Source organism: Alosa pseudoharengus, unplaced genomic scaffold (genome assembly GCF_046254945.1).
Source record: "Alosa pseudoharengus isolate Yale_2024_CS ecotype anadromous, Long Island Sound unplaced genomic scaffold, YU_APseudo_1.1 YU_APseudo_1.1_scf_13, whole genome shotgun sequence".
Taxonomy (NCBI): domain Eukaryota; kingdom Metazoa; phylum Chordata; class Actinopteri; order Clupeiformes; family Clupeidae; genus Alosa; species Alosa pseudoharengus.
The window spans coordinates 19,133,742-19,277,920 of NW_027468598.1; the positions used below are offsets into that span (position 1 = coordinate 19,133,742).

At 40.6% G+C, this 144,179-nt stretch overlaps 2 protein-coding genes across 5 annotated transcripts; one reads left to right on the plus strand and one right to left on the minus strand.

Moving 5' to 3' along the window:
- The first annotated feature begins 35,491 nt into the window (after nucleotides 1-35,491).
- LOC143121791 (globoside alpha-1,3-N-acetylgalactosaminyltransferase 1-like) lies at nucleotides 35,492-87,814 on the plus strand. Its single transcript, XM_076282382.1, has 6 exons — nucleotides 35,492-35,662; nucleotides 79,289-79,318; nucleotides 80,872-80,961; nucleotides 81,080-81,118; nucleotides 86,675-86,809; nucleotides 86,949-87,814. Exons 1-6 carry the CDS (start codon nucleotides 35,607-35,609, stop codon nucleotides 87,634-87,636), a joined length of 1,038 nt encoding a protein of 345 aa, XP_076138497.1. The 5' UTR covers nucleotides 35,492-35,606; the 3' UTR covers nucleotides 87,637-87,814.
- Nucleotides 87,815-120,008: 32,194 nt separating this feature from the next.
- LOC143121792 (spartin-like) lies at nucleotides 120,009-130,613 on the minus strand. 4 transcript variants are annotated; one of them, XM_076282386.1, is made up of 8 exons: nucleotides 130,241-130,613; nucleotides 128,900-129,699; nucleotides 126,354-126,551; nucleotides 124,223-124,361; nucleotides 123,554-123,748; nucleotides 122,842-123,000; nucleotides 122,611-122,701; nucleotides 120,009-121,666 (listed from the first exon to the last, which is right to left on the minus strand). In XM_076282386.1, exons 2-8 carry the CDS (start codon nucleotides 129,695-129,697, stop codon nucleotides 121,447-121,449), a joined length of 1,800 nt encoding a protein of 599 aa, XP_076138501.1. In that variant the 5' UTR covers nucleotides 129,698-129,699; nucleotides 130,241-130,613; the 3' UTR covers nucleotides 120,009-121,446. The 4 variants fall into 4 exon arrangements, with proteins under 4 accessions (XP_076138501.1, XP_076138499.1, XP_076138500.1 ...); XM_076282384.1 differs by having other exon boundaries at nucleotides 126,249-126,551; XM_076282385.1 differs by having other exon boundaries at nucleotides 126,249-126,551; nucleotides 128,900-129,719.
- Nucleotides 130,614-144,179: the final 13,566 nt, after the last annotated feature.

Consider the following 144,179-nt stretch of genomic DNA (forward strand, 5'->3'; position numbering starts at 1 on the left):
TTAAAACATTTCAAGCCATGCATGGTGAATTATGACACATTTATTGTTTATGTGGAAGGGTATTAAAATTAATCATTTCGCCATTTCGTCAAATTACAACATATCAAAAAAAGGCTTCACAATTTAGAATCAGGAACATCTCGGCATCATGTATACCAACTTTGACATGAATCGGATCAACCGTCTAGGAGGAGTACGTTAAAATTGATCGATCATGTCCACAACGCACAAATTCTCAATTACCTCACTTCCTGTGGGCGTGGCTAATGGCATGTTAATACAAAAGTTGTTTGTTTTTGGGAGTTACATACACCCCCCAAATTTGGTGTGTGTATCTAAAACTATATGCCAACCACAAGTCACAGTGACATAAGGGGGCGCTAGCGAGTCTCTGGGCCATACCCGGGGCCAAGCTTTTTTACCTAGCTGCTTTGTATGACACCTGATGTGTGTGCCAAATTTCAAGACTTTTCGATTATGTTAACCATCTCAAAAGTATATGCCAACCACAGGATCAGTCACCTAAGGATAGGATAAGTCAACCATCTGAGAAATTTCAGACCATTCATTTTAAGCAAAGAACATTTCTGATGAATTTTTGGTTGGCCAGATGGTGGCGCTATGTTAGGCATGGAAATTACACATGTAAATATCATCAAAATAATGATATTTAATTAAAATTTTGTAAATAAATTCCAAAAACTATTCTGACTATGGCCAGCTGATGGCGCTATGCCACACCGGCATATTGGGTGTTTGGATGTCATATACACCTAATCTGATTAATCAGATGCATCTGATTGTAATATCCAACAGACTTGGAAAAAACACATTCCTTCTCTTGCCAATTGGTGGCGCTATGCAAGGCATGTTAAAAAGACATATGAATATCATCATCATGATATCTAATTTTGTGTAAAATTTCAGATCAATCAGTCAAAGCATTGAACATTTTTGGCACATTTCCTGATTGGCCAGATAGTGGCGCTATGCTAAGCATGTGAATTCCACATGTGAATGTCATCACAATAATATCCAATATTTTATAAAGTTTCAGATTAATCAGTTAAGGCATCGTCCATTTCTGGCACATTTCCTGCTTGACCAGGTGGTGGCGCTATGCCAGGCAGGCCCATTGGGTGTGTGGATATCATCATAATCCTAATATGTATTAACCTGTTAAGTTTCAGACCATTCATTCAAAGCATAGAGCATTTCTGGCACATTTCATGCTTGGCCAGATGGTGGCGGTATACTAGGCATCAGAATTACACATGTGAATATCATCACAATAATGATTTCAAATATTTTATACCTACCAAGTTTCAAATAAATCAGTTAAGGCATTACCCATTTCTGGCACATTTCCTGTTTGGCCAGATGGTGGCGCTATGTTAGACATGGAAATTAGACATGTGAATATCATCACAATAATGACATCCAATATTTTGTAAAGTTTCAGATCGATCAATCACTTAAGGCATTGTCCATTTCTGGCACATTTCCTACTTGGCCAGGTGGTGGCGCTATGCCAGGCAGGCCCATTGGGTGTCTGAATATCATCATAATCATAATATCTATTAACCTGAGAAGTTTCAGACCATTCATTCAATGCACTGTGACTTTATGACACATTTCCTGTTTATATGGTGTGATATTAAAATCATGACATATTACAACATATAAAAAATCCCTTCACAATTTAACATCAGCGACATCTTGGCATAATGTTTGCCGAATTTCACATGAATCTGACAAACCGTCTAGGAGGAGTATGTTCAAATTGATCATATGACATCAGTATAATTGTCATTCTTTCTGTTGCCAGTTGGTGGCGCTATGCCAAACATGCATTATGGGCATGTGAATATTATCATTAACATGGTCTTCCATGACCTGTGAAATTTAAAACATTTCAAGCCATGCATGGTTAATTATGACACATTTATTGTTTATGTGGAAGGGTATTAAAATTAATAATTTCGCCATTTTGTCAAATTACAACATATCAAAAAAACGCTTCACAATTTATCATCAGGAACATCTCGGCGTCATGTATACCAACTTTGACATGAATCGGATCAACCGTCTAGGAGGAGTACGTTAAAATTGATCATGTCCACAACGCACAAAATCTCAATTACCTCACTTCCTGTGGGCGTGGCTAATGGCATGTTAATACAAAAGTTGTTTGTTTTTGGGAGTTACATACACCCACCAAATTTGGTGTGTGTATCTAAAACTATATGCCAACCACAAGTCACAGTGACATAAGGGGGCGCTATGGAGTTCCTGGGCAACGCCCAGTGCCAAGCTTTTATCCCTGTCTATTCACTGTATCACTAGATGTGTGTGCCAAATTTCAAGACTTTTCGATTATGTTAACCACCTCAAAATATTTGCCAACCACGGGATCAGTCACCTAAGGGGGCGCTAGCGAGGCCCTGGGCCACGCCCGGGGTCAAGCTCTTGTACCTAACTGCGATGTGTAACACCTGACGTTTGTGCCAAATTTCAAGAGTTTTCGACCATGTTAACCACCTCAAAAACAGGAAAGCAAAAAAGTAGAATAACAATAATAATACTCAATAATAATAATAAATATAGCCGCAAGCGGCAATGGCGGGCCCGAGCACCTGCGGGCCGCAACCCGTGACATGTCGGAATCCAACAAAGCACCAACGTGGTGCGTTTGTGAAATGTACATATTTGATGCGTGTGCTATTTGCTTTTGTATTTTATTTTCTGCCACATTTACTCGCTTGGCCAGGTGGGGGCGATAATCATAATCATAATATATATTAACCTGAGAAATTTTAGACCATTCATTTTAAGCAAAGAACATTTCTGATACACTTTTTGGTTGGCCAGATGGTGGTGCTATGTTAGGCATTGAAATTACACATGTGAATATCATCACAATAATGATATCCAAAATGTTTGTAAACTTTCAGATCAATCACTTAAGGCATTGTCCATTTCTGGCACATTTCCTGCTTGACCAGGTGGTGGCGCTATGCCAGGCAGGCCCATTGGGTGTCTGGATATCATCATAATCATGATATCTATTAATCTGAGAAGTTTCAGACCATTCATTCAATGCACTGTGATTTATGACACATTTCCTGTTTATGTGGTGAGATATTAAAATCATATAAAATATATTACAACATTCAAAAATCCCTTCACAATTTAACATCAGCGACATCTTGGCATAATGTTTGCCAAATTTCAAATGAATCTGACAAACCGTCTAGGAGGAGTATGTTCAAATTGATCATGTGAAATCAGTATAATTGCCATTCTTTCTGTTGCCAGTTGGTGGCGCTATGCCAAACATGCATTATGGGCATGCGAATATTATCATTAACATGGTCTTTAATGACCTGTGAAATTTAAAACATTTCAAGCCATGCATGGTGAATTATGACACATTTATTGTTTATGTGGAAGGGTATTAAAATTAATCATTTCGCCATTTCGTCAAATTACAACATATCAAAAAAAGGCTTCACAATTTAGAATCAGGAACATCTCGGCATCATGTATACCAACTTTGACATGAATCGGATCAACCGTCTAGGAGGAGTATGTTAAAATTGATCATGTCCACAACGCACAAAATCTCAATTACCTCACTTCCTGTGGGCGTGGCTAATGGCATGTTAATACAAAAGTTGTTTGTTTTTGGGAGTTACATACACCCCCCAAATTTGGTGTGTGTATCTAAAACTATATGCCAACCACAAGTCACAGTGACATAAGGGGGCGCTAGCGAGTCTCTGGGCCATACCCGGGGCCAAGCTTTTTTACCTAGCTGCTTTGTATGACACCTGATGTGTGTGCCAAATTTCAAGACTTTTCGATTATGTTAACCATCTCAAAAGTATATGCCAACCACAGGATCAGTCACCTAAGGATAGGATAAGTCAACCATCTGAGAAATTTCAGACCATTCATTTTAAGCAAAGAACATTTCTGATACACTTTTTGGTTGGCCAGATGGTGGCGCTATGTTAGGCATGGAAATTACACATGTGAATATCATCACAATGATATCCAAATTTTTTGTAAACTTTCAGATCAATCACTTAAGGCATTGTCCATTTCTGTCACATTTACTGCTTGACCAGGTGGTGGCGCTATGCCAGGCAGGCCCATTGGGTGTCTGGATATCATCATAATCATAATATCTATTAACCTGAAAAGTTTCAGACCATTTATTCAAAGCATAGAGCATTTCTGGCACATTTCCTGCTTGGCCAGAAGGTGGCGCTATGCTAGGCCTGTGAATTACGCATGTGAATATCATCACAATAATGATATCCAATATTTTATAAAGTTTCAGATCAATCACTTAAGGCATTGTCCATTTCTGGCACATTTCCTGCTTGGCCAGGTGGTGGCGCTATGCCAGGCAGGCCCATTGGGTGTCTGGATATCATCATAATCATGATATCTATTAACCTGAGAAGTTTCAGACCATTCATTCAATGCACTGTGATTTATGACACATTTCCTGTTTATGTGGTGAGATATTAAAATCATATCAAATATATTACAACATTCAAAAATCCATGCACAATTTAACATCAGCGACATCTTGGCATAATGTTTGCCAAATTTCAAATGAATCTGACAAACCGTCTAGGAGGAGTATGTTCAAATTAATCATGTGACATCAGTATAATTGTCATTCTTTCTGTTGCCAGTTGGTGGCGCTATGCCAAACATGCATTATGGGCATGTGAATATTATCAATAACATGGTCTTCAATGACCTGTGAAATTTAAAACATTTCAAGCCATGCATGGTGATTTATGACACATTTATTGTTTATGTGGAAGGGTATTAAAATTAATAATTTCGCCATTTCGTCAAATTACAACATATCAAAAAAAACCTTCACAATTTATAATCAGGAACATCTCGGCATCATGTATACCAACTTTGACATGAATCGGATCAACCGTCTAGGAGGAGTATGTTAAAATTGATCATGTCCACAACGCACAAAATCTCAATTACCTCACTTCCTGTGGGCGTGGCTAATGGCATGTTAATACAAAAGTCGTTTGGTTTTGGGAGTTGCATACACCCACCAAATTTGGTGTGTGTATCTAAAACTATATGCCAACCACAAGTCACTGTGACATAGGGGGCGCTATGGAGTTCCTGGGCAACGCCCGGTGCCAAGCTTTTATCCCTGTCTATTCACTGTACCACTTGATGTGTGTGCCAAATTTCATGCGTTTTCAACCATGTTAACCACCTCAAAATATATGCCAACCACGGGATCAGTCACCTAAGGGGGCGCTAGCGAGTCTCTGGGCCACACCCGAGGTCAAGCTCTTGTACCTAACTGCGTTGCGTGACACCTGACGTGTGTGCCAAATTTCAAGAATTTTCGACCATGTTAACCACCTCAAAAAAAGGAAAGCAAAAAAGTGGAATAACAATAATAATAATAAATATAGCCGCAAGCGGCAATGGCGGGCCCGAGCACCTGCGGGCCGCAACCCGTGACATGTTGGAATCCAACAAAGCACCGACGTGGTGCGTTTGTGAAATGTACATATTCGATGCGTGTGCTATTTGTTTTTGTATTTTATTTTCTGCCACATTTACTCGCTTGGCCAGGTGGGGGCGTAATGCAAAGCAGGCCCATTGGGTGTCATCATAATCATAATATATATTAACCTGAGAAATTTCAGACCATTCATTTTAAGCAAAGAGCATTTCTGATACACTTTTTGGTTGGCCAGATGGTGGCGCTATGTTAGACATGGAAATTAGACATGTGAATATCATCACAATAATGATATCCAAAATTTGTGTAAACTTTCACATCAATCATTTAAGGCATTGTCCATTTCTGGCACATTTCCTGCTTGACCAGGTGGTGGCGCTATGCCAGGCAGGCCCATTGGGTGTCTGGATATCATCATAATCATACTATCTATTAACCTGAGAAGTTTCAGACCATTTATTCAAAGCATAGAGCATTTCTGACACATTTCCTGCTTGGCCAGGTGGTGGCGCTATGCCAGGCAGTCCCATTGGGTGTCTGAATATCATCATAATCATGATATCTATTAACCTGAGAAGTTTTAGACCATTCATTCAATGCACTGTGATTTATGACACATTTCCTGTTTATGTGGTGAGATATTAAAATCATATCAAATATATTACAATATTCAAAAATCCCTTCACAATTTAACATCAGCGACATCTTGGCATAATGTTTGCCAAATTTCAAATGAATCTGGCAAACCGTCTAGGAGGAGTATGTTCAAATTGATCATGTGACATCAGTATAATTGTCATTCTTTCTGTTGCCAGTTGGTGGCGCTATGCCAAACATGCATTATGGGCATGTGAATATTATCATTGACATGGTCTTCAATGACCTGTGAAATTTAAAACATTTCAAGCCATGCATGGTGAATTATGACACATTTATTGTTTATGTGGAAGGGTGTTAAAATTAATAATTTTGCCATTTCGTCAAATTACAACATATCGAAAAAAAACTTCACAATTTATAATCAGGAACATCTCGGCATCATGTATACCAACTTTGACATGAATCGGATCAACCGTCTAGGAGGAGTACGTTAAAATTGATCATGTCCACAACGCACAAAATCTCAATTACCTCACTTCCTGTGGGCGTGGCTAATGGCATGTTAATACAAAAGTTGTTTGTTTTTGGGAGTTACATACACCCACCAAATTTGGTGTGTGTATCTAAAACTATATGCCAACCACAAGTCACTGTGACGTAAGGGGGCGCTATGGAGTTCCTGGGCAACGCCCGGTGCCAAGCTTTTATCCCTGTCTATTCACTGTACCACTTGATGTGTGTGCTAAATTTCATGCGTTTTCGATTATGTTAACCACCTCAAAATATTTGCCAACCACGGGATCAGTCACCTAAGGGGGCGCTAGCGAGTCCCTGGGCCACGCCCGGGGTCAAGCTCTTGTACCTAACTGCGATGCATGACACCTGACGTGTGTGCCAAATTTCAAGAGGTTTCGACCATGTTAACCACCTGAAAAACAGGAAAGCAAAAAAGTGGAATAACAATAATAATAATAATAATCCTTACAAAAACAATAGGGCCTTGCGCCCTTCGGGTGCTCGGGCCCTAATAATAATAATAAATATAGCCGCAAGCGGCAATGGCGGGCCCGAGCACCTGCGGGCCGCAACCCGTGACATGTCGGAATCCAACAAAGCCCCGACGTGGTGCGTGTGTGAAATGTACATATTTGATGCGTGGGCTATTTGCTTTTGTATTTTATTTTCTGCCACATTTACTCGCTTGGCCAGGTGGGGGCGCAATGCAAGGCAGGCCCATTGGTTGTCATCATAATCATAATATATATTAACCTGAGAAATTTCAGACCATTCATTTTAAGCAAAGAACATTTCTGATACACTTTTTGGTTGGCCAGATGGTGGCGCTATGTTAGGCATGGAAATTACACATGTGAATATCATCACAATAATGATATCCAACTTTTTTGTAAACTTTCAGATCAATCACTTCAGGCATTGTCCATTTCTGGCACATTTCCTGCTTGACCAGGTGGTGGCGCTATGCCAGGCAGGCCCATTGGGTGTCTGGATATCATCATAATCATAATATCTATTAACATGAGAAGTTTCAGACCATTTATTCAAGGCATAGAGCATTTCTGGCACATTTCCTGCTTGGCCAGATGGTGGCGCTATGCTAGGCCTGTGAATTACGAATGTGAATATCATCACAATAATGATATCTGATATGTTATAAAGTTTCAGATCAATCACTTAAGGCATTGTCCATTTCTGGCACATTTCCTACTTGGCCAGGTGGTGGCGCTGTGCCAGGCAGGCCCATTGAATGTCTGGATATCAACATAATCATAATATCTATTAACCTGAGAAGTTTCAAACCATTCATTCAATGCACTGTGACTTTATGACACATGTCCTGTTTATATGGTGAATTATTAAAATCGTGACATATTACAACATATCAAAAATCCCTTCGCAATTTAACATCAGCAACATCTTGGCATCATATTTGCCAAATTTCACATGATTCTGAGAAACTGTCTAGGAGTAGTATGTTAAAATTGATCATGCAACATCAGTGTAATTGCCATTCTTTCTGTTGCCAGGTGGTGGCGCTATGCCAAACATGCATTAAGGGCATGTGAATATCATCACTACCATGGTCTTTAATGACCTGTGAAATTTAAAACATTTCAAGCCATGCATGGTGAATTATGACACATTTATTGTTTGTGTGGAACGGTATTAAAATTAACAATTTCGCCATTTTGTCAAATTACAACATATCAAAAAAAGGCTTCACAATTTATAATCAGGAACATCTCGGCGGCATGTATACCAACTTTGACATGAATCGGATCAACCGTCTAGGAGGAGTACGTTAAAATTGATCATGTCCACAACGCACAAAATCTCAATTACCTCACTTCCGGTGGGCGTGGCTAATGGCATGTTAATACAAAAGTTGTTTGTTTTTGGGAGTTACATACACCCACCAAATTTGGTGTGTGTATCTAAAACTATATGCCAACCACAAGTCACAGTGACATAAGGGGGCGCTATGGAGTTCCTGGGCAACGCCCGGTGACAAGCTTTTATCCCTGTCTATTCATTGTATCACTTGATGTGTGTGCCAAATTTCATGCGTTTTCACCCATGGGAAGCACCTCTTTTGGCATCATGATTCATCACATATTTCTTTACATATTAGTCTGCACAAAATCCCAAATACCTCACTTCCTGTTGGGCGTGGCTAATGCATTGTACATACGAAAGTCGTTCATCTTGGGGAGATACAGACACCTACCAAATTTGGTGTGTGTAGCTGAAAGTATATGCCCACCACGGGATCAGTCATCTAAGGGGGCGTAAGGGGGCGCTAGCGAGTCCCTGGGCCATACCCGGGGCCAAGCTTTTTTACCTAGCTGCTTTGTGTGACACTTGATGTGTGTGCCAAATTTCAAGACTTTTCGATTATGTTAACCACCTCAAAATATTTGCCAACCACGGGATCAGTCACCTAAGGGGGCGCTAGTGAGTCCCTGGGCCACGCCCGGGGTCAAGCTCTTGTACCTAACTGCGATGCGTGACACCTGACGTGTGTGCCAAATTTCAAGAGGTTTTGACCATGTTAACCACCTCAAAAACAGGAAAGCACAAAAGTGGAATAACAATAATAATACAGAATAATAATCCTTACAAAAACAATAGGGCCTTGCGCCCTTCGGGTGCTCGGGCCCTAATAATAATCCTTACAAAAACAATAGGGCCTTGCGCCCTTCGGTGCTCGGGCCCTAATAATAATAATAATCCTTACAAAAACAATAGGGCCTTGCGCCCTTCGGTGCTCGGGCCCTAAATATAGCCGCAAGCGGCAATGGCGGGCCCGAGCACCTGCGGGCCGCAACCCGTGACATGTCGGAATCCAACAAAGCACCGACGTGGTGCGTGTGTGAAATGTACATATTTGATGCGTGGGCTATTTGCTTTTGTATTTTATTTTCTGCCACATTTACTCGCTTGGCCAGGTGGGGGCGTAATGCAAGGCAGGCCCATTGGGTGTCATCATAATCATAATATATATTAACCTGAGAAATTTCAGACCATTCATTTTAAGCAAAGAACATTTCTGATACACTTTTTGGTTGGCCAGATGGTGGCGCTATGTTAGGCATTGAAATTACACATGTGAATATCATCACAATAATGATATCCAAAATGTTTGTACACTTTCAGATCAATCACTTAAGGCATTGTCCATTTCTGGCACATTTCCTGCTTGACCAGGTGGTGGCGCTATGCCAGGCAGGCCCATTGGGTGTCTGGATATCATCATAATCATAATATCTATTAACCTGAAGTTTCAGAGCATTTATTCAAAGCATAGAGCATTTCTGGCACATTTCCTGCTTGGCCAGATGGTGGCGCTATGCTAGGCCTGTGAATTACGAATGTGAATATCATCACAATAATGATATCTGATATTTTATAAAGTTTCAGATCAATCACTTAAGGCATTGTCCATTTCTGGCACATTTCCTACTTGACCAGGTGGTGGCGCTATGCCAGGCAGGCCCATTGGGTGTCTGGATATCATCATAATCATGATATCTATTAACCTGAGAAGTTTCAGACCATTTATTCAAAGCATAGAGCATTTCTGGCACATTTCCTGCTTGGCCAGATGGTGGCGCTATGCTAGGCCTGTGAATTACGCATGTGAATATCATCACAATAATGATATCCAATATTTTATAAAGTTTCAGATCAATCACTTAAGGCATTTTCCATTTCTGGCACATTTCCTGCTTGGCCAGGTGGTGGCGCTATGCCAGGCAGGCCCATTGGGTGTCTGAATATCATCATAATCATTATATCTATTAACCTGAGAAGTTTCAGACCATTCATTCAATGAACTGTGATTTATGACACATTTCCTCTTCATGTGGTGAGATATTAAAATCATATCAAATATATAACATATCAAAAATACCTTCACAATTTAACATCAGCGACATCTTGGCATAATGTTTGCCAAATTTCACATGAATCTGACAAACCTTCTAGGAGCAGTATGTTAAAATTGATCATGTGACATCAGTGTAATTGTCATTCTTTCTGTTGCCAGTTTGTGGCGCTATGCCAAACATGAATTATGGGCATGTAAATATTATCATTAACATGGTCTTCAATGACCTGTGAAATTTAAAACATTTAAAGCCATGCATGGTGAATTATGACACATTTATTGCTTATGTGGAAGGGTATTAAAATTAATAATTTCGCCATTTCGTAAAATTACAACATATCAAAAAAAGGCTTCACAATTTATAATCAGGAACATCTCGGCGTCATGTATACCAACTTTGACATGAATCGGATCAATCGTCTAGGAGGAGTACGTTAAAATTGATCGATCATGTCCACAATGCACAAAATCTCAATTACCTCACTTCCTGTGGGCGTGGCTAATGGCATGTTAATACAAAAGTTGTTTGTTTTTGGGAGTTACATACACCCACCAAATTTGGTGTGTGTATCTAAAACTATATGCCAACCACAAGTCACAGTGACATAAGGGGGCGCTATGTAGTTCCTGGGCAACACCCGGGGCCAAGCTTTTTTACCTAGCTGCTTTGTGTGACACCTGATGTGTGTGTCAAATTTCAAGACTTTTCAACCATGTTAACCACCTAAAAATATATGTCAATCACGGGATCAGTCACCTAAGGGGGCGCTAGCGAGTCCCTGGGCCACGCCCGGGGTCAAGCTCTTGTACCTAACTGCGTTGCGTGACACCTGACGTGTGTGCCAAATTTCAAGAATTTTTGACCATGTTAACTACCTCAAAAACTGGAAAGCAAAAAAGTAGAATAACAATAATGAAATATAGCCGCAAGCGGCAATGGCGGGCCCGAGCACCTGCGGGCCGCAACCCGTGACATGTCGGAATCCAACAAAGCACCGACGTGGTGCGTTTGTGAAATGTACATATTTGATGCGTGTGCTATTTGTTTTTGTATTTTATTTTCTGCCACATGTACTTGCTTGGCCAGGTGGGGGCGAAATGCAAGGCAGGCCCATTGGGTGTCATCATAATCATAATATATATTAACCTGAGAAATTTCAGACCATTCATTTTAAGCAAAGAACATTTCTGATACACTTTTTGGTTGGCCAGATGGTGGCGCTATGTTAGGCATGGAAATTACACATGTGAATATCATCACAATAATGATATCCAAATTTTTCGTAAACAGATCAATCACTTAAGGCATTGTCCATTTTCTGGCACATTTCCTGCTTGACCAGGTGGTGGCGCTATGCCAGGCAGGCTCATTGGGTGTCTGGATATCATCATAATTATAATATCTATTACCATGAGAAGTGTCAGACCATTTATTCAAAGCATAGAGCATTTCTGGCACATTTCCTGCTTGGCCAGATGGTGGCGCTATGCTAGGCCTGTGAATTACGAATGTGAATATCATCACAATAATGATGTCTGATATTTTATAAAGTTTCAGATCAATCACTTAAGGCATTGTCCATTTCTGGCACATTTCCTGCTTGGCCAGGTGGTGGCGCTATGTCAGGCAGGCCCATTGGGTGTCTGGATATCATCATAATCATGATATCTATTAACCTGAGAAGTTTCAGACCATTCATTCAATGCACTGTGATTTATGACACATTTCCTGTGTATGTGGTGAGATATTAAAATCATATCAAATATATAACTTATCAAAAATCCCTTCACAATTTAACATCAGCGACATCTTGGCATAATATTCACCAAATTTCAATTGAATCTGACAAACCGTCTAGGAAGAGTATGTTCAAATTGATCATGTGAAATCAGTATAATTGTCATTCTTTCTGTTGCCAGGTGGTGGCGCTATGCCAAACATGCATTATGGGCATGTGAATATTATCATTAACATGGTCTTTAATGACCTGTGAAATTTAAAACATTTCAAGCCATGCATGGTGAATTATGACACATTTATTGTTCATGTGGAAGGGTATTAAAATTAATAATTTCGCCATTTCGTCAAATTACAACATATCAAAAAAAGGCTTCACAATTTATAATCAGGAACATTTCGGCGTCATGTATACCAACTTTGACATGAATCGGATCAACCGTCTAGGAGGAGTACGTTAAAATTGATCATGTCCACAACGCACAAATTCTCAATTACCTCACTTCCTGTGGGCGTGGCTAATGGCATGTTAATACAAAAGTTGTTTGTTATTGGGAGTTACATACACCCACCAAATTTGGTGTGTGTATCTAAAACTATATGCCAACCACAAGTCACAGTGACATAAGGGGGCGCTATGGAGTTCCTGGGCAACGCCCGGTGCCAAGCTTTTATCCCTGTCTATTCACTGTATCACTTGATGTGTGTGCCAAATTTCATGCGTTTTCACCCATGGGAAGCACCTCCTTTGGCATCATGATTCATCACATATTTCATCACATATTAGTCTGCACAAAATCCCAAATACCTCACTTCCTGTTGGGCGTGGCTAATGCATTGTACATTCGAAAGTTGTTCATCTTGGGGAGATACAAACACCTACCAAATTTGGTGTGTGTAGCTGAAAGTATATGCCCACCACGGGATCAGTCATCTAAGGGGGCGTAAGGCGGCGCTAGCGAGTCTCTGGGCCATGCCCGGGGCCAAGCTTTTTTACCTAGCTGCTTTGTGTGACACCTGATGTGTGTGCAAAATTTCAAGACTTTTCGATTACGTTAACCACCTCAAAATATTTGCCAACCACGGGATCAGTCACCTAAGGGGGCGCTAGCGAGTCCCTGGGCCACGCCCGGGGTCACGCTCTTGTACCTAACTGCGTTGCGTGACACCTGACGTGTGTTCCAAATTTCAAGAATTTTCGACCATGTTAACTCCCTCAAAAACAGGAAAGCAAAAAAGTAGAATAACAATAATAAATAATAATAATAATAATAATAATAATAATAATAATCCTTACAAAAACAATAGGGCCTTGCGCCCTTCGGTGCTCGGGCCCTAAATATAGCCGCAAGCGGCAATGGCGGGCCCGAGCACCTGCGGGCCACAACCCGTGACATTTCAGAATCCAACAAAGCACGGACGTGGTGCATTTGTAAAATGTACATATTTGATGTGTGTGCTATTTGTTTTAGCATGTTATTTTCTGGCACATTTACTTGCTTGGCCATGTGGGGGCGCAATGCAAGGCAGGCCCATTTTGTGTCATCATAATCATAATATATATTAACCTGAGGAATTTCAGATTATTAATTTTAAGCAAAGAACATTTCTGATACACTTTTTGGCCAGATGGTGGCGCTATATTAGACATGTGAATTACACATGTGAATATCATCACAATAATGACATCCAATATTTTGTAAAGTTTCCGATCAACCAATAAAGGCATTACCAATTTCTGGCACATTTTCCTGCTTGGCCAGGTGGTGGCGCTATGCCAGGCCCATAGGGTCTCTGGATATCATCATAATTATAATATGTATTAACCTGAGAAGTTTCAGACCATTCATTTAAAGCATAGAGCATTTCTTGCATATTTCCTGTTTGGCCAGATGGTGGCGCTATGCTAGGCATATGAATTATATGTGTGAATATCATCACAATAATGATATCCAATATTTCATAAAGTTTCAGATCAGTCACTTAAGGCATTGTCCATTTCTGGCACATTTCCTACTTGGCCAGGTGGTGGCGCTATGCCAGGCAGGCCCATTGGGTGTCTGAATATCATCATAATCATAATATCTATTAACCTTGAGAAGTTTTAGACCATTCATTCAATGCACTGTGACTTTATGACACATTTCCTGTTTATATGGTGAGATATTAAAATCATGACATATTACAACATATCAAAAATCCCTTCGCAATTTAACATCAGCAACATCTTGGCATCATATTTGCCAAATTTCACATGAATCTGACAAACCGTCTAGGAGGAGTATGTTAAAATTCTTCATGTGACATCAGTGTAATTGCCATTCTTTCTGTTGCCAGGTGGTGGCGCTATGCCAAATATGCGTTATGGGCATGTGAATATCATCACTACCATGGTATTCAAAGACCTGTGAAATTTAAAACATTTCAAGCCATGCATGGTGAATTAAGACACATTTATTGTTTATGTGGAAGGGTATTAAAATTAATAATTTCACCATTTCGTCAAATTACAACATATCAAAAAAAAGCTTCACAATTTATAATCAGGAACATCTCTGCGTCATGTATACCAACTTTGACATGAATCGGATCAACCGTCTAGGAGGAGTACGTTAAAATTGGATCATGTATACAACGCACAAATTCTCAATTACCTCACTTCCTGTGGGCGTGGCTAATGGCATGTTAATACAAAAGTTGTTTGTTTTTGGGAGTTACATACACCCACCAAATTTGGTGTGTGTATCTAAAACTATATGCCAACCACAAGTCACAGTGACATAAGGGGGCGCTATGGAGTTCGTAGGCAACGCCCGGTGCCAAGCTTTTATCCCTGTCTATTCACTGTATCACTTGATGTGTGTGCCAAATTTCATGCGTTTTCACCCATGGGAAGCACCTCTTTTGGCATCATGATTCAGCATATATTTCATCACATTAGTCTGCACAATATCCCAAATATCTCACTTCCTGTTGGGCGTGGCTAATGCATTGTACATAGGAAAGTTGTTCATCTTGGAGAGATACAGACACCTACCAAATTTGGTGTGTGTAGCTGAAATTATATGCCAACCACGGGATCAGTCACCTAAGGAGGCGTAAGGGGGCGCTAGCGAGTCCCTGGGCCATGCCCGGGGCCAAGCTTTTGTACCTAGCTGCTTTGTGTGACACCTGATGTGTGTGTCAAATTTCAAGACTTTTCGTTTATGTTAACCACCTCAAAATATATGCCAACCACGAGATCAGTCACCTAAGGGGGCGCTAGCGAGACCCTGGGCCACGCCCGGAGTCAAACTCTTGTACATAACTGCGATGCGTGACACTTGACGTGTGTGCCACATTTCAAGAGTTTTCGACAATGTTAACCACTTCAAAAACAGGAAAGCGAAAAAGTAGAATAATGAATAATAATAATAATAATAATAATAATCCTTACAAAAACAATAGGGCCTTGCGCCCTTCGGTGCTCGGGCCCTAAATATAGCCGCAAGCGGCAATGGCGGGCCCGAGCACCTGCGGGCCGCAACCCGTGACATGTCGGAATCCAACAAAGCACCGACGTGGTGCATTTGTGAAATGTACATATTTGATGCGTGTGCTACTTGTTTTTGTATTTTATTTTCTGCCACATGTACTTGCTTGGCCAGGTGGGGTCGCAATGCAAGGCAGGCCCATTGGGTGTCATCATAATCATAGTATATATTAACCTGAGAAATTTCAGACCATTCATTTTAAGCAAAGAACATTTCTGATACACTTTTTGGTTGGCCAGATGGTGGCGCTATGATAGGCATGGAAATTACACATGTGAATATCATCACAATAATGATATCCACATTTTTTGTAAACTTTCAGATCAATCACTTAAGGCATTGTTCATTTTCTGGCACATTTCCTGCTTGACCAGGTGGTGGCGCTATGCCAGGCAGGCCCATTGGGTGTCTGGATATCATCACAATAATAATATCTATTAACCTGAGAAGTTTCAGACCATTCATGTGATTTATGACACATTTCCTGTTTATGTGGTGAGATATTAAAATCATATCAAATATATTACAACATTCAAAAATCCATTCACAATTTAACATCAGCGACATCTTGGCATAATGTTTGCCAAATTTCAAATGAATCTGACAAACCGTCTAGGAGGAGTATGTTCAAATTGATCATGTGACATCAGTATAATTGTCATTCTTTCTGTTGCCAGTTGGTGGCGCTATGCCAAACATGCATTATGGGCATGTGAATATTATCATTAACATGGTCTTTAATGACCTGTGAAATTTAAAAAATTTCAAGCCATGCATGGTGAATTATGACACATGTATTGTTTATGTGAAAGGGTATTAAAATTAATAATTTCGCCATTTCGTCAAATTACAACATATCAAAAAAAAACTTCACAATTTATAATCAGGAACATCTTGGCGTCATGTATACCAACTTTGACATGAATCGGATCAACCGTCTAGGAGGAGTATGTTAAAATTGATCATGTCCACAACGCAGAAAATCTCAATTATCTCACTTCCTGTGGGCGTGGCTAATGGCATGTTAATACAAAAGTTGTTTGTTTTTGGGAGTTACATACACCCACCAAATTTGGTGTGTGTATCTAAAACTATATGCCAACCACAAGTCACAGTGACATAAGGGGGCGCTATGGAGTTCCTGGGCAACGCCCGGTGCCAAGCTTTTATCCCTGTCTATTCACTGTATCACTTGATGTGTGTGCCAAATTTCATGCGTTTTCACCCATGGGAAGCACCTCTTTTGGCATCATGATTCATCACATATTTCATCACATATTAGTCTGCACAAAATCCCAAATACCTCACTTCCTGTTGCGCGTGGCTAATGCATTGTACATACGAAAGTTGTTCATCTTGGGGAGATACAGACACCTACCAAATTTGGTGTGTGTAGCTGAAAGTATATGCCCACCACGGGATCAGTCATCTAAGGGGGCGTAAGGGGGCGCTAGCGAGTCTCTGGGCCATACCCGGGGCCAAGCTTTTTTACCTAGCTGCTTTGTGTGACACCTGATGTGTGTGCCAAATTTCAAGACTTTTCGATTATGTTAACCACCTCAAAATATTTGCCAACCACGGGATCAGTCACCTAAGGGGGCGCTAGCGAGTCCCTGGGCCACGCCCGGGGTCAAGCTCTTGTACCTAACTGCGATGCGTGACACCTGACGTGTGTGCCAAATTTCAAGAGTTTTCGACCATGTTAACCACCTCAAAAACAGGAAAGCAAAAAAGTGGAATAACAATAATAATAGTGAAATATAGCCGCAAGCGGCAATGGCGGGCCCGAGCACCTGCGGGCCGCAACCCGTGACATTTCAGAATCCAACAAAGCACCGACGTGGTGCATTTGTAAAATGTACATATTTGATGTGTGTGCTATTTGTTTTTGCATGTTATTTTCTGGCACATTTACTTGCTTGGCCAGGTGGGGGCGCAATGCAAGGCAGGCCCATTGTGTGTCATCATAATCATAATATATATTAACCTGAGAAATTTCAGATTATTCATTTTAAGCAAAGAACATTTCTGATACATTTTTTGGCCAGATGGTGGCGCTATATTAGGCATGTGAATTACACATGTGAATATCATCACAATAATGATATCCAATATTTTGTAAAGTTTCAGATCAACCAATAAAGGCATTACCAATTTCTGGCACATTTTCCTGCTTGGCCAGGTGGTGGCGCTATGCCAGGTAGGCCCATACGGTCTCTGGATATCATCATAATTATAATATCTATTAACCTGAGAAGTTTCAGAACATTCATTCAAAGCATAGAGCATTTCTGGCATATTTCCTGTTTGGCCAGATGGTGGCGCTATGCTAGGCATGTGAATTATATGTGTGAATATCATCACAATAATGATATCCAATATTTTATAAAGTTTCAGATCAATCACTTAAGGCATTGTCCATTTCTGGCACATTTTCTACTTGGCCAGGTGGTGGCGCTATGCCAGGCAGGCACATTGGGTGTCTGGATATCATCATAATCCTAATATCTATTAACCTGATAAGTTTCAGACCATTCATTCAATGAACTGTGACTATATGACACATTTCCAGTTTATATGGTGAGATATTAAAATCATGACATATTACAACATATCAAAAATCCCTTCGCAATTTAACATCAGCAACATCTTGGCATAATGTTAGCCAAATTTCACATGAATCCGACAAACCGTCTAGGAGGAGTATGTTAAAATTGATCATGTAACATCAGTGTAATTGCCATTCTTTCTGTTGCCAGGGGGTGGCGCTATGCCAAATATACATTATGGGCATGTGAATATCATCACTACCATGGTATTCAAAGACCTGTGAAATTTAAAACATGTCAAGCCATGCATGGTGAATTAAGACACATTTATTGTTAACGTGGAAGGGTATTAAAATTCATAGTTTCGCCATTTCGTCAAATTACAACATATCAAAAAAAGCTTCACAATTTAGAATCAGAAGCATATTGGCATCATGTATACCAACTTTCACATGAATCGGATCAATCGTCTAGGAGGAGTACGTTAAAATTGATCATGTCCACAATGCACAAAATCCCAATTACCTCACTTCCTGTGGGCGTGGCTAATGGCATGTTAATACAAAAGTTGATTGTTTTTGGGAGTTACACACACCCACCAAATTTGGTGTGTGTATCTAAAACTATATTCCAACCACAAGTCACAGTGACATAAGGGGGCGCTATGGAGTTCCTGGGCCAAGCCCAGTGCCAAGGCTTTTCCCCTGTGTATTCATGGTACCTCTTGACGTGTGTGCCAAATTTCATGCGTTTTCACCGATGGGAAGAACGTCTTCTGGCATCACAATTCATCACATTTTAGTCCGCACAAAATCCCAAATACCTCACTTCCTGTTGGGCGTGGCTAATGCATTGTACATACGAAAGTTGTTCATCTTGGGGAGATACACATACCTACCGAATTTGATGCGTCTAGCTGAAAGTATGTGCCAACCACTGCCTCAATCACCTAAGGGGGCGCTACTGAGTCCCTGGGCCACGCCCAGGGCCAAGCTCTTGTACCTAACTGCTTTGCGTGACACCTGATATGTGTGCCAAATTTCAAGCGTTTTCGACCATGTTAACCACCTCAAAAAAGGAAAACGCTCTGAGACAAAGTTAAAATAATAATAATAATAATAATAATCCTTACAAAAACAATAGGGCCTTGCGCCCTTCGGTGCTCGGGCCCTAATAATAATAATAATCCTTACAAAAACAATAGGGCCTTGCGCCCTTCGGTGCTCGGGCCCTAAATATAGCCGCAAGCGGCAATGGCGGGCCCGAGCACCTGCGGGCCGCAACCCGTGACATGTCGGAATCCAACAAAGCACCGACGTGGTGAGTTTCTGAAATGTACATATTTGATGCGTGTGCTATTTGTTTTTGTATTTTATTTTCAGCCACATTTACTCGCTTGGCCAGGTGGGGGCGTAATGCAAGGTAGGCCCATTGGGTGTCATCATAATCATAATATATATTAACCTGGGAAATTTCAGACCATTCATTTTAAGCAAAGAACATTTCTGATACACTTTTTGGTTGGCCAGATGGTGGCGCTATGTTAGGCATGAAAATTACACATGTGAATATCATCACAATAATGATATCCAAAATGTTTGTAAACTTTCAGATCAATCACTTAAGGCATTGTCCATTTCTGGCACATTTACTGCTTGACCAGGTGGTGGCGCTATGCCAGGCAGGCCCATTGGGTGTCTGGATATCATCATAATCATAATATCTATTAACCTGAAAAGTTTCAGACCATTTATTCAAAGCATAGAGCATTTCTGGCACATTTCCTGCTTGGCCAGAAGGTGGCGCTATGCTTGGCCTGTGAATTACGCATGTGAATATCATCACAATAATGATATCCAATATTTTATAAAGTTTCAGATCAATCACTTAAGGCATTGTCCATTTCTGGCACATGTACTTGCTTGGCCAGGTGGTGGCGCTATGCCAGGCAGGCCCATTGGGTGTCTGGATATCATCATAATCATGATATCTATTGACCTGAGAAGTTTCAGACCATTCATTCAATGCACTGTGATTTATGACACATTTCCTGTTTATGTGGTGAGATATTAAAATCATATAAAATATATTACAACATTCAAAAATCCATTCACAATTTAACATCAGCGACATCTTGGCATAATGTTTGCCAAATTTCAAATGAATCTGACAAACCGTCTAGGAGGAGTATGTTCAAATTGATCATGTGACATCAGTATAATAGTCATTCTTTCTGTTGCCAGTTGGTGGCGCTATGCCAGACATGCATTATGGGCATGTGAATATTATCATTAACATGGTCTTCCATGACCTGTGAAATTTAAAACATTTCAAGCCATGCATGGTGAATTATGACACATTTATTGTTTATGTGGAAGGGTATTAAAATTAATAATTTCGCCATTTCGTCAAATTACAACATATCAAAAAAACGCTTCACAATTTATCATCAGGAACATCTCGGCGTCATGTATACCAACTTTGACATGAATCGGATCAACCGTCTAGGAGGAGTACGTTAAAATTGATCATGTCCACAACGCACAAATTCTCAATTACCTCACTTCCTGTGGGCGTGGCTAATGGCATGTTAATACAAAAGTTGTTTGTTATTGGGAGTTACATACACCCACCAAATTTGGTGTGTGTATCTAAAACTATATGCCAACCACAAGTCACAGTGACATAAGGGGGCGCTATGGAGTTCCTGGGCAACGCCCGGTGCCAAGCTTTTATCCCTGTCTATTCACTGTATCACTTGATGTGTGTGCCAAATTTCATGCGTTTTCACCCATGGGAAGCACCTCCTTTGGCATCATGATTCATCACATATTTCATCACATATTAGTCTGCACAAAATCCCAAATACCTCACTTCCTGTTGGGCGTGGCTAATGCATTGTACATTCGAAAGTTGTTCATCTTGGGGAGATACAAACACCTACCAAATTTGGTGTGTGTAGCTGAAAGTATATGCCCACCACGGGATCAGTCATCTAAGGGGGCGTAAGGGGGCGCTAGCGAGTCTCTGGGCCATGCCCGGGGCCAAGCTTTTTTACCTAGCTGCTTTGTGTGACACCTGATGTGTGTGCAAAATTTCAAGACTTTTCGATTACGTTAACCACCTCAAAATATTTGCCAACCACGGGATCAGTCACCTAAGGGGGCGCTAGCGAGTCCCTGGGCCACGCCCGGGGTCACGCTCTTGTACCTAACTGCGTTGCGTGACACCTGACGTGTGTTCCAAATTTCAAGAATTTTCGACCATGTTAACTCCCTCAAAAACAGGAAAGCAAAAAAGTATAATAACAATAATAAATAATAATAATAATAATAATAATAATAATAATAATCCTTACAAAAACAATAGGGCCTTGCGCCCTTCGGTGCTCGGGCCCTAAATATAGCCGCAAGCGGCAATGGCGGGCCCGAGCACCTGCGGGCCGCAACCCATGACATTTCAAAATCCAACAAAGCACCGACGTGGTGCATTTGTAAAATGTACATATTTGATGTGTGTGTTATTTGTTTTTGCATGTTATTTTCTGGCACATTTACTTGCTTGGCCAGGTGGGGCAATATGCAAGGCAGGCCCATTGTGTGTCATCATAATCATAATATATATTAACCTGAGAAATTTCAGATTATTCATTTTAAGCAAAGAACATTTTTGATACACTTTTTGGCCAGATGGTGGCGCTATATTAGGCATGTGAATTACACATGTGAATATCATCACAATAATGATATCCAATATTTTGTAAAGTTTCAGATCAACCAATAAAGGCATTACCAATTTCTGGCACATTTTCCTGCTTGGCCAGGTGGTGGCGCTATGCCAGGCAGGCCCATAGGGTGTCTGGATATCATCATAATTATAATATCTATTAACCTGAGAAGTTTCAGACCATTCATTCAAAGCATAGAGCATTTCTGGCATATTTCCTGTTTGGCCAGATGGTGGCGCTATGCTAGGCATGTGAATTATATGTGTGAATATCATCACAATAATGATATCCAATATTTTATAAAGTTTCAGATCAATCACTTAAGGCATTGTCCATTTCTGGCACATTTCCTACTTGGCCAGGTGGTGGCGCTATGTCAGGCAGGCCCATTGGGTGTCTGGATATCATCATAATCATAATATCTATTAACCTGAGAAGTTTCAGACCATTCATTCAATGCACTGTGATTATATGACACATTTCCAGTTTATATGGTGAGATATTAAAATCATGACATATTACAACATATCAAAAATCCCTTCGCAATTTAACATCAGCAACATCTTGGCATAATGTTAGCCAAATTTCACATGAATCCGACAAATTGTCTAGGAGGAGTATGTTAAAATTGATCATGTAACATCAATGTAATTGCCATTCTTTCTGTTGCCAGGTGGTGGCGCTATGCCAAGTATACATTATGGGCATGTGAATATCATCACTACCATGGTATTCAAAGACCTGTGAAATTTAAAACATTTCAAGCCATGCATGGTGAAGTAAGACACAATTATTGTTAACGTGGAAGGGTATTAAAATTCATAGTGTCGCCATTTCGTCAAATTACAACATATCAAAAAAAGCTTCACAATTTAGAATCAGAAGCATATTGGCATCATGTATACCAACTTTCACATGAATCGGATCAATCGTCTAGGAGGAGTACGTTAAAATTGATCATGTCCACAATGCACAAAATCCCAATTACCTCACTTCCTGTGGGCGTGGCTAATGGCATGTTAATACAAAAGTTGATTGTTTTTGGGAGTTACACACACCCACCAAATTTGGTGTGTGTATCTAAAACTATATGCCAACCACAAGTCACAGTGACATAAGGGGGCGCTATGGAGTTCCTGGGCCAAGCCCAGTGCCAAGGCTTTTCCCCTGTGTATTCATAGTACCTCTTGACGTGTGTGCCAAATTTCATGCATTTTCACCGATGGGAAGAACGTCTTCTGGCATCACAATTCATCACATTTTAGTCCGCACAAAATCCCAAATACCTCACTTCCTGTTGGGCGTGGCTAATGCATTGTACATACGAAAGTTGTTCATCTTGGGGAGATACACACACCTACTAAATTTGGTGTGTCTAGCTGAAAGTATGTGCCAACCACTGGATCAATCACCTAAGGGGGCGCTACTGAGTCCCTGGGCCACGCCCGGGGTCAAGCCTTTATGCCTGTGTAGCCATTGTGATACCAGATGTGTGTGCCAAATTCCAAGACTTTTCATCCATGTTAACCACCTCAAAAATAGCAAAAAGGTGAACAAATAATAATAATAAATATAGCCGCAAGCGGCAATGGCGGGCCCGAGCACCTGCGGGCCGCAACCCGTGACATGCCGGAATCCAACAAAGTACAGACGTGGTGAGTTTCTGAAATGTACATATTTGATGCGTGTGCTATTTGTTTTTGTATTTTATTTTCTGCCACATTTACTCGCTTGACCAGGTGGGGGCTTAATGCAATGCAGGCCCATTGGGTGTCATCATAATCATAATATATATTAACCTGAGAAATTTCAGACCATTCATTTTAAGCAAAGAACATTTCTGATACACTTTTTGGTTGGCCAGATGGTGGCGCTGTGTTAGGCATTGAAATTACACATGTGAATATCATCACAATAATGATATCCAAAATGTTTGTAAACTTTCAGATCAATCACTTAAGGTATTGTCCATTTCTGGCACATTTCCTGCTTGACCAGGTGGTGGCGCTATGCCAGGCAGGCCCATTGGGTGTCTGGATATCATTATAATCATAATATCTATTAACCTGAGAAGTTTCAGACCATTTATTCAAAGCATAGAGCATTTCTGGCACATTTCCTGCTTGGCCAGATGGTGGCGCTATGCTAGGCCTGTGAATTACGCATGTGAATATCATCACAATAATGATATCCAATATTTTATAAAGTTTCAGATCAATCACTTAAGGCATTTTCCATTTCTGGCACATTTCCTGCTTGGCCAGATGGTGGCGCTATGCCAGGCAGTCCCATTGGGTGTCTGGATATCATCATAATCATGATATCTATTAACCTGAGAAGTTTCAGACCATTCATTCAATGCACTTTGATTTATGACACATTTCCTGTTTATGTGGTGAGATATTAAAATCATATCAAATATATTACAACATTCAAAAATACCTTCACAATTTAACATCAGCAACATCTTGGCATAATGTTTGCCAAATTTCAAATGAATCTGACAAACCGTCTAGGAGGAGTATGTTCAAATTGATCATATGACATCAGTATAATTGTCATTCTTTCTGTTGCCAGTTGGTGGCGCTATTCCAAACATGCATTATGGGCATGTGAATATTATCATTAAAATGGTCTTCCATGACCTGTGAAATTTAAAACATTTCAAGCCATGCATGGTGAATTATGACACATTTATTGTTTATGTGGAAGGGTATTAAAATTAATAATTTCGCCATTTCGTCAAATTACAACATATCAAAAAAACGCTTCACAATTTATCATCAGGAACATCTCGGCGTCATGTATACCAACTATGACATGAATCGGATCAACCGTCTAGGAGGAGTACGTTAAAATTTATCATGTCCACAACGCACAAAATCTCAATTACTTCACTTCCTGTGGGCGTGGCTAATGGCATGTTAATACAAAAGTTGTTTGTTTTTGGGAGTTACATACACCCACCAAATTTGGTGTGTGTATCTAAAACTATATGCCAACCACAAGTCACAGTGACATAAGGGGGCGCTATGGAGTTGCTGGGCAACGCCCAGTGCCAAGCTTTTATCCCTGTCTATTCACTGTATCACTAGATGTGTGTGCAAAATTTCAAGACTTTTCGATTATGTTAACCACTTCAAAATATTTGCCAACCACGGGATCAGTCACCTAAGGGGGCGCTAGCGAGGCCCTGGGCCACGCCCGGGGTCAAGCTCTTGTACCTAACTGCGATGCATGACACCTGACGTGTGTGCCAAATTTCAAGAGGTTTCGACCATGTTAACCACCTCAAAAACAGGAAAGCAAAAAAGTGGAATAACAATAATAATAATAAATATAGCCGCAAGCGGCAATGGCGGGCCCGAGCACCTGCAGGCCGCAACCCGTGACATGTCGGAATCCAACAAAGCACCGATGTGGTGCGTGTGTGAAATGTACATATTTGATGCGTGTGCTATTTGTTTTTTGTATTTTATTTTCTGCCACATGTACTTGCTTGGCCAGGTGGGGGCGCAATGCAAGGCAGGCCCATTGGTTGTCATCATAATCATAATATATATTAACCTGAGAAATTTCAGACCATTCATTTTAAGCAAAGAACATTTCTGATACACTTTTTGGTTGGCCAGATGGTGGCGCTATGTTAGGCATGGAAATTACACATGTGAATATCATCACAATAATGATATCCAACTTTTTTGTAAACTTTCAGATCAATCACTTAAGGCATTGTCCATTTCTGGCACATTTCCTGCTTGACCAGGTGGTGGCGCTATGCCAGGCAGGCCCATTGGGTGTCTGGATATCATCATAATCATAATATCTATTAACATGAGAAGTTTCAGACCATTTATTCAAGGCATAGAGCATTTCTGGCACATTTCCTGCTTGGCCAGATGGTGGCGCTATGCTAGGCCTGTGAATTACGAATGTGAATATCATCACAATAATGATATCTGATATGTTATAAAGTTTCAGATCAATCACTTAAGGCATTGTCCATTTCTGGCACATTTCCTACTTGGCCAGGTGGTGGCGCTGTGCCAGGCAGGCCCATTGAATGTCTGGATATCAACATAATCATAATATCTATTAACCTGAGAAGTTTCAAACCATTCATTCAATGCACTGTGACTTTATGACACATGTCCTGTTTATATGGTGAATTATTAAAATCGTGACATATTACAACATATCAAAAATCCCTTCGCAATTTAACATCAGCAACATCTTGGCATCATATTTGCCAAATTTCACATGATTCTGAGAAACTGTCTAGGAGGAGTATGTTAAAATTGATCATGCAACATCAGTGTAATTGCCATTCTTTCTGTTGCCAGGTGGTGGCGCTATGCCAAACATGCATTATGGGCATGTGAATATTATCATTAACATGGTCTTTAATGACCTGTGAAATTTAAAACATTTCAAGCCATGCATGGTGAATTATGACACATTTATTGTTTGTGTGGAACGGTATTAAAATTAACAATTTCGCCATTTTGTCAAATTACAACATATCAAAAAAAGGCTTCACAATTTATAATCAGGAACATCTCGGCGGCATGTATACCAACTTTGACATGAATCGGATCAACCGTCTAGGAGGAGTACGTTAAAATTGATCATGTCCACCACGCACAAAATCTCAATTACCTCACTTCCGGTGGGCGTGGCTAATGGCATGTTAATACAAAAGTTGTTTGTTTTTGGGAGTTACATACACCCACCAAATTTGGTGTGTGTATCTAAAACTATATGCCAACCACAAGTCACAGTGACATAAGGGGGCGCTATGGAGTTCCTGGGCAACGCCCGGTGACAAGCTTTTATCCCTGTCTATTCATTGTATCACTTGATGTGTGTGCCAAATTTCATGCGTTTTCACCCATGGGAAGCACCTCTTTTGGCATCATGATTCATCACATATTTCTTTACATATTAGTCTGCACAAAATCCCAAATACCTCACTTCCTGTTGGGCGTGGCTAATGCATTGTACATACGAAAGTCGTTCATCTTGGGGAGATACAGACACCTACCAAATTTGGTGTGTGTAGCTGAAAGTATATGCCCACCACGGGATCAGTCATCTAAGGGGGCGTAAGGGGGCGCTAGCGAGTCCCTGGGCCATACCCGGGGCCAAGCTTTTTTACCTAGCTGCCTTGTGTGACACTTGATGTGTGTGCCAAATTTCAAGACTTTTCGATTATGTTAACCACCTCAAAATATTTGCCAACCACGGGATCAGTCACCTAAGGGGGCGCTAGCGAGTCCCTGGGCCACGCCCGGGGTCAAGCTCTTGTACCTAACTGCGATGCGTGACACCTGACGTGTGTGCCAAATTTCAAGAGTTTTCAACCATGTTAACCACCTCAAAAACAGGAAAGCAAAAAAGTGGAATAACAATAATAATACAGAATAATAATCCTTACAAAAACAATAGGGCCTTGCGCCCTTCGGGTGCTCGGGCCCTAAATATAGCCGCAAGCGGCAATGGCGGGCCCGAGCACCTGCGGGCCGCAACCCGTGACATGTCGGAATCCAACAAAGCACCGACGTGGTGAGTTTCTGAAATATACATATTTGATGCGTGTGCTATTTGTTTTTGTATTTTATTTTCTGCCACATTTACTCGCTTGGCCAGGTGGGGGCTTAATGCAAGGCAGGCCCATTGGGTGTCATCATAATCATAATATATATTAACCTGAGAAATTTCAGACCATTCATTTTAAGCAAAGAACATTTCTGATACACTTTTTGGTTGGCCAGATGGTGGCGCTGTGTTAGGCATTGAAATTACACATGTGAATATCATCACAATAATGATATCCAAAATGTTTGTAAACTTTCAGATCAATCACTTAAGGTATTGTCCATTTCTGGCACATTTCCTGCTTGACCAGGTGGTGGCGCTATGCCAGGCAGGCCCATTGGGTGTCTGGATATCATCATAATCATAATATCTATTAACCTGAGAAGTTTCAGACCATTTATTCAAAGCATAGAGCATTTCTGGCACATTTCCTGCTTGGCCAGATGGTGGCGCTATGCTAGGCCTGTGAATTACGCATGTGAATATCATCACAATAATGATATCCAATATTTTATAAAGTTTCAGATCAATCACTTAAGGCATTTTCCATTTCTGGCACATTTCCTGCTTGGCCAGGTGGTGGCGCTATGCCAGGCAGGCCCATTGGGTGTCTGGATATCAGCATAATCATGATATCTATTAACCTGAGAAGTTTCAGACCATTCATTCAATGCACTGTGATTTATGACACATTTCCTGTTTATGTGGTGAGATATTAAAAGCATATCAAATATATTACAACATTCAAAAATACCTTCACAATTTAACATCAGCGACATCTTGGCATAATGTTTGCCAAATTTCAAATGAATCTGACAAACTGTCTAGGAGGAGTATGTTCAAATTGATCATGTGACATCAGTATAATTGTCATTCTTTCTGTTGCCAGTTGGTGGCGCTATGCCAAACATGCATTATGGACATGTGAATATTATCATTAACATGGTCTTCCATGACCTGTGAAATTTAAAACATTTCAAGCCATGCATGGTGAATTATGACACATTTATTGTTTATGTGGAAGGGTATTCAAATTAATAATTTCGCCATTTCGTCAAATTGCAACATATCAAAAAAACGCTTCACAATTTATCATCAGGAACATCTCGGAGTCATGTATACCAACTTTGACATGAATCGGATCAACCGTCTAGGAGGAGTACGTTAAAATTGATCATGTCCACAACGCACAAAATCTCAATTACCTCACTTCCTGTGGGCGTGGCTAATGGCATGTTAATACAAAAGTTGTTTGTTTTTGGGAGTTACATACACCCACCAAATTTGGTGTGTGTATCTAAAACTATATGCCAACCACAAGTCACTGTGACGTAAGGGGGCGCTATGGAGTTCCTGGGCAACGCCCTGTGCCAAGCGTTTATCCCTGTCTATTCACTGTATCACTAGATGTGTGTGCCAAATTTCATGCGTTTTCGATTATGTTAACCACCTCAAAATATTTGCCTACCACGGGATCAGTCACCTAAGGGGGCGCTAGCGAGTCCCTGGGCCACGCCCGGGGTCAAGCTCTTGTACCTAACTGCGATGCGTGACACCTGACGTGTGTGCCAAATTTCAAGAGGTTTCGACCATGTTAACCACCTCAAAAACAGGAAAGCAAAAAAGTGGAATAACAATAATAATAATAATAATAATAATAATAATAATCCTTACAAAAACAATAGGGCCTTGCGCCCTTCGGTGCTCGGGCCCTAATAATCCTTACAAAAACAATAGGGCCTTGCGCCCTTCGGGTGCTCGGGCCCTAATAATCTTTCCAAAAACAATAGGGCTTCGCACCGAGTCGGTGCTCGGGCCCTAATAATAATAATCCTTACAAAAACAATAGGGCCTTGCGCCCTTCGGTGCTCGGGCCCTAATAATAATCCTTACAAAAACAATAGGGCCTTGCGCCCTTCGGTGCTCGGGCCCTAAATATACAGGTAGTGGGCTCTCTGTTGATTTTAATGAGTAGGCCTAAGCCTAAAGTTACAGCATTTCTATCACAATTGACCAGACTTCGACCTTTTGTCTGCTTTTAACAAAATTCTGGCTATGATTGTTCCTTGTATTGCATCGTGAGCCATCACTGCGCCTATTGCATTCTACTGTTGTTAGCCTTAAGCCTAGCTTAGTCATTATGTTATACCACATCGCCCTCCATTAGAAGTGCAATGAGCTGCATTGAGCATAATAAACTGCATTTAGAATTCCAAATCCATATTTCTAGATATTTTGGTAAAAGTAACTTAAAAGTAATACAATAGTAGTGTAATGCCTTACAATTCAGAGACAGTAATATTATAATGTAACAAATTACTTTGACGATTTTGAAGTAACTTGCCCAACACTGCCTGTAGGTGGCATTAATTATATAGTAAGTGTACCCTGTAGCCTCGTTTTGGTTTAAACAATGGCCGTCGTGTGAATAAGGCGAATACTCCCTTTACTTTGCTGTTTGCATCTTTTTGTACATTAAAAACCAATAGGTCGCGACCGCAAAAGGGGTGCTATCTCTATAGGTATATATGAAGAACGTATGACTTATGGCCTGAAAAAAGTTCAGTCAAACGATTTTTTTTCACTTTAATCCCTGTGCTCAAAAAAAGGAGGGTTGCCGGTTCGAACCCCGACCAGTAGGCACGGCTGAAGTGGCCTTGAGCAAGGCACCTAACCCCTCACTGCTCCCCGAGCGCCGCTGTTGTTGCAGGCAGCTCACTGCGCCGGGATTAGTGTGTGCTTCACCTCACTGTGTGTTCACTGTGTACTGAGTGTGTTTCACTAATTCACGGATTAGGATAAATGCAAAGACCAAATTTCCCTCACGGGATCAAAAGAGTCGACTTACTATACAGGCCGGTTGCCTGGATTCTCCTCTGGAGTGGAGGTCTTGATGTGTTGCTGTGAAGAGCAAAAGGGAGGTAAATGTCTTTTTACAATATGACAACTCTAACTACCACCACTACCATTAATCTTTGTAACCCCCTCACTTTGCATAATTGATATACTTTAACAATGCAGTGTTTCTATTCCAGTTCCTATGTGGTTTGTTTCTCTTATGACTTACGCATGTAAGAAGACGGATATTTACATTTATCACCCGGAGAGAAGAAATACTCTTTTTGAAGTAGATCTGATAAAAAAAAAAAGTTTAATCTGCCTCTTGTAGACTAGGCCTACTTGTTCATGACTACAACTGACAGCTGTTGACAGTTGGCCTTTGCTAATTTGGCAACCCAAATAGGAGGACGCCCTAGCCCATTATTAATATGCTATTCTAGAATTAATTGTTCAAAACATAAACGAAAATTCCAAGAGATTCCGCCCCGTAACTCCATTTTTTTCATGGGTTTTACAGGGTTTTACAGGTTACAGTAATGTTGTCAAATAAGCCATTACTTCAATTCATCGTGTTTCCTTACTCTCTGACAACATATGGTGATCATTTTTGGAATGGTTACAGTTTATTTTCCATTATTTCCTACATACTGGACCTTTAAGCATACAGTCTCATTCTCTTAATAAGATTACACATCTTGTTCAACTGTTTCCTCTGTCCACAACATAATTTAACCATTTAAACTATCCACCTATTTAACTGTTCAGTCATTCCAACTATATTAAACCTCATTTATCTAGCAAATCATTTAAACTATCCACCTATTTAACTGTTCAGTCATTCCAACTATATTAAACCTCATTTATCTAGCAAATCATTTAAACTATCCACCTATTTAACTGTTCAGTCATTCCAACTATATTAAACCTCATCGCCGAGGTGTCCTGTTGTACGGAATTAATGGACGAGGGCGAGTGACAAAAAACTCCCCGACACGCAGCGGGCCTCCGCCCGAGTCCACTAATTCCGTATAACTGGACACACCTCGAAGGTACAGTGGCCTATCACCCGGTTGCCACTGTAAAGCAAAGAAAACACACGGTTTAGTTTAAAAAGAAGTTCAGCTTGTTGTACAACTTCCGATAGCATGGACAGTTAGCTTGATTACAGTTGACTAGTGCAGTGCCCGTTCAAACATGCTATTCCTGTAGCCCAATTACATGCCTGCAGGTAGGCCTGCTTGGAAAATAGAATAGGGAAAAACATAATTCCAGGTAAGCATTCAATAATGAATAGGCCTACAGATAATATAATAATATAATAAATGTGAAGTGAGCAGAATTTAAGCATGGCTACATGTGACATTTTTTACAAATGAAAATTACATAATCCTAACAGCTGTTTTGAGTCAAGGCTATATGCTTAGCCTATTGAATAACTTGATGATGGAGAAAACAAACCATTTTGTGGAATGGTGGCATAATATGAAATTTGCAACGGTGTGACTCAAAAACAGTCTCTGGTGGCCTATAAGTGACATCACACTCTGTCTGCCACTCGTTGCTTGTCGCTGGTTACGCTTTGCTTGTGTGGCATTCTGAGACGTTCTTTAATTCGGGACCGTCATCGCTCGTTTCAATTTAAGACCTTGCAGTTGGAACTGTCGTTTGCTTATTCAAAGTCTAAAGACATTACAAAGTAGCCTGGGCTATTCATATAGCATCACTGTCTGCCACTCGTTGCTTGTCGCTGGTTATGCTTTGCATGTGTGGCATTCTGAGATGTTCTTTAATTCGGGACCATTATCGCTCGTTTCAATTTAAGACCTTCCAGTTGGAAATGTCGTTTGCTTATTCAAAGTCTAAAGACAGTCCAAAGTAGCCTGGGCTATTCGAAGTGTCCGTTTATTGCACATCATTTTTTACGTCATTTTGAAGAGCCACTGCATACCTGTGTGTCTTGGCGTGTTGTTGCAAAATCCGCGGAGTTCACTTTACTGTTGAGGTCAGACATGTTACGTTTTTACCTGTGTAACCTACACTGATCCAGCTCTGCCAGAGCCCTGCTTGCCACAGACAGACAGACAGACAGACAGACAGAGACACACAGACGCTTCTTGCTTTATAGATAGATTCCATTGTTGCGAAGCCTGCAACCGTAGTCCTACTATTTGTTATAGTTACTATTCATAAGCATTGATATGGAACGGTGTCCTGTGATTCAGAATGAAAGGCCACCCCGCCAGCCAATCAGAAAAGAGTATTTCTTCTCTCCGGGTGATAAGCAATTAGAATCCTAGGCCAGGTGGCTAGGCCACCTGCATCAACTGTCAGTTTCTCAGGCTTTAAGCATACAGTCTCATTCTCTTAAGTCTACACATCATGTTCAACTGTTTACTCTGTCCACAACATAATTTAACCATTTAAACTATCCACCTATTTAACTGTTCAGTCATTCCAACTATATTAAACCTCATCTATAGCAAATAATTTAACTATTTAAACTATCCACCTATTTAACTGTTCAGTCATTCCAACTATATTAAACCTCACCTAGGCTACCTAGCAAATAATTTAACCTTTTAAACTATCCACCTATTTAACTGTTCAGTCATTCCAACTATATTAAACCTCATCTACCTATTTAACTGTTCAGTCATTCCAACTATATTAAACTTCATCTACCTAGTTCAGTCATTCCAACTATATTAAACCTGATCTACCTAGCAAATAATTTAACCTTTTAAACTATCCACCTATTTAACTGTTCAGTCATTCAAACTATATTAAACCTCATCTACCTAGTTCAGTCATTCCAACTATATTAAACCTCATCTACCTAGTTCAGTCATTCCAACTATATTAAACCTGATCTACCTCGCAAATAATTTAACCTTTTAAACTATCCACCTATTTAACTATTCAGTCATTCCAACTATATTAAACCTCATCTACCTAGTTCAGTCATTCCAACTATTAAACCTCATCTACCTAGCAAATAATTTAACCTTTTAAACTATCCACCTATTTAACTGTTCAGTCATTCCAACTATATTAAACCTCATCTACCTAGTTCAGTCATTACAACTATTAAACCTCATCTACCTAGCAAATAATTTAACCATTTAAACTATCCACCTATTTAACTGTCCAGTCATTCCAACTATATTAAACCTCATCTACCTAGTTCAGTCATTCCAACTATATTAATATCATACTATCATGTTGGTTGCCAATTAGCACATCATCTGTTTTAACAATATATTTCACACCATATGTTTTGCATTTTCATGCACTGGTAATTCCCTGGAATTGCGTTTTTTAGTTTTGGTTGTAACCCCACTGCTCTGTCTCAAAAAGTGGATGATTAAAAGCTGTGGTTGATTTAGCTAACTGTGGGGAAGGCTTACTAAATGTTGCATGTGCTCTCAAACTGTTCTCCATGAAATACGTGAAATAAATAATGTTTTTATATTCTCAACTGTTATCTACCTCTGGGGTATTATTCCTAGAATTCTAGTCATTCCCATTTAACACTGGTCAGACTACACATGCATCCACGATTTAAGAAAAATGCATCTGTATAGACGATCCTGTTTGATGCCTCTGCCACCCTCTGTCACTTGCCTGTGTAAGAGGGAGAGGGGAAGAGAAGATGGAAGGTCTTGTAGTCGTAGACTAATCATATCTTAACCTGTTTTATGCAGTTAAGAGATTGCAAGAAGGTTTGTTGCACTTAATGTTATGTAGCCTACATTATTAATAACTAAGTAAGAACTTTGTGAGAAGAAGTGCTTTGTCAATTTTTGACCCGCCCCGCCTGCACCCGCAATATTTTCCGATCAAGCTTACCTGCGCAACACTACTAAATATGTATAATTTACTGAGTTTGTCTCTAACAGAGTTGACAGATTTTTCTGTTATTACATAATTGTTTTCAAATAAATACTTGAGGTCTTGCAGGTTTAAGCTCAGCAAATACTTGTCATGTTAATTTTGAAGTGTGTTCTATGACTATAAAAAAGTTTAATTATAAAAACATTTTTTTTGGTTTCTTTCTACACTTGAAATGTACCCTGAATTGTAGAATGACCCATATATTATTTTTATTTTATTTTAATATATATACTTTCAAAAAAGTTGGGACAAGGAATGTTTACTACTGTGCTGCTTCACCCCTTCATTTAACAACATTCTGTAAATGTTTAGGAACTAAGGTGACCAGTTGCTAGAGTTTTGAGAATGAAATGTCGTCCCATTACTGTTCACCAGTATATTCTTAATCATCTTTTTCACTCCATGATGCACCTAATTCGACAGGTCTGGACTCTTCCTCTATGGAGAAATACTGTTTAAATATGTGCAGAATTCATTTTGGCATTGTTTTCCTGAAATATTTCTTCCCTGATCTTCCCTGGTCTTCCCATTGCCTGGCATTATTGCCTGGCAGTATATGATGCTCAAAACCTGTATACATCGATCAATTGTGCCTTGCCAGATGTGCAAGATGCTTTAGGCACTAATGTACCTCCACACGGTCATAGACGTTGGGTTTCAAACTGAACACTAAAACAAGTTGGATGGGTTGGATACTTTGATAATTTCCAAGATGATTTACTTAGATGATTTCAATAAAGAATTGCACCCATATACCACACCATACCTGCATGAAATCATTTACAGACATAGCAGACATAGAGCATGCACATCAAACTTTTCTGTAATCACTGTATACCTACATACCCTTATTGTTTTTATAAGTGTGTCCAAAGATCTTATCTTATTTTGTCTGAATGTAATATGTTCCTGAACAAAGCTGTCAAATGTAGTGTTTTTTTGCCCCTGCCCTTCAAACAGTGTTTGAACATTCAAATAGCTGGTGCCAACCTGCCAACCTCACACATACTGCATATCAAGAAAAGGCACCGAGAGGTTAGCCAAGATTTCATTGGATGGGCAGAACAAAAGGAGGTGTGGCTTGAGTCATCCCAGTTGACCTCCTCTGCGACAGCCCTAATTTATCTAAACTATATCATTTTGATTCCTTAAGAGCCAAGTGATCGTCTTGCCATCAGCAACAGAAACATGTACCATCTGAAAAATAATCTAGCCATTCTTGCCGTGATTTTTATAGTGTTTGGGTAAGTCATTTAACACTTTATTAGTTCATCTATTTCCAATAATTTATGTTTTTTTTCTGTTATCAGGCCTCACCTGAGTGTTCAAGCGTGTTTTATCATGGGTGCCATAAGCATATGCTTTTAGAACAAAGCAAAGGTTCTACCTTACAGACTTGGCAAGAATACTTTCTTTTTAAAATAATGTCTAATGTAAGAGTAGACTGCATTCCGTTCTATATTACTGCGCTACCATAACTTGATACAAAAGTTAAAGTAGCTGCGTCTCAACGTTGTTTGGCAACCATTTAGATAGAGGAAATATATTTCTTGGCGGAAGAATGATTATCTATGAATAAATCGTTACATTTCTCGTTGCTTTGCCTTTACTTTATGAAACTTTGCCAGGTATTTATAGCAACAGTTTTAGAAAAGCAATACGCCACTCGAGTCCGTAGGTTATGCTGATTCTACAACAGCTAAGGGGGGTTTTAGCTAGTGGATTTTACAACGGCATTGAACGCGATTCAGCCAATCACAATCAAGGATCGGAACTATCAGTTTTAGAAAGAGGATTATGCTTAGTGACCAGTAGAATTTATAGCAGAGATATCTTATGTTATGGTTTGAGTTGAACCATGCTTTGTTCCCACCATGAGGTATTGAGCATGCACAAAGTATCAGTGGTTCCATGGCAAATGTTTTCAACCTCAATGAATGCTTCTGAATACTTAAAGTAACTGTAGCACAACATATTCAGCATGTTTCATTTTAAGACTTCATCTTCAAGTCTTAAATATCAAAGTTATCTTCCTTTAACATTGATGTTGCAATACTTAGTACATCTGAATGCCTACTATCAGTACATGGCACCTGTATAACACGATCACGTTAGCGCGTCGTGCCTAACAACACCCCTTAGCTGTTGTAGAATCAGCGTTACCTACGGCCTCTCATTGCTTAATTAAGAAAACTTGTGAAAACTTTTGCCAACACTGTTAGCTGTGTGATTATCTCAGAGTTCTTGCAAAAGTTAATGGGAACACAGTGAAATGGTGACACCAAGGCATCCCATTTGCCTTACTGGTTCAGTACTTAGGTGGTTCACATTGATCTTACATGATTTTGTTGGATAAATTCATTGCTGTGGCAAAATGTCACCAACATAATAGCATTGTGTTTGAAAGAAAAACATGAGTTTGTTTTATTTCATGTTTTATGGTTTAGTTAAATTGGACACTAAATGTGCATGGCAGGTGGTACCAGTTCCTGCCATTATACAAATTCATGAAAGCATCAGGCTTGTGCAAAATTCAGAATTTTCGAATGGATCTCCATTCAATTCACAAATTGGAATTTGAATTGAATTGGCTCCGCCCCACAGGAAGTTGAATTGGAATTGGAATTGGAATGACAGGAAGTGGAATTAAATTCATGGCAATTCAAAGTAATTCCACAGTCACACAACAGGAAGAATGTGTTGAATCTCACATGCATTCAGTTTTGGGAAAGTCACTTTGCACTGTAAAATCGAATAGCTATTCTTACTTAAACTTTTTAGGTAGTATAACTCAGTTTTTGTCTTTTGTTGATTATTAGGGCCCGAGCACCGATGGTGCGCGAACGGCCTTGCGCACAGAGAGGTGCGAAGCCCTATTGTTTTTGGAAAGATTATTATTATTATTTGTTCAACTTTTTGCTATTTTTGAGGTGGTTAACATGGATGAAAAGTCTTGGAATTTGACACACACATCTGGTATCGCAATGGCTACACAGGCATAAAGGCTTGGCCCCAGGCGTGGCCCAGGGACTCAGTAGCGCCCTCTAGGTGATTGATCTAGTGGTTGGCACATACTTTCAGCTAGACACACCAAATTTGGTAGGTGTGTGTATCTCCCCAAGATGAACAACTTTCGTATGTACAATGCATTAGCCACGCCCAACAGGAAATTAGGTTTTTGGGATTTTGTGCGGACTAAAATGTGATGAATTGTGATGCCAAAAGAGGTGCTTCCCATCGGTGAAAACGCATGAAATTTGGCACACACGTCAAGAGGTACCGTAAATACACAGGGGAAAAGCCTTGGCACTGGGCGTTGCCCAGGAACTCCATAGCACCCCCTTATGTCACTGTGACTTGTGGTTGGCATATAGTTTTAGATACACACACCAAATTTTGTGGGTGTATGTAACTCCCAAAATCAATCAACTTTTGTATTAACATGCCATTAGCCACACCCACAGGAAGTGAGGTAATTGAGATTTTGTGCGTTGTGGACATGATCAATTTTAACATACTCCTCCTAGACCAGGGGTATTCAATTAATCTTCAGCGAGGTCCAGTTACAGAAAATTTCCTCAAACAAAGGTCCGGAGCATCATAATGGTTAACGTGTGTTTAGGCTATGTATATGTATGTATGTATAATATTAGGATGGATGGATGGAGCCTAGTTGTAGATAGATAGATAGATAGATACTTTATTGATCCCCAAGGGCAGGGTCGGACTGGGAACAAAATTCGGCCCTGGCAATTTTCTCCTGGACCGGCCCACTACTGGACCGACAACCCCCCACATACACACACAAGCCCACCGATACCAAAATCCCCCCCTGACCCCCCCCCCCCCCCCCCATAAATAAAACACACAGTATCATGCAGTATCACACAGTATCACAGTAGCAACACTTCATAAACTGAACCCAAACATTTAGATTTGGACCTATAGGTTATTATATAATCAGTATTATAATTTCTGTCAAATATGACGATCTCCATGCATGTTCAGTACCCTATATTTTTTGTGATGCGATCTGGGAAAACCCATCACATGGTGAAATTTTACCAACTTAAGATTCTGATACCACCTTAAAGCTGCTTTAAATGTCTTTTCAAATCTGTTTTCCTTTTTTTCATAGCATGTCTGTAACAAATGTTATCATTATCTGAAGTCAGCTTAGTAACATGGTTTTATGAAATGGAATTTTGAGAAAAACAGCTTTAAAGATGGACATTCTAAATAGAATCACCACAATCGAATATCACATGTTAAATTTTAATTACTCTATTATGGCACACACTTATTTGGCACCAAGCAAACACACAACACTCATTAATTAGATAAAAATGAAGAATGTATTTATTCATTCAACATTCAATGAATTGAATTTGTTTTACGTAACTCTTCCTCTTCTTTTTTTGTTTCTTTTTCTCTTTATAAGTTACTGTACATTATATATGTATTAGACAATGTCAGTATCATTCTGTTATTATACAGTATATTATCAAATCATGCAGTATACATATGCAGAAAATATAAAGAATATGCAGTATAACTACAGAAAATATCAGAAATATACAGTATATCATGACTTATTGTGAATTCAAAATGTAAAAGTTGAGGTATCAACACATATTCGATGTAATTATTGTTTTGCTATCATTCAAAGTATCATGAAATCATGCAGTAAAAATATCCAGAAAAGTATAAAAATATGCAGTATAACTATGCAGAAAATATCTGAAATATGCTGTATATCATGACTTACTGTGAATTCAAATGGAAACGTTGAGGTAACAACACATAGAATATCATCAAATCATGCAGTAAAAATATCCAGAAAAATATGCAGTATAACTATGCAGAAAATATCTGAAACATGCAGTAAGCTTATATATATATATATATACAGAAAACATAAAAATATGCAATATATCATGACTTATCGTAAATTCAAATGGAAAAGTTGAGTAACAACACTAACTATAGATTCAACTCTTGTATTCAATTAATCCTCATTCATGGTTACAGCCTGAGGGAGGGGGCAAACCAAGTCCTGCTTGTCCTTTGTCACAAATTCCCTTATCTCATTGTAAAGATACTGTTGCCTTTTAGCATCAAGCCCCTTTGGGAGGAGTTGATCAGGCAAAGCATTTGGGTCAAGTGCATCAAAGTCGACACCATTTCTCCCCAAGTCTTGGGAAACTTCCTCACTATTAAGAAATGTTTTCATTGTTACTAATGTGGAGCCCTGACAGAATAAGAAATGATGAAAGCTTTTAATGGTGGGTAATTTTCTGAAGTATGTACCCAAGAATGTGCTCCAGTCATACATGGGTACAAGAACAGTGCCATCCTCTCTACCACAAAGACATGGTACATTGACTCCAGATGGACTTGAGTTTTGAACTACTTGGGCAATGTCATCCAAGCAGTCAACCTTATTCCTCCTAAAATTTCTTTTAAAGAGCCCAAAGCACCAGTCACAGGAAAACTTTGTGTGCCCAGCAAGAAGGAAACTCATTTTGATTGACACATGACGACCTGTCAAGACACGCCACATCAGATACCACATCACAAAAGAGTTCTTGTTTTGTCCCGCGCAGTTATCTGCATGAAGGTGCATGTGCATTTCACCCAGTCCATAATTCTCAAGATATGAGTGTAAAAGGCTAATAACACAGTTGCTACCTTTACCAGTCTGTATGCATTCATCCAACAAGAAAGTAACCTGCTTTGGCAAGGCCTCACATGCTACACCAAAAACTCCACACTTACGTGGTGTTTTGAAATACATCGGCCCTGGTTGGAGGGGATCATTGGGGTAGTGAATCTGTTGTGCAAAGTCCATGCTATAATGTACCATTCCCTCATAGCTACAAGGAATGTGTGGACCTAACTCTAACCCAGCAGGCAAGTTTGCTTTTGAATCCTTACAAAGTTGCTGATAGTGTGTACGTTCTACTCTAGCCTTCTCCAGATGTTCAGTGGCCAGACGATGTAGCTCTACCTTTTCTGAATCAGCCTTATTGGCAGCCTCACTAATGTGTTTTTGATATTTTTGACATGTCCAACACAGGTCAGTTGCTGGCCGCATTGTGACAACAAATGGCACCACTTCCCGCCAGATACGGCGAAACGTAACTACAGAAACCACACGCTGATTCGCTGCAGCAACTGCCACACAGTAATCAGAGTACACCTTCACCTTCGTACAGTTAGTTGGAAGAAGTTTCAAATCACTCCTCCAAAAGCCTGGTACCCTCCCTGGAAGATGCATGCCATGAGTTTCAGCATAGTTTAAAATGAAATGTGCAACATACATATTGTCCTCTTTCTTCAGTGCATTAGGAGGCTGGCGCTTTTTGTTGCCATGAATTCGAGGAGTAACACCATGCTCCTTATAATGCTTAATAAGAGCATCTAGCTTGACCTGCCCAATGCCATGGAGATATTTGAACGTATCCCTGCATATTTTCTCCCCATGGTGAAAGAAATCAGTTCTTTGGGACTTCCGAACTGTCTTTTCTTTTTTATGGGTGCGGGATGTTAGCTGAGAAAGATGCATTCCACACGAGAGTTTAGCTAAAATGGCGATATCTAGCTCTTCCCTTGTCATTTCCAAGAAACAGTAACGAATCATCTGCAACTCCTCTTGCATGAAACGTGTTGAACATGGATGACCGTTATTGTATTTGCATGCACATACAAACTCTTGCACATCACCATTCTCTTCTTGATGTGGAACAGGTGGTAGTATCTCTGCTACATCTTCAATAATAGATGTGGGATGGTCCTCACCTGAAATGAGTAAGAATGAATAACTGTAATACATGTATTATATAAAAAAGGCTGAACTACATTATTATTAATAATCAACATTGAGAATCTATCACACAAGTATTTCACCATTGCAATATGTCTATGCCCATAAGACACATGTGTAGGCTACTACTATAGTAGTACTACTATTATTACTCAAAACAATTATCATCATCATCATCATGATTAGATTATTTTGTTTGACAAGGTGCGACCAAGTTAACTTTATGTTAAGGTGTAGCCTACTAATAAAAAAGTGAACATGTTATGTGCAGGTTTGCACAGCATGCTGACAAGCTATCGGATCTGGCTCAATCCAACATCTCTCATTCCCAAAATAAGATTTATATGTCTTACATTTCAATTGCATAATGTCACAGAGTGAAGAAACCGTCTTCACCGTCAGTAATGCAAGGCTACAGTCTTGAATGTCACTAGCATGGAGCAATCATGAACATCACCAAGTGTATTAACCTAGCAGCTAACGTTAATGCTACAGTCTGCATCTCGAACATTAACGTTAAGTCTCCGTTTTAAACTCACATGTCAACTGGACTTACATGCATAACCAGCCATAGTTTGTTGCTTTAACTTGACGTTTTAGTTTTAAGCCTTCGTGTCGCCATTCAAAAGAAATGTATAACGGGAACATGGTAACGTAATGGATAAAGTTACTCTGAATGAACAACCCTGATCTTCCAGGGAACTTTCTAGCCTGTCAGGAATAGCACTAGCAGCTAACCTACATCACGGTTATAACGTTACACAAGGAGATAAGTTACCAGAGGGGGATTTTAAAATTAAGTAAATTGTTTTATTGTTGTTTTATTACTAGTGCAGTCTCTGGATGTTTTAATCGTAACGTTACCTTGTAGGTTTTTGATAACTAGTCTTACACTGGTCTTTCAAAATAGCAAGCACCTTATCTTACATTAAGAATAGCATGGCTAGCTTACCTTCATCGGACTCCTCTTCTTCAGTAAATTCATTACAATCCGATCCTTCGTCATCTCTTGGATCTCTGGATGTGAAATAATCCATGATCACATCGTTCAGGGCAGTGGCATCGCCAGGATTTAGCAGATTGAGACGTGCAGCATCATTTAAGTGAGCAGCTACCTCAGACTCCCTTTTCTTGAGCTCCGCCATCTCTGTAGACTCTCACAAGACTGACATCCTCACGTAACGTTAACGTTAGGTTTATCAAAACATATCACAGTGTTACAATGTATATATGGCGGGAACATGTGCATTGATATGATTTCATTCGTGTGGTTACTTTATGGCTTTGATTGGTGAACCGTCTTTGTAGCCTAGTGTTTATAGCCTGGCAAAAGCAAGTTATGGGAGATTTTTTATGCACCTCCGCCGTTCGCGGTTTCAAATGTAGATGATCTTTCAGGCAGCTTGGCCAATATAAATCAATTTTTAATGTATAAAACTAGTGAATTTCACCTAGATATTTTCAGGACTTATAGACAAGATGTTATATAATAATAATTTAATGAAAATACAATTTTGCCAAATAAATGACAACCGACCTATTTTTACTATTTCCTCGAAACGTGACAGCGCGACATCCGACGGGTTTTCCCAGATCGCATCAGTCAAGCAGTGACATGTGGTTTAATCAGTGTTGGGCAAGTTACTTCAAAATCGTAATATATTATGTATTACTTAATACTGTCATTTCAAAGTAATTCATTACATTATAATATTACTGTCTCTGAATTGTAAGGCATTACACTACTATTGTATTACTTTTAAGTTACTTTTACCAAAATATCTGGAAATATGGATTTTGAATTCTAAATGCAGTTTATTATGCTCAATGCAGCTCATTGCACTTCTAATGGAGGGTGATGTGGTACAACATAATGACTGAGCTAGGCTTAAGGTTAACAACAGTAGAATGCAATAGGTGCAGTGATGGCTCATGATGCAATACAAGGAACAATCATAGCCAGAATTTTGTTAAAAGAAGACAAAAGGTCAAAGTCTGGTCAATTGTGATAGAAATGCTGTAACTTTAGGCTTCGGCCTACTCATTAAAATCAACAGAGAGCCCACTACCTGTATATTGTAACCCAAAACTTAAAGACATGTCAAGATAGGCTACACAGTGCAGCTACTGGCCATTGTTGTGCCCTAACTGGTGAAATACAGTATTAACCTAAGTATGTCATTATATGGCCAGCTATAAAGATGTAATCTGCCTGTTCCCAGGGATGGGTAGTATTTCTAAAACATGTAATATGTGTTTCAAATGCAAAATAGTATTTTGTCATTTGTATTTTATTGGGTTGAAGGAAATGGCTCTGTATTTTGTATCAAAATACTTTATTGGTGTGTATTTTTGTATTTTAAAAATACTGCAAAATACTATAGGTGAAAAACACAAAAAAAGTAGATACTACAGACAGGTGTAATGAATAATTGGTAATTAGACAACAATGGTTTATGTTTATCACAATCAGCTAATGTGAGAACAGCTGTGTTCAACACTTACAGCTTTTCAGTGACTGCTATTGCTGAAGCATCAGCTCTGGTCTGAAGCACTGGTGTGAAGTGGTACGCAAGTAAAGATGAGCAAGTTGACCTGTGCAAGTTCACATAAGGACACTGACAAAGGCAACCATGTCCCATTGTCTCCATGCCAATCTTTAACAGAAAAATGTCAGATATCTCAACCACAATGACATCAATAGATGGTAAGGTGTTGAGTGTGTTTGAATTCCCTTCCTTGTAGCATCTTTTAGTGGGGAGAAGTTCACCTTGTTTAATTAAATAACAATTATATTTCCTTATTAGCTGCATACTTGAGGTTGGAGATATTAAGGCACGTCAAGTCTCTCACATACTGGAACTTCAAGATACATAGCCGTACATAACCTGTGACGATATATGCTAGGCCTAAGTGACTGACCTATCTGGGTACGTTTGGAGATGCCTGACGAAATCAGACATTGTTGAATAGGCATAATTTATCCTGGTGCCATGCACCTTGCATGTAGCTGTTCGCTTATTTCCTCTGTGTACGAAGTTATTGTAACTGAAAGTAACGATAAAAGGCACAACTCCGGGAGGACTGCTTGTCGCCATGGTCAATGCATTTTTGTTCCATTATGTGAGAGATGCACATTTTGCAAAATTAGGCTACCTTAGTTACTAACCAGTTGACTACCAGTTGATACTTTTTACGTGCATCGACTCGCGATTGATTGTGCATCTAATGTAACACTTGGTGGAGAGACTTCCACTTTTCAAGTTCCACTTTCACTGTCGTTGTGAGCTAAAAGGCTACTATATGGGAAATACTTTGAAGTTCCAAAACATGAATATGTTTTCTTTAACCTGTGCTACACTTTTCCATCAAGTTGTGCGAAAATTGTAGGTACCCGGAGTTTTTTTTATGTTGACCAGCCAGCAGAGGGCACTTATACAGCCCATAGGCTACCATGCATGGACTCGTAGGCTATATTTCCCCACAAACCAAGCGGCTGCTTGGACAAATCCACTTGAGGGGTGGGGCAGGGGGGCGCGATCGTAACACACACTGAACCTGTCATGAAGAGGCCAAAATGATTGACCTGTCACCCCCAAATCCAAATGGATGCAACTGCATTTATAGGCTAAGCCTAGGTCTACATTACGGGCCGCAAATAGGCTAAATAACTTTAAAAAAAAAAAATCCCGGAGGTCACCGGCCCACATGTGGACCGGCCCACCGGGCATTTGCCCGGTTGTACAGATTACCAGTCCGAGCCTGCCCAAGGGGAAATTCAAGAAATAGAAGATTGTAGGCCTAGGCCTAATGTTTAATGTGAAATAAAATAAGTAGCCTAAAAGGCAACATTCGAAATGAGGAGAAATAAGGCAAGATAAGAGTAGCCTAATTGGGGAGAAAAACTGAGTAGCCTTGGCTATTTTTAAGATCTTAACGTGCACTTAAAATAAAATTTGAGCTGAGACAAGGATGGATATTCCACAGCTGGTTCCTTGAACCCATTAATCAGCAAGTTTAATTTAATTGTTTTAGCTTTTTTTTATGTTGACCCAGGAATATCACGTTGTTGGGCAGTGAATGCATGTAGGCTTAACTAGATTGTGGTGGATCAATCATATTGCCTTCTTAAATCGTAAAATATTCTGTGGTCTCAGTTCACTGTTGAATGGGCCTAGCCTACCCTATGCTTGTTCAAAATATACGCTTTGTCTAGTAGAGGTGCTTCAAATTGGCGCTTAAAATCGCCTGTCTCAGAATATATAGAAGAGGTCCAGGGCAATTCCGCGCAAAACTGTCACATCCATATTTAGTTGGCGTTACGGACGTGACAGTTTTGCGTGGTATTGCCCCCGTATCGTTATATAAAGCTCTGTTCTCGCTGTCTAGCTTTCTCCTCTTTGAGCAATCGATGATTTGAAAATAACTTACTTATCGTTAACTTAGATATCTATCTAATTGTTTCTCGGCCCGTCTCCTCTCCTCGCTCGTTTCAGGCTATCAGTCTCTTCTCCATAGTAGGCTACTTTACTCACTGACTCGACTTTATCAGAATTCACAGATTTCACTGGCTGAGTAGCAGCAAGCGAAATGATGGTTCCTGAAGCTCCTGAAGTAAATGCTGTTATCATAACCAACGAAACATTTAGCGCAGCTTTGAAATCTTACTTGAAACTCTAAATTAGGCTATTATGGTCTGGGTCTGGATAAGATCACGTCACGGTCCGGACTCGGACCGCGGTCCGCCATTTGGTGATGGCTGTCCTAGACGGTTGATCCGATTAATGTCAAAGTTGGTATACATGACGCCAAGATGTTTCTGATTCTAAATTGTGAAGCTTTTTTTGATATGTTGTAATTTGACGAAATGACGAAATTATTCATTTTAATACCGTTCCACATAAACAATAAATGTGTCATTCACCATGCATGGCTTGAAATGTTTTAAATTTCACAGGTCATTGAACATGCATGTTTGGCATAGCGCCACCAACTGGCAACAGAAAGAATGACAATTATACTGATGGCACATGATCAATTTGAACATACTCCTCCTAGACGGTTTGTCAGATTCATGTGAAATTTGACAAACATTATGCCAAGATGTTGCTGATGTTAAATTGTGAAGGGATTTTTGATACGTTGTAATATATTATGGTTTCAATATCTCACCACATAAACAGGAAATGTGTCATAAAGTCACAGTGCATTGAATGAATGGTCTGAATTTTCTCAGGTTAATAGATATTATGATTATGATGACATCCAGACACAAAATGGGCCTGTCTGGCATAGCGCCACCACCTGGCTAAGCAGGAAATGTGCCAGAAATGGATGATGCCTTAACTGATTAATCTAAAACTTTATAAAATATTGGATATTATTGTGATGATATTCACATGTGTAATTCACATGCCTAGCATAGCGCCACCATCTGGCCAAGCAGGAAATGTGCCAGAAATGCTCTATGCTATGAATGAATGGTCTGAAACTTCTCAGGTTAATAGATATTATGATTATGAAGATATCCAGACACCCAATGGGCCTGCCTGGCATAGCGCCACCACCTGGCCAAGCAGGAACATGTGCCAGAAATTGGCAATGCCTTTATTGATTGATCTGAAACTTTACAAAATATTGGATATCATTATTGTGATGACATTCACATGTGGAATCCACATGCCTAGCATAACGCCACCATCTGGCCAATCGGGAAATGTGCCAAAAATGTTCAATGCTTTGACTGATTGATCTGAAATTTTACACAAAATTAGATATCATGATGATATGCATATGTCTTATTAACTCATTGAGTGCCAAAAACGTAATATTACGTTTTTCCTTCCCATGCGTTGAGTGCCAAAAACGTAATATTACATTTTTAGCTTTTTTTTTTTAAATTACGAAACTAGACACTCTAACACACCTTATATGTGATTTTGGGAACTCTGTGATGAATGGAAATGAAATATATGACGATCGTGAAACTCATGAAAACGCACAATCTGGAAATTTTATCTGGACATTTTATCATAACTCGGTTGCCGCTTTGGGTCGAATCAGTGACTCATGCACGTCAGGTCAAAACCAGGCCATTTTCGTGGGTCTATCACTAGGTGGCAGTCTCGCCAGGTCTCGCTGATCACTTCCCGGACAGTTTACACAAGTAAGTAACAGGCAACACTTCATATTTCATCAAAGACGTTATATCTCCATTTCTAGAAAAAAAACAGCGATTTTGATGAAAACTAGCCACTGTTTAGCTTGGGATTTCTCAGGAACAGAGACGTGTAGAAATACACGGTTTGCACCCACCGAGAGCTTAAAGTCTCACCTTTTAATCGAGCTATCGTATGTGTTCATAGCTATAACACAGAATATGCTGTGGCTGTACAAAAATCATCAACAATGGTCTAGATTGCTGGCACTCTAGGACAACGCTTCCGAAAACAGCTTGGCATTCAATGAGTTAACATGCCTTTCATAGTGCCACCAATTGGCAAGAGAAGGAATGTGTTTTTTCCACATCTGAATATTACAATCAGATTCATCAGATTAATCAGATTAGGTGTATATGACATCCAAACACCCAATATGCCTGTCTGGCATAGCGCCAACAGCTGGCCAAAGTCAGAATAGTTTTTGGAATTTATTTACAAAATTTTAATTAAATATCTTTATTTTGATGATATTCACATGTGTAATTTCCATGCCTAACATAACGCCACCATCTGGCCAACCAAAAAGTGCATCATAAACGTTCTTTGCTTAAAATGAATAGTCTGAAATTTCTCAGGTTAATATTTATTATGATTATTATGACACCCAATGGGCCTGCCTTGCATTGCGCCCCCACCTGGCCAAGCAAGTATATGTGCCAGAAAATTAAATACAAAAACAAATAGCACACGCATCAAATATGTACATTTCACAAATGCACCATGTCAGTGCTTTGTTGGATTCCGAAATGTCACGCGTTACGGAACAGAGGTGCTCGGGCCCGCCATTGCTGCTTGCGGCTATATTGTTGATTTTGCTTTTTGAGATTACTTGGCTAAAAGGAGTAATTTAATGTTGAGGTGGAAAAGTAAACATGATCATTTAAATCATGTAAACTATACTTGAATTGCTTAAGTTTTGCTACACTGTGAAGTTAGTTAGTTAGTTAACCTTACTTAACCTGTTAGTTAACCTTAGTTTAAAAAAACATGCAAACCGATTGTCTTGAAATTACAGACTAATCTGGAATTAGTGTTAATTTCGTCAGATGAGATGAGAGGAAATATGTTCGTCAACGACCTTTTTTTTCATGACTAAGACGAGACGATGACGAGACTGCAGTAATGTCCTGAAACACTGACTAAGACTATCTTAAGATGCATTATTGTTGACGAAAAAAGACGAGACTAAAATGTTTTGCATGAAATAAAAACTAAGATAAAATCTCTCTTCATTTTCGTCTACAAAATGAGAAGACAGAATATCTAGCTGTTACGTTTTCAAAATATTCCGAATGAGTTCATACGCAACAGCTTTCCTGTAGGCTAGTCTACGTGCTGTTGCTGCAACCCTGTGGCTGCAACACGAAACTACATGGAACAAGAACACTGGAGATTTCTACCAGAGTTAGCAAGATAACTACCTAAGCTTTATGCCACAATGCTACATTCCCAGAAGTTGAAGTTTCTCTAAAACATTAATACTTTGGCCTACGACAGTGTTTCTCAACAAACTTTTTCAGTTTCAGGACCACTTAACTAACCCTAGCTAAAAAAAAAAAAGATTAGACCTACTTCAACAGTAGCAATTAGTCTACACAATAGGCTTACTCACTGAACCACCTTGCTTATTGTCTTTGCACTTTGCTTATTGTGTGGATTCATACTGTATGATTTAAACTGGCATATCTTACATAGACAGTGTTGCAGAACTGTTTTTACATACAAGTTGGTTCAATATTGCAAACAACTCATCTATATTATATTTTACCACGTCTGCTCGCGGACCGCTTGGGATAGCTTGCGGACCACCAGTGATCCCCGGACCACACTTTGAGAAACACTGGTCTACGAATATGACAGTGGTCCAGTCAAATCTTTTACTGTCTATGGTCAAATCCCAGCCAAGCTATGTAGCTGGACTTACCTGTGCATGTAAACATACTGACTGACAAAAAATCAGAATGAGTAATTATAACAGACGAGTAGCCCTGTGGACACACAATATTGTTGGAAAATTGAGATGTGTGAAACACTATTTGACTCAAATGGTAATCAGAAATAATTTGTTATAAAAAAAAGACTAAAATGTGTTGACTAAAACTGACTAAGACTAAGATACTTTTAGTTTTCTTTTGACTAAAACTAGACTAAAATGACGAGACTTTTAGTCGACTAAAACTTGATTAACAAAAATGATATTTGAATGACTAAATATGACAAAGACTAAAAAGGACATTTCGTCACAAGACTAAGACTAAGACTAAATTAAAAATAGGTGACAAAATTAACACTATCTGGAATGGGAATTCCAAGTTGTGCAAACAAATGCTTACTTTGTGTAGTACACTTACACTAATGAGAATTCCTATTTAAACTAACTTGGCCATTACAAGTAAAGTATATTGTGTGTTTATTAAACACAAGGTGTGCTAACTGATGTTACATTTCCCACGATGCATTTCCAGAATGCCACTGCCCTGACCCACATATTTGTAAAGATATCACATATTAATCCTTACTGAAATTAACTCTTAAATTACAATAAAGTGACAGTGACACTAACAGTTATATACTGTTGGTGTGTAATTTATGTGGATGCATCGCACAAGTAGATGACTATCCAAAACACTCTAATGCTGTGGGTAGAACATCAGCAACATGTTACGTTTATTTATATATTGTTTTACACTCTGAAAGTACTGCACAGAGAAGGGGAAACCTCACTATGTACCACCAATATGTGGCACACACCTGGGTTAGTCCAGCGGTTCAGGGAACCCCCTAATCTTTGATGTCCACACTGTGTCAGGACTTTGTTTTACCATTGCATTCAAAGGCCTGATTTCTGCAGTTCAGTGTATACATGATATTGTGAAGGCATTGGGGTTGATATTAATATCCTGACCAGAGAGGAGAGTGCAATTTAATGGACAGCCACTAACACCACCATTTCTAGAAGCAACATAAGTTTGCAAGGAGATCACCCAAAAATCCTAATCAAGCTCACATTTAGCCTCAGTAACTTAGCAGAGACAGGGTACCTGTATTTATGTTTTCCAGCTACAGATCTGTGTCTGTCTATAACTGTCAGCACTAGTTCACGTGATTAGTCTGTTTTGGATAGTAATTGATGGGGTGATGTATCAATATAAACAGTATATATAGCCTTTAGTGTCAGTCACTTTGTTATTGTAACTTAAGATTGAATTTCAGTAAAGATTAATATGTGATCCCTTTAACAATATGTAGGCTGGGCCTGTGGCATTCTGGAAATGCAATTTTGTCATATCAGTTAGCTGAATTGTGACATTAGTTAGCACAACTTCAATACACCTGTTGTGTTTAATAAACATGCAGTATACTTTACTTGTAATTGTAATGACCAAGTTAGTTGAAATAGCAATTCTGTGTACTGTAAGTTCACTACACACTATAGTGAGCGTTTGTTTGCACAACTTGACATTACAGACAAATCTGGAATGGGAATTGCAAGGACAATAAGTTTGCATGTTTACTTTTCTACCTCAAAATTAAGTAACACTCATTTTACGCAAGTAATCTCAACAAAAGACAAAACCTGAATTCTACTTACTAGAACTTTTTAAGTAAGTAAAACTATTATGTTTTACAGTGTGGAAATGTAATTGTTACTGTTTTAAGTTAAACGTTGTGTGTTTAATGCAATCATATCATACTCTGAAGCTTCATTGATTAAACATACCCCTTAAATTATGTATATGAATTTCTTCTAATTTCATTGAATTTCAATTCTACTTCCTTTAATTCAAATTCGAATTGTAATTCTACATCCTGTTTTTGACCTTAATTCAAATTCAATTCAAATTTAAGAATTGAATTGGAATTTAGGAGTCATTCTCAATTCAATTCTGAATTGTGCACAAGCCTGCTTGATGTGTGTGCCAAATTTCATGCGTTTTCACCCATGGAAAGCACCTCTTTTGGGATCACAATTCAGCACATATTTCATCACATTAGTCTGCACAAAATCCCAAATATCTCACTTCCTGTTGGGCGTGGCTAATGCATTGTACATAGGAAAGTTGTTCATCTTGGAGAGATACAGACACCTACCAAATTTGGTGTGTGTAGCTGAAATTATATGCCAACCACGGGATCAGTCACCTAAGGAGACGTAAGGGGGCGCTAGCGAGTCCCTGGGCCATGCCAGGGGCCAAGCTTTTGTACCTAGCTGCTTTGTGTGACACCTGATGTGTGTGTCAAATTTTAAGACTTTTCGTTTATGTTAACCACCTCAAAATATATGCCAACCACGAGATCAGTCACCTAAGGGGGCGCTAGCGAGACCCTGGGCCACGCCCGGAGTCAAACTCTTCTACATAACTGCGATGCGTGACACTTGACGTGTGTGCCACATTTCAAGAGTTTTCAACCATGTTAACCACTTCAAAAACAGGAAAGCAAAAAAGTAGAATAATAATGAATGAATAATAATAATAATAATAATAATAATCCTTACAAAAACAATAGGGCTTTGCGCCCTTCGGTGCTCGGGCCCTAAATACTATTTTGTAGTTGAAACACTTGAAGCGAGAACTATCATTAACTTGTTCAGAAAATTTAAATAGTCTGGCAAGGTGGGGTCACGGGTTGGCACATTCCCGGGATGGACCTGCTGCGTCTTCATCAATTGTTTCGTCCATGGTTTCGTCTCTTATCTAAATCTGACCATGGAGTTGACTTTGGCGGAAAGCTGAAGGTGATTGCTGATAGGCTGTCCCAATCAGTGGTGCCTGCACAATCCAATCACGTTTGAGAGGGAAACAACAAATTGAGGGATTCCGAGATTTTTCTTTTTAGAAGAAGTAACGGGTACTCACGGTTATGGATAGAAATGTAGTGGAGTAAAGAGTACAATATTTGCCTCTCAAATGTACTTGGGTAAAGTCATGAGTACTCCCCAAAAATGATACTCAAGTAAAGTACAGATCCCTCAAAATTGTACTCAAGTACTGTACTCAAGTAAATGTACTCCGTTACTGTCCGGCTCTGTGGCTAATGCATTGTACATATAAAGTTGTTCATCATGGAGATACACACACCTACCAAATTTGGTGTGTAGCTGAAATTATATGCCAACCACAGGTTCATTCACCGGGGGGGGGGCTAGCAAGTCCCTGGGCCACACCCGAGGCCAAGCCTTTATCCCAGCATTGCATGCACCGGATGTGTGTGCCAAATTCCAAGACTTTTCGCCCATGGGAACCATCTCAAAAGAAAGGTTAAAAAGTGGGAAAATAATAATAATAATAATTATAAATATAGCCGCAAGCGGCAATGGCGGGCCGCAACCCGTGATATTTCGGAATCCAACAAAGCACTGACTGGTGCGTTTGTGAAATGTATATATTAGATCATGAATGTGTCTCCTTTACTGTCCCTGTTCACATGCCATGGAAGGATCACCGCCCCGATATCCATAACTTTCGGCGCATTGACAATAACGGCAAGCGTTTATTAGCCGAGTGGCTGCCTAACATCCTAGTCCCTTGTTGTTCAAATACAATCTCTTGATGAGTTAACAGACAATCTTAACACTGCACTGACCCAGGCGATCGACTGCGCTGCTCCCCTGACGTCACGAAAGCGCACTCGCACAAAATCAGTGCCTTGGTTTTACAGCAAACACTCGTGCGCTGAAAAGGACCTGCAGAAAGTTGGAGCGCAAATGGCGAGTGTCAACTTGAAACTGACCGGTCGGCCTGGGCAGCTAGTTTTAAAAAGTATAAAGACTCCCTTTTTGCTACAAGAGCAACATATTTCTCAAACCTGATTAACTCTAACAAAAACAATCCTAGGTTTCTGTTTGATACTGTCAGCAAACTCATAAGATCACATGCCCCCGTCTAGCACAGAATTCACTGCTGACAATTTCATGACCTTTTTTACGTCAAATTTATTTGATTAGAGAGAAAATGGACACTATTACAGATGTCTCTGACACTACAGATATTGATGGATTAGCTCTGCATCCCGATTGTATTTTCTCTCAGTTTAAATCCATCTCTTTGGATGCCTTTATGAACATAGCAAAAATATCAAAGCCTACAACCTGCCAGTTGGACCCAATACCATCTGCTTTGTGTAAAGCATTGCTCCCTGTCCTAAGTAGTGCTTATCACCTCATTATTAATAACTCACTCACTCTTGGCACTGTTCCAAAGGCCTTCAAGTCAGCAGAAATCAAACCACTGCTCAAAAAGCCAAACATCGACCCAGAAGTCCTGCAGAACTACAGACCCGTGTCCAACTTGCCCTTCATGTCTAAAATTCTTGAGAGGGCAGTTGGGGAACAACTCACGGCCCACTTCTCACAATTCTCTATTTGAGAAATTTCAGTCTGGATTCCGGGCTGTTCACTCCACAGAAATGGCTTTGACTAGAGTCACTAGTGACTTATTACTTGCAAGTGATGCTGGCCAAGTATCCGTCCTGCTTCTTCTTGACCTAAGTGCCGCCTTTGACACGATTGATAATAGTATACTTCTTAGGCGTCTTGAAAATCTCATTGGAATCAAAGGGTCAGTCCTTGGTTTTACTCTTATCTATCAAACAGAACCCAGTGTGTAACCTTCAACAACACAAACTCTGAACAGTGTGATGTAAAATTTGGTGTACCTCAGGGGTCTGTACTTGGCCCTATGCGCTTTTCCATTTATATGCTACCACTAGGCACCATAATTAACAAGTTTGGTGTGAACTTGTTATGCTGATGATACTCAATTGTATGTTCCTGTGCTGCAAAATGACAATTCTACACAATTGAAATTGCAAACATGTCTGACTGAGATTAAGATATGGATGTGTAAGAACTTCCTACGGTTAAATGCTAATAAAACTGAGCTACTCATAGTGAGACCAACTAGGAGTAATAACCTGTCGGATGATCTGTCTGTAAAAATTGACAACTGCATTATCTCTGAGAGCCCAACTATTAAAAATCTTGGTGTTACATTTGACTCTAACCTTACTTTTCAGCCCCATATCAAAGCGGTCACTCGATCCACTTTCTACCATCTAGGCAATATTGCTAATATTAGATCCATGTTGTCTCTCCGTGATGCCGAAACACTGGTTTGCGCAGCAGTCCTTGCGAACAACTAGTCGTACGATGTCAAAGTGTAACAGATTACATTCACCACAATCGATCATAGACTAGTTCATCCACCATTCATTGGGATCTCCGATTTTTTTGTATTTGTTTATATTGGTTTGTGTAGGTGTCGTGCCGAGGGGCTACTCCCCTGCTCAATACAACCAAATCCACCAATACACAGGCAACACACAATATTTACTAATTTACCACAAAAGTTTATTTAAACAAGCACAAACTAGATAACAGGACTGTTGGAAAGTAGGCAGAAATAACAGGGCACCACCAGAGCAGTCACTCCCCCAACTAACAACATAGGCTAGAGAACCAAAACCCACCCCAGGTATAAATATAAATTCATGCAGACCCACAGCAAGGTTAGGTGACTAGACACAGCATTCATTGGCACATCACAGGTTAAAGCACATAAAATCCACATCAATTCATCAAGCCAACAACATCACAGTGATTTCATTCCACACCAGAGGGGGCAGGGAAGGCAATTAACCAAAGGTCAGCAGGTGGCAACAGACCACTCCTGATGTTCCCAGCCCAACTCATATAACAGTCCTGCACAAGATAAAATGAGTCCGTACTGGTCGGCGACCACTGCCGACCAGTAAATAAAAAGTCCAGACACAAAGCACAAGATGGCACCAACCCACTCTCAAATGGCCTATTAGTGTCCGAAGTCCGTGGGATGCAGATCAGTGACGTCACGTTCTTGCGTAGGTAGAGTCGCGCAGTCCCGAGCACCGCAAACGTGCCTTTGCAATTGCAGCAGCGTAGAAGCTCCACCTCCAGCTACAGGGGAATCACAACAGAACAACTCAGTGCATAGCTACAGCAAATCATTTAGATGGTGGCACGGCAGGGGATTACCAGATTGGAACCATAACTTCCCTTCTCAAGACGAATTGAGAGCGTAGCAAGACAGATCATCCATCGTAAGTCTTCATACTCCACTTCCTGGTTATGATCCTTGTCAGATGCCGGTGTCCCAATCGCGTTGCGCCTCCTGTCAACACACGAAAATCAGGGCACGATCTGCCACTCCAGGAGCGGCTATAGTATCAACATGCAGCGGGATAGACAGTTCAGACGTTCCTTAATCCAACACTTAGCTTGCGTTGTATCGGTCACTCCACTGCTGCCCCCGGCTCCTTCTGTATCGTGATTTCTCCCTCCTCTCGTGTCTTCCCCCACCTCTCTTGTCCATCTGTCGGCCGCCCTTTTTATAAAGAGGAACACCCTATCCCCATTCCGTGTTTCCTCTGGCATCAATTAGTTCATTAAAAGTCAATTGCCATCAGTCAATCAGATCCGAGTCTCTCCTCCAAGCCACCATAAAGAGACTCTTCAAGAATCCCAGTGAAGGGTATTGTGAGGGCATTGGCATAAACATCAATGTATACATATAAAACCATACACACACACACACATACATATATGAATATACAAGACACTTGACATAGGTTATTTGGTTATTTGCCATGTTGATATGAACCTAACCAATGAACGTGCACGTCATTATTACGTCAGACGTAATTTCAATCCACTCTTGAAAGAAATGAGTTTGGGGGTCTACTCATATACTAGGAGCTATTCTTGTCTAAACTAGATGTACCGCAGAGCGGTACAAAATATGACCGCCGCCCAGTCCAGCACATTTTTTCCACAAAAATAAATCACGCTGAAAGGCCTATATGATTCTAACTGTCTCACTAAATTGCATTAGCCACACTCAATTCTCACTGGTATCTGCTAGACAACAAGTACCAAAACATGATTAGTTCATAGATTTCACATGTAAAATTAATTTTATACAACCCCACCTCCATCTTGCCTGTTCATAATTCTGAGAAATTCTTGATTGTTTGTGTTATGTTTATGTTATGTGTGTGGGTGTGTGTGAGTGTGTGGGTGTGTGTGTGTGTGTGTGTGCGTGCTTGTGTGTGTGCCTGCGTATGTGCCTGTGCATGCAAGCGTACATATGTCTACTGTGTGAGTATGTGTCATACATATGATTACTGTGAATGTATGTGTGTGTGTGTGTGTGTGTGTGTGTCTGTTTGTGCACATGTGTGCACATGAAATGGGTTAACATGACCCCTGGAGGCAAACATACGGAAAAAAATGGTCATCCTAGGCCCTACAGTTCTCAAGATATTCACAGAGAACTGTGTCTGCCCTACCCTCCTTTCGGGGGGTCCAGTCCAGCGGGGGCTACAGATCAAAACGAAAAATTACGGTTCCATGCTATCCATGTGGGGGTACATGCCCACCAAGTTTTGTGTACCCCGGTCTTTCAGTGTCCCGGGAATCCTTGTTGGTGTACGTCACTAAATGAACACATAAATTATTTTATTGTAAGGCCCCCCATGAACGAAAGTACACAAAACTTGGCATGCATTCGGAGGGTGTCATAATGATCCTACACTTTTAATTTCGTGCAGTTTTGACCTTGTCAGCCAGAGATATTGTTATGAAAACACCTAATTTTTTGCTTTTTAATTTTTAACTAGGTGGCGCTATACATGAAATAAGTGGTAATGGAATGGGTTGACATGCCCCCTTAAGACCAACATACATAAAAAAAGGTGGACCTCCTAGGCCCTACGGTTCTCGAGATATTCACAGAAAACTGTCTCCGGCCACCTACAGGCCAGTTGGTGTATAGTAACATAAATTAATTTATTGTGTGGCCCCCCATGAACGGAATTCCACAAAATTTGGCGTGCAGAGGGTGTCATAATGATCCTACACTTCCAATTTTGTGCAGTTTTGACTATGTTAGGTCACAGATACCTGTGATTACAACACCTCATTTTTACTTTTTTGTGTTTAACTAGGTGGCGCTATACATGAAATGAGTGGTTATGGAATGGGTTGACATGGCCCCTTGAGATCAACATACAAAAAAAAAATGGTCCTACTAAACCCTACAGTTTTCGAGATATTCACAGAAAACTGTGTCTGCCCTACCCTCCTTTCGGGGGGTCCAGTCCAGCGGGGGCGCTACAGATCAAAACGAAAAACGATGGTTCCATGCTATCCATGTGGGGTTACATGCCCACCAAGTTTCGTGTACCCCGGTCTTTCAGTGTCCTGGGACTCATTGACGGAAATTTGGGCATGCGAAAAAGAAAAAAAAAAAAATTCTGACTAAACCTATATGACCGCCGCTTCGCTGCGCGGCGGTCATAATAACTGGGAAACCAGTTGAGTAAACTTAAAACGTTTGTGGTAAACAATATGGCAGCTTTGAGTACAGCTCTGCAATATTATTGAGTTTATAGCACTGTTGGGGAATACAGTGTACATGAAAACATTTAACTTACAAGTGAAATAGTCATAGCCATAGGTTGCCCAAAACACTTTGCTATGTTTTTTTTTAAAACAAAAATCACATTTCGTGTGGACATCATAGTGTTAAACAAATGGAGATTTAGGGCTATCCAACCAGCTTTCCAGCTTAGTGCATTAGCCAACAGTGCGTGGAGACAGTCAGGTTCTGCTACCACATCAGTGGTGTGCTTGAGTGAGAGCCAGGTGTGTTTGGTATTAGTATTATTTATGATGATTTACACAGCAGTCATATTTTGTAAAGGTCTGCCAGGGACATTTTTCCTCTCAGGAATGGCGTGCTTTCTCATAAGCATAGAATCACTGCTCAACTAGCTGGCTACGATTAAGCATTCTCCTTCACCAACTTATTAGGGGTTTGCACGGCGTGTCATCAGATCTGGACGTTGCCATATTGGAGATACTCGCCTCATTAGAAAGCATTAGGCACTGAAGTAAATCCCTAACATCGTCAAGGAAAATGATTAATTATTGCCGTGTTTTAGGTTGTACCAATAGGTCAGAACTGAGAAAAACATCCGGTGTAGGTATCGACTTCCAAAAGTTATTAAAAAACCAGGGAGAAACCAGAATAATGCCAGAAGTTATCAGAGGAAGGGGGGGCGCTTGTGGTTGAACTTGGTACTTCGTCTCCCTCACCCAACTCATATGGATCTGCGCTGCCAATAAACTGTAATTTCTCGAAACATCGAGCCTTTTCTTGTGGTCCAAGTCCTGTCCTGCCCTATATGCCTTTGCATCTTAGATAGTGGGGGGCCTTAAGCACATAAATAGGTAGTTTCGCGAAATTTCTTCTAAAAGCGCCAAATTTGGCACAGATGTAGCTCAAGTTATACTGAAATGATTTAGCTAGGGCGCCGGAGCCAGAGACCCTCGGGGCCAAGATGGCAGCCAATCCAATATGGCCGCTGCCCGAAAAGGGTTCCGACTAGCTTTTAACCACATGAGCTACAAATACATACTTGATGTCTTTTTCAACTTAATTGATCATGGGAAACACATAGGAATGTTTATATTTATGACCCAGTATATCTGGACAGCTTAATCCTCCAATTCCAATATGGCCCCTGTCCAAAAAAGCAGTTTTGACTGTAGTTATACCCCATTGTTTGCGGCAATTTATCTACAAGCACCAAATTTGGCACAGATGTAGCTCAGGTCATACTGAAATGATTGAGCTAGGGCGCCGCAGCCAGCGACCCTTGGGGCCAAGATGGCAGCCAAATCCAATATGGCCGCTGCCCGAAAAGGGTTCCGACTATAACTTTTGAACCACATGAGCTGCAAGTACAAACTTGATGTCTTTTTCAGCTTAATTGATCATGGGAAACACATATAAATGTTTATATTTATGACCCAGTATATCTGGACCCCTTAATCCTCCAATTCCAATATGGCCTTACACCCCATTGTTTTCGCCAATTTATCTACAAGCACAAAATTTGGCATGGATGCAGCTGAGGGCATACTGAAATGATTTATCGAGGATGCCGGAGTCAGTGGCCCCTGGGACCAAGATGGCTGCCAAATCCAATATGGCCACCACCTGAAAAGGGATTACTGTAGGCTGCATATTTTGACCCAGATCAGATACAAATGTAAAATTAATAAATATTTCACCTTTTCTGGCTATGGGAAATATATATTTATGATTGGGTATATGTGGACCCTCAAAGTCCCCAAATGCAATCTGGTGACTGTCTGAAAAAGGGTTTTGACTACAACTTTTGAACCGAATAAGCTACAGATGAAAACTATTTTTTTTACCATGACCACACATTAAATGACCTAAGCTTTCTCAAAAAATAAGAGTCTGCTCTGACCCTTCTTTGGGGCAGCCGTGGCCTACTGGTTAGCGCTTCGGACTTGTAACCGGAGGGTTGCCGGTTCAAACACCGACCAGTAGGAACAACTGAAGTGCCCTTGAGCACCTAACCCCTCACTGCTCCCCGAGCGCCGCTGTAGCAGACAGCTCACTGCGTCGGGATAAATGTGTGCTTCACCTCACTGTGTGTTTACTTTGTGCTGAGTGTGTTTTACTAATTCACGGATTGGGTTAAATGCAGAGTCAAATTTCCCTCACGGGATCAAAAGAGTATATATACTTATGTATACAGCATCAGTGTTGTACCTCCAATCCAGTTTATTGTCTATAAGAACACGCACATATTTCATATTTGTAGTTCTCAACAACTTCCTCACCCAGTATTGAAATGGTATTTAGCTCAGGCCTGGCCCTACAAAAGTCCACCACCATTTCCCTTGTCTTAGCCACATTCAAGACAAGGTGGTTGTTTCTGCACCATGTCACAAAGTGGTCCACCAGTTGCCTGTACTCCGTCTCCTCACCATCACTGACACACCCCACAACTGCAGTCTCTGAACTGTCTGAGAACTTCTGCAGGTGACATGACTCAGAGTTGTACTGGAAGTCTGAGGTGTACAGTGTGAAAAGAAAAGGAGACAACACAGTCCCTTGTGGTGCTCCTATGCGACTGACTACCTGTTCAGACACACACCCTTTCATTCTCACAACCTGTGGTCTGTCAGTCAGGTAATCAGTAATCCATGAAGTTGTGGAGGTGTCTACTTGCATCCTTCAAAGCTTGTCACGTGGCAGCATAGGCTGTATGGTGTTAAAAGCACTTGAGAAATCAAAGAACATGATCCTCACAATACTACCAGCCCCTGTCCAGGTGAGAGTGTGTTCTATGAAGCAGGTAGATTAAGGCATCCTCCACACCCACCTCTGGACGGTATGCAAATTGTAATGGGTCCATGTAGTGGTCACCTGTGGTCTCAGAAGATGACCAACAACAGTGTTTAGCCAACTACTTCCTTTCCTACCAACTTCCTTCCTAACCAGGTGTACTTTTTTCCATAAATGTTTTGTTCTTATGACTACAATTGTGAGAGAGACCATAAGAATGAGAATTCATGAGAGAGCAAACAGTTATTGTGTGCACATCCCACCTTCTGGCAGGTGCAGGACAAATTAAAACTTACTCAATTGAAAAAATATAATGTCCGCAACACTGCTTTTGACTCCCATATATTTAATGCACAACAGGCAACGTTTCGACCCTGCTGGGTCTTCTTCAGGCAAAAATTCATGAGAGAGACCATGATAATTCACTGTTGTTGTTTTTATGTTATTGCTGTTTTTTTGATATGCTAAGCAAACCTTTGAAGAGTTTTGGACAAATTGACTATATTATTCTTTTAACAATTTGACATATTATAAATATTGCCTTGCAATAATAATTGTGTCTTGTGGTAAAAAAAGATTTTCAACCAAAGTCTTGAAAAGAATACAGGTTCCAGACTTACACAAGCATACATATAAATATGCCAATGGACTTCCTGTGGTCAATAAACTAAAAATAGATACAACGTCCTCATTTGTAGCGCATTTGGTTCAAAATTTGAAGCACAATTCGGAATTCGGACAGCAGCCATATTGAATTTAGGGAATTTGGGGGGTCCTGATAAACCCAATCATAAATGTAAGTATTCCTATGGGTTTCCCATCATCAAAAAAGGTAAAATAGACATCAAGTTTGTATTTGTATCGCATCTGGCTCCAAAGCTATAGCCAAATCCCTTTCAGGCGACAACCATTTTGGATTTGGCTGCCATGTTGGTCTCAGGGACCACTGGCTCGGGCGGCCTGGCTAAATCATTTCATTATTCCCTCAGCTGCATCTGTGCCAAATTTGGTGCTTGTAGATTAATTTGCACAAACAATGGGGTGTAAGGCCCCATACTACAGCTGAAACTGCTTTTTTGGACAGCGGCCATATTAGAATTGGAGGAATAAGTGGTCCAGATGCACCGGGTCATAAATATTAACATTCCTATGTATTCCCCATGATCAATTAAGCTGAAAAAGATATCAAGTTTGTATTTGTAACTCATGTAGTTCAAAAGTTATAGCCGGAACCCTTTTCGCGCAGCGGCCATATTGGATTTTGCCGCCATCTTGGCCCCAAGGGTCGCTGTCTCCGGCGCCCTAGCTAAATCATTTCAGTATGACCTAAGCTACATCTATGCAAAATTTGGCGCTTTTAGATGAATTTGCGCGAAAATGTGCTTAAGGCCCCCCACTAAGACGCATTTTGATGAGCTTTTCTGTTGTTTAGACACGGCTACAATCACGTAAGATATCCAAAGTGCATAATACGCCATTGTACTTCATTCACCAAGCACCGCCAATATGGCCGCACGTGCTGGGTTGCTATGGTTACCGGCCAGAACGTGACGTCCGTGCAAACCCCTAATGAGCCTAGCCAGTCACGTAAGTGGCACGCTGAGGCTTTTCTCATCTGCTGTTACAGCAACACGAGTCTCCTCCGCTGCTATCCTGGCCCTCATTGCCTTGATCAATAGCGAAGTGACAATTGGGAGAGTCGGGAAAACTCCCGAACATATTGAGGATATGGTCCGATTTGGTAGCTAGCTAGATTCAGGGCCGGCAAGTCATTGCGCACTTTTTGTCACACGTTTTTCACATGTGCACAAAATATTTCTGCAGGTAGGCCAACTTTTTTTTGCACACAGACAAATTATTTCAACAGCTACAAAACGGTTCTATTATGTGCAAATCTATACGGAGCCCGGGAGGTGACATTAAAAAAAAAACGAAGGTAAAAAAAAAACTGAGAAAAGGTTTTTTCCTGGGGACAAACACTGACTAAGTTTGCAAGATCTTGAGTTTGTTTTTGCAAGATCGAGTTTCTTTTGCGAGATCTTGACTTTCTTTTGCAAGATCTCGAGTTTCTTTTTTTGCGAGATCTAGAGTTTCTTTTGCGAGATCTTGAGTTTGTTTTGTGAGATCTCGCAAATCCATCAATGCATATGAGAACCACTAGAAATGTTCCGGAGAGCTTTAGCCACTGAAATTAGGTTGCAGTTCCTTATTTTGCCATCTGCGTTGGTCTGAGGTTGCGTTCCACACTGACTGACAAGCCAACCTAGTCAGGGTGCGATTTGTGAAAAAATCTGAGGTGGATGAGTCATCGCTCCTACACATCACTCCATCCTAAGCTTCGATTTCAAAAGTCAATTTGATTTTAGAGGCTCTAAAAATATGAAGTTTTGTTTCCTTTTCTTAGATAGATAGATAAATAGATAGATAGATACTTTATTGATCCCCAGGGGAAATTCAATTCACTCTTTAACTTGTTTAGAGGGATTCTCCAATGATAGAATGTCATCAGAAAATGTCTAATAAGGGGAGAACTGCCACTCTCGGAAAACTTCTGGTTTCTGAACTGGTTGCAGTTCCTTCTGTGGTTCCACATGAGGGCGCTCGTCCACGAGTGCAGAATGCATGGAGGTCTATGGAGCTGTACCCCTCAAAATCCAGATATCATTTTTATTTCAAGTCATTTGAATATTGTATTCGAAAGGGGAGGCAAAGAAAATACACTTGGTTGAGTATTATATTTTTTAAAGTCACTTAATTGTTCTAAAAAGCCTTTCAAACGTGTCAATGACGTCACTCATTAGCACAATGCTAGCGTGTTAAGGGCAACAACGACCCAACCTGTAAGAAAACAAAAGGACATAAGTACTCGTTCATTCAACTTTTGACCTATAACCCATGTTGAAGTTATACAAACTACAATCAAATCTGAGATTTGTCAACGACAATCAGGTGAAAGAGACAAATTTAGCCTTCTAGCTCCATTGACTCCCATTCATTCTGCACTCATGGCGATTGCCCCCAGTGGAAATCTGGTGGAACTGCAACCAAAATTCAGTACAATGGGACTTAATACGGAGTGGCCAGGCTCTCCGTAGACGGGCTCTGATGTCATTATAATGCTGCTAACATTAGCCTACATGCTGCAACACAGGTATGAAATATATTATGTTTTAGTGACCTTGTTGTTTCTATGAACATGAATTGTTGTTTATAGGAAACATCAACTTAGTCGAGGCATAAAAAGCCCTGTATATCCTCATTAAGTACTTAAACTTTTGAACTAGCTAGCTAGCTGATAGCACAAGCTGGATGCTACCACCGGCTAGACACTGCAGTAAAATGGTTAGCAAACCGTCCATGCCCCGTGAATATTTCACTGTTTCAAGGACGAAATCAAGAGTGTCCAAAGGGGTGAAAACCACTTTAAAGGAAAATTCCGGTTTTTAGCACTTTAAGGCCCTTTTCTGGTTTGTTTTGGATGAACTAGAGTGGTGGACACCGAAATTTTGACGATTGGTCCTGTCTCGACTTTTCTGACTCGTTTTGAATCGCCTTTTCACCTCTCAGGGTGGCTGGCAATGGGCATACTGTAGTAGGCTACTCAAACATGACCTAAAACAACCCTTAACGTTCGTTTTCAAAACTGTGCAACTCACCGAGTGGTTAGTGGTGTTCGTTGATGTTCCAAAACAAGTAGCGTAGGGAAATACAGTTTCTGTCGTCTTTTATTTGCCATTTTGTAAAATCCCATTGATTTCTGTTGGAAGACTCATTGCACGTTGCGCCACCGTCTATGCTTCAGGTTCAAATACGAATCATACATTGCGACGATATATTTGCTTTTAATAGTCAACGAACTCCACTAACCACTCGGTGAGTTGCACAGTTTTGAAAACGAACGTTAAGGGTTGTTTTAGGACATGTTTGAGTAGCCTACTACAGTATGCCCATTGCCAGCCACCCTGAGAAGTGAAAAGGCGATTCAAAACGAGTCAGAAAAGTCGAGACAGGACCAATAGTCAAAATTTCGGTGTCCACCACTCTAGTTCATCCAAAACAAACCAGAAAAGGGCCTTAAAGTGCTAAAAACCGGAATTTTCCTTTAAATCGGGTCACATTATTGACTGTTGTGTGTCCGAGGTAGAGATGCGCGGATGGGCTATTATTTCAACCGTAACCGCATAGCAAAACTTATCATCCATCCGCCATCCATCCGCACCAACGTTTTTTGATCAATTTTTAAAACCGCACCCGCCCGCCATCTGCTGGTTGTTTTAATGTATATGGGTGATGCGGTGCTGCTGACGTGAGGCTAGAAAGCTCTTGACTGTTCTAGAAAGACTGATCCAATGCAGCAAATATATTAAAAGGCTAAAGTCCTACATTGCCTATGTTGTAGCCTATCCCCAGAATATCAGCAGCAAACTCGGTCTCTGTTTCGCAAAACAGTCTCCAAATAAAACGCACATTGGCCTGTAGCCTACAATTTTATCATTGTAATAAAAAATGCAATTTGGTACATCATTTCAACATGCTGCTATATAGCCTACTAATTAATGCCTATTGTACTTTATTTTTTGCAAAAAGAAAGAAATCCTTAATAAAATAACAAGTCATTCACATTATGTATAGGCTACTTTACGCACTGTCATGTCAGGGTGACACTATGACAAGCCTGTTCTGAAGAAGACTCCCATTCATTTTGACTGCATGGGAAGAGAGCGCGTCTTTTTCAGACAGACAGCACAATTCATTTTATACCAGCAGGCCGATCGGACAAACTATGGCGCCTCGATATTAAATAAACGCCGACTATTCATTCCGAAAGTCCACCGCACAGCAGTGCAACGTGCGTGTTCACATTTTTAGTAACAACCGCCCAACTTGCTTGCTTGCCTTACACATCTAAGTTTTCCGACTATTTTTCTTACCTTCTTTTTTCCGCTGTGGATGTTACTGAGCTTGTAGAAGTTTTAGCTCTTACGTTCTGAACATCTCGCACTGCCATTGCCCGATGTCAGTTCTGAGTCATATCACTCCATAATCTGTCTCTCTTTTAAATGCCTATTCCCTTAATGGTAGGCTACAATGACTATGTGTTTTATATATAATATCGAAACAAAATAACCCAGTCAGTCTCATCTACGAGATGTTTAGGCCTCCTCCAATACTGGCAGCTGGGCTCATAGGTTGCAGATTTGCTTAGTGGCCTACCAAGGCTCTGCAACGAGACGCGACATGGGAGATGAATCAATCATCGTTCAACTTGCACTGTAGCCTAGCCTATTCTTTCTTATTGCACACTGGAGAGGAAAACATGCTGGTAGGCTACGACAGGCTACTTAATTTAAACTTTGTTACCTTTAGTGTGTGTGTGTGTGTGTGTGTGTGTGCGTGTGCGTGAGAGGGGTTGCTCAGTGAAACATCGGAATACACCAATTCCGCAACACCGTCTCTGATAGATAAACAAAGCAGCATGCATAGAAGCAACTAGGCCAAACTGCCTGATGAAAATTTGACTATTTCAAAGTGTGCTCGTTTTTTTCGGTGTAGGTAATATAATTTAACAATGTATAGGCTATATTTTTTCATTTGATTGGTTCATCCGCCACCACGGGCTCCGTAGCCACCCGCCCGAATTTAATTAAAATATTATATTTCTTCACGTCATCCGCCCGATCCGCGGTTTAACCGCGGAGTCCGCGGCTGTAACGGCTCCCACACACAGCTGCGTTCCGTCAACGCATGCCAGTGGGTGTTCCCGATAGTAGCTATGCAAATGACTTGAAGTAAAACCGTAATGTGATTGGTTGGTGCCGTCCGTAGATTTGCTTGATTGGCCGGTGCCGTCTGTCGGTGCAGCAACAGCTGAAGTCCTCAACGCGAGCGGCGGGAGAAACGCGACGCAACGGACCCACAATTCAGTTCGGCAACGGATCACGTGAGCCCATGTAAAGTGAATGGGATGCGTCTCCAGCAACGCGATGCACGCAGCTGTGTGTGGGAGCCATAACCGCGAACCGTGCATCTAGTCCGAGGGTCAGCTTGTGGGTTTTGTAAGGCTGCTAGTCTTGAATGTCTGTGTATAAAGTCAAATAATTGCGACATATGCTAAGAACAAGCTAAGGCATAAACTGCCACAGCAACAAAGGGGAATGACTGACTCTTCTCTAATAACTGTGTTACATGTTATTTTCTATATTTCTGATATGTTGCTGATTGGATCATAAACGGCCACAGCAATGAAGAAAAGTGAAAGTGATTGATAATGACTGACTGACTATTATTGTGTTACATGCTCTAAATGTAAAGCACTTTGAGCTGCATTCTGTGTATGAAAGGTGCTATACAAATAAAGCTTATTATTATTATTATTATTATTATTATTATTATAATGATGATGTAAGGGCCAGCATGAGGGATAAGACCTAGGCCTACAAAGTTGTGTGGTGAGTTTTGAAGGGAGGTTGGTAATGCTAGTTAACATTATTAGCTAGGCTACTGTAGCTTTCATACTGTACGAGTCATATCATCAATCATTAACCTAGAAATACTTCTTCGTACATTTAATGAACATTTTGTGTAATAATTCACAGCAAGTTAAAGGAGAAGTTCGGTGTGAAATTGACCTTAGCTGTACTGAAAGATGTTGCCGAGTACTCGCATGTGTCCAATAGGCACCTTCGCTCACCCCCTAGCATTCCAAATTACGCCGTTTTTAGCCGAGTAGCTGTGGGGGCATAGCGTAGCCTATGCAACTAAATCCCTATTTTTACACCATTAAAAAGGTTCCAAGTAACTCCACACTGCATTGGTAGACTTCTGAGGGTCTTGGAACCTTTTTAATTGTGTAAAAATAGCGATTTAGCTGCATAGGCTACGCTATGCCCCCCACAGCTACTTGGCTAAAAACTGCGTAATTCGGAATGCTAGGGGGTGAGCGAAGGTGCCTATTGGACACATCTAAGTACTCGGCAACATGTTTCAGTACAGCTAAGGTCAATTTCACACCGAACTTCTCCTTTAATAAACTGAATATGGTGGTCCAAGAGCAGACCATGCACCGGTCCATGCATCAGGATGGCAGTCAGATACGAAGCACTGCATAATGTTGCTAACATTAACGTTAACCGCTTTCACACACACGATATAAAATACACGATGGTAAATATAACATTCAATACCAAAACACTATTATTTACACGATTACTCCTGAAATAACTGCTACTGCACATTCACTATATAAAAATCCCTGTTTGGAGGAAAGGGTTCGTGTGCTATCGCCGGTTGGAAAAAGTTCAAATGGTATTTCGCGCTGCTCCGTGCATTGCTATATATATATATATATATTATTCAGTGAGGCGCGGTGGTTTATGGGATGAGTAGTTCCTTCACTCGGAAATGAAAATATGTACAGTCTTGTACCCAGGGACGGATCATGTGCACGTGCACAGGGGCCCTCAGCCAATGGGGGCCCTCGGATTTAAAAAAAATTGCCATGAATTTAGGCTATATTATGCCCGGTGCTTCTGTCTGTTAATTTGCGGCACAACTGAATGGTGTTATGGAACCGCGGACCGAAAAAAAAATAAACTAAATGTTTTCCTGATCAATAAATACTTCTTAATTCATAAAATATAGAGGCATAACATTAGGTGGAAGTGGTAGGCTATGAGTGCTCATTCAATGTGTATGCGTGTTTGCGAAAGTGAAACTGACCCACTCGTGGGTAGGTGAATGAAGTGGATTCCTGCAATGTTCATGAAAACAGCATAGCGATTGGATAGCCTAATAAATCGCGACTTGTTGTAGGCCTAACAGTAGCTTATATCGTAGCAAATAGCCTATGGCGATACCGATGACAGATAGGACTACACAGGGACGTGCACAGGAATTTTGAGGGGCAGTTGCTCTGACCTGAAAAAAGAAAAAGAAAAAAACTCACGGGCTATATGAAGGACTGAGAATAACAGGGTCTTTATTAAAATATATATACACTTATATATATATATAGAAGTAAAACACTGAAATACAGCAATCACCTTAACTAATAACACAGAAAAACATGACTTGAGTCATGAAAATCACCAACATCAATATCCCTATCAATATCCTATCAAGTCACTGATAGGTTTCTCCAAATGTGGGCTCATCATCTGACCAATTACATATTATTGTTATTGCCATTATCATTATTATTTTAATGCCCACTAGTGGTATTTATGTTCTGCTTGAATTTCAGCCAATCTCATCTGGTCACCCTACTCGGAAGGGCAACGTGAGTCGAGAAGGCCATATGGGCAGTTGCCCGGGCAACCTGAGCAACCCCCCTGTGCACGTCCCTGGGACTACACTTATTTCACTCGTCTCGCTGGAGTGAGCGCATAATGTGGGCTGTTGCGCAAAGAAATTAATTAGAGAGATGATCTGCATCTCCATTTACCAAACGCTATAGTTTTGCTAACATCTCCACTGTTAACGTGAAATATGTCTCCATGCAAGGTAGTGTCAAGCAGCAGTGAAGTGAAAACCTTATCATGCAGGTAGCCAATGTTCACGTCACCTGAGTCAGACAGAAAACGGGCCCTGCTTGCTCTGTTAAAGTTTGTGTGCCCCTTCCAAACTGCGTTAAAAGGGTATATTTAACAGCCAGGATTTCGAAGATTTCCAGGGGGAGACACCCCCGAACCCCCCGTAATATGATCAGCACCACCTCTCACAAAATACTATCAACGTCCCTGCTACCGGTCTGTCAGATATGACAACTGTGTCCGGTCCGTTTAATGAAAAATGTTGCTGTAGACTGTTTGGACAGCAAAGGGAGATTACAGCCTAATAATAAAAACAGCTGCTGGAATTCAATTCTGTGTGGGCCTGAGTTATAATATATGACATAATGTACTACATTTTCATTGTGTGCAATTGTGCACCAGCCTGCACAGCGACAGCAAAGAGAGAAGCGCTGGCTGCACGCGCATGCGCAAACGCGCGTCGCGGTCAGGGGGAGGGGGGGCCTTTTTTGATATTGTGCACAGGGGCCCATATTTGTTTAATCCGTCCCTGCTTGTACCTTTGACTTTTTTTGTACTTTCTCTTCGTTTTTTCACTCGAAATGATATGTTGTATGCTTATGAGTTACGCCGTAGCTGATTAGCCTAAGACATGCTCTAAAACTCTTTAGATACGGATTTTTCCAAAACGTCAATAGGAGAAATGAATGGGAAATTTACTTCCGGAAACTAGGCTCTCTCGGAGGAGGAGCCGGAGGAGGGGCGGGACTGTGATGCTCTAAACGCACACAGCACAGGTGAGCATAGGCTACTAGTCTGAGCGAATTAGGGTTGAAGGTGGAAGTAAATACAGCAAAAGGATATTTGGTATCAATCGAACCGTAATTTCATGTAGATTAAGAATTTCAGGTGCCTACACTGCAGATTTGTACCAGAAAAAAGATACACAGCTTTGAATGGACCATGGTATAATGATTATTGGGCCAAAATCGTATATTATCACATATAGATATTAGCTGATATCTCCCATACTGGTAAAAGGATCTTTACCAAACTTGGTGTACTTACTCACCATAAGTTCTTGATGAAATTAGTAGGTGTTTAATGTCTTGGGGTCAAAGGTCAAGGTCACGTGAGGTCATAGTTGACATGCAATGTTTGTTTTATACCTCTCAAGCAGATTAAAGGATCCTCATTAAACCCAACAATTAATTAAGCCTAAATTAACTAATAAGGCATTAAAGATCATGGGGTCACAGGTAGAGGTTAAAGGTCATGAGGCTATAGCTGGCTGAGGCATAGAATCAACTATCTGAATTGACATTAAAAAAGATTAAGACATTTATTAAAGCAAAACAAACTTTATTTTCTGTATAAAAACAGTTGTTTCAACCTCCACATCTTATTTTAGTATTGTAGTAGTAGCCTCTCTGAAACCAGGGGAAATCTAAACAATTTGCTGTTTTAAAAATGCAAACATCTGTGTGAATACCTGTTTTAAAATAACTGTTTCAGTTCAGAGTTTTAGATTAAATCCAAACCATTTCTGTCAAACATCTTATAAACATTGTCATCTACAGCTATTTCCTTCAACTTAAACAGTAACGCCAGACAATTGATGTAAATGTCTATGTTGATAGAATACTGTTAGAAATAAAAACTACCCTTGCATCGCATTGCAATAGTTATACTTTGTTCCCTGAAGTTGGTAGTAGGCATATAAACAACGGCAGCAGCGGACTGATATTACCTAGATTCTACTAGGTATTATGGTGGGTTTTCAGGATGTGAAGGGATGTAATCATGGGTTTCATAAAGTACTGGGGGTACCAGGATGAGAGAATCTCCTCCTTACATGGTTAAGGGAGAGGGGGTGTTATCAAGCTGGTGAGGACTGGACAGGACAGGGATGAGGAGGCCACTGTGCCTTACGAGTTAGGGCCTGTCTAGCTAGGAAGAGAATAAGATAAGGCCTTATTTCACCAAACTGGAAGGAACCAGAAAAACTTACGGTTACACTATTTACATATGTTACCTATGTATTACATAGGTTTGCATATAGTTTTATGCATGATGGGAAGATGGTTTCCACCAATGTAAGCGACCCTGCTTGGTACTGATTGGTGAAGGGTGTTGATGGAGATGGCGTGAGAGGGTGGCACTTCTCAAGGGCTGAGGAGTATAAAATATAGTGTACAGTATAGCCATCCGTAGGGGAGATCTTGTCGGGGGCCCCAGCTGATGACATCTCCTCCCTATTGCTTTGATGGTTGGTCTGGACTTTGGTTGGGCTGTACTATCATTGCAATACGGTGAATAAAGATCAACAGTCTTCGGAAAATCTTCTATCTACATTGTCTCTTTTGGACGCCTTGTTCCAGAGTGCTAAATTACTAAATAGTCAAGTGGTAATTGTTAATTGGACAATTGGATTTGGAAGTGGACATTTTCTAGCCTGGAAAATCCAGACCCTGGTAATCTAGAAAGATTAAGGGTCTGGCCACGAACAATGTAATGGCCCAACTCGAGGGGCGGCACCAAGCGTGCATTTGAAAATCTCACTGCACGCGATTGGATAACACTAGACCAATGTTTACTCCACTCACATCCATCTGGGATCACTTCCGTTGAGAGTGATTTCGGCACCAGATTTTATGGTAGAGCCAATCAGGACGCAGGGCGGGAGTTTCATAGATGTGACGTAGCGTAGAAGCGACTGTGAGTCTGTTCTCAGCGTCACGAGTTGGCTTCAATGTGAGTGGTTGAAGTAGCATGTTAATAGAGGACGGACAAGTGGCTTATCCAATCATATGCAAGGATTTTTGGCCCAGCCTTCTGAAACACCACTCCAATGGATCGATCCCAGATGGATTAGTGGAGCTAGGCCGAACGAAATTCATCTGGTGAGAGTCAGGTTAGTCTCATCATCCATTGCAGTGAAATGGAAAATAATGAATCAAGACTGTACTGAGCACAACTAAATACTGATATTCATCCCAGGGGAAAATATTGCTTCTTACAACAGTCTCATCTTTTAGAAACAAAATATATACAAAGGAGGGGTATTAAACTCATTGTGCTGTAGATAGTGACTCCCCATGTCAAAAACAACCAAGTCTATGTTGTGCAACATAAAAAAAGTTCACTATATTTACAGTAATTGAATTGAACATGGCATGTTGATTAGCATGTCTCCACCGTCTATAACCTTGTATGTCAGGGGATGAAACTGACCTTAACCTTTGACCCCATGGCCCTGAGTCCCTAAGTTAATCTAACTTGTATAGACAATAAATGTACTAGAGTTAATGAAGATCCATCAGTCTGCTTTGGAGATATGAACCAAATACTGCATGTGAGTTATTTGTGTGACCCCTTGTAACCTTGACCTTTGACCTCAAGACCTAAATTGTCTTGCCAGCTCTTTGACAACTTGTAGTGGGTAAGTAGACCAAGTTTGATGAATATCTTTCAATTGGCTTAAGAGATATCAGCTAATATCAAGATGTACTAACATACGTTTTTGGCCCAAAAATCATTGTGCCATGCTCCATTTAAAGCCCTATATATTTTTTTCGGTACAAATCTGCGCTGTAGGCACCACAAATTCTTAATCTACAGAATTAGTTTCAAATTATACCAAATATGCTTTTGCTGTATTTACTTCCACCTTTGACCCTTTTCTAGGCTAATTCGCTCAGACTATACCAGGAGAAACATCAACCAATTTCAATTAGTTAAAATAATATTGATCAACCATACAATTGCAAGTGACCATGCCACAGCGGGCTACTGTCATCATTGTCCTACCGTAACGTTATCCTCCTCTGTTGCCTGAACGTGAAGCCAAGAACCATAGGCCTACCTTCTTCGCCTTCTCTCCCTCCTTTTTGTATTTTCTATCCTCTGTTTATGTTCTTTTTGTCTGGCTACCACATTTGTTTACAGACATTTTTCCACTAGTTTAGCCTACCAAGCATAGGCTACGCGTATCCACGGCCGGGCCTGGACGGGCCTAGGCCCGTCTACTTGTCAGCCTTGCCCGTCCAATTAGAGGGCTTTCCTTCGTTTACTTTCCGTCGTTTACGCTCACCATCTAAAAAAGACGCGCAAGTCAACACTGCGCTGAGAATCAGTCAAATAGCGAACAGCCGGCAGCTCCGTAATTGTCAGGTGTTATGAAATGCGTTCATATTCCAATTTTCTATGTCATAAACGTTGCATGCCTATGGAGAGGCTTTGCAGTAGGATTGACCGATGGTCAAGCTGTTGCTTCAATTTGCCCAACCGATGCTGGGTTCATGCAGTTTTGCGCAAGTTTAAAATGTGTCATTTTTGTTCAATATGTTCCACTTTTTATGTCATGAATATAGCATGCCTATGATAAGGCTTGACGTTGTCCAATATGGTCAATCTATTGTCTCAATTGTGTTTCATGTGACGCACCGAAGCTACATTCATGCATTGTTTTGCTCCAGTTGAAATGGTTTCTGCGTAATTTTTCAGCTGTGATCAAAGCCTTCAATAAATTCAACTTTTATGTCATAAATATAACATGCCTGATTAATGTTTGTATGGCCACCCATTTGAACATTTCTGGCTACGCTACTGCTACTGAGAAAAGAATTAGTGGGGTTGTTTAAGGCTCAGTCATTTCAAATTTGTGTTAAAGTTTGGTTTTCACTTCCAAGTTGAAGTTTAGGGTCTTTAGAACAATTTCAGTCCGAGTGTCAAACACACAGATAAAAAATGGCCTCTGGGGGGCGCCGTAAAATATATAAACTGCTACAACTTTTCATTAGATTATCCAATTTTAACATATGAGGTATGTATGGATTCAGAATTAAAATGAGAAACTGGTGTGCTAAGCATTTGGTTACCAGATTAAAAACACACTTTATAATAAACACACTTTTAGCCCATGGACAGCAAAATTGTGCTTTTTTTTAGATAAAGGGTGGAAATGCCCTCAAAGTTGCAATAAAACATCATTTTTAACTAAATTCTTTGATGCAACAGTTGCTTTTCTGGACCAGTGAGTGACATTTGGGTAATTTTCTGCGGCACACCTGATGATCTCTCATGGCACACTAGTGTGCCCTGGCACAGTGGTTGAAAAACACTGTCGTAGGCCTAATCCCTTGCATTGCCACAAACAAACATTAGGCCTATGATATCCCATGCATGATAGATAGATAGATAGATAGATATACTTTATTGATCCCTAGGGGAAATTCAAGAAATTAAATTTTTCATGTAGTCCAGGCAAAGTAAGGTCTGACCCAAAACATATTGCAACAGAATTTATTTTCACATTTTTATATTTCAATTGGTGATTTAAACACCATAGTAAAAGTCAATGAAAATCCAGTTGGTGGAAATATGTTAAAATGAGGGTTGTTTTATGCATTATCTTTCAGCAAATACTGACAAAAATTGCATTAGAATGTTGTAGAATAAGCATTCTAGAATATCTGATTTTTAGAATATTGCATTGTTGAGGAACATTATTTTATTTTCGAAGAGTTAGTACATTTCTCATGCTTATTTCAGACTGGTTTGTTGCAAAATTGGTGTCTATTTTTACATGTTGGCCCTTTGAATCAATGGAAATGGTTGTTGACGGGGATTGACTGATAGACTGTCCAATCAGAGGGGCCTGTATGATGCCTCTTTACTTTGTACAATTTTGGCTAAAACAGTAGACAGTATGTTTATGTAAGTGAATGACGATAAATTGTAAAGGTTGAAGATGGGGTTGAATGGGGGTTTCTGGGCTATAGGGCCAGATAATAGCGGTATTAAACCGATGATGTATCATCTTGAGGGTCACCAAGTCCCCCAAAAAATCTTCAAAAGTGACCTCACTGCTAATAGCTTATTTAGAGGGCATGCAGATAAAAGCCTGTCCAGCCATTTAACTACTAATGTAAACGGCAGGAGTTACTGAATGGTACAGTGACTTTGTCTGGAAGTGTGGTCTATTGTCAGATGAAATGAAAATTGAGCTCTTTGGCTAGAAACTTTAGATGTGTTTGGTGTACATAGAAGAATGGCTATACTGAAAAGAACCCCATGCCTAATGAGAATTATGGTGGAGGGGCTGTTTTTATTCCCAAAGGCCTTGAGAAATGAAATCTGCCAATCTCTGCCAAGACACTAAAAGTTGGTCATGATTGGACCATTCATCAGGTCAATGAACCAAAGCAAATGTCCAGATCAAAACAAATATTGTTTGCTGAACACAAAATCATGCTTCAGACATTGCCATCTCAGTCCCCTGATCTAAACTCCATAAGAAAACAGTGGGGTGAGTCAAAGAGGAGTGTGGACCTAGGAATCTGGACGATCTGGGGAGATTTTGTAAAGACGAACAGTCTTAAATCCCTTGCTTTGTATTCTCCAACTTTATGGGGTTTTATTGGCAAAGGGAGGCTTAAGAAGTTATTACAAGCAGGGGTGCCAATAATTGTGAGCAATGTGTTTTTTTTACAAATATTTATTTCTTTATGAGATTTTCCTTTTTCTCCAAATACATTTGCTTCCCTTCAAGGTTGGATTTTTCCTAATTTCTTTCATTGTGAGATTACAATAAATCACCAACAGATTGTTTTTTTATACCAGTTTTTAGTCAACTTTAACCGAGGTGCCAATAATTCTGGAGGGTACTGTATATAATTGCTATAATTATTGCTATAATTTTAAACTATATTTTCTGATTCAAAGCTGAACAACAGCTGAACTACAGCTATAAAACTGACTAAAAGCTAGATTCATGTCAATTCAGGTTGGTTTTTACAAAGTTAAATTGTGTTTTGTTTTATAAATCATGATATTGAATTATGCAGTGCAAGATGTCTCAAAGACAGACAAATGCAGAAAGAAAGCCACAAAAGGCAGTGGATCTCTCTCTCTCTCTCTCACACACACACACACCACACATACAAACAAATAGATAAAGATTTCACCTGGTGGGGTAAATGATCTATATACTATAGAATGATGTAGTTTGTTGTAAGATTCCATGTTGAATTTTGTTTCAATATGGGTCGCTATAATTTAACGGATTGAACTGTAAATTATGCTGACATATGTTTAAAAATCTTGTTTCATGTGCCCCTTTTTCAATTTGAGCCCCTGGCCCTCCAAAGGTCTCTGCACGGCCCTGATATAGAGAGCTAGGCAATGCCCATGATGATGACTGAGCTGTGTAATGGGTCTGTTGCCTATTAGACTACTTTAGGCTATCACGACTACTTCATGACTATCTAAAACCGTCTTTATTCAGAAACTGTGTCATTGGTCATTGATTTATGTACTCAAAAATAGCCCTCTAGCCTTTTTCACAAGCCTGTATTACGCAATGGGTTCCTCAAAATTCCACGCACATTATTATTGATTTACTTTCTTCCAGATATAAAGTTCTTTTGTGATTTTTTTTTTTTTGTGAATAAAATGATGGCTTGATTGAAAAAAGTTGGTACTCATGATCCTAAATTCATAAACTCAAAGTTGCAAGTTGGGTGCTTAATATCACATCGGCTTTATGCAGCCATATTTGTGTATGGGTATCCTAGGTACCTTTTTGTTCTTCAGGGATATTCTGAACAACAATCTTAAATCGAGTTGAGTGATTACCCAGGCTTTATTTACAATAACTTTAAAAATGATGTTTCATTGCAACTTTGAGGGCATTTCCACCCTTTATCTAAAAAAAAGCACAATTTTGCTGTCCATGGGCTAAAAGTGTGTTTATTATAAAGTGTGTTTTTAATCTGGTAACCAAATACTTAGCTCACCAGTTTCTCCTTTTAATTCTGAATCCATACATACCTCATATGTTATATTTGGTTAAACTAGTCAAAAGTTGTAGCAGTTTAAATATTTTGCAGCGCCCCCTATAGGCTATTTTGTTATCTGTGTGTTTGACACTCGGACTCAAATTGAAAAATTACACATACCCCACTATAAGTGAGACACATCAATGAATGCACTTGCAGAATTACCACAGAAAGCGTTTATTTGATTATTTTTTCTGGGCCCCCCCTCCTGACCGGCCCTGATTTTAAAATAGCTTTTCAGTCGGAGCAAAAGAAAATAGCCTAGGCCAACTCTTAACTTCAATATTTGAATTAACATAATGTAGCCTACAACTCAATTTACATGTAGCCTAATGTAGACTGTATTTAAGCCCCATCTCAAAATAAGTTGCTATTTGTCGATCCATCACTAACAAATGTAACGTAAGCGGTATCACTTCTGAGGTCTCTTTCAGTGATTTCGCCGACAATGACACTGCAGCCTGGCCTGCATTTATGCGCGCAGCCCGTTAGTTTTGCTCTTGTTCGCCTCTTGCTGGCAAAATAAGGCCCTGCAACCTAATTTCAGTGGCTGAAGCTCTCCGGAACGTTTGTGGTTCTCATGCATTGATGGATTTGCGCGATCTCGCAAAACAAACTCAATATCTCGCAAAACAAACTCGAGATCTCGCAAATGAAACTCGAGATAAACTCAATGTCTCGCAAAAGAAGGTCAAGATCTCGCAAAAGAAACTCGAGATCTCGCAAAAACAAACTCAAGATCTCGCAAACCTAGTCAGTGTTTGTTTTTTTTTTGTTTTTTTTTCATGTCAGCTCCCGGGCTCCATAAAGTACATACCTTTTCTCCGTTTTTTTTTTTTTACCTTCTTTTTTTTTCATGTCACCTCCCGGGCTCCGTACAAATCATATCCTCCAAGACAATTTTTTTCGCACATGCTCAAAATACTTCTACAAGTACAAAGTTTCCGTGCACAAGCACAAATTGTTTTATACAGCTGGAAAACTCTATTACACATGTGAATATATTTTCGGAGTGTCTATTCGTACCCCTGGTACGAATAGCCTTGGCCACACAACTGGGCTATTCACACCCTATTACATAACAACAAAAACATGTTGCTCGTGTGCCCAAAAAACATGGCCGACATTCGTTTTTTCGTCAGCAGAAAGTGAAGAATTCTGAACGGTTTCAGCACTAATATCTGTTCAAATTAAATTTGAGATGGAAAAGTTGTGTTTTATTTTCATAATCTTTGTTCAGTGAACACATACAACCGTCAGTTTGTTAGCTAACAGAAATTTCATGAATATGACGTTCAGGCCTATAAACTTTAAGTTTACCTGCAAACCTCAACTCCTTATGGAAGCAGATAGTGCAGTGGTCACAGGCAAGGGCTGGCATGCGGGAGACTGGGGTTCGGGTGTGATGCGTTTTGGCAGAGTGAGTGTGCATGTGTACCAACGTCTCTGGAGAGAAGGCGCGCAATTTGAACAAGAAATTGGTTCTCAAACGGAAGTTTTGATTGCAACAATTAGCTAGTTCATGCACCAGGGTGTAAATAGCATGCAGTACTATATACACCAGAGTACGAATAGCATCCACTTCTAACTGTACATTGATGCAAACAGCATACCTTATTCAGAGTGTCTATTACACAGCTGAGCTATTCACACTCTGTTATGTAACAAAAAAAAACATGTTACTTGTTTAAAAAAAAAAATATATTATTACATTGTGTGATCAATATGCCAGATTAAATGCACAGGGGTGCAAATAGCATACACTGATATTTGTACCAGACAAGGTACTAATAGAACACATTGCTGTGTGCACCGGGGTACGAATAGCATACATTGATATTTGTACCAGACGGGGTACTAATAGGACACATTGCTGTGTGCACCGGGGTACGAATAGCATACATTGATATTTGTACCAGACGGGGTACTAATAGGACACATTGCTGTGTGCACCGGGGTACGAATAGCATACATTGATATTTGTACCAGACGGGGTACTAATAGGACACATTGCTGTGTGCACCAGGGTACGAATAGCATACACTGCTAATTGTACCAGGGGTGCAAATAGCCTTACCCATATATTTTTACGGGTACAAAATATTTATGCCGTTGTTTTGATTCCATAGTCCAAGACTTTTGTACAGTAGGCAAACTGATTATAATAAATACAGGCCTTCTCTGTTTTTAATGTTTCACTATGTTTATGAAATTTGCAGAATAAATTGCTGAAAGTTTGTTTAATTAATTTGTTTGTGTTTTAGGACTCTCTGGATTTTCAAATCACAAATAAGGTACAGTATGACATATGAATGTCAAATTATAAAGAATTATCAAAATAAATTAAGAAATTAAAAAGAGTTGCTTTTGTGGCTTTGTATTTTTCATGATGTTACGGTACCTATATAAAGATGGGTTATACTGGCTTATTATACGGCTTTTCACAATGCTAGTAGAATGCTCCATTGACTTGAATGTGATTTCCCAACGTTTTACGGTAAAATATTTTCATGTAATTAGGCGACACCTACAGTAATAGAGTACCGAAGCCATGACGTAGCGTTGTCAAGGCAGCAATTTCACTGGATTTAAACAAATCAATCTAACCATAGTATTAACTATAACGGTGGCTTTCTTAATCTATTGAAATCATTTTAACGTTTCCAAGACTTTTTTTATACTGTAGGAATCTCATACTGCAACATATTCATCCCAACACGATCAAATTTGTTAATACAGAATTCTATTTTAAAATGGGTTTCCTCCGTAAAAGAGACCTGCATGTAACTTCACAGCATGCGGTTAAAATCCTTAAATTCATGGACCTGTCTTGGCTTTATTTTTGTGGCAAAAATGTCACTCTTAACAGCAGTCAGCATTTGATAAGATGTGAAATATCCACTGGTATTTTGTTTCTTACTATTACACCTGACACGTAAAACACGTTTAAATGGCAATAGCCTACATTTAAAAACAATTTATGAGGTAGAAACTATGCCACGTCTAAATGCAATGCTGTCGATGCCACTTGGAAAGTTTGTTTAGATCCAGTGACACTGCAGTCATGGAAATGGAAAGTCACACTTAAGTACTCTTTTACCTCTGAAACATATAATTACCGCTGTCAATGGCAACAGGTTTTGTGCTTCTGATTTACGTCTTTCATATCACTCCACAAGTAGCCGGGCACTTCTTGCAATGGAACCTCATTCAAAAGTAAAACCAGACGGTCGATCAGCTGTGTTCTAAAGAATGTTTAATTCAAGTTCAGCATGTGTTGCAAACTATTTGTTTCTCAGCAAAAGCCACGATGAAATGGTAACAAATAAATGTAAAGAGACATCATGTGGAGTTTATTTTTCCATTTTTGCAAAATGCTGTATACTGTAATAAGTGGGATAATGTATGGAATGCCAGTCATTATCAGGAAATTAAGTCCCGACAGGGTGAACCAGACTTGCTTAGCCCTGAAGGGACTTATTTTCCCGATAATGACCGGCGTTCCATACATTATCCCTAACATAACAGGCCTTATGTGCATGAATATGAAACTTTGGGCTAACACCCAAACACAATACATTTCAGTGCCTTTTAACCCGTTGAGAATGTTGTGTTATCTGATAGGATAGATTCGCTCTCCCACAGCTTTTTCTGCATTTAAAATACATTGTAGATTTTCTAGCTCACCTCTTAATTTCTTGTTCGTGTTTAGATTGCTAGCTGTTTTTAGTTGCAGTTTACAGACTAAAAGACTTTATGTGACATCACATTATGTGACATCAAGTAAACATTTGATAGGCCTATGCATAAATATCTATGAACCTTCTCTACATTTCTCTTGATTCAGTGTGATGATTTTCCATCCTCCATACACACAATGTTCAGATGCTCACATGTTTCAAAAGATTCCACTCTATGAGATGAAATATCCAATAGGGTAAGTGTAAGTGTAAGTGTAACAGGATTAATGTCCCTCATCATTCAATTCCTTGTTTATGTGCACATCATCCTCATTTATACTTAAATTATCACACTAAACACATCCTGTGTCATAGGCAATCAGAGGTCCGACAGCCGCAGGTGTTGGTGCAGGGGTAAGTACAGCTCAATCTAGGTAGCGTTTCTAGGTAGCGTTTAACGCTTTTGCGAACATTTCAGGCGTATTTGTTTCGCAACGTGCACGTAAAATCATGGCGAGGTATGTACAAACAGGCCGCACTGAGGTAAAAGTGTAGACTGCCTGTCTCCAGAGCTGAAAATGGCAAATTGCGCCTTTCCGTGTCATGCATATTAGTGGTGTCAACAATAATCGATTCGGCGATGCATTGCAATGCGGGGCATGCACGATTCAGCATCGATTCGGCGATGCATTGCAATGTGGGGCATGCACGTTTCAGCATCGATGCGGCAACGTGCCATAATCGATTATGTCACTGTTTATTTTCTGGCCTTGAAAGTTGTGAAGTTTCAATTACTTCTGGGGGCATTTCCGGAGCAACTTTGTAATGACATGCGCAGCCTGTAGCTACATGCTAAGCGGCAGCACTAGCTAGCATAACAACAACACTAAAGAATCAAGATGACTGAGGGAGATGAACGCGATAGAAAAAAAAAACCGCACCCAAGCTTGGAAAGCGGACATCTGGGCACATTTCGGATTATACGAAGTTAATGGGAAAGTAGACAAGACGTACGCGGTGTGTAAAACCTGCCACACTAAAATCAAGCACGTTGGCAATACAACTAACTTCACGAACCATGTCGATCGTTGGCATGCTGAGTTGGCTCCGTTACTGTGTGTGCAGTATGTGCAGGGTAGGAATTTCACGATGGCCATGGCCATCGTTGCCCCTTGAGGTGGCCCTTGAGGTGCCTCTTTGAAAATCAGAGGTTTACAGGCCACGTTGGCCTAGGTGTCCCCTTCTTTCGATATTCTGTTTTGCGTCCGACTAAAAATTATTTAGCCTATGGCATGTCAAAATAAGCATTCACAGCGCAAATTAATTTAGTCATTTACGCAGTGGAGAAAGTGACAGCGCACGGCAAGAAAGAAAGTGCATCCAAATTCACCCATTCTTCTCAGTTGAACTACTCGCGAACGAGCCTACTCATCACACAGACATCACAAGTAGCACACAGTAATCACATCACATGAAAGAGCTTTTTCTCAGCTTTTAAACGATGTTAGCCGTTAATAGCTGTGGTGAACGGTTCATGAGAAAAGTAAATAATATAATTCAATTTAATAATAAATTCTACTGAAGGTTCTGCGCCCATCTCCCTACCCATTCATATCGGTGGGATACTTCACGAAATTCATCAAATTTTGACATGCATGGATGTCTCCAAATTTGGGCTTTTACATTGTTTTACAATGTGTTTAAATTATTAAACTTATTAAAATGCCATATCTAATACCCTGTACCATTCAATTTCATTTTATTTAATGGTATTTATGTCAAAGATACAGGAGAGTGATAATACACACATAGCAGCCAATAAAATCTGTTGTTCAATATCTGACTGCTTGTATTGCCTCATGACCTCAAAATTTGCCTTGTTGTGTGCAGTAGAATTTTGATGCATTGCAATGCATCTTAGAATCGAATTGAATCGAATTGTTACCTGGTGAATTAGCCTGACGTTGTCATACTTAAATTCTAGTCAGAATATGAGTCTGATACTGCTCCATTGGGACGTAATTATGGGGCGTGTTTCAACCGATACAGGGGGGGAATGCCTCTGCACTCAATTGGATAGACCTAACCAATCAGAGCAACAAAATAGCTTACCGTGGTGTAGGAAGAAAACACACAAACCATTGTTCTGCTCCTATATCCCCTCTGTTTTTAAAAATAATTCTGTTGAACAGTGATATGCTACAAACATGTTAAACAGCTGGGAAAGGCTGTCGCAAATCCCTCGAACAGGTGGTCAATCAGAAATTTCAAACGAACGAGAGAACATGTCGCAATGCAACAGTGCTGTTTTCCCTTGATGAAAGTGAAACCACCAGTTTTCCCACATCTCAACTTTAACCAAAGTTTCAGAAATAATCGTTTTCAGTGATACAAACTCATTAAATAATATGAATTTTCCATATGGGGTCTTAAAAGCCATGTATCCTTCTAGCCACAGCGTTTTTGTTTCAAACATAAGCCTAATCTAAGCGTGCTCAGATGATGTGATAGACCAGGCACTGTTGCTCAGCTGTCCATCATCGTAAAGCCTGATTTGATTAGTCCGCCCGATTTAGGGCGAGCATACTTGCCCCACAATGGAGCAATAGGGGAGTTCGACTTGCGGCAGATCTGTGCAGATCTGACTTGATGTGATGCATGCTGGGTTGAACACAATGCATACTGGGATGGATGCAATGCATACTGGTTAGAAATTCTGTCCGACTTCTGTCAGCCGGGGAGGGACTTACCACCGTGACACCATGTCACATGGCCTTAAAATATCGCGGGAGTCTTAGCCTGCAGACAGATCTTGCAGTTGCCTTCCACGAGCTGCACGAGCTGAAACACGCCCTCATGACGTCAGTTCAAAGACGTGATAGGGCCATTTGGGAGGAATGTCCTCATGACGATTATGACTAGAGGCTCATGCTGCTTCCTTATTTTGGAATATGCGAAAATAAACAGAAATCGAAGGGATACCTTCTTATACGTGATTTCTGCAACAATGGTAGGCTAGCCTACTGAAAACGTTTGGATATTCTGTTATTTTCTGCTGTTGGCTAAATAGATAGACACACATATAGGGAAAACACTTGATATTGAATTTATGTGCTACAATGCAGGCCTGTTAACTGTATGACAACAGTGGTTTATTTAAACTACATCATAAGAATTTATTTCGTCAGTCATCATGCTCATTTTAATGAGTAAGAATGAAAGTTCTGCTGTGTTTATTGCAAACAACATTCCGCGATATCTCCCGCGATGTCTCCCGCGAGTCACGTCAGGCAGACTGTAGCCTTTCTGTCCGGGATGAGCTGCCCTCTGTTGTAGCTCCTCCCGGCTAGCCTCTGAAGATCACGTTTACGTAGAAAGCCAGACGAAAGTCAGACTCAGACAAGATGAACAAGCCTAATGCCAGACCGAACTTCCCGTGGGGTGGGACTTAAGTTCGGAATGGCACCCAGGCTACTGGTGAATCGTAATCAAATTGAATTGTGAGGGCAGTGCCAATGCACACCCCTAATGCATATGCATTCATGGGAGGGTCATGGGGAAAGTGGGAGTTAGCCGAAAACAGATTGGAGGGGAAGCGTAAAAAGCGCCTAATTATGTATTCCGCGGTATGTACAAAAACTGCCTGTGAAAGCGCACATCTATTCTGCGCTTAAATATCTCTACCTTGTAAAAGCATGTGTTAATCCAAATTGTGGTTAAATGTGTCAATAAGAGAACCTTTCAAAGACAACATAATCGCTATTTAGAGCACGTTTTGCATCTTTGTACTATATCAAAAGCAACCTTAACTTTCGTTGGTCTTTCGAATGTCTCACTTAAAGGAATTATCCGGAGTAAAATGCACTTTAGATCAATTTACGGATGATTGGGAGTACATACGTTGAGTTGACATCCAAATCATGTCATTCGGATGTGTTTTAAGAAACACACCGTTTTTAGTCAAAAGTCGTTAGCGTGGAAGTGAGAAGGGCATATTATTACATAAGTTCACAATTTCTTCGCCGTTTAAAAAAAAAAAAAAACATAGTCCAGTCCATACAACTTCATTTCAATTTCAAAAGAAATACTGGACTATGTTTTTTTTTTTTTTAAACGGCGACGAAACTGTGAATTTCCAGATCACACTTGGCAATTGACTCCTACGGACTTTCCCCTAAAGATGGCAGCAAAGATGACAACATTTCCGGAAAGGTACTGGCTTGATGAAATTCATTCTGGACTCTCTATCCGACCACATAAAGACCTCGGGATACTTCGGTTTGGCTTTTGGGACCCTCTACTCACTACCACGTAAGTGTAATGTTGTTTGGAACTGTAGAAGAGGTATAAAAATAGCGTTTTGTAGCGGCAAAATAATATGCCCTTCTCACTTCCACGCTAACGACTTTTGACTAAAAACGGTAACATCGAACTTTCTTAAAACACATCCGAATTACATGATTTGGATGTCAACTCAACGTATGTACTCCCAATCATCCGTAAATTGATCTAAAGTGCATTTTACTCCGGATAATTCCTTTAAACTTTCCTACTTGCTAGATTTGACCAATCTTCCATAGCCTACCTCCACAAGTAGTTTGAGTAGAGCTACTGATCTTCATTATCTCCCTGCTTGTTGACATCTTATCATGCATTGTATTATTTCATGATCGTTTGATTCTTTTTAATGTTGTCATCTGTTAACTTCATTCAACTGCGCTTGTATGTAGGCTATGCCTTCAGTTGTGGACGTTGTGGTAGGGGGTGGAGAAAGGTGCAGATTAGCCGATGAAGTGACGTCTGATAAATACCACTTACAGCGTTCGCTATCTGTGGTTTGTCCATGGCACTGATAACGCTACGTTCGCAAATGTACGTACATCTGGCTCTCAGTGACTATACTATAGTGTGTGTGTGTGTGTGTGTGTGTGTGTGGGGGGGGGCGGCTTAGGTAAGTCTTACAGTCTGATCATTTGACTTTAGTTTGGTCTGCTTTGATAGCCTGCATGAACCATGCTTGACTTCCTGTGGCATTTAGTGTTAATTTTGTCACTTATTTTTAATTTAGTCTTAGTCTTGTGACAATGTCCTTTTTAGTCTTTGTCATATTAAGTTGACTAATAAAAATGATATTTGAACAACTTTTAGTCGACTAAATCTAGACTAACTCATTTTAGTCTAGTTTTAGTTAAAATAATGTTAATGTGAAAAAACAAGTTACTTCTGATTACCATTTCAGTCAAATAGTGTTTCACACATCTTGATTTCCCCCCAATATTTTTTGTCCACAGGGCTTCTCGTCAGTTATAAATACTCATTCTGACTTTTCAGTCAGTACGTTTACATGCACAGGTTAAATAGTTGACATTACTTGCTGAACATTGTATGGACATTCTGGGGGATGTTAATTTGTATGAGAGAAGCTGCAACTTGAGTATATCATGTTGTGGCATAAGGCTTAGCTCTGGCAGAAATCTCCGGTGCTCTTGCTCCATGTAGTTTCGTGTTGCAGCCACAGGGTTGCAGCAACAGCAAGTAGCCTAGCCTACAGAAAAGCTGCTGCGCATAATCTTATTCGGAATATATTGAAAGCGTAACAGCTAGATATTCTGTCCTCTCATTTTGTAGACAAAAATGAAGAGAAATTTTATCTTAGTTTTTATTTCATGCAAAACATTTTAGTCTCATCTTTTTTCGTCAACAATAATGCATGTTTGTTCCTATACTCTTAGTCAGTGTTTCAGGACATTAGTGCAGTCTCGTCATCGTCTCACTAGTCATGGAAAAAAAGGTTGTTGACGAACATATTTCTCGTCTCATCTGACGAAATGAACACTAGTGGCATTTCAGTTGTACAGCTCTAGGTAACACAGAAGTAATGGCCCGTGTTTAGTTGCATGTCCGTAGGCTCAAAAGACTTATATTTGTTACTATCTGGTCCAGCTCTCATCTTTTTTTGCTCCTTTGTAGGAGAACTGATGTTCTGACAGTCTCCCCATGGTTGGCACCCATCATATGGGAAGGAACTTTTGATCCAAAAGTAATTGACAGCATGTACCAGCCTTTGAATATTACAGTAGCAACTACGGTCTTTGCAGTCGGAAAGTAAGCACAAAATCTCTTCAAAAATACTGAAACCCCAAGTTAGTGACCAAAACAGCTGAAGCATGTATATGACAATAGACCTTGTTTTTATGACAGTAACCTGTTTTATTTTGTTGTTGTTTTTTTTGCATCTTCACAGCTATATTCAACTTTTGCCGCAATTTCTAGAAAGTGCCGAGAAGCATTACATGCTTGGGTACAGAGTGCATTACTATGTCTTCACTGATCAAATGGACAAGGTTCCTCAAGTGGCTCTAGCGTCTGGACGGTCCCTCACCGTGCTTCCTGTTCCGAGATTTAACCGCTGGCAGGAAATCTCTTTGAGGAGGATGGAGTTCATCCGCAAGGCCATCAAGGACCATATCCACCCCCAGACCCACTTCATCTTCTGCACCGATGTGGACATGGTGTTTGAAAACCGATTTGGCGCAGAGGCGTTTGGTGAACTGGTGGCAGCCATTCACCCCTGGTACTACGATGCTGGGCGTAATCAGTTCCCTTATGAACGCAGGATTGCATCTCAGGCATATGTTCCACCGGGAGAGGGTGATTTCTACTATGGTGGAGCCCTTTATGGAGGCCATGTAGACGTGGTGTACAGACTGACCAGTACATGTGAGGAGCAACTGAACATAGACAAGCAGAATTCCATTGAAGCAGCCTGGCAGGAAGAGAGCCATCTTAATCGTTACTTTATACAGAACAAACCCACTAAACTGCTCTCCCCTGAGTACCTATGGGACAAAGTTAAGAATTTACCCTCGCAGCTCAGAGTACTTCGATTTGCCACAGTGATTAAAAACAATAAAAAATTGCGTCCCAACTAGTGCTGCTTCATGGAACTTTTAACAACCATCACTCGTCTATCAACATTAAAGGCACAGGGTGTGATTCTGATGAAAGGTTGTTGAAATTGTTACTCAACAGGTCAAAAATTACTACCCTCCCAAGCAACGTGTTCATTGGCTATAATTATGACCGCCGCAAGTTTAAAAAAAAAAAAAAAAAAAAAAGATTTGTTCTTCAGTAATTTTGTGTCAACGATTCCCAGGACACTGAAAGACCGGGGTGCACAAAACTTGGTGGGCATGTAGCCCCACAACCGCGTCGGCGTCAAAGGCGGGCCTTAGGGGGCCAGGACCGCCCAAACAGGCCAGTGTGCCCCCCCAACTGAGTTCTCTCCCTCACATAAAAAAATCTAAATATTATTATGCCTATGATTGAAATTAAATCCATATTGAACACTGATGTTTAACACTTAGCCTACTTAAAATGAAACATGACACGTGTGTCAACTATGCTACTGTTGATTGTGTGCGCAAACTGTGCGATGAAGAGGGATTCTGCACACTAAAGACACAATTGCAGTGAGTGCCACCGATACATTTACCACCACTCCTGCAACGCCAAATGAACATAAATCTTGACCAGTAGGGTTTTTTTTTAGACACTGCTGCATAAGAAATTCAGTAGGTCTCAAGATAGATCTGGGAAGATAATGGAAAATACAAGGTTTTTCGCGTTTCTGACCGCAGGATGACCCAAGCACACGCTGAATGCATGAGCTGTTAATCTAAATCGCAGAAACCGTAAATAAAGGGCCAAACTGACACGTCGCATTTCCTATATTTTCCAATATTGTCCAGTGCTAATGATAAAATCGAGCAACGGAGACGTATAGTGCTCCGGGGAGATGGAATCGCCCTTTACTAAGCGCAACACAGCTCGGTCTTAGCCTGCTTTATCCAGAGGGAGACATTTTTGGATGCAGTGACAAAAAGCCTATCATGGACCTGGCTGGGAAATGCGACAGTTTTGGAGTCTGCATTCATAGCCTGTCGCTGCAAAACAGTGCATCTCCAAACTCAAAAACAGTAGACTAACAGTCAATAAAAGTGGACTGTCAGAGCAGCACAAAATACTAAAAGCGAAAACACACACACAGAGAAGCACACACAAAAGCAAACGCACACACTCATTTACATACAAAAAAGGTGCTAGAGTAGGGGATGGAGACAAATTGACAAGCATGATTTATTTCTGCGGAGAGAATGTGCAGGGCTGAGCGGCGGTCATATTTTGTACCTTTGCGGTATCGTGTGTATCTGTATATTGTGTATCTGTCTGAAATGTTTCCCCTTTTCTAGAACCAGGACACAAACACTGGATCACTTTTGAATGGGTGTGTTTAGAATTGTGGACTGTACCTTCAAACTCTCAACAATACACAACTGACCACTGCTGGAAATTACTATAAGTGAATCTACTTTTATAATCTCACTGAATGTCTGGCCATACATCCATGCCTCTGTTGTGCTCTGTGCTGTTTGTCTCAAATTAATGAATAATCCGTTTCTGGGTGAAACTATTTCTGTGACATTTTTTTTTTTTGCTGGGTTTTGGTTATCGCTGTTTCTAAATTTGTTTTAATCTATAAATGACATTTTAATCTATAAATAAATTTTAATCTATAAATGACAGGAATGTCTGTCTGGCTGTGTGTCTGTTACTCGCATATCTGTCGAACCGTTAGTCCGATTGATTTCAAATGTGGCAAGTGTCAGGCTACAGTGCTACAGGCTACAGGCACGAGTAAGTGCAGTGCCAAATTCGATTGTTGTTTGGATAAGAAATTTAAAAGATATCATTAAATATATATCGGTAAAAGAAGCACACATAGGCTTTTTTCCGCTCTACTGTATCCACTCCCCCTCTCACAGCACTGCATATCTGTCGAAGTGCCAAGTTCACAGAATGATGTCGGGTCGCAGGTTGGTTGTGGTGATCTCAGTTGGAAACTTGAGCTGCCGGTCAAAGTCCACTCTGAGGTTCCAGTCACTGCGCTTATGCATGCAATGTGTGTGCGTCCCTGCGCAAGTGAAACGTAACCACTGCAGACAGGGGCGGAGCTCGGGTATTGTGTGAGGGGGGTGGGAGATGTTTGCCCCCACCCCCCTCACTGATAAGTAACCCGCACTGTCGCGTTGGCTTGCAGCGTAATTTCACCAACCTTTCCATTCACACATGTAATATGCAGTAGCCAACCAACCAAAATATTTAATATATGTTTATTCCAGAAAAAATAAAAAATAAAGCCTTTGATCATAGCTTCTATTCCGGTCAAACAAACAACAACGTTGCTCAACAACTTCAACTCATTTAGCATGTTAACTCATTGAGTGCCCCATGCGTTGAGTGCCAAAAACGTAATATTACATTTTTAGCTTTTTTTTTTTAAATTACGAAACTAGACACTCTAATACACCTTATATGTGATTTTGGGAACTCTGTGATGAATAGAAATGAAATATATGACGATCGTGAAACTCATGAAAACGCACAATCTGGACATTTTATCTGGACATTTTATCATAACTCGGTTGTTGCTTTGGGTCGAATCAGTGACGCATGCACGTCACGTCAAAACCAGGCCATTTTCGTGGGTCTATCACGAGGTGGCAGTCTCGCCAGGTCTCACTGATCACTTCCCGGAATGTTTACATGAGTAACAGGCAACACATATTTCATGAAAGACGTTATATCTCTATTTCTAGAAAAAAACAGCGATTTTGATGAAAACTAGCCACTGTTTAGCTTGGGATTTCTCAGGAACAGAGGCGTGTAGAAATACACGGTTTGCACCCACTGAGAGCTTAAAGTCTGACCTTTTAATCGAACTATTGTACGTGTTCATAGCTATAACACAGAATATGCTGTGACTGTACAAAAATCATCAACAATGGTCTAGATTGCTGGCACTCTAGGACAAAGCTCCCGAAAACAGCTTGGCATTCAATGAGTTAAAGGGACAACAACTATCCCATCCTTTTTAAAGAAAAGAAACGTAAATGAAAATATCACATAGCCCTTGCCTATGCGAAAATGAGCGACTGTGAACCCAAGAACGTTAAAAGTTGGCCCACTTTTAAGAATTTCTCAACAAAGGAAAAAACAGACACGTAGCTTTACAGGCCTAAAAGGACATGCACACTGCAAAAAACATTTAATCTATTTTGAGTTTCAGCATTCTCTCCTTCATGTTTGCAAATCTGTCAATAACTTTATCCTTATTGACCTCAATGTCTCTCTCGATACAGAGGAGCGCTAAGTCTGACAGCCAATGTGGACAGCTCAACCATGGCGGAGCGCAAGAAGCTCTTAATGAGTTTCAGTCGGCTAAAACTTCTTTCTGCATTCGCACTGCTAATTGAAATCGTCAAGTAAAGTAAATAAAGAATGGCAAGATTAGGAAAAGCTCGATCCATGTCGTTTGCGATAAGAAATGGGAGGATTCTGTGGGTGTTTAAATCACAGCTCACTGTACATTGCACAAAATGTAACAAATTCATGAACCACTTCGTCGGCACTGGATAGATCCTGTGAATAAAAGTCCGCAAGCGCTCTAACTTTTTCAGGCGCATCAGGTAGAGTAAAATGTTTCGGGTTCAGGGCAGCAAATTTTTCAGCCATTCTCTTGAAATCGGCAAATCGATGTTCAAACTGAGAAACAAAGACGTCAAGTATGTAGTAACACATTTGTCCCTGCTGTCTTCTAAAATCTCATCTGCGTGTTCATCTGAACACAAACGCTTTTTCTTACGAACTCTTCCCCCATCAAAATCGGTAGGTTCTAAGTACTCCTCCTCAATGCTGGAGGACACCACCTGGCTAGTTTCTTTCTCCACCTCGCTAGCAACTGTCTCCGTCACCACAGGCGACGTGTCAGCCTCATGTTCGGCCTGAGCCTGGCAAAAGTAGGCCTACCTTGTCAGTGGGGCACAGCTTGATGTGACAGACAGTCTCCTCTAGCCTGGCCATTTGTCATCCCCTTGGTACGCTTCGCTTATACAAGGGTCTGGGATCTCGGCTATTGACGAACGTTTGCAAGCTGGATGCGTGGACTCTGTAGAAGTTTGAAACGATTGGATCTGATTTCACCCAATCACTAACGTTTGGCAGTGACGTGTGTTATGCGCCAGCTCGATCGTGAAGTAGGCTACACTTCAACGCTCAGAAATTGCCCACAACAATCATTCCCCACCAAAGCGAACAAGATGGATGTAAATGACCATGCCAGCTTTGCGATACAAATGTAAGAGTTAGTGGAAAAATAGCAAATAACTATTCAACAGTAAGGTTGAAGATAACATATTGTAACGCAGATGAGAAGTTAGGAGACGGGGAGGCTGATATATCGTTCCTAAACTCCGGTTTCCTATAGATGTACAGGCTAGTGCACGGGCAACAGGAGGTGTCCACTACAAAACAACAAACTGATCGCTGATAAATCACGGTCTCAATCACTCGTCATTCACACTCATCGGCCAACAACACAACGCAACACAACTCACTCGCACGTAATCCACTTCTACTCTGACTAAATTTAGACGTCTTAGAACCCCCTATTCTATTCCCTCCCCTTAGCAATCGCTAACCTATCCATACCCTTAAATATTCCCTCCCGGACACCTCCCCCCAATCAAAACACATCAGAACTCATTGACACATTCCATGACACAGGAGGGAGAGGAAGACACAAACACTTGCACACACGCACACGCCGGGAAGACAGGGGAAAGCCCAACACGGGGGCAAATAGCCTCGGCGATACAATATCATCACAATTGTCAAAGCTAGATGTGATCATCATTGAAAACACGCCGCTTCATTCATACCAGGTCTGCCGCACATGCTGTAATTTAATATTGAGGCTACTGCGCGATACAAATCAAACGTTTCCCAAATCCCATAAAATGTGTTAAACACTCCTTTTGTTCGGAGTTCATTTCCTGAATATTTGGAAGCGTAGCCAGCACGGACTGAATTGCTTCATTAGCTTATGCCATTGCCAACTCCTCGAGGACTACAATTCAAACACAGCGCAGAATCTCGACGTCGTCTCTCACAACTCCCGCCTCCTGCTCGCTGATTGGCGCGGAGTCGAATCTACCGCTGCGAACGAGGCCAATGGCCGGAATCCCAGACGAAAATCGAGCGGAAGTACGTAGGAAGGCAATTAAGGCCAGGCTAAGTCTCCTCTGCTGCACCTCCAATCTTTCCCTCCGCTTACAAGCACAGGATTTAAACTTCCTAATCATATTTGAACGTTGCTTGCAGCTGAACCATAGCTTTGAACCAAAGACAGTCATGTAGGGTTACGTTCTGGAGGGAAATTACGCATTTTATAAACAAAATGTTAAACAGACAAAAACTATCGCTAACCCAGCCTACATATATTTTTATTGAACAATTAAGTAGTAAACAATTCCGAATGGATATGTGGTCAATAAACTGTATTAAAAAAAAATGATATAAAAAAAAAAATGCAATGCAAAAAATGCAATGACACAGCTATATAAACATTTTTTTCACTCGCCTCGCTGGAATGAATTGGATGGCTTACGCAAATATATGCGCAAATAAAATAACTACTGAGATGATCCGCATGTCCGTTCACCTAAAGCTATGGTTGTGCTAAACCATTTGCACAAAACATAATTTCTGAAATGTTTTCTCTGCAGGAAGTTATTTATAATGGATTATTTCACTTCCCTATCCCAGGCCATCAAATATGGACCCAGAGTTTACTGCCTACATTTGTTTGTGTTCATACAATACCCAAACTATGTGGTTTTCTTCATCATCTGACTTCCTTGTGTGTACACAATACTGTTAGTGTTTCAAACTGGTAAAACCAGATGTGAATTGTAGGCCTATACTACAACTGCATATGTAAGCACCAACCTAAAAGGTGAGTGGAAGTCTTTTACATATCATGTACCATTTCCTTGATATGTGTGTGATACCCAGGGGGCAAAGGGGGTTTAGATGACATGGGCTGCTGTAAAAGGTTGTCATATAAAAATTAAATCTATGATGTCTGAGGATCACAACCTGGGTGGACAACCCGGTCAACAAGCTGCTGGAAACTTGTAATTAGGGTCAAAACAATGCTACCTCAAATTCTGCTTTAACTCCCCGGAATCACCCAATCATGCTAAAAAGGTTTAATTATATCCATGAATCCTGGGCCATATCTCCCTGATACTTTATGCTATAAACAAACTGAGCACACCTTTCAAAAGAGTGGAAGATAGGCTTTTATCTGAAGCCTTGATTGTACATGTAATTAGAATGTGAGAGTTAACAATGTCTCTTAATTCATAGGTATACAAAGATATATATATAAATATTTAAAGAACATTCCATTATATTCGGTAGCATTCTTTTCCCTTTGTTGTTGTTAAAATAAACAAAATACCATGTGAAGTTAACTTTTACAGATTAAATAATATTTTGATCATTTTACAGACCCATTAACACATTTAGAGGGAATTAAATTTCAAGCCTATGATTGCCTATCAAGTCAAACAAGATCCAAGAAAGGTTTACTGTTAATCTGTTAACTGATGTGAATTGTAGTACAGCTCTGTTTCTATAGTAGGCCTACATAGTTTGCATATTTATGCAAGATCTGTTATTTGTATTATAATGTCTAGTATTTCTAAAATTCTTTCACAAGTGGGATAGCTTTATTTATTCTATCGAAATTAAAAAAAAGATTTCAGGATTTGGGGTTAGGCGGGTTATTCTGGAGTTCAATCCAGGTGTTTGGAGTGTAAGATAGGCAACTAAATGTTGAAAGACTAAAACACACAGGAGTCATGTGTGGAGTATTTTTTTTTTTTTTTTAAATACTGATTAAAACAGTTACATTAAGCAGCAATTTGTAAAACAACAACAACAAAAAACAATTAATGAAACAGGCAAACAGATTACAATTCAGGGTGATAACTAATTTCTGTAATAATGTTTATACAATTTGTTTAGCTGTTTTCAGAGTCACTGCTGCTGTCGCTGCTCTCTAGTGTTTCGATAGATAGATAGATAGATAGATAGATAGATAGATACTTCATTGATCCCCAGGGGAAATTCAAGGTCAGTAGCAGACATCACACCCACATTCACTAACAGCAGAAAAAAGTAATGGTATATAATATAAAAAAACAACTAAGCAATAAGGACAGTAGAAGATAAAGAATATACTAAATATACTAAAATACAAATTATACTAAATAACAGTTAATCTAAATCAATTCTAAAAACAGTATCCACATAGTGGGTGATTTATCAACAGGCGCTTGCAATGACTGAGGCAGGGACTGAGCCTGTGATTCTCTGTGCATAGTAAGGTAAGGTAAGGTGCTCTGTGTGAGTGAGTGTCATGGTGATGGTGCAAATGAGTAAGTCCAACAGTGCAAGAATAAAGTCTAAAGACCAGCATAAAATAAGTATGGACATATCAGCGAGTAGGCAAGGTAATATAAAAAACTATAGAAAAAAACTATATCTATCTATCTATCTATCTATAGATTTAGATATTCTATGTTAAGAAAAGGTATAAGTGTGGCCACAATTTGGCTGTGGCATGGAGGGAGGGGTTATGCATACTGAGGCAGTAAGACAGTGGTAAAAAGTGGCTAGTGGACAGACAGTATCCAAACATGGAGGGGGTGGAGAGGCAGACAGACTATGCGGAGAAGTCTATCTCTCCTCTTCCCTTAGGTGAAGCATTGAACAGTTCAATGGCCCTGGGGACAAATGACTTCCTTGTCTGTCTGTTGTGCAAGGCAGTGAGCGAAGTCTCCAGCTGATCAGGCTCTTCTGCTTTACAATAGTGCTGTGGAGTGGATGACACTCATTGTCCAAGATGTTGATCAGTTTGTTCAGGGTACTTTTGTCAGATATTGAAGTGATGCACTCCAGTTCAGCTCCCACTACAGAGCCAGCTTTCCTTACCAGCCTGTCAAGTTGCCCCGCATCCTTCTTCTTTGTGCTTCCTCCTAGCATACCACTGCATAGAAGAGGACGCTGGCAACAACAGACTGGTAGAACATCCTGAGGAGCTTGCTGCACACATTGAAGGACCGCAGCCTCCTCAGGAAGTACAGCCTGCAGCTCTGCCCTTTCTTGTAGAGTGTGTCCGTGTTGGCTGACCAGTCCAGTTTATTGTCCAGATGGAGTCCAGGTGGATGATCCGCATGTCCGTTCACCTAAAGCTATGGTTGTGCTAAACCAGGGGTCTCCAACCTTTTTGGGAATGAGGGCTACCTGAAGACCCGAAATCATATGGAGGGCTACTCATTTAAAACAAACATACCCTCACCCCTTTTTTGCGAGGGTAGTCCTCCTAAATAATAGGCCTATGTGATTTTTACTTTTAAATGATCATTATTTGTGCAGGCCTATACGTCTTTATATATTAAGCAACTGTATTTTCAAATTTAATATCAATAACCTATGCAACACTACCAACATTTTTGTTCAGTTTGTTCATTTCAAAGTTTGCATGGGGAATCTAATCTATTTTTTTTTTTTTTTTTTTTACAAAAAAACTTTCTTTTTGTGCAATTAATAATTTGGGTTACAATTTGTACCCAATTTATACCAACCCACCATTATGAATTCAGGGGATGTTTAAGTTCTGATTTCAGTGGACAATTCGGTTTTAACATTTCAATAGTAATCGCCCACACCACCCTAACATATGAAAACTCCTTTTAAAGTTATTGCACACCTGAAATGATCCATGATCTGACAAAAAAGGGTAATGCACAGTCCTGCTCAGTCATGCATGCTATAACATTTTTAGCGCTATTATACGGCAGTTGCCTACGGAGGAGAAAAGGCCTGTGAGCTAAAGCAATTGTTTTTCAGTCCTTGAACAATCATGCAAGAACCGTATTTGACGAACATGGAATGGCCACAGAACTTTTGCAAAGATATGCTTTCATTGGCTACACCAGACAAGCAAGTTTTTTCCCCCTTTACTGTCTATGCGTGCGAGCAGCGTGTGCGCTCCGCTTCCGTTGTTGTTTAAAGATTGAATGGGAAACGGATTTGAAGCCAAAGGCTAAATTTTAACGCAGCTACAATTTATAAGGTATCACCAATATCAATTTATTGTTACAGATGTATGGCTACATACATTCTTAAAATGGTTCTGGTCTAGACTTAAATATCTATTGAAAACTTCACAATGGAGCGTGTTTTTAGAGCGTGATCTGCAGGTGACCTGTTGGCTATTTTTTAGAAAGTGCGCTGGGGGCGCCTCATAGCCGTCCCGCGGGCTACCTGGTGCCCGCGGGCACCGTGTTGGAGACCACTGTGCTAAACCATTTGCACAAAACATAATTTCTGAAATGTTTTCTCTGCAGGAAGTTATTTATAATGGATTATTTCACTTCCCTATCCCAGGCCATCAAATATGGACCCAGAGTTTACTACCTACATTTGTTTGTGTTCATACAATACCCAAACTATATGGTTTTCTTCATCATCTGACTTCCTTGTGTGTACACAATACTGTTAGTGTTTCAAACTGGTAAAACCAGATGTGAATTGTAGGCCTATACTACAACTGCATATGTAAGCACCAACCTAAAAGGTGAGTGAAAGTCTTTTACATATCATGTACCATTTCCTTGATATGTGTATGAGATAGGAGTTTACATGCCATCCATAGCGAGCTGGAACCAGTGGCGTCGTTAGACCTGGGCATTCGGGGCTATAGCCCCGGATCTATGGGCCGTCAACAACAACAACAAAAACTCTAATCGTGAATGAAATAAATAGCCCCGTAGAAGAGACTTTTGTGTTTTGTGTCCATTGTGTGCATTAAAGGAATTATCCGGAGTAAAATGCACTTTAGATCGATTTCCGGATGATTGGGGGTACATACGTTGAGTTGACATCAAAATTATGTCATTTGGATGTGTTTTGATAAAGTTCGATTGTACCGTTTTCAGTCACAACTCGTAGCCTGGAAGTGAGCGGGGCATTTCAATTGCGCCGCTACAAAACGCTATTTTTATACGTCTTCTACAGTTCCAAACAACATAACACTTAAGTGGTAGTGAGTAGAGGGTCCCTAAAGCCAAACCGAAGTATGCCAAGGTCTTTATGTGGTCGAATAGAGAGTCCAGAATGAATTTCATCAAGCCATTACCTTTCTGGAAATGTAGCCATCTTTGCCGCCACCTTCAGGGGAAAGTCCGTAGGAGTCTTATTGCTGTGTAACACGCTCTGGAAATTCACAATTTCGTCGCCGTTTAAAAAAAAAAAACATAGTCCAGTCCATACAACTTCATTTCAATTTCGAAAGAAACACTGGACTATGTTTTTTTAAATAAAAAAAACGGCGACGAAATTGTGAATTTCCAGAGCGTGTTACAACACACTCAGCAATAAGAGTATAAGAGAATATTCCGGAAAGGTACTGGCTTGATGAAATTCATTCTGGACTCTCTATTCGACCACATAAGGACCTCGGGATACTTCGGTTTGGCTTTAGGGACCCTCTACTCACTACCACGTAAGTGTTATGTTGTGAGTGTGAATGTTATATATTCCATCCCCTAATTCTGTTTTACTGGTTTATTTGACAAATAATCTATATGGATTTGCTCTATAAAGACCTTATGTCTGTTTGGGATTGTTTTGAGAGCCTATTGATGATGTATCTCAGAATAAAGGAATGTCCACAACATGTTTTTTTGTGTGTGTGAATGTATTTTACTTAACTCATTGAATGTAGCTGGATACTCATGAACGCATGTCTCTAATAGCCACAATAGGAGTAATTTTAGCAACACCGTATTTTGTGTGGCCCATTAACGACCCAGTGGATCATGAAAATGTGCCAAAATTCACATTCCTTGCTTGTTGTTGGTACATTAATCCCATTCAGATTGCCACTTATCTGAGATGTAAGAATTCAGTATAGGTTTAAGGTCTGGGGCAGGGATTTGACATTCTGTGACTTCTTCATTGAGGGGTTGCTTAGCAGCACTGTCCGCTTTCTCATTTCCCCTCAGACCAACATGGCCTGGGACCCAGCAAAAAACTACACTCAAGTTCTGGTTCTTTAGACGTTCCAGTTGATCAAGCTCAGCTTTAGTTGTACTTTTTGTGTGACATTAAAGCCTACTGGAAAGATTTTTAATTGCAATTTAATTGAATGCAATTTACTTTTACGATTAAATCAAATTAATTTATCCCTCTCACCCATAGTTTTCTATTTATTTACAAATGTACATAGGCCTACTGTAATTACATTTATACATAGTTATTCTACTGATCTTTATACTATTCATCCTGCACATAAACTTATTCTTACTACTCTTATAATGTTGTTTCTGCACTACAATAACACTGTTTCCACACTGCACATAGCTGTATAAATTTCTGTTATATTTGTCATATCGAATATCCATATTTATTCTGTTTTATTATATTCTGTTAATACACTGCATATATCTATATTATTATTTCTACTATTATAATGTTACTACTACATACATTATTCTACTTATTGTATGAGATACCTGCTAATACACTGCACATATTTATATTTAATTCATATTACTCTAAACCACCTTCTGTAAATCAACTGTATACTACTGTCTACATTGCACAATATTTCTTGACCTGTCTCTGTATATTTCATCACCTTTCTATACTTTGCATCACATTGTATGCATACTGTAGCTACATGAATCACAGCTAAGATCCTTGGTTGCTATGAAGGCCAGTCATTCTAAATGGATGGTTGCTATGGCCAAAGGCCAGTTATCTCTGCCGTTGTCAAGCGGGCATATCCTAACCTTATCTTATTTGAAAAATCTCTATTTTACTTAGCCTACTTCCATACAGTGAGTCCCATTAAGAAGTGGCCACTTCATTCGTGCTTACCGTGATTCACACAGCAGCATTATTAAATTAATCTGTCACCATATGCCTACGTTTGCAAAGAAAACATTTTAATTTGATTCAAATGAAACGTTACATTTAATGTACATGTTGACAATGAGTAGGCTAGTTTTGGTTGTTGGTGGTGTTATTGCATCCCTTAGTTATGCCTACAATGCAAGTTCCCTCGCGATTGGAAGCTCGCATTTCAAAACATCGCGTTAGGAGTCCTCGCCCCTTCTTTTAAGCTGTCACAGACTTAGGTGCTACTTTTAGGGCTAAAGTGCTTCGTGAATTACTGTTAGTAAAAAAAATAGCAGTCCTAAAGTTACAAGTGACGAAGTTACGAGCGCAAGCATCTCATATTAAATGACCATGACATTACGCTAAACAACATAAATCCCAATTAGCAACATACATCTCCTCCCTATAGCTAGCCACACAAGAAATTAATGATAGGCTACTTAATCTCTGCTTAGCATGCATCTCCGCTTAGCATTCTAATAACAGAAGGGGCACATTTATGTTGACCACTACAACATGACTCATGTCTGTAACTCTATAAAACACTTACTTTCATAAAGGACGCACACCATCCAGCACAGTTCTACACAATGGAAACCTATATTTTGGGCACTTGTTTGGCCACGAACTCGTCACCAAAGATTCTAGCTCGTCACTCTGAAACTGGACTACTGTAGGCTGCACCAAAGATTCTAGAGCGGAGCGCTCTAGAATCTTTGGGCTGCACCCACCAGGGTTGCTAGGGGCAACATCAAATAAACGAAATTAGGGTCTTTCAGTATTAAATGTGTACGTGTGATTACGAATGGATGTGTGTGGTTTGCAATTAGAATAAACAAGAAATAACATTTCCAATAATTTCCCATGATAAATTACATAATATTTGCACCTTCCTTCCTTGTGAAGTTCACACTAATTCCACCGCATTTAGTGAAATATAATACAACGTTGCCACCTAGCGTTATGTAGGCTGTTTAAGATTAACGTGGCATTTCCTGCTTATTCTTTTGTCAACACCATGCTTTTAGAAAAACAATCTTTTTATCATAGTTCCCTCTTCAATGAGCGATTACCAGCTCGTTTTTGTAACAGAGATAGCTGTTTATTGTCCCTAGGTTTACAGAAACACCTATTCATATTAATACGTAGCCTAGAGTGCTGCCGACCACTGTTCATTACGGCCCAGAATGCCTTGCATGTCTTTACAACAAAACAACCCAGTAAAACCTAATTTCCCGTAAACATATGAATTTGCATACTTGTAACATTTTTAATAATACTCCCCCATCATGATATTTAACAATAATGAAAAATTTAATTTGAATACCGTCAATGTGAAAACAACTCTATTATGTAAGCTATATATAGCTACTGGTCTCCTTACTATTTCAGTTCGTAAGTCCATACTATCCCATGGCAGAGCAAAGATTTCATGAGTGGGCAAGGTTGCCTGGAGACGTTGTGGCTACCCAGAGGCATTGCGCATACTTGGAAGGCATTGTGATAGAAGGTGAATGGTGCAATGGTGAGAGTTACCAGATACCTGTGGGTGGTATGCAAAATGATGGAAACTTTTGGAATATTTCTTTTTTTTTTTAGCTTATGGACCCTCACATTGGAGTCCCCAGTTCATATACAACATTTGGTATCGATATGTGACAGTGTTCCTGAGATATGGACGACTTCCTGTTTCGGAGCTTCGCCGCTGATTTTGTTTGGCTGTGACGGGCAAACGCTTTCGAAAATCAAAAATCTTTCCGGTAACTTTTGTGAGGCTTGGTCCAAGGATAATGTACGTCAAGTTTCGTGGCGTTCGGATCAAATTTGTGACCTGTGAAAATTTAGTTTCACTTTCTGTTCAATCCAATATGGCGGACGAACGGCACGCCCACCTGACGTCATCTTCGCGACCAACTTACACCGGTACTGACCGGACGTTTTAAAGTTAGAACGGTGTCTCTGTCTCAAAGGGCCTAGGCGCTAGGGCTGACAAAAAATTAGGGAGACGGGAAAAATAATAATAAAACTTAAGAACAATAAGTGTGCTTTGCAAGCACACTTAATAAGTAGACGCAGTACAACAGTAACATGTCATTCATTCACCATGTACTCTTCTTCTCATATCATATCAAATCACGTACAGATGCGTTCTCGCCACCTACTGGCGAACGTGTAAGCACGCAGAGGCGATTCTAGGGTCTGTGGGGGCCCCAAGCAAAAATTCCAAGGGGGCCCTACCGACAAGTGTTATCACCATTATGTTATATCACCATTAGGTTATTATGTTAAATGATAAAAACACAAAAAGTGTATTATAAAAATTCTTATATTTTGACATGTATCTCACAAAATATAATTTTGAGTGCATGGTGTATGTATGAACATGCTTTGCCATAGAGAAACCATCCAACGATAGCGTTGGATTATAAACATGCTTTGCCACAAAAACAGACAAAAATTCGTAAACGTGGGGTAAGTCCAGCTATATGAAGTTATTATTTTGCTGTCACTTCGTCTGTTTTATAACCCAGAAGGATGTACTTGATATCAAATGATAGCTCTGTGTCAGGGCTCGAATTATCTTTTTGTCTTTAAGGGGGTCTCTATCTCATAAAAAGTTGGCACACCCCGCGCATAGCCTAACAAGGTGATACAATGAAATAGCCTAGGCGCAAGTGGCGCTTTTGTGCAGTACAGTATATGCGCACGGTAGGCCTAGGCTTTACCTTGACACACGCGCACAACAGACATAGATTTTTAATAGAAAATTGATTACTTTTAATTAATTTCAACATATTATTGATTATAACAGTCCATATCTCATTTCAATTTCACAATACAAAGAAATAGACTAAACGATTTAGTCTGTGCATTCTCAATTTCACAACGTAACTCATTTAAACCAGACCACCGTCTCAGATAGGCTATCATCAGTGTCAAACACAATAATGCATGTAGTGTAACTTATACACAGGGGAAAAAGCACTAACTGGCAGAAATGAATAAAGCCAGCCAAACTATGTTAGGCTAATGTGTTGAACCGTGGAAAATTAATAGACGAACATTTTTGGAGTTTGCACTGAGATATTGTCGGGTAGCCATTGAATATTCCGACATCAGAGATTGCTAACAGGTGTTTCAAAATAGCTGGGAACTTTCCGGAGCTCTGAATGGCAGAGGGTAGCTATATCATCAGACAACACAATCATTGTAGGCTGCATTATGGGCCATAATTTATGGCTTTGTCAATCAACATAGAATAGGTGAAGCGCAAGTTCAACAGCAAACAGGACTTTTCAGCACGTATCAAACCACGTAGGCTAGCCCAATGAACGCATATGCAAATAGACAAAACACTCACATCAAAGCAGGGTGACTTCTTCAGATTTGCGAGTGCTGTCAAATCGATACGGTTTGCTCATATAGTCTAGTGGTGTGGTGGTGAAGTGTCATGCTGCGTTCAAGAGCGTAGTGTAGGTCTACGTCCCGTAGCCTAGCCTATATTTTAATTTTACGTCTTTAATGGTAAGAGATCGCACAGGGATGGATAATGAGCGGTTGTTTAAGATTAAATTACAATGCCAGACACCTTCAGATATGAGAGACCCCCTTAGGTTTTTGACTTTGTTGCTTTCATGGGAGCCTGTCCTCACTCTATGGGAGCTCGGCTCCCTCTGGCTCCCACGTAATTCGAGCCCTGCTCTGTGTCTCCTCTTTCATCTGACGTGCGTGGCATATCTATCCGATCACGGGTCCGTGAGTAATTCAAACAAGATAATGAGTGTGCAGCGTTGGTTTGTGGACATGACGTTATTATTTTGCAGTTACTTCGTCTGTTTTTATAAGCCAGAAGGATCGAGATTCATGGTACCAATGGACAGCCCTGTGTCTCCTCTTTCATCTGATATGCTTGCCATATATATGCGATCACGGGTTTGCGAGTAATTCAAACGATAGTAATGGGTGAGCAGGTGAACGCAGAGACTGTAAATATGATGCAAATTGATTTAATTTCATGATTTTCTTTTATTTTCATACTTGATCGTACAGACACGTCTCGTTGGAAAGCCCCACTTATGCTCTGTCACACAATACAAGTTTTATCTCGCTGCAATGAACAGTTCCGGAGCAATGTAACAAAGAAGAAAGGGTGTGTTTTTTGACGCAATCGGGCAATCTAACAAATTAACGTATGAAAGTATGCTTGGTCCTTACTGCATCGCGATTAACATGTTATGGCTGACAGCCCTAATACAAACATAACGTTAACCATCTCTTTGCTTAACTAGTTGTAACTGCCGCTAGCTAGCTGAAGTTTACTGTCGTATAGATGTAGCAAACCATGTTCAATCTTTCTGCCAATTAACATTAGTATAGCTTCATTGAGTAGGCTAAATGCCAAAATCCGATGTTGATCCGTCATCACTGCACCCTCGATTGACGTTTACCACAGTTGCCTAAATATGTGCGGATTCTTTGAACTTTTTTGAACACAGATCCGCTGTTCATAAGGCCATAGCATAGGACCTATATATGCACGTACTGTTTGTACAACAGGGCAGGAGCACGCAAAATACATCATTCAATCTCTATGGACGAAATTCTCGCTTGACCCACCGGCAAACGCGCTGAGACCAGGTCGGGGGCCCCCTAGCGGCTCGGGGCTCCAAGCAGTTGCTTGGTTTGCCTGTTGACAAGGTGCGCACGATTGACATGAAACATAACATCAGCGAATCATAAATCTGAAATTATCCATTATGTCAACTGTCTCTATGACAGGAGACTTCATGACAGTCACTTAGAAGTGAAACCCAGCAGGACGCAGAGCTTGCAGTTCGTCTGATTTGTCTACCCACGTGATGCAAAATGTAAACATATATGGTAAAAAAAGGAAAGAAATGTGTAGCTTTAAAAAATATCTGTTGTAGGCTACTGTGCTTGTGAATAATATACATTATCTAACTAAAACCTTTTTCTATGTTAGGCACATCATTCCTACAGCTTGAATGAATCGCCTCTGACAATTTGGGTTGCTGTGGAAAAGGAGGGACTGATTCGATTTGGCCACTGCACCTGTATGGCCGGGTTAGGTGAAGTGTGCTCACATGTAGTGTACATCAGGAATCTGTAAGAGACTGTACATGCACAGAAGTTGTTTGCAGACTACTGATCTTAGTGTTTTGAATTGGAGGTGCAGTGTCTGCAAACAGGAATTGGCAAAACGCAAGCGTGCACAAATGAAAAGTGCTAAATTTTGAATTGCACTGTTAGACAGACAATTACAGACTTATTCAATAAATAAATAAAATGCACATACATAAATAAAACAGATGAATACAAATAAATACAATGCTCAAAGGTATTTAAAGTGAAAATGTAATACATGTATTATTGTAATATATAAAATGTCATATATTCATTATTATTATTATTATTTACAGTGTGTGTTTGTATAAATAAATCATTGCATATTTACATTGTATTATTGTAGTATTTAACCAGAAGGAATGATTGAGGGTGCCACATTTGTAAGGGCACAACACACATGGACTACTTTGTCTAAAACTGTTGTTCGGCCTCCCCATCCCTTAGATATGAATATGACTGTTCCTTGTGGGGATATGCCTATTAGGTATTTTATGGTGTGATGATGTTTATAGGTTGAATATGTTTGTGCTCTTGCAAGTCTTTGGGTTTTTCTATAAAAAATTTGAAACAATCAATTATGCAGGCACATCTAGGGTAAGTTTGTCTACATATCATGGGCATTGACAGCCGAAGCTCTTCTCTGTGGCCAAAATAAAAATGATGGGACAAGCTTTCCATGTCTTTCTCCCTTTTCCTCCTTTTGGTGGCAGGGGTGTGAGAGAAGACGGACGGAACCCAATCAGGGGACAGCGGGTCATCAGATTTGGTACCTGAAATAATAAAATAAGATAATATAATAGATAAAACACGTTATTGCCACACACAGTTTTGGGTATTTTCAACATTGAGTCCTGTAACGTTAGTTCCAGGTCTTTCTAGTAACTATCAAGTCTGTTAGCAAGCTAGCTGCATAGGGGACTAGGATTAACTAGCTAAATTGTGTGAAACAGACAAGTTTTTTTTTTTTTTTATAATCGAGCAGTAATAATTCCTCCGTAAATAATCTAGCTCTACTGTTGTTGGGTCATCTCTGGTTCTCATTGAAAACCATAGATATCACAAACCTCAAAACAACCTATCACACAACTTTTGTTGTTGTTAGCAAAAGACGACAGCTGTTAGCCTAGTTTAGACCCATAACACAAACAGCTGACTCGCGGAACCAGCTGGTGGTTAACGAAACTACAGGGTAACTTAACAACACGATTAATTACATGATCATACACCCATTGTATTCAAACAAATGTTGAAATTACCTTTGATGAAATGATCACTGCACAGACGTGTAGGGCCTATACTGTGAAGGTTGCCAGGTCCCATTCCTGAAACGATTTCACGTCTGATAGCCTGTATCCATAGTTGTCTTCTCTCTGAATTCTCCTTATCAGATCCGGTAAAAACATAACCCCGGCTTATCTCCTCGGCGGTTAGTGCATCCAATCGCACAACAACAGAGAGTGATAAGGGACACCTTATGCCAAAAATGATGGATGACCCAAAGGTCAAAAAGGTCAGGTTCATGTTTGGGTCAGTGGGCGTGTCTAGTATATTCTAGAAGATTCTGGAACATTCCAATAAGGTCACATGATGTGGGTGTGTCTTATGACATCACATGAGGAGGCGTTACTTTGCAGATGATGACATCACATGAGGAGGCGTTACTTTGCAGATGATGAGATGAGATTTAACAATTTAATGGTTAATTAATGAATATATGTATAGAATCAATAAAATTCTTTGTTCATGCTTGTGAGAGTGTTTGCCGACATTTCACAAAAATCAGGCTCCCCAAAAGTCAGGCCGCCCTCTCCCAGCTAGGGCTGGGGGCACACACGCGCGCGCGCGCGCGCACGCACCCATACACAGACAGAGTAAAATGGTAGAATGAGTGCTAAAATGCTAAAAAATACCTTGGGGTGTAAAAAACCACAGAGTCCTGAGGAGATTCTGTAGGCAAAGGCCTGTGAGAGACAGAGTCCCTGTGTATGATTTTTAAAAAACCGCAAAGTCTTGAGGAGATAGATAGACTCATTGCACGTTGATATTACTACTGCGCCACCGTCTATGCTTCAGGTTCAAATACGAATCATACATTGCGCCGATATATTTGCTTTTAATAGTCAACGAACTCCACTAACCACTTGGTGAGTTGCACAGTTTTGAAAACAAACGTTAAGGGTTGTTTTAGGACATGTTTGAGTAGCCTACTACAGTATTGCCAGCCACCCTGAGAAGTGAAAAGGCGATTCAAAACGAGTCAGAAAAGTCGAGACAGGACCAATCGTCCAAATTTCGGTGTCCACCACTCTAGTTCATCCAAAACAAACCAGAAAAGGAATTTTCCTTTAAAAGTATCAAGATTTCAGTATGTTGCACAGGACTTGTAATGACATATTTGAGTCTGTTAAGAGGCACAAAAGCACAGTTTAAGTGATGCCCCCAGAACATAGCTTTGTAGCCTCCTGGCTGCATAAGTCACTAGCAGGGTAACTTGAGTTAGGTAGCACTGATTTTTTTTTTTTTTCCTGACAGTACTTGGTCACCTCGAGCAACAGGACTCTATGTTAAACACAGCCAGAGTGTTCCTTTAATTATTAATTAACCGTGGTGACAAGTTAGGCTGTGATAGTGGATTTACCTTCATAACGGGATGTGGAAGGGTGCAGATGAGAGGGATTTAAAGCCAGACTTTTAACTCTAAAACAGATTGGAAAGGCACAGAGGGCCCTATTTTCGCGACATGGCGCCTGGCGAAAAGCAGATTATTATCCCAGTGCAAAGTTTATTCTTATCTTACACTTCTCTTTATTTGAGAGCCACATATGAAGCACAGCTGAAGGCGCACTGTCACGAAATGTAAGCAGCTCTGCAAGATAAATGCCCTTAGGTTTTTTATTCAGTCATTCAAACATTATTGGGGTGTGAAAGTATAGTGAAATAGTGAAAGTAACTGTGTATAACTTTTTTATTTAGGTGAAGCAGACAAATTGGCTAGTGACTGGATTATTACACCTGAATGAGAGTATAGTTCCATGTCAAATCAGCCTAGAAAATCAGCACGTTTCATTTTCCGTTGGTCTTATTAGAGTTTCTAACTTGAGAGGAGACAAGTTTTAAATAGGGAAATTACCGGAAATCTTAGTCACTTTTAAACGTGATGCTTAGCAGGTGAGATGATAATGTTCTAATCTGATTCAATGATCTATGCTAGGCTAGAGCTAAAAGTGGTATTGGCAGACTCAGAGAACGGCTGGATGAACTGGAGAAAGATAAAAATCAATTGTTTAACTAAAGGGGAGGTGGAAAATGAGTGTAATTCCCCAAATGGTGGAATATCCCTTTAAAGGGAATGACAGATGTCATTCTCATTGGCTAATAAATGATGTTACGCCCAAAACACACCCATGACTGATTAAGAAACCTACGTAGGAACGCCTTGTTGCGCTATCTGCCCGACATTTGATAACGAAAACACTCCCAATGTGGACTGGACATCATACTCAGGGCTTAAAATTATTTTTTCAAAATGGGGGGGGGAATTCATGTAGGGGGGATTTACACAATGGGGGGAGGGGAGGGGGGGGGGGTGATTCTGATACCAAGTCAAGAATTCCGATTTCGATACTTCTTCGATAATTTTTTAAAAATGTATTTGATTTGGGGGCCCCCCACCACCTTGACGTCATCAGTAATATTGAACATACTGTAGTGGGATCATTCATACCAGTGGCCATCCTAGATTCTGCTTGACTCTTTCCACACACACAAACACACACTGAAAATGATGGCTTATGTGATATGTTTCTATTTCATATATTTTTTAATTCATATAGAGTGTATTAAGTTAATAATGTATACAGTAGTATTTTACTAGTAATTACTAGTAGCTAAACATATTTAGTAATTTGAATGCTTCATATTGATTTATAAACTATTACACTTAGGCATATCTTTAATGTGGTGTGTACAGTAGGTCTAATTGAGAGCACATTGGTGATGTGTAGGTGTAATTGAGTGCCTGTCACTTTAAGAAATACATGTACGTGAGGGTAATTAGCCTTCAGCCTGACGGTTTTAGGCTAGTGAATAATAAGTTGTGCATAGTGCATAACGCATTATGATGGCTAGAGTTGAGGGACTTGAACAAATTATGCGCAATACCCGCAATCCTGCAGTGAAATTTAGGCCCTGATACTAAATTTAAATAATAAGCTTTTGACTAGTGACCATGTGTTTTAGACCACGAAAACAGGGCCCATAATATAGTATTTACTTACAGCAGCAACTGCAAGAAATGCATCTCATCTTGAGGCAAATGTGTGAAAGTCTTACCCCAGAGAACAGTGAGAGGAAACTGGCGATGGGGCACTGGAAACCCGACTGGCCTCTAAAGAAAAGTATGACCGTATATCATGACAGAACATAGGACATTCACACTTGCATTCAGCAACTGATTACAATGTTCATGTTCCATCAAATCAATGTTAACGTTTCTTGAAATGCATGCTTTATTCTGAAACTAATATCTGCAACACATTCCAAACAAAAGTTCAGATGTGCAGACTAGAAACCAAACATGTCCTATCACAACACCTGTCATCAAGTGTCACACATATTTTTAAAAATGCAGTGAAAATGTAAAACACTATTTCAGACAATAAAAGGATAAAATATTGTACTTGGTGGTTAAACATCAATAAGGTTGATCTGAAATGTTTGACTAGTTTATAAACCACTCCTTTCAGTTTTTATTAGTATTTTACATATTGTCCCGACTATTCTGGAAATGAGGCTGTACAATATCTTACCGTTAGAATATTCAGAGGAGTTGTAGCACTGTACTGCATGACTCTATTTAACAAACAAACAAACAATCAAATAAAGAAATAATCACAGCAGCCATGTTATGCAGATCTTGATGTACCACATGTCAGTGTACAAATGTAATGAAACAGACCACTACCAGTTTAGTATTTAGTACATTTTAAAATGGTCTGTAATGAATAGAAACACACAACTGACACGCAACAGACACGTGAAGTTCACGCCACGCACCCGGTGTGAAACAGCCCTAAGGCCTCCACAGGCAGTGTGCAACCTCTAACCTGTTAACATGGGAGCCGACATAAAAACGGACATGCCACGCAGCTGATACGCTCACGCCACGCACCCAGTGTGAAACAGCCCTTAGACCGACTGCAGCGTGGCGTGTCTTTTGCGTGGCGGCTGCATGGCACTTTCTCTCTATGAAAGTGAAGCAACTTCTGACCCAGGAAGACAGAGCACATGGGGCCCCTGAGGAAGCTACATTACTTTGCATAATATCTTCTATGTACTTGGCCATCAAGTACCACAGTTCAATAGTCACATTTTTGTCTATGACCATGACAATCTTTACCCAGCGTAGGTTCAGTTGAAGGCCATGCTGACTTCTATGTCTTGACATACGTGAACTATGGACTATAGCAACTTTAGCTATGTGAACTATGTGAACTAAAGAGAATAAATTGGCAATAATTTGCATGGCATACTTCACCTCAGTGAGGAAACGAAACAAGTATGGAGGATGTGCGCCACAAGTGATCTGACACCTTTCTGAGTGGATTGGAGCTCCATCCTTTCTACATCACACCTAATCTGTAAATGGAGAATTCCAATAGTCCAGTATCACCTGATGCTACTCTGTGGTGAAGAAAAAAGATAGAACAGTTAGATAAATACACTTTATTGATACCAAGGGAAATGTAGACACGCTTAAGATGAAAATCTCTACAAAACAATTGTATGAACTGTTATTACTTCACATTTTATTTCCTCTGACTTGTCCTCTGAGCTGACATAATTGTGCACAAACTGTCAGAAATATGGGGTACAGTACAGAACCAAAACAAGAGAATGTACTAACAAGATGTACTGTAACTAATAACAATCATTAAGAGCAATGCTAAGGCAAGGCTTAAGGTGCATTAATCATCTCTCCTGTATTGTTATCAACTGTTATTACCTTCACGTAGTGCGAACTGTCACATTATGTCAAACAGAACCAAAACAACAGACTGTCCTGCTGTGTATTGTTAATGATAGCAACAAGCACAATGCTAACGTTATCCAGCAAAGTTAATAGACAGCAGTGTTGCGCGGGTTTGGTCACAAGCGGCCCGCGGTCGCCCGATATTTAAATCAACCCGACCGCAACACGGACCGTGAATATTAATTAGGACAAAATTATACCCGACCCGCGATCCGACCCGCTTATTTACAAAATGTGTGCTTTTGGTTATAGCCTGCATGCAGTGTGACAGTAGGCCATTTCTGTAAAAAAAAACTAATTTATTTGCGAAACTTTATGCAGTAGAACTACACGCAGTAGGCATGCAGGACATAATGTTTGCGCAGGAGAGAGAATGAGAATAAGAGCGCAAGCATGCACGCAACCACCAAGGATTAGAACACTAGGATAAGATTTGAAGGCCATGGACATACATTTTTCTTTCGAAAACAGAAATGGTGAGGCAAGGTAGGCAAGAGAGATACATTGCTGGTCAAAACGTTAGCGTAAGAACTGGGCCCAGTTCCCCGAAAGCATCTTAAGCCTAAGAGCGTCGTAAAGTCCCTCTTACGAACGTCTTAAGATTTGCCGACTGTTTCCCGAAACCATCGTAGCTTAAGAGCGTCGTGAGTGCTCCAGAGTACTCGTTACCGGCTAAGAGCGTCTTAACAGTACTTCTCACTGAGGTCACCAACAGGACATACTGAGGAATTACAATTTAGAATAGATAATCCAATTTACGTTCCCATTCTTTATTGTGTTACCTGTGATGAATCAGATTTTAGCGTGCAAAATAGCCTACATTTAATGGTCATAATAATGTGATGAAAAGCGGACAAAAATGCAACCAAGTTATGAAACGAGACGTTGCCAAAATAGTTTGACATTATCTTTGCTAAGTGAATATTTTATTAGGCCTATGAGGTAAAAAGCAGAGAAAGCAACATGTGGTTTATGTGGCCTACTGCATCAAAATCTAAGCCTACACATTTCCTCTCTTTCTTACTCGACTTCTTTCTTATCTTCAAACGTGTTCTTAAGTGACACCGCGAAAAATTATTGCATGGTGCAACAATCTAATCTTAAAATAATTACAATTATTTATGTCTCTGTGTGGTATATAACCTACTTGGGATGCTTAGGCTACATGCAGATGTCAAAGTGTTTCTATTTTCGTATTGATGTGAATGAATGTGTAGATCCGAAGTTTAAATGGTAGGCCTAGCTGTGACGTGCAGTCACCTGACATCACCGTCAAATCAGATGATATTTCAGAACTATTAACGTGGACAGCTCCCCTTAAGAGCATCTTAAGAGCAGTGCACGCGCGTTCACGCTACGAGCATGTTCGGGAAACAGTCGGAAAAACCAAACGAACGATCGTAAGATGAATCGTAGAAAACCCTCTTAAGGCGTGTCTCCGTCGTTATCGGGAAACTGGGCCCTGGGCCCAGTTCCCTGAAAGCATCTTAAGCCTAAGAGCATCGTAAAGTCCCTCTTACGAACGTCTTAAGATTTGCTGACTGTTTCCCGAAACCATCGTAGCTTAAGAGCGTCATGAAAACACTCGTAGATCTACGAGTGCTCCAGAGTTATCGTTACCGGCTAAGAGTGTCTTAACAGTACTTCTCACTGAGGTCACCAACAGGACATACAGAGGAATTACAACTTAGAATACATAATCCAATTTACGTTCCCTTTCTTTACACGTTTACCTGTGATGAATCAGATTTTAGCGTGCAAAATAGCATAGCCTAATGGTCATAATAATGTGATGAAAAGCGGACAAAAATGCAATCAAGTTATGAAACGAGACGTTGCCAGAATAGTTTGCCATTATCTTTGCTAAGTGAAGGCTATATTTTATTAGGCCTATGAGGTAAAAAGCAGAGAAAGCAACATGTGGTTTAGTCTGTAGGCTACTGCATCAAAATCTAGGCCTACACATTTCCTCACTTTCTTACTCGACTTCTTATCTTCAAACGTGTTCTAAGTGACACCACGAAAAATTATTGCATGGTGCAACAATCTAATTTTAAATAATTACAATTATATGTCTTTGTGTGGTATATACTTGGGATGCTTAAATGCAGATGTCAAAGTGTTACTATTTTCGTATTGATGTGAAATGTGTAGATCCGAAGTTTAAACGGTAGGCCTATAGCTGTGACGTGCAGTCACCTGACATCACCATCAAATCAGAACATATTTCAGAACTATTAACGTGGACAGCTCCCCTTAAGAGCATCTTAAGAGCAGTGCACGCCTGTCCCATGGTTTAGCCGTCATTACCAACACACTCTACATAAAGGAACTTTGCTACTTTTTTCATCAAAAATATATTTGGTAGCCGTGGTCACCTAATATCACAGTGGAATACATGGGTGTCAAGCAGAAAGATTGATGCCTTGATGTTCAGAAACATAAGAAAATCAACTCTACGCGTTGTATTTCTGTATTTTTGAATATTTCTGAAACTTTAAAATAACGTGTACATTACATGTAGAAAGCTAACTACACTTGCTTGATCATTTTTGCTTCTCAGGGTAGTTTTTCGGTATAAATGTCATCACCAACACAGTCATTACCAGCACATTATAGCTTGAAATGTAGTGGTAATGACGACTGTGTTGGTGATGACATTTTTGCATTTAAAGTACTCTTTTTAAAAGAAATATGTTTTTTTTTTGCACAAAGTAAGTTCAACTTGGGTTTCTAAATTATAAACATTTAATTGCAATAGATTACGATCAGTGATTTGTTATCGGAATGTAACGGATGCCAGCCACCTTAGCTGCTTGTGGAACGTTGGTAAACCTCACTCCCCGACGCCGGGCGTGTGCAGGGCTGAATCGTGCAGGTTCAACACAACGCAGGTTACATGAAACCATAATAGATCATTGATTGATCATGTCATCTTTAAAATGTACGTATTAGATGATGCGATGGTAATGATATTTACCTGAAAAATGACAAAAAAATAATAAATTCCCTTATATTATGGTCTCAACCAAGCTCACAGGTTACTCCCATCAAAATGACAAAAGTCAAATTTTGAATTTTATTTTTCAAAATACAGGCCCGAAATCTGAGAAATACCCAGTAGCCAAAATCCACCCATGAACCACCATTTTCTAATGAGTCAGATAGCGATTCACAGCTGGCAAACCAGCAGTGGTTTGCCAACCATAACCCTCCCGTGACCAACCATGTGCTTGCTCACTTGATAGTGGTCCCACAACGGACCGCCGGTGGCATAGCCTACCATCAGTGGGGTGCCGACCAGTATCCACCGGTGGTCCGATATCTGCTTGCTATCTGGGTGGTTTCACCTTGCAGGGTCATAAATGTCCTATTTGGTTTACATTAAATTCATCTTTTGCTTTTACTCCCATCCAGAGTAGTGTATCAATTATAGGAACATCAGGGCAGCCGTAGCATGCTGGTTAGGGCTTTGGTACCTGTACTTCGCAAATGGTACCTGTCTAACAACGCATTACAGGCAATGACAGTTTGGACAAAACCATTGCATTGTTGTCATTTATAAAAAGCAGAGAGGAATACTTTCAGACAATGTAGGTGACAGAGCTTGGAGCAGCAGCACTGGTTTTAGATATTGATTTTAAGGCTTCTTACCCAAGTGAATTTGTGTCTGCCGGCATATTGTTGCAAAATCTACAAACTAGACATAAGCATTTCATTCAACATCATTGAAATCACACTCACAGACTCGTTGCAGCAGGACAGGCAAACCACTGAGAACAACTAAATTGGACTAATTGGATTAATTTTCTTTAAATGTTGCTGGCATAGTTTGTAAAAGTGTATTGGGTTGTTACTCTGGTGTAGGATAAATTTAGCCCAATCATGTGCTATCCTAGAAATCTAGACGTACCCTAACAAATTGTTTTGCTCAGCGAGTAGGCCCTACGTCTAGCCACCAGCTATAGGGACCAGTGATATTCAACCCTCGGTGGTGGTTGACCAATCACAACACTCTAGGTGGGCAGGGAGTCGTTGTTGGGCGGGTTAGCCTTGTTTGAATTCGTTGCTCTGATTGGTCGTAGCCAGAGCCACTGAAAGGGCTTTCTGGCTCTGGTCGTAGCGCTATCCTATTGCGTGCAGAGGCAGTTTGAAAGATTACGCCCCTAGGATCTCTGCATCGTCCCCAGACTGTACATTATACTGTATGTTATAGTCAGGCTTGTCAGGCTAGTGCTATCCACAGGTTGTGTGGCTTATGATAATCATATAATATTCTTCTTTCCTCAAGGTGTCATATGATATTCATATAATATTCTTCCTTCAAAAAGGCATTTTGCCCATCGGTTTTCTGGCGGTCCACTGGCGGGTTGCAGACAAATTGCCCAATATTTTGCCACTATTGGTCTAAAATCTTTTTCATTTGTTCAGTTATACTCCATATATAATTTTAATAACTTTTCTTAATATTTATGACAAGTTAAATTTAGAGATGGTGGTCCAACGGCGGACCACAAGTGGCACGCCACCAGCGGCATACCACCAGCGGTCCGCTATCTGCCAATCTGATTTTGCTATCTGGGCAACTATTTGTTTGTCACAACTCAGGTCTGTACCAGCAAAATGTGTCTTTAGCCTATAGCTCTAGCAAGAACTTCATGTCTTGCTCCTTTGAAATATTTCCTATTCACCCTAATTTCTTGGAAAACAAGGAAATATCCAAATGATTCCAAACTTTTGAGTAGTAGTGTATGTGACGGGGGGAGTGGCTTTAGCGGATAGGGAGAGGGCAACTGTGCTTCTTCAAAAACTTAGAAAGCATTTCTTCAAACATGTCTTATAATATGACAATGTATTCACAACCTATTGTTGTTTTTTTAATTCTACTCAGAAATAATTACCAAACTTGATGCTTTTTGTAATGCTGTCTGCAAGCTGCGATGTGAATGCCATAAACTGCACTTATTGGAACATCTCCAGAATTCTGACAAGTCTAGAAGAGATTGTTCTATATTATCACCTTTTTAGAGTCAACTAAGTAATATCAGGGACAGTACTAAATGGCAATTTTACTAATATCAAAATATTCACTTAACAATACTAACTGCATTTTGTTTTTGGTTTGCAATGCCTTTGTACATTGGTTGGTCAAAAAAAAAAAAAAGCCTATGAGTGCGGGCTGCCCACAAAAAACCTGCATGGGCCCAATGGTACAAAAGTTCCTCTGGGCCAGAATGGGCTAGCCCACATTGGGCCAGCAGGGGCTTTCTGGGGGCAATCGGCTAATTGTGGGCTGCCCACAGAGAGCCCAAAGGTTTGGACCAGACCTGGGCAAGCCCACGCTGGCCCTGTATGGGTTTGCTACGGTTTGGCCCTAGCCCACACTACCCGAAAAAATCCCGCATGGGCCCCATATGGGCCCCACAAGGGCGTGTTTGCTGGGTAAGCTACAAGTAGCAACTGCCCGATAATAGGCTACAGTCTGTGCAACTTGTGTAAAATTCGCTGGCCAATGTTATTGTAATATTTGATTCATTTCTACAATAGCATTCTTGTGTCAGTTGTAATTAAGTCAGTGTTATGGAATATGACTCATCAAGTCTCAGTTCATAGCAGGGTGAACACCTGAACCTAGCTAGCTGGCTACGATTTACATACAATAACAAAGATCCTTGCTCCTTTTCAACTCTCTGGTAATATTGCATTCACAAAATACAGCCAATAGTACGATAATGTTAAATCTTACTTGTGAAAAGTAATCCCCCGAGCCCTGTTCTTCTTCTTCTTCTTTTGGCCATTGGCGGTTCACAATATAGGATTGTATATCGCCACCTACTGCACAGGAGTGTGTGATGTGATCAGGTCAATTCATGGCAAAAATAAATAAATAAATAAATAAAAAAATAAATAAAAAAATGTGAAACAGCCTATATTCTGCTCATCAATTCTGCATTATTTAAGTACCTCATAAGACCTTTAATTCTATTGCCCTGCATTCCCTCTTCCTTCAATATGTTTCGGATATCATCATCTCCTCCCTGTTCTCTCCAGTGTGATCTGTGGTCAGTGTATTTCCTGCAGTGAAAAAGGATGTGCTCTACATCTTCTTTGACTTGGCATTCAGTGCAAAGCCCATCAGTTTTGCCAAACACATGTAATGTGGCATTGATGCCAGCGTGCCCTAATCTCAGCCTTGTGTATACAACTTCCTTCCTTCTTCCAAGCCCCACTGATGTAATTCTTCTCCCCCCAATCTGCTGTTGCACATTAAAATATTTCCTGCCCTTTGGGTCTGACTCCTATTCATCCTGCCACCTATTCATGATTTCTGTCTTAATATAAGATTTAGCTTCCCCTTTTCCTAGTGGAACATGGATTAAGATACATTGGTGGCCCGAGCCCTGTTTGCGATGGTCCGCCGATTTGAGCAGGAATATGCTGCACATTGCTCTGGCATCTTGTTTCTTCTGCTGCAACTATAGCGGCTGCATTTCCTGTTTCCAGCAGCCAGGGTGCGATTTGTAGGGGGGGGGGATGGTGAGGATTTCCCCACCCTCTGGTTTTCCTATCCCTACCTCTGCTAAATTATTTTTATCGTTGGGGGGGACAACATTTATCCCCCTCTGCCCCTCATATTGATTAATGCTACTTCATATAGACCCTTTCAACAATAAAAACAAAAACAATGCTTGAACGTTCTATTTGAGCCCCAATCTACTTCCTCTGCATTAAGATAACATATGGAATGTTAAAACGGAAGTCTTGTGGGGCCAACTATGATGCTGATAATGGAACTCTCTTGAAAGGGTCTATAAGTAAAGCGCTGCAACGTGAGAACAGTCTAGTAGGCTAGCCTACATAATAATCTGACATCAGAAACGCACCGTCAGCACTGATGCTGCTGACACAGTGGCTGTGTGATAACTTAATTTGGCCTTGATCGTGCAGGACATTTCAGAATGTCGAGTGTGTAATCCATCATAAATGGCTAGGTTCAATGGAAAAGTTAGCTGGACAAATGAAAGAAAACGAGAAGGATTCAGTGAAGCATAATAAAGTTTTAGAACCTTCAAAATTAGAAAACTGATGCAACTGAGATGGAGGACAACTGCACGTAGAGTAGAACGTAGGCCTATTGTCCGAAGGAACTTACATTAAATGAGGAGATATTTGCTGAATGTCACAAAAAGTGTTACAGAAATTGCTTGGCATCGCTTATTCAATGGCTCTCTACCGAAACACCTGTAGTTTGCGGAGGACGAACGAGAAAGCACTCGTTTGATAAATCAGCCAGTAGTAGACAAATAACTTTTAGAAATAATCTGTACTGCAAAAACGAATGTTGGTGGGTATTTAAACTATCTAGCGGGTGTTTTAACAGCTGCAAGAAATAGAAGCTTCATGGTCTTTATGTTCTGGTTCGTAAATTATTTTCATAAAACTTCAAGTTGCCCTATAACTTTACTCTCCAAAATCTTCACTGCACTGTAGGCAATTAACTGACAGTATGATAGGCTATTTATTTTCTGTAGGCTACAATAAACACATTTATTTTTTCAACTTTTGCAATATTACGCACTTGGCTACTGAACGCAAATCAGCAGGAGAGAGAATGCACGTAGCCTACGCAGCGTGTAGCGCAATGTTTAGGCTATTTGGTTACCAACTAACACTGTTAGCCAATTCACTAACTTAAGACTTCAGTGCCATAATATACAATACAATATATTTGTATGCTTGTCAAAACGTAGTCCTACCCTGCATTAGAGGAGCTGATCATCATACCAAGCACACTCGCTGTTTAAAGTCATACACCATGGTAAACTAAAATGTTACAAAGGTGGCAAAAATAATATAGGGTATTATTAGCCATGACATTACTAGGCTATGAATCGTTCGTTCATTTTTAATTTTTTTTTTGGGGTGGGGGGGGGGGTTACAAACTTATTCAAAATCATCCCCCCCTCTGGTTTTTACACAAATCACACCCTGCCAGCAGCCAATGCTGTGTCTACTCTGGCACAAAGGCTCTGGCATTGCAGCAAATCACCCAGACGTCATTTTTTTACCTCTGACGTCAGACGCAAAGTTTTTGCGTGTGGCACACGTAAAAATTTGACGTCTGACGCTCAGGCGTCTATTTTTTACTCGAAGAAGTAAAAAATCTACACGTGGAGGCGTTATTTTGACAGACGTTTTGTCTTGAACGGCTTGCCATAAAAAATCTACACGTGGAGGCGTCCTTTTGACAGACGTTATGTCTTGAACGGCTTGCCATAGATCAGCACCTCTTAACTCTTCTTCCCATCATGTCGTTTCACAGGGCCCATTCATTTAGGTGCTGCTTGCGCTTCGAGGTTTGATCTGGGTTGCAGTATCTGTGCCTGCCCCCGGCACCTCCCCCAAGACACAGTAGCTGAAATATCACTGACGAAATATGCCAGATGGAGGATTTTTTTTTTCATCTTTCAAATGACAGAAAGTAGAGGCTGTAATTTGATATTGTAAAAGTCACCTCCGTCAAATGCTACAATGTTGCTATGTTCTGAACGTCTGCCTTTTACAGCTCGGATGCAACGTGACAGTTCATTTAAACTTCACAACGAGTTCGGCGAATTAATATACAAGTGTGATATGGCCAAAAAAATGGATCTACTTTATAGGTGTGCAAATAACATACGGTTAATGGTCGTTCTAAATTACGTAGGACAAAGGGAAATTCAACCAAGCAGTGAAATAATTCCACACTCCACATGTGTGACTTACTCCCACCTCTGGGAAACACATATATCTATGGGAAACACACCCCAGATTAGTGAGACATTTGGTCACATGATACTTGGGACACATGATCACTACATGGTGCACACACTCTTCAATGACAGCTTGAGGATCATGAATTAAATTTCAACCACTCTTCATTCCCTCTTGCACCAACAAATCTATTTCACTGCATTCTGGTGATCATTTAGTTTTAAGGTTCCTGCAAGGATTACACTGTGTGTGTGTGTAATGTCTGCATTGTACACAAATTACTGAGGTCATTATAGTGATATAGTGAACTATAACAGCCCGGAATATTAATTTAACCCCCCCCCACCCACAATGGCAAAGTCCTAAATAGGAAGCAAGTATGTGAGTGTTTTCAAATGCAAATATTTTTCAGCAGTAATAGATGTTATGTTACCTCAGTGAAAAAATAATCTCATAAGCAACTAAAAACAAAGATCAATCAATTGTTCCTTCAAACAGGTGTTTATTATGCCTTCACCTTAAAGACACTTTTAATTTAGCAACACATTTTTGTGGATGAGCATAACATGAAGTGGACATTCAACGTTGCAGTTCAAGAATAACCATTTTAGCACACACATCAACAAATATGTCTGAAAAAGGACAACACATTAACTGAATTACACACTTTTTTTCTTCACAGGTTAAAAAGCCTGGTTAAAATGTTAGAAATATTAGAAAGGTCTTAAAATGGTACAATTGGGTATGTTAATCAGGCAGCTATATTTAATGTAATCAGTTTAACAGCGGAAATTACAGTAAAACACGTTGACATTTACAGTTAGTGAGATGAGGTGTTAGTGATCATAATAACATCAGTCAGTTAATTCAACCTAAAATGTGTTAAGGCTCTAGAGAATGTAGTTACCGTTTGTCTCTGACATATTCAAGATCTAAGGCCATTGTACTCAAGTGTCAGTGGTAACCCCTTAGGGCTATAATACAAAGCAAGATCACTGGGTCACCCAGGTAACTTCATGAGTAACACATCTCAAAACAACTTGTGAATCAAAAGATTCTTGATGTAGTGCGCATGTCTCTCTCTGACACACACACACAGTGACTAAGGGCCATTCACACCAGGAAAGATAACTATAAAGATAAGTGTCACTACTGTACACCTACAGTATAACTATATGAACTTCCATACTGACCAACAACAAGACAAGTCTCTCCTTGTGTTGATGGATCTTATGTCTAAAATTTGATGGATTCTGATTGGCTGTCAGTTTCTTATTCTCAAAATCACTCCGAAAGTAATTCCAGATAATATTGTTCTTCATGTTGTTATTGTTAAAAGTGTGAGTGTGGACATCATCATTAATTTTAGCTAAAGCGATACTGTTATCGTTTTAGTTAGCGTTCTTGGTGTGAATGGCCCTTTACTTCTGAAGTCACTTAGGTAAGCGTGTAATCTCGTTGTGTACACCCCTCTGGTGAGAAAGGGTAGGCTCGCAACATACAACATCTTCAAAACATCACTTTGTCCATCATCTCAATTGATACTTTACAAAAAACAGTGTAGACTAGAAAAAAGAAAACAAAAAATCTAAATCCTATAGGTCCTTTTTTCCTCATTACAAGGGCTAAAGTGCTCCAGGATGCGACATTGCACGGCTGGCATTGCAATTCTAAAAAAGCATATCGGCAAACTAGAATTAGGCAAGTAGAAAATATGTGAGTCATACAAATAAATATTTTCTTTAAATATATAATCCTCATAAAATATGAATATAGAATACAGCTTTTTATAGTCACTATACTGATTAGTATATTTATGTGTATATATATTTAAATAGAGATATATATTTTCAAATGAAAAATGTAAGGCTCTATGGAGTAATAGCACTGAAATAAGGAGGAGGAGTTTGTGGTCAGTGGTGGGTGATATTCATGACTTTTTGGGATCCTTTTGGGGTTTGGCCACTGGTTTCTCTTTCCCAGGGCCCTCCTGGATCTTGTAGTCCTCCAGCAGGGCAGCAGCCGTCTGCTTGCCTGTCCTCTTCACCACAGCCTTGATGCCCAGGTTGTCGATGTTGAAGGCGGTCATGCCCATGTTCATGGCTGAGTTGACGGCATGGTCGGTGGCCTGTCCGGCCTCAGCCCCGTACCTTAATCGCATGTCAAAGTGATGCAAAAGGCAAAAGTGAAGAAAAGGGGAGGGGAGGAGGGGAGATTGTCAGAGTGAAGGGGAAAGGAGAAAGTGGAAATAGAGTGAAGGCCATGGTGAGAGAGAGAGAGAGAGAGAGAGAGAGAGAGAGAGAGAGAGAGAGAAAAAAAAGAAAGAAAGAAAGAGAGGGAATGTGGATTAGAGCATGCAAAGCCATCAAGCCCAAGTCTGCGCAGATGTCTGGGTGATATTGACATTGAAGAAACCTTCTGATTAAACAGTGGAGGAAGAAAACCAATTGGCATCCCAAATTTCAGGAGAGCCAAATTACTCGATAAAAAAACACAAAATAATTAATACCCAACCATATGGGATAGCTTTTTCCACTGCTTCTACAGCATGTTGTAATTAAACAACTACAAATCCCAGAACCAAATTACCCTGCCAGGCTGTAAACATGTCACATTCAACTACTGCCTACTGGCACCCTCTGTGTTTGACAGACTGAGGGGAAAAAGTCAGACACCCCCACATCCATTAGTTGCGGTGATTAACAGAGTGGAGAGCACAGCCAGGCTAGACGGCACAGGCAGTAGCGTATTGGTCAGTGGTCGCCAGTGACTCACTGCATTACCCAAATATCCAATTAGAGAGCAGTGCACATAAGCCGGAGCCATGCCTGTTGCAATGACAGGTTGATCTGGCATTAAGCAGGTTTTAATTGATTTAAGGAGAGGGGGAGTAGGGACTACTTCTTAACTGGAGGATCTAGGGCCGCATCTAGACCCCTGTATCTGTAAGTGAATGGGAAAACAACATTGTGAGCACGGATTTGTCGCGTTCATTAGGATACAAGAGCAATCTAAGCAAGCCAGTGGGGAACATGTCTCCGAATGCAAAAGACCAACAGGGAACAGGGAAAAACGTATTTATAGAAGTACTCACTTGTGTTTGACTGTGGTGACGGTCTCTGATGCAACGTTCTGAGCAATGTCTTTAGCTGCCACTTCCAAGCCCGTCCAAACAGTAGCAAAACCTGTGCATTAAATGACAAGCAGACACACACACACACACACACACACACACACACAAGCATTGCAATATGCCATTAGGCATATTTTAAGCTGTGGAAAATGATTAAGCCATATCTTCCACCAGTAGGTGGTGCTGTTGTACCTTGCACTCCACTGGCAGCCACCACCATGGCTCCGTCGATGTTGGAGCGGCCATCCTTGTCCTTCCTCATGGACTCCGGGATCAGCTTGCTTCCGTGCTTCTTCACATGAGGCGCCAGCTCTCGCCCTACGCAGCCTGCCACTGTGCACACCCCGTCGACTGTCAACACAAACAAACAAACAAACAAACATCAGCCACTTCACTAATACAGCACTCAGTGTCTGCTACAGCAGTGCTGTGATGAGAAGCTGGGGACATCCTTTAGCTGTTAGTGATGGCTTGTGTCAACAGCTTACATAGACAGCTAGGTTTCAGCTTAGTAGAGCATGAATTACAATGACTACTATAAATGTCCTCAAGCAACCTCACACAGACCCCATTTTCCATTATATTTGGGCACTTCTTGCCAGTAGCTTTATAAATGTGTTGACTATAAATGCTGAATTTCCTCTTAACGCATCTTGTGTATTTTCTCTGTCAGTCACTGACTAGTTATTGCCAAAGAGAGCTGGACAGATTTATCACCGACACGCACAAAAAGACACACACAATCACCCCATCATTTTTTCCTGAAAATAAGTATAGCTTTTATAAATTACACAGGGATGGGGGGGGGGGGGTACTATGACTTCTCAAAGAGCCGTCAGTCTGGAGCCGCGGCGGCGTCCTTCCAAACCCTGCTTGCCAGTTTCCACGCTCAGCATGGGCTTACCCAGAAACTGGCTGACTTTGACGGCTCCGCCGGTGGCCTGCTTGGCCACTTGCAGGCTCTTGGTGACGGTGGGGCTGACGTGGGTGGGCTTGTCCTCCGGGGTGATGTGATCCCGCAGCTTCGACGCCCCCTTGTGGATGGCCTTGCCCGTGTACTCGGCCCCCTTCACCAGTCCCCAGCTCAGCCACGACGCCCCTATAACGGGCAGTACACACAAAGCATTCAATCCTATTCAGCTGAATGAATCTACAAAAGTATAATAGAATATAAAATATCATATAAATTATCTATAATAACATATGGTAAAATTTCACAAATTTAAGATTGTGATACCATCCTATCCACATCCAGGATGTGGCTAGACTGGTATCCCGGATGTTGCTAGGGGACGGTATCTAGGATGGTATCGAAATCTAAAATTGGTAGCATTACTGCTCCATTTCAACCCTCTTAAGTGAAATCAAGGATTTTGATTTCACAATGTGATGGGTTTTCCAAGATCCCATCACATATATAGTAAACATAACATATGCATACGTTTTGAGTATATGTATAATGCCTCAGGAGATACATTGACTTGATTCAAACCAAAGCTTAAGAGTGTGTGCCTATTGCAATAGAGGCCCATAGAAATGTGTAGAGGTCACAGTGGCTTTCTCAGTCCCTCACCTGTGAGGATGCCCTGGGCCACCTTCTCGCTCCACTCAGGCAGTGTCTTTTCATCTCCATCAGGGGGCGCTGTGGTCTCCGGGGGCTGCAGAGGCACCTTCTGGCCCAGGTTGATGGTGTCCGCTTCTGTCCCGGGGGCCTGCAAGAGGACAGCAGCAGCCCACACACGCACGCACACACATGCAAACACACACACACCCAGCCCTTTAGAGCATGGCAACAGGCACAACAGATCCAACACACAGCCGCAACGCTACGCTCTCATAGGGGAGCAGTATAGCATAGCAGAATATTTAGCTTACTTCATCAGAGCAACAGCAAAAGCAGCAGGGCTGATGGGGTGATGGTAACTGGTTGGAAGCTGGTGTTATTCTACTGCACATTACTTTTCCACCTGCAGACACTAGAGCGGTCCTCGCTGGCAGTGCCGACAGTGATGTGTAATGTGTGTGTGTGTGTGTGTGTGTGTGTGTGTGTGTGTTACTGCCCCTGCCCTGTCATCTCTTCCACTCATCACTGTCTGTTTGTTTTGCTGCTGTGCTCCTTGCGCTACCGGGGCGGGTCACAAGGAGAGGCACAAAGCTGTGTGTTGTGCCCAAAAAACAATGGGGCCGACTGTTCTGTTGTCCTTCCGCTCGCTAGGAAGAACAGAGGCCTCAGTGGCCGGTCCCTTCCCTAAAACCCTAGATGCCTTTGAGATCTAGAGCCGCCTGCCTGGGACGCTTGGGCATTCAGAGGGAGTATGCTTTACGTGATGGCTGTTCCATATTAGTGTCTGTGGTTTCAAACGCCATCATGCATTCAGTGGTTGCCTATGTGGATTCCCTGGGGATAATATTTTTTATTAAAACACCCGGAAAAATTACAGACATATGAAATGCACCTGAATACCTGCCTATAAGATCTGTCTGAGCTTGTTCAGAAGCAGCGCTCTCACTCTCCCTCTCCCCTCTCTGCCCATTCCTTCATCATCTCTCTCCTTTCATTAGCGCTGCCTGACTTGCAGAGGGAGGTGGCAGCCTGGCAAGCCAAGGGCATTAGAGCTCAGTAATGCCCTTATCCCCTGCTGGTCCCAAATCCACCAGAGTGCTTAAGTGAAGGCCATAGAGTTCAGCAACAAGTAGCTCTCCACAGTCTTTTCTTTCTTCTCACCTTCTCTCTCTCTCTCTCGGTCAGTTTCTCTCTCTAGGTGCATGGTCAGCATAGCTCTAACCGTCCAAGTCTAGAGGTGTTCCACTACTATGTTATGCATATCAGTAGTAAGCATTGGTTAGTTTGGGAACGCTGGGAATACCGCATGAAATTCCAAGTGGTCTGGGATGAAAGGGCCCTGGAGAGAGGCTGAGGTGTTAGTCATCTCCATCAGCAATGCTCTACTCTTTGGCCAGCCTCAATGACCTCTAGCCTGACCTTTTCCATATGAAGAAAGTGGTTCCCAAAAAAACACTGGTAAGCGACTCTTGACTGACTCACACATCCAGTTATTCAAATATGGTGTGACTTATGTGTGTAAAACCTTACTCTCCACTGCAATACATTGAATACAATTTGGTCCTGAAAAGAAACCATCTGATTCGACAACACTTGACTAAGAACGTAGTAATATCCACTGTTGCACAAGGCATCAGAGACTCTGTGATTTAGGAAAAGGTCTTTCAGTTTAACCACACCCGTGACCCAACACTTGGAATTTCAGTGGTGTTCCCCAGTGTTTCCATTAGTACCTGTTTAAACACATCTCTCAACCTCTCAAACACCCCTGTGATCTGTAAAGGACACAGCAGCAAAAGCGTTCATTTTCACACCACATCAAATCAAATCGACTGGAATCAAAGCGAATTAAGACACAGACGAGACAAACAGGCAGACACAGTGCACGTCAGAAAGCGGAAAAGGGATGATCCGGCCACCCAGTGATTTGAGTTAAGAGCCGCCGTGAACATGCAGGGTTGAGTTGATTGCAGAGTGCTCCGTGAGTGAAGGACGTGACAACGTTTCGGCGCGTTTTACCGTGCTGATACCGCACCTGTTTGTGTGGGAGGGGGAGGGCGGGGGCGATGGTGGTGCCTGTGGCGTCGGAGGGCGACCCCTGGGCTGCGCCGGCTGGTGAGGGGGCACTGGTGTCGCTCACCTGCACTCGGAGGTCGGTCATCTGGGACAGCAGGTCGCAGAAGACCTCACGCTGAGCCAGGGGCAGCTCGGACGAAAGCACCACCCCAACATAGGAGCCCGGCAGTTGCGCCATCAAGTCCGGGAACATGAAGACGCCGGTGTTGCAGAGCAGGACCGGCGAATCGGTAGCCATCAGCGGGTAAAGCCAGTCACACACCTACAGACAGTCACAAGGGAAACAAAATAAGAAACACACACTTGATGTTTGGGTACAGTTTACAGCTTCGTGTGCATCCAAAACCTTTCTTTATTTAATTAATTTGTATTCTATAAGCGTTGTTTTGCATAAGTCTGATTTCTTTCAAGAATACTAATCTTGATTGACGCAATCCTGGAAATAATTCAGTTTACGATAACTGAAAAAAAAACAAGACACAAAAGGGCTCTCCGAATATGCCTCCACTCTGATTGAATACTTTGCATTTGAAGCATGCAGCATGATCATAAAACCACAAGAAAATATGCAACCTGAGCATTTGGCTGCCTGTAGACGTGAAAGACAGTTTAGAGTTGAGTCAACAAGAGCATCAGCTACTTGAACTTTGTTTACAGCAGATCAGCTCAAGAAATATAAACTACCCCCCCCCCCCAAAAAAAACATCCTTCAAAGATCTCACTTAAAGGCAATGAGAGAGTGAAAGGTAATATTGTGGCTGCTGTGTGAAGCCATGATGAATACCTCAAGACCAACACATGCAATAGACTTTTAATCTCAATGTGAACAGATAAGAGAGCAGTGTTTATTATGATGACATTGCAGGCCAAATATTTGCACTGCTGCAGAAAATGAAAGGGCTTTCTATTCTCCACCAACAATGACATGTGGAGACAGGGGGCTTGTGTCAGAGTGTGTGTGTGTGTGTGTGTGAATGGGTGGGATGGATAAATATATAAAAGAGTTAGATACAGAGGGGGAAAAAAGAGAGATTACACATGAATTAAAGTGAACATGAGACATGACTGTGTATGTGTGTGTTTAATAAAGAAAGAGAGTCACTGTGTGACTGTTCATGCAGGCGCATCTGTGTGACAGAGCCGTCTGAATCATAGCTGCTGGACCAAATCCACTTCGAGTCCATTTTCTTCTCGTGGCTGTCGGCTGACAGCAGGATTAAAGGCTACTGGCAGATCGACAGCATGATGGTGGCATGGAAGGAGCTGTGTCACTCACCTATCTATCCATCCATCCATCCACCCCCCCAGCCAGTCAGCCTGTGGCAGCTGGAGTATCTGTCTGGCTCTCAGCTGGGAGCCAGGAGCCACTGTAGCCCACAGGCCTGAGAAAGTCATCAGAGCAGACAGCTGATGGAGCATCAGGAAACCGTCCTGAAGCTAAGCTAGCAAACAGCCCCAGCTGCGGTACTGCACCACGTGGAAAATCCCAGTCATAAATAATACATCCACTTAATTCTACCACTCAGCCCTTGAGACCAAAGCAAACACAAGCAAATCATCTTCCCTCTGTTGGCTCTTTAAAGAAGTGGGACAACTTTTATTGGGGCTTTTCACAAACTGGCTCCAAGGAGGGGAAACGGACAATATGAAAATGTTGCACAGTGTTGTGCAAAGGGACAGAGAGACAACGCCAGCCTGTCTAGTGGGGCACTCGGAGGAACAAGCCTGTGTAATTCTTGCCCGGGCTCCTCTAACACACTGGTGAAAGGTTACAGCACTCCAGTTACCTAACCGCTTTCTGTTGGCTACATGGATACTACCCTATCAGCTGTGAGGGTTTACAAAGCACAAATACATCCACACACACACACAATCACACGTCCAAGTCACTTTATAACCTCTGCTCTGGCTGCACTGGTTCGGCCTATTATCAGCACAACGTGCAGTGCAGTCGTCCAAAGTGTAATTCTCGGGTGTAAAGGTGTGTCTCTATGGCAGTGGGGCAGTGCACGTGTGCATTTGTCTTGTGATAGGTGGTTTCCCGTGCCCTTGTACAGTAGTCTGGCGGCACGCAGCCCTGGGTTAAGAGGCCAGTGGTTTCCCTCCTCTCTCTCTCTCTCTACGGCATGACATCACATCCCAGCAGTGCTAATGGATTTAGAGCTGTGAATGAGTAAGCGCTCACATGATCCTGCTCTCAGGGGACAAAGATAGGCCTGATTAGTGATGGAGGGGGGGTTGTATGGGGAGGGCTATGGCTGAACATGTTGACACTGAACCAAGTAAGTAGGTTATAGGCTGACGGCTGGGTAAAGCCCAAGGAACGTTGGTTTACATCAGCTGACAGGCGGGCAGTTGGAACCACGCACTGTACCGTAGTTATCAGATATTGCATCATGAATAGTTCTAGATTTTTCTTAACCAACTTTATTACAAATTGTATTTTTATATAATTGTATTGACTTATTTGTTGTGATTCCTCCTACTGTTTGGTAAATAATCCACAAGCATGTTTAAATACATTTCACAGAATGATTAAATACATCACTCTTATATGCAGCCCCTAAATTCTCTGTGGCATCCCACCCCAGCTTGTCAGGTGTGTCTTACCTGCAGAAAGGCAGGGGGTCGGAGGGGCATCGTCTCGGAACTCTCACTGGTGAACTTGACGATGCGCAGGTAGCCTGGGTACGAGGGCGCGCTAACGTGCCCCTCCGGGGTCACGAAGAAGATCTGCACTCCATGAGGCAAGAAGAAGAGCTCCTCACCATCCTCACCCAGGCTCTGGGGCGATGGCGGCGTGTTCGGCGCGTAGCTGTAGAACTCGTCCCCCACCAGGGACCTCTCGCCAGTGTCCGTGCCGTAAGAGATGGACGTATGGCCGTCAGCGGCCTGAGGAGAGTACGCCGGGGGGAGCTCGGACTGGGAGGGCCGCAGGGACGGGGACGCCGGGGCCGTGGGGGACACCGGCAGAGGAGCTCCGGCCGGCTGACCATTGGTGCACACTGCCTGAGGGGGAAGCGGCCGTACCGGCTTCTCTTTGAGCAGTTTGGGGTAGAGGCCCTGTGAGGTCGCCCCGTTCCCAACAGTGATGCCGTCTGCTGGCTCTCCCGTCGTCTCCAAGACAGCCAGGCGTGTGGTGATGTTGTTCAGGGTCTCCTGCATCTTCTGCTGCATCTGCCGGGCTGAGTCCCAGGAGCTGCCCACGCACTCCTGGCCCTGCGAGGGCACGCTGATGGCCCGGAGGAGGTGCTGCCGGCCCTGGCGGTAGAGGTCCAAAGCGTGTGCTCGATGTCCGGCTTCGTCCTCAGACAGACCCTCATTGATACACTCGAAGGCACGCTCGTAGCCATCCTGGATGACCTGCAGCCGGGCTTTGTCAAATGCTTCCTGTTTTGCTTGCTCCATGCCTGCAAGGGGTCAGATGAAACTACATATCAGTTATTACTACTGACTTACATTGTAATTTTCAATGGTCATTATTGTGATCAACATGCACTTGTTTTGAACATTAGACTGACATTTTGCACGTTTTAGAGAAGGTAATCAAATGAGTAAGATGGAGACAAAAGAAGTACCAGACTGCCGATAGAAGTAAGTAAATACTCTAGGAAGTTGATGTTAAGTCGTAGGCCAAACATTTGCCCAGTCGTTTATTCATCCTTACTTAGAGGGAACCTTCACAGCTTCCAAAACAATGGATTGTCAAACAAACTAGATTATAAGGATACAATGTCTGACTGTACATTAAAAAAAGCAGTCACTCAGCTTTTAATGTCATAGCTAACATACGCTGACATTACCACAAATAAACACGACTGAACAACTTTAGTGTGCCAAACAAGCTGACTCACACACGACAAAGTCTAGTTGAAAGTAGAAGCTACATTACAAGGAACAAGTCATATAGACACAAAACCTCCCCAAGAGAAAGCAATAACGTTAACTTACCTGTGTTAGCTGGTAAAGAATCAAAACAGCGTGTGTTGAAATGACTAGCAAACAAACTAAAAGCAGAGCTAGCTAATTACAACAACTAACGTTAGCTACCTAGTTAGCTAGACAGCTATGTTGTATATCAAAAAGCAACTTGTTTGTTTGAGTCTATTCAAGCCCATGAGAGGGCTAACGTTAATTAGTCAACTTGATGTCGCTCAGTTCACTGGCGAGCGAAATGACAGTGTCCCCTCTTTGGTTTTAAGAAGGCGACAGGCTCACCGATTAGACTGATTGGTGACCAGCGTGGTCAAATAGGATCGCATGACTCATATACGCCAGGGAAAAGCACTTGTTTTGAAAGCCACCGTGAGTTTGTTGCGTAAACTACAATGGGACAACATTGTCTTCATCGATTCGTTGGCCATTGTTCAGTGTGTGAAAATCAGCCAATCACGTAAAAGGTACAATGTGCTAAGACATGCATCTTCAGTGTCAAAATAAAAGTATTAGTTACAGTAAAACTCATCACTTTCAGTAGACCGATGTTTTCCTACTGTGTCATATCACATTTTGAATTTCTAGTGTATTGACAACAAAAAAATAAATGCAGTCAGACAGTCTTTAGCATGCATTATGCACGAGAACTAAAGGTCTTACAATGTTGTGTGTTGATACATCTGGCTCCCTCGTCCGGTAGTATTGACAACTACAGAGAAAACTGTCAAAATAACAAAATAATAGCGTAGGCCTAATACAAAATAATAAATAATCAACATTTAAATACTTAAAGACATTTCCACGGGAAAAGTGTTAGGATTAAATACAGCACTTGACTAGACTCAAGCTGCAGTCAAGTCCTCATCGATCAGAGCAAAGTATACTGTTATCTGGAGATTGATGCAATGACTGTCTGCAACGTTTGACCGGCTGATAGCTTGAAAGCTATACTGTAGGCCTAGTGATAGACCAGAAGTTAGGCCTGTCTCAACTAGGCCTTGAAGTAGGCTAGTAATAACACTTTAGCTAGGCCTATCGTTGAAAATAGTCGCAACAAACATTCTATGATGTCTATTTGATCAGATGTCACCGTGCCAAAGTAGGCCTACATAGTGACATATTGAACAAATTACCTTAAGCTATTTGTCGACTACTAGTATAGGCCTAATGCATAAATGGCTACACAATCACTGAAGTCAGTATTTCATGTAAATGAAGCAAAAAAAGAAATAAAGCGATACAAATAACAAAATAGGCAAGTCTGACTTTATAATTAATATAGCCTAACATTTAGGCCTAGGACATATTTGACTTTGTCATAGATTCTAGCCTATTCATGATCAGTAAAAATCTGCAACATACCTATACCTATCTCCACAGATGCACCCAAATCCCCCCACAGCCCAGAATAGCACATATAATACATCTGAATTTGGCCTAGGCTACCCAAGACAGTCTAACGAATATTTCTCACAGGAAAGGAAAGAAAGGCTATTTCAACAATGCAATTTCTGTATTCTTCACACTGACACAGTGAAAAACAAACTTGGGCAGCTTGGCATATAGCATAGGCTTATCTGCAAGTCCTCCATTTGAGAACATCTGTGGTTAAGACAGCAACATTATGGCATTATTTTGCTAACAGGCATAAAACAGAACTTCCATAACCTCACACAGATTGGATCAAGCTGAGCGATGACCATGAAAGCTATCTTAATTGTGATCATCCTTAGGGACCAGATGAGCCTTCTGAGATATTTAACCTGTCCTATTCTTTCTTTATTTTTCTGCGATGTGACTTTGAAGTCAACATTTTCTCTAAAGGTGTAAATCATCTACTGACAGTTTGATATTACTTGTTATGGGCTGTAAATTCTTCTTTCAAAATGAATGATTCAATCTTAAAGGAATTCTTACAGTGATATGCAGTGCTATAAATTATCCATGCTTATGAGTGGATCAGAGTCATCTTTTAGTAATAAATGCTTTGAGTTCCAAAAATGCTTTGAGCTTTAAAAGCTTGTGCAATTTTTACTTGCACAGACATTTTAGTTGTAAGTGAGTTAAAACCCAATCATATTTTTTACTGTGAACTGCATTTTTTATTAATACCCTCAGAAGCTTCAATTTGGTAATAGTCCAAAAACATGTTGTTTGTTCTGCATTTAGCTTGTGTGAGCAGATGTGGTCATGCTAAGATGAAAGTATAGTTATCAAGAACACTCCTCAACTCAGCTCATTGCAAATCTGTGCAATCTGAATAAACACACGCCAAAAATGCTGAAGCAAATAATTTCTCATGTGACAATCTGTGCGAGAATAAAATCCTCTGTCTGTCCACATGTATTATGTCAGCACAAGATACTAAACCATTGATATTATTGCCTTTGGAACAATGACAGAAATCAAGGTATTTGAGATCAATTATCTGGAGAATTATCTAAACATTTCCACAAGATGCAAAGTCTGTGATTTGAGATTTTGGTTTAAATTCTGCTGGAGAAGCCCACGTTCAATGGCCATGCCTAAGCTTGAGAGCTTCACTGGTGAAAATGCCTCAGCTCTGCATTTGCCATGGAATGTGCTCTGCTAGTGCGTGCACCTGGAAGCAGAGAGTCCAATGCTGACTAAAGGTTTTGGCCATCAGAGAAGAATAAAAGCTTGTACAGCCTCCAGACCGAACATTCAAAAGCAGATATACTCTATACTGACTGTGTGTACAGTACACTGGAAGAGTAAGGCCTCCACCTGTTGGTCCTATTACAAATATATATTCTCTTGCAAAAAGCTACAGACAATTCAACACACAGAGTGTCTTTGGTAACTCCCTGGTAATATAAGATAAAGATGTAGTGTTTTAGTCAAGTCAAGTTTATTTATATAGCACATTTCATACACAGGGTCATTTAACGTGCTTTACACAAGCAAACATAGCTAATACAAGCATAGAAGGGCAATAGTCAAAGAATAGTTTAAATATTGAAGAATAAATAAAAGAAAATATAAATCACACAAGGTAATAGTACATAAAAGCATAAAAGGCCAATAGTTTAAAAGTGTTTAAGAAGTAATAATTAAAAGTCAAGCACACGGTGAACAGCAGCACTCTATGGAGATTCTTGAAGTAGCCTAGTCCCGCACACATATATTTCCTTTCAGGGCCAAAATGCCCGACCACAGGGCTCGATAGTCCCCCTTGTGGAGTTTTAACACCCAAAATGGTTAATGCTCAGGGCCATATCGCGGCGATCTAAAACGCATGGTCACTGGCGAATAGTTTAGGGGTTTGTCCAGTCCACATTGGGGGTGGTTTTGTTATCAAATGTTATCAAAGTTGGGCGTCAAGAAGGCGGTTCTTATGTTTCTTAATCAGTCATGGGTGTGTTTTGGGCCTAACATCCTTTAAACCAATGAAAATGACAACTGTCATTCCCTTTAACAGCAAGCAGCGTAACTTCAAACAGCGCATTGGTATTTTGATAGTCATCAGCGCATTTGAAGGAATCTGCTTGCACGCGAGACCGTATGGGACAGGTATTCCACTAAACATGCTTTACTAAAACCTAGCAGAGTACACGCATCTGCACTCGTCTATTATTTGAACTCATTGGCAAAGTAAAACTAACTTCACCGTGGTGTCATTGTCAACGACAAAACAGTTATACACAATTACTTTAACTATTGATTGACAATGGGTAACCATTGAAAACATAGCCTGAAAAAAGTGAAAATGTACCCCAATAATCATTGAATAATGTTCGAATGACTCAATAAAACACCTAAGGACATTTATCCTGCAGAGGAGTTGCTGCTTACATCTCGTGACAGTGTGTCTTCAGCTGTGCTTCTGCGCTTCTATGCGCTTTTCGCTATAGACCAGGTTTTTCTTGGTCAGTGGCGAAATGCTTTTTAGATGTGTAAGATGGCGATTTTTAGAGAATGCGCCAGACCACACCGTAGGTTGTTACAGTAATTGCCATACCTCTGAGTGCATTGTTCAATAAAAGAGTCGGCGATGGCGAATGGGAATATACATGATATCAATACACTTTGCGTTGAGTTTTAAATCGCCAAGATAGAACCCGGTAGAGCTGTAACTCTCCAGCCGTAAAGAACATCGTTACACTGTTATACTCTGACTATGCCCAATCTGTCTATTCTGTTAGAATGACAGGACAACTATACTTCACAGAATCCCCCTTAGCCCAACTAAGGACAGCAATAGTACTACAAGGAGCAATAGTAGGCCTACTCACCCCGAAGAGTGCTCTGTGAACTGAGTAATGAGGATCTTACATGTACCACCAACTACACTCACACATGTTACAAAGATTGCCTTTAGCAGACAATCACAAAGCAGTACAAAATCACATCCAGGATGACGTGACACACACACACATAACCCATGGGTCAGAAAAGAGTAAAAAAACATTGCTGAAAGACTTTCTCAGATTCAAAAATGTGTAACTCAGTGATGCTAGTCAAACACTCAGTGAACAGCAAAACTCGGAGTTGCCTGTGGCTGCAGCCGCAGCATGTTGTTCACTGGAAGAACAGATTTCGTATACAGAGTATGCAACATTAATGTAATGTAATTATAAATTGAACATGAAAACCACACAAAAAGAATAGACAGCAACAATTCAGTGACAATTAAATTCTGAGGCCAGAAAACACCACTACCAAATCACAAAAACCAGACCAAATGTCAGCAAAAATGAAAGCAAAGAGAAACCTTTTCTACTTTAATGTTCTAGGCAAGTTCCCCAGTAATTGGTGCTCAGTTTATGATTTCCATCTATTTAAATGCTTTCCAGTATTGGAAAGCCTGCCCCAAACTAGGCACTTCAGCTGGTTCTAATCAGTCTGTACATTTATGGATAAGTTCTGCTACTGCTGCTACGATTAACCCAAAGGTCAGACTTCCCTTTCAGCAAAAACTAAAAGCCATGCAATTATTTTAAGACTGTTCCTGTTCCGCTTAGATTTGGACTAATATGGAGACCATACAGTGCATTCACATTTTAACTAGATTAAGATTAGATTATATCAGACTGCATGGTGCGATGAAATTAGATATATGAGTGCTACACTAATCAGAACCTGCAAAGAATGAGTTTGCCTGGCGAAGAAGCGTATAGAAGTCGATTCAAAACAGCAAAACCAATTGGATCCATGAAGAATGCAATGCAATCCTTGTTCTGTGTGATACATACAGTAAACAGCACAGTCATTTCAGGCATTGTAAGCATTGCCCTCTTGTGTTTGCTATCTGCACTGACTGCTAGAACAGGAGGTGTGAGGAACATTTTGACTGAAAGCTTTGTTCCTGTTTTGGTGTCCTTCATAAATATTTTTTTGGGGAAAGATGAGCTAACCAGTTGGACTACATGTAGTCTTCTGTTGTTTTGCTTTGGCCATTGCTTCAGAGCACCAGTGAAACCAATATTGAGGTCTCTCCTGAGTTTCCATGTTGCTTACGTTGCTTTTCTAACTGATACTATACGAGGGTATATACTGGGTTATGAGGGAGAGAAAAACAAAATGATTGTTTAATGTTTTGAACCAAGATGTTCTCATCTTGCTTGTAGATATTTCTTCCAGCATGATGTGGTCTCTGTCAGATGCAGTGATGCATACACCATTTTATCTGTATTACACCCCTGAGGTCTGAGGAGATTTATCAGTTCATTGAAGGATAGTGGTGCATTTTACAGTATTAAGTGCACATTTTCTAAAGAATGCATTTAGACAAAATGGTATCTTAAATGAGAAGTGGCATTTAGTGTACAATGAATGGATTTAAATAATTATTCCTTTATTACAAGTATGGCAGAGAGAGAGAGAGAGCGAGAGAGAGAGAGAGAAAGGATGAACGTCTCTGTCATGTCCACTCATTCTGTGAGGCATAATGACCATGCATGAACAAAAGTCCCGTCAACTTGACAGCATGGTGATAAAAACCAGATACACTTCACTCAAAGCAAAAAGTTTGTTATCTTCCAATCTTTAATGGTGTCATCACCGTCAAACTACCTGAGACTATTGTAATCAGAACTTATAGCCTGATCAGATGTTCTTATTTATGTTTCTTAATATGTGTAAATATGTTTATGAATATGGTTGGATAGAGGAATTCAACTAAGCTGTTTCTCTGTTATGTGTTATTCAATCTATTTCATTCTGTTCCTGTACTCTCTCTGAGTATCTTTGTGTTACTATCTACTACTGTCTTTAGAGATAAGGGGCATATTATGATTTCAGTGTATTGTTGTTCTGCATGGTGCAGACCCTTCATTAGTATCCAGCATATTTTCCTATTTAGTTAGAGGAGCTTGAGGATATTTATGCTAAGTCACGCTGTTTCTCCCTTGATGCGCATTATTGTGAATAAAACTCTGTTCCTGATTTTTCATACCATTTCCTGACTCTTCATTCATCTGTGGTATCAAAATGACCATCAAACCAGATACATTTCACACAAAGCAAAACCTGTGTTATCTCCCAATCTTTAACTGTGGCATCACTGTCAACCCGCCTCTCACAGGTCATATGACCTTTCAGAGGTCAGTGGAGTCGAGGGGATGAGGGTGGAGGATGGTGACTTTGCAGTGGAGAGATCTGAAATGGCTTATGTCAAGCCCTGTTTGTAATGGGAGTCCTTTGACCTGTGACTGACTTACTAATGACAGGGGATCAGGACAGAGATGCATAAAATTTCACACAACAAGGTGGTGATTCGAGTTCCTCCAAGGTTGAGGAAATGCAGACCATATGGGATTTGGCCTGGATTGGCAGGAGGTGATCCCCCAAATGACCTTTAACACCTTGAACCAGGATCCATGCATGAGTGCAGATCCAGTTCCAGTATCAGCTCCTATGGGGGCAATGGTAGCCAGAACTGCGATACATCACACACCGCATCATATTATCAGTTATTATTACTGGGAGACATGCACAAATGACCAACTCACACCATGGGAACTGGGTCAGCTTTCCATCTTGTTGAATGTGACTGATCTTCATTTCCAACTGCTCGTGTTATTTCCACAGTGTAAAACTCCACAGCTGCCCATGCTGTGGGTGATCTTCTGAGTGCACCAGAAACATAGCCAGACCATCTCATTGACTTCTACTGACACCAAAGGGTTCCTCACGATTGGTCATGGAGACTTTAACTGCCATTCCTACTTCATTTTCCCACATGTTAAACATTCCCACCTGCTTGCTAATTTCTCTCCTCGTCACGTTTTGAACTGAATCAATAAAGTAAACTCCCATGGCAACTTTCTCCATGGCAGCAGTGCTTGTGTTTGTAATGTGGCGTGGGAGAGTAGACCGTCTTGCCTTGTAAAGTTATCTCTGTGGTTGTAACAGATTGCTTAAGTGATGTGGCCTGTTTGATTCAACGTCCAGGAAACTGACACGCTCGTGAGGAACAGTGAGACGGGAAGCCTCACGTCACCTCATTAAGGAACTATCATCTCTCATGGGCTGAGATGAACTCGTGGAGGAGAGCAGACAAAATCCTGAACAACTTCAATTTGACCCATATGATTTGAAGGATATATACAGTACAGTATTTCATAGCCTCATGATGATAGCTGATTCCTATTACTGTTTATGTTTAGATAAATGATGTATTAATGTGTGTTCTTCTATCCCAACTGGCAAGGAAAGTGCCTACAATATGAATCTTTTTGGATTCATTTCTGGGGAACACAAATTCAAAAGAAGCATTCCCCTCCTGTCTGGAGTATGTGTGCTAGGTCCACTCATAAATTAAGCTGGTCCATTTACTTGGAAAGTCCGCCATGAGATTTAATAGATTTTTGGTTACCCAGATCACAAAGGGGAATTTGGACCTTCATTTCACCACTGCATTCGTTCACCTATAGAGGGCAGTGTTAGGACACAGACACATTTCTGTAAACAGAAAACACTGATGAAGAAAATCATAAACATGTGAGAGATTTAAAAAATGTGGATAAGTTATGAATACTGTTCAGCTTAACTAAACATAAAAGAGTTCTGAGATTGCTGAAAAGTTTGAATGTCTCTTTTATTGTGTGACCAGGTCAAGTTTGAGATCTTGTTTTCAGACCAATATTTCTTGATACCAGCTGTGTTGTGTTTGTTGAGAATTTCCTCAACTGATGTTATAGCATTGTTTTGCACATATGCCCTTAGTGTGTTTACAGATGTGTTTGTGTTTATACCACTCCATGAAACAGTGACAGGAACAGGCCTATGACAAGTAAAGCTGCTTAGGCCGTGAATTAACTGTCTAAATGTTAATATTTGAAATGTATCCAATACTTTATTTTAATTGCAATACAACAGAAGTTATTAGGAATTTGCTGCAGGAATTTTGCTTTCCATTTGAATATGCCATTTTGGTTTAAATGTATAATTAAACTGATCATATGAAAATATCAAGGTCCAGATGCAACATACTAAACTTCATATCATTTTTTTTTTGTTACTTACATACATCTATTATCATATTTGGATTTTAAATTATATTTCAGTATTGCTTATGTGTATAATGGCAAAGTGCTAATGCATGTCATGCTGTTGAATCAGTGCAGTGTGTCTTGATTTGAGAGAAATAACAATCCTAGCAAAATATGATGGTACATTAAGGGGTAGAAAGAAATGTTATGCAGATGAAAGGGATCTTGAAAGCAGCAGAAACTGTGAGAATGCAGCGATACTTTCTCTCATGCCAAAGAGTCTGCTCTATGTGTGTGTGTCAATGTCATTTCGGGAAGTACAAAGACAAAAAGGGTCCCTTAGGACCAGTGGGAAAAAAACAGAATTCCATGTTGTGAAGTCAATTTTCCCCTTGGCCTGGGAAGATCTTTAGAACCTTGTGATAATCTTTTTGACGATCAATAGACTGGCATAGGGAATTCACCTGCTATCACTGTTCCTGCTACCACTCTTTTAAAAAGTTGTCCTCCAACTTTCATCCATATTCAGTCAGTTGCCTTCAAAGCATACAAGTAGCTGTCTAGTACAGGCACTTTAAGGACTGGGTTAACCTCTCCACCATCACTTAAGGATACGGGTGCTCTGGGCAATGACTCAGAGTTCTCTTAGCATTCCCTGACTTATCATGTTATGAAGTGTTGTTATAAGCCCATGATTCAATCTAGACTCCAAAAATAAGGGGTGACGAACACATACAAATGTCAGATGGAGCCATTAGTTATCCTCACCCAGAAAAGTTTATTACACAAACATTCAATCATGGCAGGGTTTACAATGATTTACGTATGGCCAAATGCCAAGTGCCAAATTGGAGAAAAGGGGAATTAACAATGCAACAGTGATATCCACATGGCTGGTATGTGAGTATGTACAATCTTTCCAATCAGTCTAGACCTCATATGGCTTCCCTGATCTCTCAGGGCTTCTGTAAAAAACTTGGTTTCCTTTAACAAGAAAATAACTTTGCCAGATGGACAGTGTTCAACTGGAAACCTTAAACACTTACACAGATAGAATCAAAATAGCTCCAGGGATGAATATGTAATGGCGAGAGACTCTTGTACTGTACTGTTACAATTGAGCTTGGTGTACATTGCAGTGTATTTCTGCATGCTGAATTCAGAAGTTATGAATGACGTAGGTGCATTTGGTTTACTTAAGAATACAATTCCCCCATTGTTTATTTGATCCTCTACAGCGACACTGCTTTGGAACGAGCTCCAGGAGTGTTCATTTAAAATAGTGGCTAAGAAGTTTATCCAAGTCCAAGGTTAGAACATAATGTTGTGCCACTGGACACTGCCTGGTATTCCTTTAACCATGGCAATTATAAAATAACAAACGTGAGCAATCTGCCATTACGTCTTGCTTTTTTCCAATCCAAGGAGTCTTCCCAGAGAAATAAACTCCTGCTCTCCAGTTACAGATGCAGTGGATGGAGAAGGCGGCCATTAATGTGATTTGTGTTGTGGCCGTCTATGCCCCTGTGAGTTGCACTACAGCATACCTGGCAAAGACCCTGGTGTCCTGCTACTCTAAATTAGCTTCATCCAAACTGTCGAAACCTCAGAGGAGTCAACAGTCCCGAAGCAAGTTCCATATTACATCCATTTTCCACATTGATTCAGGAAACTATAAAAGGTTACCAGGATTTTCTTTCTATGGTACACATTGATTTAGGCTTGACCTACAGTAAAGGAATACATAGTATAAGTATATATATACTTTTTTGATCCCGTGAGGGAAATTTGGTCTCTGCATTTAACCCAATCGGTGAATTAGTGAAACACAAACAGCACACAGTGAACACACAGTGAGGCGAAGCACACACTAATCATGGCGCAGTGAGCTTCCTGCTTCAACGGCGGCGCTCGGGGAGCAGTGAAGGGTTAGGTGCCTTGCTCAAGGGCACTTCAGCCGCGGCCCACTGGTCGGGGGTCGAACCGGCAACCCTCCGGTTACAAGTCCAGAGTGCTAACCAGTGGGCCACGGCTGCCCACAAACAGATTCAACCTCAAGTTTAGATTTCTCTCTCAAGATAGGGGGAATAGCTCGCATCATAAACATTGTATTGACTGTAAAACGTCTCAGACTGAAATGAAGTCCCTAATTTTTTCCTCTCCTTGTTCCTTGGCTGAACTGAACACTGTCTCAAGGGCACTTCAGCCGCGGCCCACTGGTCGGGGGTCGAACCGGCAACCCTCCGGTTACAAGTCCAGAGTGCTAACCAGTGGGCCACGGCTGCCCACAAACAGATTCAACCTCAAGTTTAGATTTCTCTCTCAAGATAGGGGGAATAGCTCGCATCATAAACATTGTATTGACTGTAAAATGTCTCAGACTGAAATGAGGTCCCTAATTTTTTCCTCTCCTTGTTCCTTGGCTGAACTGAACACTGTCTGCCACACAAAGAGAGGATCCATGAATGCCAGCAACTTCGGGCAAGTGTCTCTCTATGTTTCTGCCAGTTTGATGCAGGTGGCAAACCTGCTGGCACAGGAACCGAATTCAGCTACCCCGCCCAGGGCTGAAGCTTTCAAACATCAGACAGCCAGATGCCACAAGAAACTGGTTGGCTACAGTAGCCCAGACATGCCCTCCCTTGCCTTTGGTAATACATCCTTTGTTCAATTATCAGTAGCAGTCATCAGTTTGAATCACACTGAGGATTGGTCAAATCTACAGCCACTGGAGCCTATGCTACTGTGGTTTATAAGTGTACAGGAAAGTGTTTCAATCTATTGCTTTTGTTGCCATGGTGCATTGTGTTTGATCAAACTTAGAAGCAGCTTCAAAGTTAGGCGCCAACAAACACATGAATAAACAATAAAGATACTGAATGCAGATGTGTTGAGCAATGGATTGTAGCGTAATTGTCTTGTGTTTGGCAATAATTACAAGCAATAAAGTGTACAAAATTGTAAGCCTAAAGCTCCAAAATGCATTGCAGCATGCTAAACTCACAGCTGTAGGTGATTATCACCGGCGCATCTAACGTTACTGAATTGCTGGAGACAAAGTTGAGGTTTCACAAATTCACAGTGAGATGTGAAAAAAGCATTCAAACACTTTTAAAAAAGATTTTTTAAAAAGTGACAGCTTTGCAGATACGGATGCAAAGGTTTCCCAGACCTTCAGTGAGGTCCCTGAGACCACCTTTGAAGTGAATGCATGTGGATGCTGGAGGTATTTCTACAGGGCAGACATGTAATTCCACTTTTAATGCTAAAAGGTTGTCTAATTAAGTACAATAGTAAAGCTGTGCATTTATAATACTGCCACCCATGAAATACCCACCACAGAGGTTTATAAAACTTGCTTGGTGCAGTTTTATAAACCTGTAAGTAGGAGAACACAGGGCCCACTGACTGGACAGATGTGGCCCTGATCTGGCATAGATCTTCTCCAGAGTCGCCTCATGTTGCCAGGGTGCAGTCTTTTAGAACAGGGGCATGAACACATGGGTATTAGAAGCAGTGAGCAATCTGTGGTTAGGAGTTACTGTCATAAACACGGCTAGGGATATGACTGGAGGCTACTTAAAAAAAAAAAAACATTAACACACTAATACCAAGACATACCTGGACAAGTCTATTGCAATGATTAATAAATAGATAAATAGATAATTAAATAAATAAATAATCAAACAAATAAATACATAAATAAATAATATGTTTATTTTATATAGCGCCTTTCTCAAACCCAAAGTTGCTTTACATAGTAGAAAGAAAACACAACAGACAGACAAACAATATAATACAACAAAGATCTGAGTGAGCGGGAAGGAGTGTAAGGGGTCAAGGTCGTAGATGGGGGGGGGGGGGGGCAGGGTTGTGAAGGGCTTTGAAGGTAAATAGTACTTTGTATTTAATCTGGGATGAAACTGGTAGCCAGCTAACAGAGAGGAAGGGTCGGAGGCGGTCAATGTTGCAGATGTTGCAGATGTTGCAGAGGTGAAAGAAGGCAGTCTTAGTGAGTGATTTGATATGAGGATCAAAGCTAAGGGTGGAGTCAAGTTGAATGCCAAGGTTTTTGACAACAGGGGTAGAGTGGACAGGTGAACCATTGATGTTGAGAGTGAGACTGTGAGATTTGGAGAGCATGCTTTTAGGGCCAATCAGGAGAATTTCTGTTTTATCTGTGTTGAGTTTGAGAAAATTGTTCTGCATCCATAATTTAAAGTCAGAAAGACAGTCAGTGAGGGAGCATGGTGGGGAGTCAGAGGGAGTGGTAAGATAGAGTTGAATGTCATGTATAGCAGTGGAAGTTAGGACCGTGGCTGCGAATAATCTGGCCAAGAGGGAGGATGTATATGAGAAAGAGGAGGGGCCCAAGTACAGAACCCTGGGGGACACGACGAGTGACAGGGGACTTGGGCGACTGATGTGGACCAAGTGTGACAAACTGCTTTCTGTTGGTGAGGTATGACTGAAGGGGGCTGTGCCAGAAACACCAATAGCAGACAGACCGGAGATTAAAACATTGTGGTGGATGCTATCAAAAGCAGCACTAAGGTCAAGGAGGATGAGAATGTAAGTGAGCCAGAGTCAGCAGACAGGAGGAGGTCATTAACTATGCATAGAAGGGCAGTCTCTGTGCTGTGACATGAACGGAAGCCAGATACTAATACTAAATAAAATACTAATAAAAAACAAATAGAATACCATCTGGCCTCCTGTCTGACAAGAGGCTGCTGGCATTTAATAACAACCAAGACAAAGTGAGATGTCCTCCAAGTTCAGACGAGGCGAAGCTCTGCACTGCAATATGCAAAATAAGGGCTCAGATGTGTCCAGGCTGGCAAGTTTCTCATGGCACCCAGCATTCAGGAATGGACGCGCTGAACCCTACTGTTTGTACTGGCACCTAATACCTTTCCATACCTCTGGGCCAGCAACAACATGTTTCTTTTTTGACACAATATGCAAAGCTGTCAGACTAGTGGGATACTTGTTAAAGAAGCCCTATGCAAGTCTGGTTATTCCTTCGCTGTTTCTGGGTTTTCGCCTGATTTGGGCTTGCATTTTTCACGACATAGCTCCCCCTGCAGCTTCGGTAGCAAGTGACTGCTACGCTAAACCCCCACTAGCTAGCGAGCTAGCCATCAAGAAACCAAGTTAAACACATACAGGGCTCACAATAAAACGGTCGAGCAAACACATTGTTCAAGAGACTATCAAACCACATTACAAAAACAAAGTTCACCCAAGGGTAGGCTACTTACAATTTCAGCAGCAACAAAGTCAAGTCGGAGTCCGTTTTGCAGTCTTCTTAGAAACTACAATCTGACAACATTTTCGAGGCCTTCGGCCGAGTCACATCCGGATTTCTTCGGTCCGGGACCAGAAAGTTGCATATTCGGTTTTTCCGCGGAGAAGCACTAGGGGGAGACGAAGCACCCACCAAACGACCGAAAAAGTGTTGTATCAGAACGACTCTCAACCTGCATAATTAAGGT

Coding starts and splice junctions, on each gene's coding strand:
- LOC143121791 (XM_076282382.1), top strand. CDS start 35,607: ATGTACCATCTGAAAAATAATCTAGCCATTCTTGCCGTGATTTTTATA. Junction 80,962..81,079: donor GAGATGAAATATCCAATAGG/GTAAGTGTAAGT, acceptor CCTGTGTCATAG/GCAATCAGAGGTCCGACAGC. Junction 81,119..86,674: donor CCGCAGGTGTTGGTGCAGGG/GTAAGTACAGCT, acceptor GCTCCTTTGTAG/GAGAACTGATGTTCTGACAG.
- LOC143121792 (XM_076282384.1), bottom strand. CDS start 129,697: ATGGAGCAAGCAAAACAGGAAGCATTTGACAAAGCCCGGCTGCAGGTC. Junction 124,362..126,248: donor TCCCCCTCCCACACAAACAG/GTGCGGTATCAG, acceptor GTCCTCTTGCAG/GCCCCCGGGACAGAAGCGGA. Junction 123,001..123,553: donor CAAAGTCAGCCAGTTTCTGG/GTAAGCCCATGC, acceptor TTGTGTTGACAG/TCGACGGGGTGTGCACAGTG.